The sequence below is a fragment of the Cnephaeus nilssonii genome, assembly GCF_951640355.1.
Source record: "Cnephaeus nilssonii genome assembly, chromosome: 20".
Taxonomy (NCBI): domain Eukaryota; kingdom Metazoa; phylum Chordata; class Mammalia; order Chiroptera; family Vespertilionidae; genus Cnephaeus; species Cnephaeus nilssonii.
In genome coordinates this window covers 25884401-26008881 of record NC_137091.1, presented here as the reverse complement: position 1 = coordinate 26008881, position 124481 = coordinate 25884401, and the positions used below count along the sequence as shown (strand labels likewise).

Genomic DNA, 124481 nt, shown 5'->3' with positions numbered 1-124481 from the left:
AACTAGACCGAAAGAGACGGGAGCAATCAGGGCACAAACGCTGAAAAACTGAGGTACAGGGGAGTGCGCGTGCGCGCGCGCGATATGAACTGGCGGCGGAGCCCAGCTGGAGGCGGGCGTTGCTTTCTTCAATCCGAAGAGAGACAAGCCCCCAATCTCTCTGAAATCCAGTTTCTGGGGAGAGACTGGGCTGTCTGCCAGCGGGTCGGAGAGTGAGGGTGGCGTGCTAGCAGAGCTGCTTGGAGGTAGAATTGTTGGCTGCGGAGACACGAGGACGCGGTTGCGGGGACACGGTTGGAGGCGGCTCACTGCTAGCCTTCGCTGTTTGCCACGCCCTAGCCTAGTGATGCCCTGAGATTCCACCCCGCACAATCTACAAACACACCCAAGCTCCTAGCAGCGGCTTTTGCATATGAATGGCCTTCTCTATTGCAGTTTAAACTAGTAAACTTGCAACCTGGTACAGACAGCTCCAAAGCCTCCAAGCTCCAAGCAGGGAGGAGAGGACGGAAGTTCTCACTGTAGCTCCTGCAGGGTAGCTCAGACAGCAGCTGAACTGCACCCCATTGGAGATCCAGAAGCCAGCATACCTAGAGGTCAGTGTGAGACACCAGATTTCAACTCCTCACATCCATCAGTGACACATTCGGGAGGTGGACTCAGTGAGCACCAAAGCCCCACTGAAACAAGCCCTGTACCACAAGCGTGTCTCCCGCGCAGCAGTGCTTCCATTATAGACACAGCGGGTCCTCACAACCAATTGGCCTGGAGGTCAATTCCTCCCAGGGTACCAACAGCAATCAAGGCTTAACTACACCAAAACTTTGCACTCAGCCCACAAAGGGGTGTACCAAGAGTGACCACCTAGGGTGATTGGGGAAGCTGAGATACCAGCCCCTATAGGTCACTGACCACACAAAGCCACTCCATCAACACAGGGAGGCAGCCAAAATGCGGAGACACCAAAGCATATCATGAATGGGAGAGATGGAGGAAAGTAAACTATTGGATGACACAGTGTTCAGAACCACATTTATAAGGTTACTCAAGAATCTTCTAAAAACCGCTGAGAAACTTGAAGAGAACTTCAAGGACCTTAATGAGAATACCAAAAAAATGGAAAAGGACCAGTCAGAAATTAAGCATACACTGTCTGAAATAAAGAATATACAGAAACTCAACTGTAGATCACCATACCCGAAGAGTCGAACCAAAGATCTGGAATATGAGGAAGCAAAAAACACCCAACCAGAGAGGCGGAAAGAAAGAAGAATCCAAAAGTGTGAGGATAGCATAAGGAACCTCTGGGACGGCTTTAAGCGTACCAACATCCGAATTTTTGGGGTGCCAGAAGAAGAGAGAGAGCAAGATACTGAAAACCTATTTGAAGAAATAATGACAGAAAACTTCCCCCACCTGGTGAAAGAAATAGACTTACAAGTTCAGGAAGCGCACAGAACCCCAAACAAGAGGAATCCAAAGAGGACCACACCAAGACACATCATAATTAAAATGCCAAGGGCAAAAGACAAAGAGAGAATCTTGAAAGCAGCAAGAGAAAAACAGTTAGTTACCTACAAGGGAGTACCCATACGACTGTCAGCTGATTTCTCAACAGAAACTATGCAGGCCAGACGGGAGTGGCAAGAAATATTCAAAGTGATGAACAGCAAGAACCTACAACCAAGATTACTCTACCCAGCAAAGCTATCATTCAGAATTGAAGGTCAGACGAAGAGCTTTACAGACAAGAAAAAGCTGAAGGAGTTCATCACCACCAAACCAGGATTACATGAAATGCTGAAGGGTATTCTTTAAGAAGAGGAAGAAGAAAAAAAAAGGTAAAGGTAAAAATTATGATCAACAAAAAGACATCAAATACATATCTACCAACAAGTGAATCTAAAAATCAAGTGAATAAAAAATCTGAAGAACAGAATGGACTGGTGAATATAATAGAATCAGGGACATAGAAAGGGAGGGGATGGACAATTCTCAGGGGGGAGGAGGTCTGAGGGGTGCAGGAAGAGATTGGACAAAAATCTTACACCTATGGATGAGGACAATGGCGGGGGGTAAGGGCATGGGGTGGAGTGGGGAATCAGGTGGAGGGGAGCTATTGGGGAAAAAAAAAGAGGAACACCTGTAATAATCTGAACAATAAAGATTTATTATTAAAAAAAAGAAAGGGAGAAAGAAGAAGAAAGCAGTTTGAGAGGAGAGAAAAGGACAGGAAGAGAGAATGAGAGGAAGAGGTGTTAGGGGTAGAAATAGAATATTGGGGACTAGCTATAGTTATAAGAAACATTAATCATGCTCTGTTAACCTTGATTGTTTTGTTCTAATTAAAGAAAGCACATTGTAACCTGGCTAGGAGTTGTAGCCCCACCCCACTCCAACCTGGGAGTCAACCTTGCTCCCAGGACCTTGGAGTCTTCTCTTTTGATTGTAATGTATAAAACAAAGTGAAAAACCACCATTCTCAGGAGCATCGCCTCAATGCTTTGAGATTTTGCTTCCTGGCAATTGTTGACAGTTTGGCTCAAACAAAAATTCTTTACAGGTTTGAATGTTTCTTATGTTAACACTTGATTACTTTAAAAAGCAATCTTCTTAACTGGGGGAACTAAAGTTTTACTAGCCTATGTTTGTTTAATATCTTTTTGTCACTTAGAATGAATAGTGTAATACTGTTTTATAATAATAGTAATGATATATGATCTTTTGGTAAAATAAGTTGGACAATCTTGCCAGCGTTTGAATTTTAAGAAACTTTTTCTTTTCTTTTAAGTATATTTTTTAATGATTTCAAAGAGGAAGAGAGAGATAGAAGCATCAATGATGTGTCGGAGGCTAAAGCAAAGAGCAATTAGCATAAAAGTGCAGAAGAGACATTGGAAGGCCAATGGACTTTGATATTCAGTAGGGCTGAATATCAGCACGACCAAATACATCCCTGGAAATGGGGACAGGCTGCCAGGAAATTCCAGCAACAGACAGGCTGGGCTGTCACAGATCAGTGGGGGAGGGACTCAGGTCTTTAAAAGGGTTGTGTTGACCACAACTCTGAGCAACTGATTGGGCACAGCTGACAAACAGCTGTGACTAGAAATTCGTGGGGGTGGGAGGGAGGTAGAGGAGGGAGGTCCCCTCAGCCCGCCTGCATCCTCTTACAGCCTGAGAGCCCCCAGGGGATGTCCAACATCCTTAGTGCTGCTGTGGAGGCTGGAGAGGCTCAGGGCTTCTGGCTGAGTGGGGCTCCCCCTGTGGGAGCACACTGACCACCAGGGGGCAGCTTCTGCGTTGAGCTTCTGACCCCTGGTGGTCAGTGCACATCATAGCAACCTGTCATTCGCCATTCAATTTGCATATTAGCCTTTTATTATATAGGATACCCTTGAAACCTATATGATCTTATTAACCAATGTCACTCCAATAAATTTAATTTAAAAACTGTAGTTATGTCAGCACGCACTTGGCCAATGCCCAACAACCATCTTCTCCTGGAATGATTCTGTTTGGACTTGACTGAATCCAACTCTGCCTGCCCTTGAACTTCCGTAAGGAAGTCAGGACCACATCCTTTAACAGGACTGGGAGTACCCTGCATTCCCTGGGACTCTTGGGCCCAAGGGCTAGGGCAGGCGTCCTCAAACTACGGCCCTCGGGCCACATGCGGCCCGCCGAGGACATTTATCCAGCCCGCCGGGTGTTTATGCCGTTTTGTTTTTTTACTTCAAAATAAGATATGTGCAGTGTGCATAGGAATTTGTTCATAGTTGTTTTTTTTAAACTATAGTCCGGCCCTCCAACCGTCTGAGGGACAGTGAACTGGCCCCTGTTTTAAAAGTTTGAGGACCCCTGGGCTAGGGAATGCCTACAACCCGCCCAATCCGCCCAGGCCCCAGGCGAGTTGTGGAAAAGGGATTTGCTGATCCATCACTTTAACTCGCCTGGAAGCATAGTCCAGAGGTGTAGCCCCACCCTTCCTGGTGTGTCCCCGCTCCACAGACCAGCAGCCCAACTAGTCCCCGCCCCTCGCACTAGTCCTCTTCCCTCCCCTGCTGCCCCTTCCGGGCTTGAGGACCTTCAGCAAGTTCACGCCCTTCGCGTCGCCCTACCCAAACCCCGCCCCCTGCACTCCCAGGCCCCGCCCCCGCGTGCGGGCCACCTTCGCTCCAGGGCTGCCCCTGCTCCCGCCTCCACCCGCCTGGGCGGCCTTGGAGCAGTGCCGCAACTCCTCCAGCGAACATGGCGCTCCGAGCCGCACGGATCGTGCGGGCCGCGGCCTGCAGCCTGCGCACCGCGTGGGCGCCCGCTACGCCCTGCCCGCCGCGGCCCTGGGGCCTGAGGGCGGGCGCCATCCGGACGCTGCGCACTGGTCCCAGTCTGCTGTTGGGTAAGCACGAGTGGGCACGTGGGTTAAGCTGGGCTGCCTCGGGGTGGGGGTGAGCTGGGACGCCTCCCTCCTCGCCCTGATCCTTACCTCAAGTCCCAGGTGCTGATCGCCCGGGTCAAGCCGTGCGACTTACACTTCTTTTATTGCTGGGATCTCTAATTGTGCAGCCCCTCCTCCCCTCCCTAAGTGGCGTGGCCGACACCGCAGCCTTTGTCCTGCAGGTTAGGGAGGGTGAGGGGGGGGGCGGGGTGCTGGAGCACGCTCGATCGCCCCGTCCCGGTCAGGAGTCTGCCGCTCGCTCCTGGAGAATCCGGCTAGTGGCCCTGAGCTTCTTCGTGACCTTAGGTTAGCTCTCATTTGTGGACCCTAAAAGTGGAGACAAATAATAGGCTTTTAGTTTGCTCCACGGATCATATCAATGAGAACTCCAAGTAAAAGCAAAGCAGGAGCACTTATTGAAGTGAAAGCACTGGATCTAGATTTTTACTAGTTATAGCAAGCAAAACTTTGTCCGTTTCCCTCATCAGGAAAATGGAAATGATAGTCTTACCTCACAGAGTTGTTAGGAGGGTGAAATAATAGTAATGTAACTGTTGTACGTAATGCCTGGCACATAGTAAGTACTTGATGTTATTAAATTTTAATTCATAGAATCAAATAGCAAGAAATGGACCGATATTAATATATTTTGTCTGCCTAGTGACTTTGAAAGAAGGGAAATACAAACCTTACATAGATTACTCAAAACGCCTAATTATCTGAGGCTCAAAGCTCAGTAAGAAAGTAATTATTTACATAATCTCCTGTCCACTTTTTTCCTGTTGTGCCAAGGGTTAAAGAATTGTACTAATCATTGAACCTAAATAGCCTGGCCTAGAAAAAAGGCTTAAATGGACTTAAAAGTCAAGTGGACCTTGGCACATTTAGCTCAGCAATGTGGCTGCCTCTTCCTCTAAACTTTTGCTTGTTCAGTTGCTAAACTGAATGTGAGAGCCATCTTATTCTTAAGATTATCTTTACAATTAGGTAAGATGGCAAGGCCAAAATCAGGACAATGGTCTCAGAGAAGTCATATTTATAGTTCTCCAGCCTTTTAAAAAGTATGTTAGTTTTAAACAACCCGTTCTAGAGTTGTAAGAGAATGATAGGGAGAATTCAGTGTTGTAGCCAAATAATTATATACTAGATATTTTGCTCAGAATCCCTTTTCCTTAAACTTTTAAAAATTACTTAACTCCAACTTTTAAGAGTTTACTAAATTGTTTAGAAATGGGAGTACAAATAAAATAAACTCTGCACTTGCTTGCTTTGTACTTATAATCTACCTTCCTGGGGAAAATTGGTAAGTGGGCTATATCAGTAGTATGTTAAGTTCTATGAGTGTGTTTGGGGATATGGTGGGAGGAGAATAGTGCAGAGTGCTATGGGAACGTGGTAGATGGGCCCAGGAACCCAGTCTTTAAGGGCTAGACTAGGCTTGTGGCAGGAAAGAGCTTCCAAACTGAACTATGAAATAGTCAAGAAAAAATGAAAGGTGGGGACAGTGTTGCAGTCAGAACATCAAGTATAAACCTCAAACTTTTTTTAAATCCGCACTGAAGGAATGAAGATATTTTTTCCATTGACTTTTACAGAGAGTGGAAGGGATGGCGGGGAGAGAGACACACACATCAATTGGCTGCCTCCCAAACTCGAGCCTCCACTGGGGCCAGGGATTGAACCTGCAACCGAGGTACGTAACTGGCATGGCAAGCGAACCCAGGACCCTTCAATCAGTGGGCCAATGCTCTAACTACCTAGCAACATCAGTGAGGCCAAATCTTAAGCTTTTTAATAGGATTAGATTGATCTAAAAGCATTCAGTTATTTGAAATGGAACAAAGCAAAGCAAATTCCTTTGTCACAGATTTTGCAACTTTTTCCACTGAATACAAAATTAAAGTTTTTTAATGCTAAGGGGGAAAGAAAGGAATAAGCTATACTCTTTTTACATTCTTTTGCGCATCAGAGCTGTGTAATCAAAGCAATTTAATGCTGTTTTAAGTACAACTATCTTTGGGTAAGGGGAAGAGTGAACCAGCATGGCTTACTTTAAAACAGTATTGGAATTAATGAACCATTTCCCATTCACTTCTGATGCATTATTTTTGGAAAAAAATACTTCATTTTGGAAAGTAATATATATGTAAGATAGTATATACTTTTTAAAAATTACTTATTTCTGCCGAAACCGGTTTGGCTCAGTGGATAGAGCGTCGGTCTGCGGACTCAAGGGCCCAGGTTCGATTCCGGTCAAGGAAGGACATGTACATTGGTTGCGGGCACATCCCCAGTAGGGGGTGTGCAGGAGGCAGCTGGTCGATGTTTCTCTCTCATTGATGTTTCTAGCTCTCTATCCCTCTCCCTTCCTCTCTGTAAAAAAATCAATAAAATATATTAAAAATAAATAAATAAAAATAATAAAAAATTACTTATTTCTTAAAGCAAGTACTTTTAACATTAAATCCTAAATAATTTTTTTCATATCTCTTAAATTTTGGTCAGTCTTTCTTCCAGGAATTGTTGAATATTTGACCATATCTTTTTTTTAATAAACTTTTTTATTGATTTCCAAGAGGAAGGGAGAGGGATAGAGAGATTGAAACATCAGTGATGAGAGAGAATCATTGATTGGCTGCCTTCTGCACCCCCCACACTGAGGATCGAGCCTGCAACCCCGGCATGTGCCCTTGACCAGAATCGAACACAGTAACCTTCAGTCCACAGGCCAACACTCTATCCACTAAGCCAAACTGGCTAGGGCCACCATATCTTTGAAGAGAAACTCATAAAGAAAGCCAAGCCCTAAATGGTTTGGCTCAGTGCATAGAGCGTCAACCTGTGGACTGACTGGTCCCGGGTTTGATTCCGGTCAAGGGCACATGCCTGGGTTGCGGGCTTGGTCCCCAGTGGGGGCGTGTAGGAGGCAGCCAATCAATGATTCTCTCTCATCATTGATGTTCCATCTCTCTCTCGCTCTCCCTTCCTCTTTGAAATCAATAAAAATATATTTTAAAAAAAAAAAGAAAGCCAAGGGCTAACCTGTCCAATGAAAGATCAATAGAACTTGACTTTCCACCTGTTCAAGGCTTAGCTCTGAGGTAACTGTTATCTTATAGTTTGCTTCTTTAAATGATGTTAGCCTATTTCTTCCACACAGGCCTGAATTCCATTAAAATGGAATTTTAAGAACTTATTTAAGTTGTAATTTACTAGGTCAATTTCATTCCTGTAAGATTCCACTTTGCCTGCAAGCAACCAAGTTGCAGGGAAGCTGTCTTAGGTCAACTCTAAAAAGGCACGTTATTTTTTAGCTTAAATAATTTATGAGCAGTCTGTCCTCATTCCAAAACTTCATCACTCCAAATCTGTCTTCAGAGGGACAGACTTTTCTGTAAGACAGACCAATTAGTAGATAATTATACATTTGAAATATCCTCAAATTTTTTGTGTGTGATTTAGACTAAGTAAGGTTAGAGCAGATAATCAAATCTCCAAAAGATGCGCAAGGTGTTCACATCAAGCTATCTTTGTCTAAGTGATAGCACTGTTAAGATGTACCATCTAGTAGCGATCATTTTTTCCAGGGCATGTACTATTGAAAGGCAATGTCAATGAGTCAGACCAAATACTGGAAAAGTTTTGTCTTTTGACAGCATTGATATAAAAAATGCATTATAAGAAGTGATGCTACTGCTTTTCTGAAATATTGGTCTTCTATTTTAGTGCGTAAATTCACAGAGAAACATGAATGGATAACAACAGAAAATGGTATTGGAACAGTGGGAATCAGCAATTTTGCACAGGTATTGGATTGTCTCGAAATAGTTAAAATAGTCTGCTGTCACCTAAATTGGGTTGGTTCTGTCTTTTAAAATTTGTTTATTCTGCCCTTAGTATTTTGGGCCCTTTACAGGCCCGTAGAGAAACATCAATCATAAGTGAAACAAGTGAAAAACAATCTGGTTAGGGGAGTATGTAGTGTTAGAGATACTGAAAGGTTAACATTTAAAAATTGAAGGTAGGAAACAAACCTATTCAAGAAAGAAATGTGTTTGTTTCATATTGGGGTAGTTAAGGAAAGAAGCAGCAAAAGGGTAGAGTGTTGATAGTGTTTTGTGGATACAGTGAAACACACATGACCAGGGGAGATGAAGAGGGAAAAAAACCTAGATTGGCACAGATTACCCAGAGGGAGACCTTTTATTTAGCCTATCTATTTCTCTATTAACTCCCCTATTCCCACTGATCCCATATTTGAAATATTGTATAAAAGAAAACGTTAAGTCAAATGGCAGTACCAGTTAATAATTTTAAACTGGATCTCTGGGAGGTGGGGCACTATGGGGAAAGGGGATGATAACTGATGGAAATATAAAATATTTTATAGAAATGTTGGAATATCGGGTATTGAAAGTCAAGGACAACTATATCTTCATTGGTATGTCTGTGTACCTACTGAAGCCCAGTACAGGGTGCTTGTGAAATATTGTATAGTGTCCATACCTCCTGGAATTTATCAGTGTAGTAACCTACATGGAAAACGACATACAAAACATTACAAGATGGATAACCTGAGTGGTACAGTGGGTAGTAATCTGATGGAGAGATAATTTCTTATTGGAGTCAAGATCTTCAAAGAGTATAAGGCATGTGACTAGGAGTTAAAGAATTAATGGGTAAGATTTAAGCAAATGCTGAAGAAGAAATGGCTGCAGAAGTGAAAAAACACGAAGTGTGATTGATTCTTCTCAGAGGAGTTAGTAATCTTTCGGAGGACATACGATTTGTTTTGAGGTGGGTCTCTTGTAGGAAGTCCAGCTAGTGGCCTGTTTCCTTGCAGGTCCTGAGCCAAGAATAGTTTTGTGTTTTAAAGGGTTGTAAGATATAGAAAATGCTAGTGTGTTTTTGCTCACTCCATATGTAACAGGTGCCCTTATGTTATGCTGTATCCTGTGCTTTTTCTGTGGGACCATTCCATTCAAGAACAAAGAGCACCATGATTCCAATCTGTGTGTATTTACTAACCCTTCCCTGAGGTTTGTGTATGTTGGATATTGTGGTGTTTTAGATCACTGAGTGTACAGAAGAGAGAATTCAAACAAAATATTGCTGTTCTTCAGTTTTGTTTGTGGAATTTGAAAATACTCAAATTTAAAATAAATTACTGGACTGTGGGGGAAAAAAAGGGTTGTAAGAAAAAACACAAAAAATGTGGCCTATCAAATGTAAAATTTGTACTACTATCTGAAATTCCAGGGGATTCGGTGTTTGGCTTGCTCCTACTTATTAGGAGGTTTAATTTTATTTCTTAGAGTTTTTTTGTTTGTTTGTTTGTTTTTAGGAAGCATTGGGAGATGTTGTTTACTGTAGTCTGCCTGAAATTGGGACAAAATTAAACAAGCAAGGTGAGTATTTTTCTTACCTTGGTTTGTCATCATTCATGCCATGAATTTTCTTTACCTAACCTTTACCTTGAATAATAACTTTTTTTTTTAATCCTCACCAGAGGATGTTTCCACTGATTTCAGAGAGATAGGAAGGAGGGGAGTAGGGGGTAAGAGGGTGGGAGGGAGGGAGGAAGAGGGAGGGGGAAGAGAGAGACAGAGAGAAAGAAAGAGAGAAAGCCCGAGATTAGAGTCACATCTTGACAGCTATTGTCCTGGTGTGCTAGAGTTCTCGGAGAGAATCTGCTGATCTTGATTCACTGACTCGGGCAGTAAGTGCCCCTGGTAGTGCCCAGATCAGAAACATGGCGGGGGGGAGGGGGGGGAGAAAGAGAGAAAGATTGATCAGTTGCCTCTCGTACGCACCACTGGCCAGGGCTTGAATAACTTTTATGCACCTAGGATCAATTAGAGTGCTTTTCATTCAAGTAACAGAAAACTTAAAAGAACCAGGAAGGGAGAGGGAGAGAAATATCAATTGGTTGCCTCCCACACACACCTCCACCGACTGGGATCAAGCATGCAACCTTGGCATGTGCCCTGACTGGGAGTTGAACTGGAAACCCTTTGGTGCACGGGACGATGCTCAACCAACAAAGCCACACTGACCAGGGCTATGTATTATACTAATACAAATAGTCTGGGCATAGATGAAGAGAGGATTGGTTGAGTGGCTCAGTGAAGGACATGACCTCTTTTAGTACTTTTTCTGCCTCAGTGTGTCACAGTGCACAACATGGCATCAAAATCTTAGACATTGTCACATTTTCAAATGACAATGTCCAAAAACAGGAAGAGACAGAAAGGCTTTCATTTTTATTCTCTTACATCTCATTAGCCAGATATGGGTTATATTTGCCACCCTTAGTTGTAAGGATGATGGCAAAGAGAATAATGAGCATTTTTAGACATTATAATGGAAGGTAGGAAGAAGTAGAGGGAAATGGGTGTTAGCCTCTTTGCTCTCCACTCCACATAATCATATTGAGGCCTATTAAGTTTAAAAAGTAAAATCTGCTTTTCTTTGATGTAGTAAAGCATATGAGCTAAAAGGGGTCAGAACCTGGTTTTCAAGTCTGGTCTCACAACATGTTAGCTGTGTGATTTTGAGGAACATACATAATCTAGGTCTCATCTATAAGTTAGGATAATAATAATAGTATCTACTTCATAGAGTTATAAGGATTAAATAAAATTTAGCATAATGTAAGTATCTTTGACAGTATTGGCCATCTCTTTTTCTGCTTAAACTTTCCCCATCATTTATCTTGTTCGATTTTTTTCTGCTTCCTGTCTCTCAACATCCTGGTTGGACCTCTTTTTGAAGGTCTTCCTAGAAACCATTTCTGATGTCATAATAAAACCCTCAGTGTGATTAATAATCTTTTTTTCTATACATCAATGCACAGTTCTCATTTTCTCAACTTCTTTTATTTACTGTGTACCCACTCTGCTACTCAAGCAGACCATAAATTTCTGAACATCTCTTTATAGTAAGTGAGTGTCATGAGCCTTTTTGTGCATTAAAAAATTCTATTAATATAAGTATGCTGGTAATATCCTTAAACTTAAAAATGCCTTTTTAAAACTTTCTACAAAATGTATTTTTAAATTGATACATATAATGAAAATACATAGATCTTAAGTATACAATCCAATGACATACTGCATGAATCTTCCCAATTGAAACCCTTCTCAATAGACAACCTCTTCTAATTTATGTCCCCATAGATAAGATTTGCCCATTCTTCAACTTTTTTAAAGGAATCACACAATATGTATTATGTCTGATTTCTTTTATCCAATGTCATGACTTTTGAAATTCATTCATGTTGATCAGTTTTTTTATTGATTTCAGAGAGGAAGGGAGAGAGAGAGATAGAAACGTCAATGATGAGAGAGAATCATTGATCGGCTGCCTCCTGTGCACCACCCACTGGGGATCAAACCCTCAACATGGCATGTGCCCTGACTGGGAATTGAATAGTAACCTTCTGGTTCAAAGGTTGACGCTCAACCACTGAGCTACTCCAGCTGGGCAGTAGTTCAATTTCTAGTTGCTAAAGAATGTCCCACTGTATGAATAGACACATTTTTATCCTTTCTCCTGTTGATGGATTTTTGTGTTATTTCTAGTTGGGAGTTACTATGAATAAAGCTACTATAAACTGTTTTGTATAAGTCTCTTTTTGTGAATGTATGTCCTCACTTCTCTTGGGTAAGTACATACAGTAGTATTTCTGGCTCATAGTGTAGGTATATGTTTAACTTAATAAGAAACTTCCAAGCAGTTTTCCAGAAGCTATAGATCTCATTATGGTTTAAGCTTGAATTTCCTTAGGAACATTATTGTTGAACAACTTTGTGCTTTTTGCTAACATCTTTATTTGTGAAGTCTCTAGTCAAGTCTTTTACCAATTTCTTTGTTTTTCGTGTGTGTTTTTTTACCATTGACTTTTAGGCATTCTTTTTGTTTGTTTGTTTATCCTCCCTCATAGGAGGATATTTTTCCTTTGATTTTAGAGAGAATGGAAGGGAGGGTGGGAAGGAGAGAGAGAGACAGAGACAGAAACACTGATGTGAGAGAAACATCAATTGATAGCCTACTGCATGTGCCCAATTGGGGCCAGGAATCAAACCTGAGACCTTTCTATGCACAGATCAGCACTCTAACCACTGAGCAACACTGGCTAGAGCTAGGCATTCTTTATACTAGATACAAATTCTTTATCAGATATATATTTTGTAAATATTTTGTCATAGCTTGTGGTTTTACCTTTTCATTTCTTTAAGCTTTTTTTTTTTTTTCATGAAAAAGCTTTTTAAAAAAAATTTTTTTTTATTGGTTTTAGAGAGGAAGGGAAAGAGATAGAAACATCAAGGATGAGAGAGAATCATTGATCAGCTGCCTCCTGCATGCCCCTTACTGGGGATTGAGCCTGCAGCCCAAGCATGTGACCTCCTAGTTCATAGGTCGATGCTCAACCACTGTGCCACGCTGGGAGTGTTCTGATTACTGCTTCTATTTCATCATTTGTTATTGGCCTTTTCACGTTTTCTGATTCTTCTTGATTCGGTTTTGGGAGACTATTTTTTTGGGAATTTGTCCATGTCATCCACATCGTCCAATTTGTTGGCATATAGTTGTTCATAGTATTTTCTTACAATCCTTTGTATTTCTTTGGTGCCAGTTGTTACTTCACTACTTTCATTTCTGATTTTACTTATTTGGGTCCTGTTTCTTGATGAGCCTGGCTAAAGGTACATCAATCTTGTATATCTTTTCAAAGAACCAGCTCTTGGTTTCATTGCTCTTTTGTATTGTTTTTCTAGTCTCTATGCCATTTATTTCTGCTCTAAACTTTATTATTTCCTTCCTTCTACTTACTCTGGGCTTTTCTGGTTGTTCTCTTTCTAATTCTTTAAGCTGTAGATAGTCTATTATTAATTTTTCTTGTTTTTTGAAGTAGACCTATAATGCTATGAACTTCCCTCTCAGGACTGCTTTTGCTATGTCCCAGAAATTTTGCATTGTTGTACGTTTGTTTTCATTTGTTTCCAGGAAGTTTTTAATTTCTTTCTTGCTCTCATTGGTATCCCATTCATTGTTTAATAAATGTTATTTAGCCTCCATGTATTTGAATGTTTTTGAGTGTTTTTACTGTAGTTGATTTCTAATTTCATTCCATTATGATCTGAGAAGATGCTTGATGTGATTTCAGTCTTCTTGAGTTTGTATAGACTTGTTTTGTGTCCTAACATGTGGTCTATCTTTGAGAATGTGCATGACCCATGTGCACTTGAGTAGAATGTATATTCTGCAGTTTTGGGGTGAAATATTCTATAAATGTCAATTAAATCCATCTGATCCAGTATATCCTTTAAAGTTACTATTTCCTTGTTAATTTTTTTGTCTGGAAGATCTATCCAGTAGTCAGAGGGATGTGAAAGTCCCCTACTATGACTGTATTGCTGTTGATCTCTCCCTTAAAGTCTCCCAGAAGTTTTTTTAAGTATTTAGATGCTCCTACATTGGGTGCATATGTATCAGGGTTATATCCTCTTGTTGGACCCATACCTTTAGTTTTAAGTAGTGACTTATATAGTCTCTTGTAATGGCCTGCTTGTTTCCATTTGCATGGAAAATTTCCATCCCTTCACTCTCATCCTGAGTCTTTTGTTTTGAGGTGGGTCTCTTGTAGACAGCATATAATTGGGTCATGTTTTCATATCCATTCTGCTATCCTATGTCTTTTGATTGGAGCATTTAATGCATTTACATTTAAGGTTATTACTAACTAGAGGTCTGGTGCATGGATTCGTGCACATTGAAAATAAATTAATTAGAAGGTGGCTGGTGGGGTGGGACTGGGTGAGACGGGCCGGACATGCCCTGGAGCCAACCTCCCCAGTCCCTCCCCTGCCGGTGACACCTGGAATGGTGCTGGGGCTCGAAGGGCATCTGAGGAGTGAGTGGGTTCCCTCGGCCTGGCCTGCAGGGATCGGGCTGAAACCAGCAGTCTGACATCCCCCGAGGGGTCCTGGAGTGCAAGAGGGCATTCTGCAAAGTTGCTGTCGCTCAGCAGCTCCTGCATTGAGTGACTGCCCCCACGTGGTCAGTGCGTGTCATAGCTACCAGTCGAAGCTTCTTCCCCCTGGTGGTCATTGCACATCATAGCTACCGGTCAGACAGTCGCTTCAGTTCTTATATATATATACTAGAGGCCTGGTGCATGAAATTCGTGCACAGGTAGGGTCCCTAGGCCTGGCTGGTGATCAGGGCCTATCAGGGCTTTCCGGCTGCCAGCCGGGGCCTTCCTTCATTCCGCACCACCCCCTGGTGGTCAGCACACGTCATAGCAAGCCATTGAACTCCTGGTCTCCCAGTCAAACTCCTAAGGGGACACTTTGCATATTAGCCTTTTATATATATAGATAGATGGGTACTTATTTGTTGCCATTTTAATTATTTATGCCTATGTTTCACTGTCTCTTTATTCTTCTCATTACAGCAGGCCCTTTAGCATTTCACGCAGTGATGGTTTGGTGGTAATAAACTCCTTTTGCCTGTTTTTGTCTGGGAAGCTCTTTATTTCACCATCTATTTTTGTAAATTATATTTTTATTGATTTCAGAGAGGAAGGAAGAGGGAGAGTGAGATAGAAACATCCATGATGAGAGAGAATCATGGATCGCCTGCCTCCTGCAAGTCCCCCACTGGGGGTCGAGCCCACAACCCGGGCATGTGCCCTTGACCGGAAATGTACCTGGGACCTTTCAGTTCGCAGGCCAACACTCTATCCACCGAGCCAAACCAGCTAGGGCATCACCATCCATTTTGAATGATAGCCTTGCTGGATATAGTAATCTTGGTTTCAAATCCTTGCTTTTCATTACTTTGAATACTTCATGCCATTGCCTTCTGGCCTGTAGAGTTTCTGATGAGAAAACATCTGACAGCCTTATGGTTGCTTTTCTCTTACTGCCTTTAAGATTCTCCCTTTGTCTTTAATTTTTGGCATTTTAATTATGATGTGTCTGGGCATGGGCCTGTTTGGGTTCCTCTTGTTTGGGACTCTCTGTGCCTCCTGAACTTATATGACTTTTTCCTTCACCAATTTAGGGAAGTTTTCTACCATTATTTCTTCAAACACGTTCTCTATCCCTTGCTCCCTTTCTTCCCTTCTGGCACATTTATTATGTGGATATTGTTACATATGATGTTGTTCCACAGCTCCCTGAAGCTGTCCTGTTCTTTACTTTTTGGTTCTCTGAGTGATTTTTTTTCTATACTGTCTTCTAATTTACTGATCCATTCCTTGGCTTCCCCTAATCTACTGTGTGTTCCTTCCCTGTTCTTTACTAGTGCTATGAAATTCTTCATATGTTTTCTCATGCTGTTAAGCATCTTTGCCATCATTATTCTCAACTCTATGTCTGCTAATTTCTTTTCTCCATTTCATTTAGCTCTTCTGGAGAATTCTCTTATTCTTTCATTTGGGGCTTTTTTTTTTTTTTGTCTCCCTATTTTGGCTGCCTGTTTGGGTTTGTGACTGTGTATTAGGTAGATCTGTTACGCCTCCCAATCTTCATTGCAGGACAGTGTATAACGCTGTTTCTGACTAATTCATTAGGCAAAGACTCAAAGCCTCCAGAGACCCACCTCTGCCTGCAGACTGATTGTATAGTTAAGATGTTCTTTTTAAACAAAAGCTAAAGCCGAAACCGGTTTGGCTCAGTGGATAGAGCGTCAGTCTGCGGACTGAAAGGTCCCAGGTTCGATTCCGGTCAAGGGCATGTACATTGATTGCGGGCACATCTGGGTAGGGGGTGTGCAGGAGGCAGCTGGTCGATGTTTCTAGCTCTCTATCCCTCTCTCTTCCTCTCTGTAAAAAATCAATAAAATATATTTAAAAAATAAATAAAAATAAAAAAATAAACAAAAGCTAAAGACACTAATCTCTTCCTAAGCACCATTTTAGCTATCCTATATAATAAAAGGCTAATATGCAAATTGTCCCCTTGGGAGTTTGACCAATCAGAAGTTCAACCGCTCGCTATGATGTACACTGACCACCAGGGGGCAGCGCAGAAGGAAGGCAGGCCCCAGCCGGCAGCTGGGGAAAGGAAGGCCCCGGCCAGCAGCCAGAAGGCCCCGATTGGCCCTGATCACCGGCCAGGCCTAGAACCCTAACCGTGCATGAATTTCATGCACCAGGCCTCTAGTATCCCAAATATTTTGGTATATTGTATTCTCATCATTCACTTCAGAGCACTGGATATTGTCTTATAGGTGACTAAGGCTCTATTAATTTTTCAGCCCTTTTTAAAGAATATATTTTTATTGATTTCAGAGAGGAAGATAGAGGGAGAGAGATTGAAACATCAATGATGAGAATCATTGATTGGCTGTCTCTTGCATGCCCCTACTGGAGATCAACCTTGCAACCTGGGCACGTGCCCTTCATAGGAATGGGACCCGGACCCTTCAGTCTGCAGGCCTGACGCTTTATCCACTGAGCCAAACTTGCTAGAGCCAGCTTTTTTTTTTTTTTAACTGTTCTTTAGATTGGTTAATTTCAGATTATCATTCTTCATGTTCACTGATCCTTTCTTTCTAGGAAACCCTCATTTTCCAACCACCTTGGCAGCCCCATACTTCATCCTTTGACCCTTCAAAGAAATAAGACTGGTTTTCTACTTGTGTTCTAATTACACTGTGGTCTTTGGATAGCGTGGTGTTATCAGTGTATGCAGTGTATAAAAGAAGATCTCAGTTTGAGTCCTTTTTTTTTTCCCCAATCATTGACTTTCCTTTTGGTTATCCTACAGATCCTTCACATAATTGTTTTTTTGGTGTATCTGTAGAAAGGTTGGTCTGAGGTACTTTACTGCTACTGGAATATTCTGAATTTTTATTTTTATTTTTTTCTGAGCCATAGTAAATTGAAAGAAGGTTTAGTTTTAGTGAACTCAAGCACTTCTGGTATTCAGATACATCACCATTTGTTTACTCTGTCTAAAAGAAATAGGTCTGCTTTATTGAGGATATTGATACCATTCTCATAGGTGATACAAACATGACAAAATTTACGATTTTATTTTTAAATAAAGATACTTGGAATTTTATCATGATTGTACTTGAAGTGACCAATTTTCTATATTGGCATTTTCAGGTCATTAACTTTTAACATTTAATATTTTCTTAATTTAGATGAGTTTGGTGCTTTGGAAAGTGTGAAAGCTGCTAGTGAACTCTATTCTCCTCTGTCAGGAGAAGTAACTGAAATTAATACAGCTCTTGTAGAAAATCCAGGACTTGTCAACAAATCTTGTTATGAAGACGGTAAGTTGTTAATCTGGAGTTAAAAGCAAAATTTAGCGGATTGTGACTTTATCTCTTAGCACTTTTTGGTACTAAATAGAGATGTTCTGCTTTTAATAAAGAAAGCACAGATAAGCTGAATATCTAAGGTTATGTTTATTAAGATCTTTGTTGATAAAATAAAGCACGGCCTTATTTTACAGGGTTCTTAGTATCAAACACTTGCAAAGTATTTACTTCTTCAAACATAAAGCATCTATATTGTGATGTAAGTGATAACAGAATAATACTTATTTCATTAATTTTCCGTTTTCTCACATATTCATCTTTACAGTTACCCAGTGAGGTAGGCTAGTAGCAATTTCTCCATTTTGTAGATTAAATGAGGCCCAGAAAGGATTTATCTGTTAAGGTCACACATCCATAAATGGTAAAATTAGGATTAGGTTGTAGTTCTCTGTTGCCTGTCACCAAGCCCTTCTAACTCTCTACTTTTTATGTCTTTCACATCAGTAGTTAACAATGTTGGTGTTCCTCTTGCTAATGAAAGTTATACCTGGTCTCTTGTATACTTGGATCCCTATGTAAAGTCTTCAGTGTCATTTATTGATGCTTATTACAATCTAACAGTTCTTAATCCATTATAGTGGAATCTATTCTAGTTTTAATCTTTTCGATAATGATATGCAAGGATATTAATTTAATTATAAATGCTAAAACTTAAAATTCCTTGAACAAATGGGTCATTGAGGTAAATAATACTACATTAATTTTGAGGCACTAAAGAATTTATTTTAAAACAAGTGTTGGTAAGGATGTGGAGAAATGGGAATCCTATTGCAGTGTTTGTGGGAATGCAGATTGGAGCAGCCACCATGGAAAACACTATGGAGGTTCCTCAAAAAATTAAAAATGGAACTACCTTATGACCCAACAATTGCACTTCTGGGTATATAGCCGAAGAAACCCAAAATACTAATTCAAAAGAATATATGCACCCCTATGTTCATTGTACATTATTTACACAAGTGCCCATCAATAGATGAGTAGATAAAAAAAAACACTGTGGTACACATATACATTACTCTGCCATAAAAAAAAGAATGAAATCTTATTATTTGTGACAGCATCGATGGACCTAGAGGGTATTATGTTAAGTGAAATAAGTCAGGCAAAGAAAGACAAATCCTATATGATTTTACTTACATGTAGAATCTAACGAATAAAATAAATGAACAAACAAATAGAAACCAACTCATATATACAGATAACAGACTGTTGAGGAGAGGCATTTGGAGAGTTGGGTGAGAAAGTCAAGAGAATAAGGAGTACTAATTAGTAGTTACAAAACAGTCAACATAGGAAATATAATCAATCAATAATATTGTAATAATTGTGTATATGTTAGGTGGGTACTCAAAACATCAGGGGGGAGATCCCTGTATAAAGCATATGATTGTCTAACCACTATGCTGTGCATCTGAAACAAATACAAAATAATATTAAATATAAGCTAATTTAAAATAAAACTTTTACATTTTTTAATGAATTTGACTTTAACTCTTTAAAAAGGTAATTTGGAATATAAGATACTTTTCTTTGGTTGCAGGTTGGCTGATCAAGATGACACTGAGTAACCCCTCAGAACTAGATGAACTAATGAGTGAAGAAGCATATGAGAAATACATAAAATCTATTGAGGAGTGAAAATGGAACCCACCTAAATAAAGTAGTCTGAAACAACTTACCTAGCATAGTTGTCTTAACTTAGTGATGGATAAAAGATTTAATAATTCCCATGAAAAAAGAAACTACAACAATGCTACTGGACGAAAATACCACTTAACCATCTAATGATGGCAGATAAACACAATGTGCATCTTTTCCACAACACCCTATGGTTTTTAGGCGAGGCTGCAGTTATAATATTCAGAATTCCTGAAATTATCTGTGGTAAAATTTAGTAATAAAAATTATATATTTCAAGGATAACATTGTTATCGTAAGCCTTATATAATACTGTAACTTGCTTACATCAGTCTTTGGATTTGGGTCAAAATACTTGATCTTTCCATTGGAAATAACAGGCAGTAGAGAAAAGTTTATATTGTCACAGTGTCAGATGATGAACAATACTGTCTTAATTTAGCAATATACTGAGTTTGCTGGTGCTATTTTTATACACTGAAGTAGCAGCCTCGCAGGAAAATAAGGAAGTTTAATAATAAAACATTCAACTTCATTAATGTTTTTTGTTTTGCTGTTAATATATCATTTAGTGACTATGCTAGTATTTGTGAAGATATGAATTTTAACTTACTAAAGTTTTTGTTTGTTTTAAGGTAATTGAAGCCATAACAATGAAAGGTTCCAAGAAAATGTTTCCTTTTAGTCATTCATAAATGTGATTTTTCTTAAGCAAAAATCTAATTGCCTGATAATATTAAGTACTTTTTGGTCACCTTTAATATCATGAAAAAGAAACCACTGATACTGTTTTTCTGTCTGCTAACTTAGAAAAGAGAAGAGGAAAAACAAAGAAAGGTGAAAGTTTGGTCAGTAAGGCACATGGATGACATCCTTAAGAAAGTTAAATCATTCAGGTTTTCACTTACATAATCGGAATAGAAGTGAAACTTTTTGAGCTCAGAGACTGACTTAGACAGTGAATGTGCTTTATAGTGTAAGCATATTTACCGTCCCAAATGATATTTTAATTCAGCCAACTGTAATATGTGGATATTTCTGGGAGAGATATTATATACACACTAGAGGCCCGGTGCATGAAAATTCATGCACTGGAGGGGGTCCCTCAGCCCGGCCTGCCCCCTCTCACAGTCTGGGAGCCCTAAGGGGTGGGAGGTGACCCGCCCCCATTACACCTCTGCTGCTGCCACTGCCAGCAGTGCAAGCCTCAGCCAGCCTTGGTTACCTGAGCCTCGGGTGACCCTGGGTGGCTGGGCAGCCGCCATCCGAGGCTTGCCTGTGCCTCAGGCTGGCCCTGGGTGGCTGCGGGGCTGAGGGGACTGGGAGACTCTGGAGGCAGGCGCGCGGAGCGGCTGGACCTGCCTGGGGGCAGGTGGCCACTCCATGTGTCTGCTGCCCCAGCAGTGCTGAGGGGACTGGGCGCCGCCATCTTGTGGCTGTGGGCGCCTCCATCTTTGAGGGTGTGGCAGTCAATTAGCATACTCCCTCCTTATTGGCTGTGGGTGTTGCCATCTTTGTGAAGGCGTGACAGCCAATTAGCATATTCCCTCTTTATTAGGTAGGATAGGTAAATATAAATACTAGGTGTACCAGTTTATAATGCGGACTTTTTTTTAATAGATGGAGTTACACATATGTTGATACATATGCAATTTGATATGTATGCTATTTTGTTGTTTTGACAACAAGCTTCAAAACTTCATATGTCAAATTTGCTGAAGGTGTTAACATCATAGATAATTTTATGCTTAAAAATGTCGAATTTCGTGCCAAAAGCATTTGCGGGAAGTTTTAATTCATTATTTTGAAGAAAAGTGCTGCTGAATACTTCGGGAAGCTTATGGTGAACATGATCCATCTCAAGATACTTGTGAACACTGGTTTAAACACTTTAAAAGTGATGATTTCGATGTGAAAGACAAAATAACGTCCAGGTCAACCGAAAAAGTTTGAAGACCAAAAATTACAAGCGTTATTGGATGAAGATGCATGTCAAACTCAAAAACGACTTGCATAAAGATTAAACATTGCTCAGCAAGCAATTTCTGATCGTTTACAAGCAATGGGAAAGATTTGAAAGGAAGGAAAATGGGTGCCACATCAACTGAACAAAAGACAAATGGAAAACCGGAAAGTCATCAGTAAAACGTTGCTTCAATGGCATGAAATAAAGTCTTTTTTTGCATCAAACTGTGACTGGCGATGAAAAGTGGATTTATTTTGAGAATCCTAAATGCACAAAATAATGGGTTGATCCAGGTCAACCATCAACACCAACTTGCAAGGCCAAATCGCTTCGGAAAGAAGACAATGCTCTGCGTTTGGTGGGATCAGGAAGGTGTGATGTATTATGAGCTTCTAAAACCAGGTGAAACTGTTAATACAGATCACCTACCAACAACAAATAATCAATTTGAACCACACTTTGATCGTGAAAGGACCAGAATGTGCTAGAAGACACGGCAAAGTAATTTTGCTTCATGATGATGCACCATCACACACTTCAAAACCAGTTAAAGACATATTAAAAGATCTTGCCTGGGAAGTATTAACCCACCCTCCGTATTCACCAGACCTTGCTCCTTCAGATTACCACTTGTTCCAATCGATGGCACACGCACTTTCTGAGCAGCACTTCAAAACGTACAAAGAAGTGGAAAATTGGGTCTCTGAATGGTTTGCCTTAAAACAAAGAAAAGTTCTATTGGGACGTTATCCACAGATTACCTGAAAGATGGGGAAATGTGTAGCTAGCGGTGGACATTACTTTGAATAAAGCACTTTTTATGTTTCTTTTGCAATTATCGTGTTTTCTTTGATTACAAAATCTGCATTATTAACCGGTACACCTGGTATATATATGTACTCACACAGCAAGAGCACACAAACTCCTCCATCATTTTCCTTGTTACTAGAGGAAAAGGAAAGTATTCTGACTAACACCTTCTGATGGTGAATAAACAGCAAATGAAACCCCAGAGGGAGAAGGGAGATAAATAACAAATCTTTCCTGCTCCTCAGCAAACAGAAAACATTCTTTCCAAGACTGTGCCAATGGCCATATCACTGTTGAGTTGTATCATTGCACCCTTAGCAAGAAGGTATCTGAGATACCCCGGATGATTGTCTTCCTATTTGTGTAATTATTATTCAGGGTAATTAATCTGACTATCTGCTTTGGAAATAAAAAGGGGTAATTATATACATTTTACTTTTTTGTTTTGAAGGTGCTCTCATATATTCTTTAATGCTCACAATAATAACCAGAGGTAGATAGCTACCACCATTTTACAGATAAGGTGATGGAGAGAATAAGAGATCGTTAAAAAGTTGGGCAGTCATGGTTAGGATTTTCACATTTTCTGGTTCCCTCTTTATCAGTTTTTTAGCAAATGTTACTATTAAAAAAATACTTAAATGGAACGGGGGGAGGGGAATGAATGTTTTAAAGGTGGGAAACAGAAATGGCCTTTCTAAAGTGAAAGTAGATCAGTGATGGTAGTCTGAAACAGATGGGCAGTTTTATATCATCTCCCAGTATTTTTTGTTTGTTTGTTAATCCTCACCCAAGGATATTTTTCCATTGATTTCTAGAGAGAATAGAGGGAGGGGGAAGAGACACAGATAGAGAAACATCAATGTGAGAGAGACACATTGATTGGTAGCCTTCTGCAGGTGCCCCAACCAGGGGTGGGGATCCAGCCTGCAACCCAGTACATGCCCTTGACCAAAATCAAACCCAGGACCCTTCAGTCCCTGGGCAGACATTCCATCCACTGAGCCAAAAGTCTAGGGCAGGGGTCCTCAAACTTTTTAAACGGGGCCAGTTCACTGTCCCTCAGACCGTTGGAGGGCTGGACTATAGTTTAAAAACACACACACTATGATCAAATTCCTATGCACACTGGCTGCTAAGCAAGATAGGCAGCAGCAGCAAAAACACCCGGCGGGCCTTAGTTTGAGGACCCCTGGTCTAGGGCTAGTTGACAGTATTTTTAATGAAAAACCACTAGGGGGCTCTGCATAGGCATGCTAATGTGAAAATGAGGCTGGTATTTCAGATCAACTCAGCAAATTAGAAATTTTGTGTTTTTCTAAATTTCCCCAATTTTGGGGGGCTGATAAAATGTACTGCTTACCTTCAGTTTAAAGAAAACCATGCTAACTATAACTGCCTTCATTACTGGTCTATAATCTATTATTTCAGAGTCAATCACACATTTCCCTTCCTCAGAAAAGGCCCTCACTTTACATCAAGATTAAAATATTTTTCCTGCCGGAACCGGTTTGGCTCAGTGGATAAAGCATCGGCCTGCGGACTGGGTCCCAGGTTCGATTCCGGTGGGGGCATGTACCTTGATTGCGGGCACATCCCGGTGGGGGGTGTGCAGGAGGCAGCTGATCGGTGTTTCTCATCTATGTTTCTAGCTCTCTATCCCTCCCCCTTCCTCTCTGTAAATAGTCAATAAAATATATTTTAAAAATATATTTTTCCTGCAACATGGCTTTAGTACTGACCACCTACCTTCATCAGTATTTTTTCCCCTCTAAATAGACTTAGTTTTTTAAGAGCAGATTTAGCCTCAAAATTGAGCACAAAGTATAGTCTCCATAAACCTCCTGACCCCATCTTTCTCTGTTTTGGAAGCATCCCTTTGCCAACTCTGAGATACTGTACTAGAACTGATGATATCTTAATTCAATCTATATTAGCTTTTTATAAACAACTAGCCAAACACACTCATCCCTTAATGTTTCTATTCAATCATGCTAGCAGGTTTTTACCTGCTAGATTTCATTAGTGATTACTAGTACATTTAAAACATGCAGGCCTGATTAGTGTGAAGGAAATCAGTTACCAGGACTTCCAACTTTCACATGTACTTATGAAAATGTACTTTCCGTCAAGAAGTTTAATTAATCATTTAGTGAATCTTAGTTGAGACTGGTATACTTCTCAGAAATTGAAAAAGTAGGTTTAATGAGTGGATAACATTCTGCTAAACAGATGTTTTCAAATTTTCTGTTTTCAATAGAACTAAAGGAGGACCCAACCAAACTATCAGCTGATAGATCATTAAGTTTTTTCTTGTTGATCACCATGTGATTTCTGGTGTGGAAAGGAGTTTATTAAAAAGTTAAGAGACTGATATAACAAAACCGCTTTCATGTGCATTTAAATATGAACAAGGTGTCTCAGCTTACATCTATGAAAAACCTGGATATTAGAATAAAATTCTGTGGAGGAAGCAGAATAAAAATAAAATTATGAACTTATGGAGAAAAAGCAAAAGAAAAATTTCCATCTTTAGTTTATTCATGTATTTTAAAGTAAGTTTTGATAGGTATCAAATTGTCATTAAATTTAGATTTCTTTCAACACTATTAAAAGAATAATGTAGCATTTAAGAACGTGTGCTTTTGTGATACTCTGCATGTTACATCCTTGGCTACTATTTATATTTAAGATTAAATTTTTATGTTTTAACAAAAAAAAAATTGCAATGGGGTATGAGTTTTGTCTACAATTCTTTTTAGAAGCATGCAGGCATACCATTCCTTCCAGGTTGTGAAAGCCAAATGATCCAAATATGTATATTTTAGGTAAAGAAATGATAACTTAAAAAGTCAGATTCTATAAAAGTACTTTGTTCTAACATCGTAGAATATTGTGATATTCGAAGACATTATATAAGATAGTCTTTGCATGGACTTTAAAAAAAAGCAGGAGTAGCTATCTTTTTTAAAATATGTTTTTATTGATTTCAGAGAGTAAGGGGAAGGGAGAGAGAGTTAGAAACATCAATGATGAGAGAGAATCATTAATCGGCTGCCTCCTGCACACCCCCTTACTGGGGACCAAGCCCGCAACTTGGCATGTGACCTCGACTGGAATCGAACCCGCGACCCTTCAGTCTGCAGGCCGATGCGCTATCCACTGAGCAAAACCAGCCAGGGCAGGAGTAGCTACCTTTCCAAATGCCTTTTAACCAGCGCTCTAAAGGACTTATATTCTAATATTTTTCGACAGAAATATTCACATTTCTAAAACCAGAATCAAACTTGAGTTGGGTCGACCACCTAATGCCTGGACATAAGTTCCCACCCCTGGCTGCACCTCTGGGTGCTCAAATGTACCCGCACCACAGGTGGGAGGGCATAAGGGAGAGAGCCTCGCACTGTGTTCAACAAGTTCCTCAGTTGATTTAAAGGCGTGAGGCTACTTTTCTTCATTTCTTTAAAAAAAAAAAAAATCTCCCAATGCCCAATTCACAAGAGCTGGACTTCTACACAAGTTCAGTAAGTGTTGGTTGTACTGCCATGCAGGCGCCGAAAAGTTAAAGACCAATGGATCGTACTCTTACGTTTTTTGGGCCTACATCACCCTAGCACCAGCGTTCTCATGGGGGAGGGGAGACTAGTGGTCAGCTGGCAAAGTTGGGGGCATTTTGGATGCTACTAACCATCCTGCAATGAACACGGCGGCCTCACCTCGGAAAAATTCGGCCCCAGAGCGAGACGGTCTGGTAAGAGGCCCGGGGCCTCTGAGGAGCATGAAGTCTGTCGAAAGGGCCCTCGGGGTCCCGCGGGCATCCAGCCCCTCGCTTACTTCCCTGACTGGCGTTCAAGGCTACGCAACGCCGCCTCAGGCTCTAGCAGCGCACCGGGCGTCGGTGCAGCCTCTCCCGCGGCGGAGGGTGTGCGGCCGCGCAGGGCCTGCTGGGAGCACGCGCTCACAGTGACAGCCAGCGTGGCCTCGCGCGCTCAGTTTGTTGCGCGAGACGGGCCCTGCGTCACTTCCGCTAGGAACCCCCGCGGGCCCGCCCACCATCCTCCCCCCCCCCCCCCCACCTCCAGTGCGTTGTAACCCAGGGCAACTGTCGCCCTCGCCCGCCGCCGGAAGACTAAGCTGCCGGAGGGGCTTTCCACCGCACTGGCCCCCACATGTGAGGGTGTGAGTGGCGGCGGCCGCTTCCCCGCCCCGAGAGCAAGGCCCCATCCCACTTCACGCGCAGCAGAGCGAGAGCTCCGGCGAGTAAGAGAAGCAGCTGCCCTCTAAGCCGGGGATGCAAAAGGGAGAGGTACCAGCACTGGGGATTAAGGGCGGGGCCTGGGGAGCAGCCGCACGGTGTGGGCGGGGAAGTGGGCGGGGCCGTTGAAAGGGCGGGTCCCTATGAGGGAGGAGCCACTTGGGGAAGGGGTGGGGCTCGGTGCGGCCAATGGGGAAGTTTTGCTGGAGTGGTTATCTCTTGAAAGAAGAGAAGGCATCTTGTGTGGCTGGGTAGGAACTGCTGTTGGCAGGGGTGGAGGTCGACGAGGAAGAAGGAAGGATCTTGGAAGAAGGAGGGTGCCTGAGGGAAGGGAGGGACTATTAAAGGGAAGGGAAGAGCCTTTCTTTGAGGAGAGACAGGTTGGGCCTGCGTTTGATGACTTGTATTTTCAGGTAGACGGTGAGCTGTGTGAGAGCTGGGCATTGCTTCTCGCTTTATCCCCGGTCCTAGGCATCTAGTAGGCACTGAGTGAGTGAATGGAAAAAAGTGGGAGAGTTGGAGACGGTGATTGGAATAAAAATGGTCTGATCCGAGCTCAGATGGTTGTAGGAACTGCACTCCTGTGAACAATCAAAGCTGCGGTGCTCTATAGGCACATAATAAACATGAGGCACAAATAATGAACATAGGGAGATAAGATTTATACTCTTAAAGGTGTAAACAATTGACCCAGATTGGGTGGCGCATATGCTTAACTTTGAGGCAAAATTTCAACTCGTTACAGAATTGTGTTTCAAAATTATAAATCAGATTGAAGTACCAATGACAGTTTCCTTTAGAACTGTGATGTTATAGTAATCAGCATGCCCAGACCAATCTTCAGGACCAGTTCATATAGCTCTGTAGTAAGAAACTTAACTAGCCCTGGCTGGTTTTCTCAGTGGTTAGACCGTCAGCTGTAGACTGAAGGGTCCCAGCTTTGATTCCAGTCAAGGGTATGTACCTTGATTGCAGGCTCAATCCCCAGATCCCTGGCCTTGGTTGGGGCTCGTGTGGGAGGCAACCAATTGATATTTCTCTCTTTGTTTCTCTCTCTCCTTTCCACTCCCTCTCTCTAAAAAAAAACAACACCAAAAAAAAAACCTCAATGGGAAAATATCCTCAGGTGAAGATTAAACAAAAAAACAAAAAAGAAAGAGAGAGAGAAGGAAAAGAAATAAAGAAAGAAAGAAAGAAAGAAAGAAAGAAAGAAAGAAAGAAAAGAAAGAAACAACTTCCACCATGACTGTTTCTATTTATTGATTTCTTCAACACATAATGATATGGTCCACAGGAACATCCATTTTGAATTCCAAGTGAAACTGCCAGAAACCCATCTTTCCCTGGCTGAAATTCTGACATGGACTCAAGATTCCTTTAAACCTGAAACTTCTAGGAAGATGGGGGTAGGTGTGGAGACATGGTGTAGAGCCAGGGAAGTGGTAAGGAGTTTTGAGGGATTACAGCCTGCTTTTGACTTAAAAACCATGGACTTTTCACTTCTGACCTATCAACTTTGCCCCCACTGTTAATTGATTAGGAATGTGACAACCAGGTGTAGGAATCTAGGGTGACACATTTGTAGTCTGACGATGTAGACAGGCAATGGCAAATATGGTAAATGTGCTACCACGGCCCCTATTTGTTCCCTGACAGACTTCATTAATCAATCACAGAACTCTTTCCCATAGTGGCCAAGTCTTATGATCCTTCTCAACACAACACCCTAGATAGCCACTACTTATTTGGAACTGATCATTTGGAACATATTCTTCATACCTAATGTAGATAATAAATGTAAAAAATTAATGGACATCAATGAAAATGTAAATTTCCTTAACTCTTGGTAAGATTCCTTTTTGTTTTCAGTGGGGTTACCTAAATAGATGGATCAGGAATCCTGTAGCATGTAGAAATGTAGGCCAGATAATTGTGTATGCGGTTGGATAATTAGTAAATGCCCAAACCAGGGGTATCCATAGGACATTTTCCTTTATCCTCTCCTCAACATTTATATCAGTGATTTAGATGAAGTTACAGAAGTCTATTAAATTAATGAAGTTTTAAAGTAGGAATTGGAAGAAATGATTCAGAGTGATCTAAGCAGGTTGGGGTGATGATCCAAAATCAAGAAAAAAAATTTTTTAGAAGAATCTGATAAATTTGGATGTCTACAGCTAGCCAATTAGAAAAAAAATAATAAAGAAAATCAACAGCATGGGCATGAAGTTAAGAAGACAGGGATTATTAACAATTCATGTAAGAAAATCTAGAAGTTGTAGTTGACCTTAAGCTCAGTGTTATTCAGGATTGAGATATAGGCCCTGGTCAGGTAGCTCAGTTGGTTAGAGCATTTTCCTGATATGCCAAGGTTGCGGGTTCCATCCCAGGGCACAGCACATACAAGAATCAACCAGTGGCCTGGCGCAGTGTGGCTCAGTGGTTAAGAGTCAACCTGTGAACAAAAGGTCACTGTTCGATTTCTTGTCAGGGCACATGCCTGGGTTGCAGGCTCCATACCCCATTGGAGGCAGCCAAACAATGATTCTCTTTCATCATAATATTTCTCTCTCTCTCTCTCCTTCTCCCTTCCTCTCTGAAATCAATTTAAAAAAAACAGAGAGTCAACCAAGCCAATGAATGCATAAATAATTGGAACAACAAATCTCTATCTCTCTTTCAAAAAAAAAAAAAAGATTGGGAGATAGCATTTAAAATATATAGCAATCTTTGTTGAATTAATAGGTATATCAAAGGGATTCAGGTTTCAAAACAGATACTTCTAGGCAAACCGAATTTTAAGTATGTCCTAATTTCCAGATACTACATTTTAAAGACATTGATAAGTGACTGTGCATTCTTAAGATGAGGGAATTTGAGGTTCTTGTCTGAAGAAATTAGAACTGTCTTCAGATATTTTCAGCATTGTCATGTGTTGCTTTTAGGAGGAATGCCAGGAACTGAGAAGCAAAATTTTCAGGCTTGCATATGTCTTGATTTGAGAACATTTCAATTTTTTTTTAAAATTATCTTTATTTTTTAAAGTATTACAGATATCCCCTTCATTTGTTTGTTTATTTTTTCCCATTGACCCCTGCCACCCTTCCCCTCCCCTCCCAGGCCTTCACCACTTCGTTGTCTGGGTCCATGGGCTATGCATATCTATAATAATAAAAGCGTAATATATTAATTAAACCAGACATCCTTCCGGAATTCCTTCCTTCTGGACAAAGCCACAGCAGGCGGGGGCCACAGCAGAGGTGGCAGAGGCCCCAGGCCGCGGTGGCGGGCAGGGGCCAGGGCCAAGGCCCTTGCACGAATTTCGTGCATCAGGCCTCTAGTATACATATAAGTTCCCCGGGTAATTACTCACAACCCCCCATTCCTCCACCCTTCCCTTCCCTTCCCGTGGAAATTCATCAGTCTGTTCCATACTTCTATGTCTCTGGATCTATTTTGTTCATCAGTTTATTTTGGAGAACATGCCACTGGAATGGAAAAAGTAGCTTGTAAAATAATGAGCTCTCAGTTATTAAAATTATTTAAGCATATCTAAGAACAGTGCCTAACCCCAGGTCAAGAAGATTGTGTTTGTTTTTTGTTTTTTGAAACTTTGCACTTTTTAATGTAGGAATATCATCCGTGTTAACAAACAAAATTGTGAGGGCCAACCATAAAAGCTGTATTTGTGGCACTGGGGCTGTGTGTTTGTTTGTTTTATAGTTACATAGTTTTATGATTTTTATTTAGGACTATGATTCATTTTTAGTTAATTTTTTTTTTTGATGGCCAGAGGTTGCCACATGCCACACTATATTTGGAAAGACTCCTGTATGCATTTCACAATTTTGGCATTTTGTCAAAAATCAATTGGCCTGTTTGTGTGGATATATTTCTGGACTCCCTATTCTGGCCCATTGATCTATGTGTCTTTCCATTCACCAATATCATACTGATTCCTATAGCTTTATGTTGATTTTTTTAATTGGGTAGTATGATTCTTCCACTTTATATTTTGTTTTATTAATTGGTATAGCTATTATAGTTCCTTTGCATTTCCTATTAAAATTTAAAGCCAGCTTGTCAATATCAATAATAAATCCTGTATTAGATTCATATCTTAATATTCAGCCACCTTTTTAAAGACTGTCAATTCTTAGGCCTATATATTTTTATATACGTTTTAAAATCCAAAAAATTGAAAAAAAGTTTTAAGAAAAGGATTATAATGCCATAGGCACATAGTCTTATCTTCCCAAGATCTAGGACTTCCCATTCCCAGGGTCCTGGACTCTTTTCAAGGACCATAAATGTACACATTTTAGGAGTTGACATTCTTAGTACATAAGGACCATCTGCTTTATATGTCACATCAGAAAATACCTACCAGTGTGATACCAAGACATTATTACTGGTCGCCAAAATCTGGCTTCCTTTTCCTTCTGGAGATTTAGGAGGAAGTATAATCCCCACTTTTCCTAGAAGTTAGGCAGTACCTTCTGACCTGTTCCCACTAATGACATGGGAACTGAAGTCATGTTACTTCCAGGCAGAAGCATCTAAGAGTCAGTGTGTGATTCCCCATGTTTGCTGTCATAGTTGGCTATGGTTTTCCATTATGGTGTCTCCATTAGTTCAATTCCAGAGTGAGGATAATGTGGAGCAGAGTCTACAGTATCAGACAATGGACATGTCACATGTGTTAGAAATAAAGTTTTATTGTTTTTTTTTTTATCACTGAGGGGGGAAATCAGGATTTGCTAGTTATTAACTGCATAACCTTGCCCATCTAGACCAGTGGTCGGCAAACTGCAGCTCGCGAGCCACATGCGGTTCTTTGACCCCTTGAGTGTGGCTCTTCCACAAAATACCACGTGCGGGCACGCAAGTACAGTGCGATTGAAACTTCGTGGCCCATGCGCAGAAGTCGGTTTTCGGCTCTCAAAAGAAATTTCAATCGTTGTACTGTTGATATTTGGATTTGTTGACTAATGAGTTTGCCGACCACTGATCTAGACTAATACTAGGTAGCTCTAGCTAACAGACAGTGACCATGCCAAACTAACCTGTACACTAGTAAGGCTGCCAGGGCAACCTTTTCCAAAAAGAACCTGGCAGGGCCCTAACCGATTTGGCTTAGTGGATAGAGCATTGGCATGTGGACTGAAAGGTCCCAGGTTTGATTCCAGACAAGGAAACATGCCTGGGTTGTGGTCTTGATTCCCAGTGTGGGGTGGTGTGAAGGAGGCAGCAAATCAATGATTCATTCTCATCATTGATGTTTCTATCTCTCTATCCCTCTCCCTTCCTCTCTGAAATCAATAAAAATATATTAAAAAAAAAAAAAAAGAACCTGGCAGGGTGAGCCTTATCTGAGACAAAGTAAAAACAAACAAAATCCCCAAATTCAGAGTTTTATGGATATTTTAAATATCAGTTTTTAACTTCACTTTTATTAAGATGAATTAAGCACATTATCACCTTCTCTATCAAAGAAATACAGAGAATACAAAGAAATACAAAGTCCCTTTCTATACTAATATGACATCCTTCTCTCTCTTCTTGTGTCTTCTGCTTTCCTTAGTTTCTCTTCAGCTATTAGCCTTTGGAAATTTCTTTATGTTCTTGGTCAGGTGGCCTCTACTTCACATAGTTTTTTCTTATTTGTAAATAGCAGATATGGTCATTGTTCTCAGTTTACATTGATTTCAATCCTTTGTACTCCATTTTAACATATATATAATTAATTTCAGAGAGGAAGACAGAGGGAGAGAGAGATAGAAACATCAATGATGAGAGAGGATCATGGATTGGATCGGCTGCCTCCTGCATGCCCCCCCCACTGGAAATGGAACTCACAACCCTGCCCTGACCTCCTGGTTCATAGGTTGACACTCAACCACTGAGTACACCAGCTGGGCTTAATTTTTTTTTTTATTATGGGAAAGTTCACACATATAAAAGTAGAAAGAAGTAGCTCTGGCTGGATAGCTCAGTTGGTTATAACATTGTCCTGATATGCCAAGGTTGTGGTTTCGATCCCCTGGTAAGGGCAACCAATGAATGCATAAATAAGTGGAATAACAAAATCAATCTTTTTTTCTCTCTCAAATAAATCAATAAAAAATTTTTTAAAGTTAAAAAAATTAGAGAGAATGCAGTTAACTTCTATGTCCTCATACCCATCTATAACAAATAGAGCTTACGACCAAATAAACATAATTTATTTTATCATATTCTCTCTAACCACAACCACCACATGCCCCACACCTCCCACACCCCTTGCACGATTATTGTGAAGCAAATCAAAATGGCTTATCTTTAATTGATAAAATAAAATACACTCTGTTACAGTGTTTTTGCTGATCATTTGCTTTCCACTCCTGACTTTAAATGCTATTAGAGCCCTGGCTGGATGGCTAAGTTGGTTGGAGCATCATCCTATACAACAGAAGGTTGCTGGTTTGATTCTCTGTCAGAGCACATATACCTAGGTTGGTGTTTCGATCCTCAGTCAGGTGCATACGGGAGTCCATCGATTGATGTTTCTCTCACATCTATATTTCTCTCTCCCCCTTTCTCTCTCAAATCAATAAAATCATAACCTTGGGTGAGGATTTTTTTAAAAAGCTACTAGAAAAGATATTTTCTAGATCATAGTGAATTTCCATCTCTGTTTCTTAGATTATCATTCATCTTTATTTCATTTCCTAATATCTTAAGTTCCTTGATCAGTTTTTCTTCATGTTTATCCAAGCATGTACTTTGGGAGCTTGGACCTCAGTCAACATTTTCTTCTTTGTACATTTTGGTTTGAGTCACTTCAATAGTGTATGTCATGGAATTTAATACCTTCTGGCCTACATCTGTGTGCCTTCCTGCCTTGTACTCCAAATCCAATTTTTAGTTGCATCTGCAAATGCATTTTCCCATCGTAGCATTTTAAACTATGATCTTTGTGCTTTCTTTCTTTCTTTTTTTTTTTGGAAAAGTACACTGGACCTCTATGTGCTATTTTTAAAAAATATTTTTTATTGATTTTTTTACAGAGAGGAAGAGAGAGGGATAGAGAGTTAGAAACATTGATGAGAGAGAAACATTGATCAGTTGCCTCCTGCACACCTCCTACTGGGGATGTGCCTGACTGGAATCGAACCTGGGACCTTTTAGTCCGCAGGCTGACGCTCTATCCACTGAGCCAAACCGGTTAGGGCATCTTTGTGCTTTTTTTTTTTTTTTTTTTTTAATATATTTTATTGATTTTTTACAGAGAGGAAGAGAGAGGGGTAGAAAGTTAGAAACATCGATGAGAAACATCGATCAGCTGCCTCTTGCACACCCCCTACTGGGGATGTGCCGCAACCAAGGTACATGCCCTTGACCGGAATCGAACCTGGGACCCTTGAGTCCGCAGGCCGATGCTCTATCCACTGAGCCAAACCGGTTTCGGCTCTTTGTGCTTTCTTAATGTGATTTTCTTGGGGGGAAAAAACACATTAATAACCAGACTTTGATGTTTGCTTTATACCAGTGATTCTCAAACAGAATCCGATTGTTAAGCCCACTGGAAGTCAACAAGTAGAATAGCATGAACTTTTTTGTTTGACTTCAAATCTGTAAAGTAGGCATAATTTTACTATAAAAAATTATGAGTATTATATTAGTGCATATTTCTGTATTCCAACATAAAAGTAAAACTGCATAGAATTGTAAGAAGTACATTTCTATTTGTCATCTCTTACAAGTGCTAGAAGACAAGAATGGGCAGTGAAACTTGAAGGCACACTTATAGACAGAAAACTTAAAATTAAGACTATGCTTTCCACTAACTGATTTTTTTTCTGATTAGGAAAAGACCACCAATATTGTTTTAGTTGTGAAGCATCTTGATCCAGCTTGCTTGAAGATACCAGGGTTCTGGAGGAGCAATCCGGTATGTAGGAATCTGACCATTTCACTAAGAATACTATGTTTACCAACAGAGATGATTCTTAGTTTTTAATCATAAGGAGTCAATATAGTTCTCATGATCCCCCATTAAATGAGTAAATTACTTATAAAAATGTACTCTTTATAACAAATATGTAAAGTGCTTATAGCAAAGATTTGCAAATAGTAATAGCTATATTATAGTAAGTTTTATTATTAAGTTATTATTGTTACCTGGCTTTCTTTTGACACTTTGTAGTATAATGTGACTGGAACCTTTTCTGGTGGCCTTTCTGGGTCCAATTCTACTGACTCCAATATACAGGCTTATCCAATATTGCATCCTTGGCCTCTGCTGTTCCTCTCTCTAGATATATAGAGATAGCGATATAGTCTTCCCCTCAGGTTTCACATATGCTCATGGCATGTGAGGAATAGTTGAAGGCACTGGAGATGGTTAACCTGAAAGAGAGAAGAATGCATGAGCTTTTTCATAGGACTGTTGGGAGGCTGGGGCAGTGGACAATCTCTGTATCAATTATTCTCCAATCTTTTGTAGTAGCAGACTGCTTTGTAACTCAGATGCAGGCCCTTCTCTGAAAAAACTCATTGAGCATCTTCAGAGGCATCATAGACTTTTGATTTTTAAAGATATGTTTTTATTTATTTTTTAGAGAGAGAGGAAGGGAGAGGGATAGAGAGATGGAAACATGGATGAGAGAGAAATATGGATCAGCTGCCTCCTGCACACCCCCTACTGGGGATCGAGCCTACATCCTGGGCATGTGCCCTGACTGGGAATTGAACCAGGGACCTCTTGATTCATGGGTGAATGCTCAACCACTGAGTAACACTAGCCAGGCTTTCTTTTTTTTTCTTTTTTCTTTTTTACATATTTTTTGTTGTTGTTGTTGATTTCAGAGAGGAAGGAAGAGGGAGAGAGAGATAGAAACATCAGTGAGAGAGAATCATTGATCAGCTGCCTCCTGCATGCTCCCTACTGGGGATCGAGCCCACAACTGGGGCATGTGCCCTTGACTAGAATTGAACCCAGGACCTTTCAGTATGAAGGCTGACGCTAACATAGACTTTCTTAACCCCATCCAAGAATGGGAAGGCTTCCTATCACAGAGCCTTGCTCTGGAGGGCAAAGCTAGGACCAGGGAGCGAAGCAGGAAAAGCAGTATTGGTTCAATATAAGAAAGAGCTTTTTAACAGAGCACTAGTTCTCCAATTTTGCTGGATTTTAGAATCATCTCAGGTGATTTAAGAAATCCTGCCTGGCCGGATGTGGCTCAGTGGTTGAGCGTTGATCTAGGAATCAGGAGGTCATGGTTCAGTTCCTGATCAGGGCACATGCCTGGGGTTACTGGCTCCATCCCTGGTAGAGGGTGTGCAGGGGGCATCTGATCAATGATTCTCTTTCATAATTGATGTTTCTATCTCTCTTTTCCTCCCTCTCCCTTTCTCTCTGAAATCAACAAAAATATATTTTAAAAATAATTCACATTAAAAAAAATCCTGATGGCCAAGTTGTGCCCAGTCCAATTATAATCAGAATCTCTGCGGGTGGGGTCTGGGCATTTTTATTTTATATAAAGCTCCCCAGATGATTCCAAGGTGCAGCCAAGTTTGAGAACCAGTAAATTACTTTGCCATTTGAGAAGATTCTCTAAGTAGTAAATGCGTTGTCAGTAGAGATATTTTAAGCAAAAATAACATTCTTCTTATTGATTCAAGCATTCTAGCACTACTTAATCTCTCCTAAACTATATCTGTTTCTTTGCTATAATAGCCTCAAGTTTAAGTTTATTTAATTATTTAATAAATGCCTTTCCTTTTGATTCTCTGTTTTTTTTCCTTTTGAACTGTACACTTGGTAAGTCTAAGGGGTTCTCTGGTACAAATGTATTTGTAATTTAGAAGAGAACAAGGTCAGAATGCATTTATAGGAGTTTCTTTGGCCTGGACAGGGATTGAAGTGGAATTTCACGATATGAGAGGATCCGGCTGGTTTGCACAACCTGTCAGGTTCTCAGTCATGCTGTTTGTAAATAAAATAGCACTTCTAGTTTTTAGTCACTTGTAATATAAGTTTTTTTTTCTTTCAGATCTCATTCATTTCCTCTGATGTCATACTGGAAAGATTAGGATGTCCAAAGATATTTGACCTTTCATCGGTAAATGGAATTTTATTGCCATCTAAATGCCACTCTAAGCCTAAATAAATAAGCTGAAATGGTAATTGAACAGATACTGTTACAAGAAGTTACTTGTCTCTACCTCAAAAGAAAAGGGAAAAAATGTGGGTTTTTGGCAGGGATCATGTTGGGGTGAGAGAAAGCAAGGTGTGTGGTGCCCAGTGGACTTTATTTCATTACAAGCAAGGACTTCCTCAAGAAGGCACTGGCTCTTCATAAGCACTCAGCTGGATCATTGGTGGCCACTGCTTAGGCATTAAGAGTTCATCAATGCAGCTTGTGCAGGCCCCAGGAGGAACATCTGTCTGTGGGAAAGTGTTGTAACCATGCCCTTTTCATATGAGCAAACCGACCCAGAAAAGTAACTTATCTAAGCCTTACACAGCTAGTAAATAAGATTGGAACCCTGACTGTTTGGCATTAAAGTCTGTGCTCATAATTAGGATATAAATTTTCTAACCCTTTGACTGGATTATAAATGCCAAGTCCCATTTTCAACTTGGGAAAAGCATCAGTTAAGGATAGATAGCATCATCATCATCATCACTTCCATCACCATCACACTATCACCATCATCTACTGTATTAGTTTCCTAGGGCTGCCACCCCAAAGGACCACAGACTGGGTGGCATAAACAACAGAGCCTGACCGTTCTAGAGGCTCGACGTCCAAAGTCAAGGTGTTGGCAGGGCTGATTCCTACTGAAGATTGTGAGGAAGGATCTGATCCAGGCCACTCTCCTTCACTAGTAGATGGCCATCTTCTTCTTGTGTCTCTTCATATTATCTTCCCTCTATGCACATCTGTGTCCAAATTTCCCCTTTTAATAAAGACACCAGTTGTATATGGTGGATGAGGGTAAACTGATTGACTAGCTTAGACCATATGCTCTACCAGTTTCCTCAGAAGCCTAAGGATCCCCAAGCTGATATCCAGAGTTGTTGGGAAGAGAAAGAGGAGAAGGCCTGTGTGCATAAGTCGCACACATCCACTACAGTTCTCTTGTTATTAGCACAATATCATCTGGGCATTTTGGAGTGGAGGGTAGTGAGGCTACATTGCTTACTGCAGTCTGTACTCCATCATGAGGGACAGAGCCTTGTTAAACATCTTCCTCTCCTCTTTTCTTCACTCTCAACTTTGGTCTTTAAATCCATTAGTCTCTAATTAAAATTATACTTATCTTTTATATTGTCAATAGTTGGCAATGGATGGTTTTGTAATATTTCTTCTGAGTCTATTCCTGAATGTGTTGAAAATGTTTCACCTGAGTTACTAGTATGCTTTAAAAAGAAAATTAAAACTGAGTTCAATCCGCATTTCAAACTACAGGAAGAAGATGTTAAAAACTTTAAGCAACCATCAGAGTAATCACAGTAATGGATCTCTGTCAGAAAAAGGAGACGGAGTTAGAAAATAGTGAAAATAATGAAATTCCAAGCACAGAAGAAACTGAATTAAAGTGTACTTATTCAGATGAAAGAAGGGAAAAGAATCATGTTTGCTGTCTTCTCAATATCAGTGACATCACGCTTGAACAAGATGAAAAAGCCAACAAGTTTGTTATCGAAACTGGATGGGAAGAAGCAGTAAGTATCTTCTTGAGTTAGGTCTCTTGCACACTAGTGTTTTGGTTGTTGTTTTATAAAGTGTTTTTTTATTTTTATTGATTAGAGAGAGAGAGAGAGAAGGAGAGAGAAACATCAATTTGTTGCTCCACTCATTTATGCATTCATTGGTTCATTCTTGTATGTGCCCTGACTAGGGACCAAACCCACAACCTTGGTATATCAGGATGACACACTAACCAACTGAGCTACTCTGCCAGGGCCTGAATATCAGTGTTCGGATGCAAGCCTTTTTACTTTTTTCAAAAATAGTTACTATTACCAAAAAATGTGTAAACAGTTAAATATAGAAATATTTGGAACAGAGGTAGAATATTAATGATGAGGATAGCAGTACCTTTTATTGAGTATTTATGTCACTCAGTATTGGCAACCACAGTATTAAATGCTTCATTCAACCTCACATTAGTCCTATGTGGCAGGTATTATGAACAGCCTTACTTTTTAGCCAAGGATACTAAGGCACCCAACGGGTGAAATAATGTGCTGAAGATCACCCAGCCAGTAGCCAAGTTCTGGACTCGAGAACCTGAGCTCCTTAACTACTGTATTAAATTCCCCCAAGAGACCTGAGATTTCTGTCCCAGTGATTCTACTCAGAACCCCGTGGGTTTAACCGCAAAGTATTCTTAGAATCAAGAATAGCATCCTAAATTTAGAACTAAGAAGAAATTTGATCTACTGTTTCTCAGGTGACACTTTGTAATGTCGCAACAAGGGGTGAGGGTAGGAGATGCTACTGGCCTCTGATGGGTGGAGGCCAGGAGTGCTGCTCCTACCAGGCCCGGGACAGCACCCTGGCAAGAAATAATCCAGCCCTGTATGGTTCAGGCTGCAATACCTGAACATCATAGACAGGGTGGCTTAAGCAACAGACAGTTATTTCTCCCAGTTCTAGAGGATGGACGTTTAAGATCAGGTGCCAGCATGGTTGGGTTCTTGGTGAGGGCCCTTCTCCTGGTTTGCCCTCACTGGCTGCCTTTGTTGTGTACAAGGAGAGAGAGAGAGAGAGAGAGAGAGAGAGGAGAGATCCCTTGATTCCTCCTTTTCTTATAAGGACACTGATCCCACCATGAGGGCCCCATCCTTTTGACCTCATCTAATCCTAATCACCTAAAATGCTGCACCTCCAAATACCATCACATTGGAGATTAGGGTTTACACATGGGACTTTAGGAGGGACAGAAACATACAGTTCGTAACAAGCTCCAAATATTAGTCGTGCCAAGGTTGAGAATCCCCAATCTATTTTATAAATGTGGAAACTGAGGGCAAGACAAGGCAGAGTGATTCACCCAAGTCCACTTGACAGTTGAAAGAATCATGTCTTCAAGAACCCTCCTCTAATACTCTCTCTACTGTACCGCCCCCACCGCATTTATGACCTTCCAAACACACGTTCCCGTGCCAGTAAGTCAGGGCTATAGGCTGTCCTATTTACGAATTTCAAACTTTCTAAGTTTAGATGGTTAAGTTTACTATTGAAGGTAACTGCTTTGAAATATACATCCAAGGGCTGTTGGCATGGACCTGCCTCTGCTCATCCTCTCTCTCTCCAGCCACCCCCCCCCACCCCCCCATGCAGCAGTCTCCTGGTGGGTAAGGTAAACAGAGCCTGGAAGGACAAGAAAGCCTGGCAGGGGGGACAAGGACAAATAGTTTTGAATTTATTTTTATTTAATGTAGATCTGAAAAAATATATAGTCAGCACATCAAGGTGGGCAATTACAGATACTATTGCTTAGTATTTTAAAAATCCTATTGTTAGTATTTCAGATTTTAAAATGCTATTTATATGAGGCTAAAATAGGTATTGAAAGTTAAAAAAAAAGACATTTGTTTAAAGAAAAATATTAGTTCAAATGGCCAAAATGGGAATGGGACCAAAATTGGGGCGGCCAATCAGCTGAGAGTAATACGCTGCTTTATTTTCAGGTTCGAGGTTGGGGAAAGACTTCTCCAACTGCTTGCATTTGGCCCAGAAAGAAACGTAAAAAGGCGAAGGTGGGAGAAAGTGTCAGAGGCTGCTTACTCTGTGTCAGTCTCTCCCAAGGGATCCCCGAGACCGGGCCTCAGACCGAGGCTGGAAGGTTGGAGTCAAGGGCTCTGGCTGAGGCAGGCTCAGAGGAGGATCGAGGTGGACCCTCCCAGACTCAGAGCCCCACTGGCTGCCCCACCACTGCCTCCAGGAATATTAGCAAGATGTGCTCTCCCTCCCACAGTCAGGGAGATAAAAAAGGTCTGCAAATAAAGGAGTTTCTTTGGTGCATGGAAGAGTGGGCCGTCCCCGAGACTGTTAGGGGCCAAGACTCCAACAGCGGTACTGACCAAGGTCCCTCCATCTCAAACTCATTGAATTCTAAGGCCCTGTTAGTTCTCCCTCCTCTGAATTCTTCAGCCCCAAATGGCTTGGATGTTCAGGGTAAGAAGAGTAAGAGCTTTCTCTTGCAGCCAGAAGAGAAGGTGCTGAGTGTGGAAAAGGATGAGTGTGTGGCTTGTGCATATGGATTGAAAATAGTTGAAGGGAAAGATGGAAAGAGACCCTTTGAGCTGGCCAAGCACCTTAAGGTCAACTGCATGCAGCCTTTTCCTCCACCAATGGTTGGGACATCCCTGCTGGCCAATCCAGAGCTGGGCTGCCTGCATTGGTCCCTCCTGCCTAAGAAAAACCTGATGTGCCCTCCCAATCCCAATAGTGTTCACTGTCTCAGCACTGTGCAGCTTTTGCAAAAACAGAGAGAGCAAAGCTACAAAGCCAAATTCAAAGCCAGGGAGCTGAGGCCTCCCATGAACACCCAAAAGTGCATTCTCAAGGAGGCCAAGCAGGAAAACAGGCCCCATCCATTGGAGACCAATGTGTTCCCAAGACCTTTCTTGCCATCCCTCAAAGTGAGCAGAGTTGTTATTCCCGTCTCCACTCACAGATTCCTCTGAATTGCCACAATATAATTTCCTGGGAATAAGCACCTTTGGAAACTCATTCATTCTCTCTCTCCCCTGCCCCCACCCCATTCTCTTCTTGTTTCTTCCTCTCCCTCCCCTCCCTTCCCCTTTTCTTTTCCATCCTTTTCTCTCCCTCCTTGCCTTCTTCTCTGTCCATTTTTTTTTTTTTTGGTAGTAGAACCAGAGGAAATAAACTCATTGTATGGATTTTGATTTATTCTCAAAACACCCATATTTATGTGTTACCTGCTTCAGTTGCTTAGTCATTTATAAAATGCAAACTAGTAATGCCAGTCTCAGCCTCTGCTTGCTTTATCTCTCTACCACTGGAAGCCAAGTGGATGGTGGGGAATCTGAAGAGGGTCTCTCTTGGTGATGCCCCAATATCACCCTTGAACCCACTGGAAAGGGCTCTTTCTGCTCTACCCCAGTGCCTGAAGCTAAGTGTACTGGCCTTTTATGGACCAAATTATTTCTTGTCTTTGTAATTTGAAGATTTTTTTTTAAGATTTTAAAATTGATTTTTGTAGGGAGAGAGAAAGATTGATGTGAGAGGGAAACATCGATCTGCCTCCCACATGCCCCCCCCCCCCCCCCCCCCCCCGGGATCGAGCCTGCAAACTGGGCATATGCCCTGACTGGGAATCAAACTGGAAACCCTTCGATGCATGGGACTATGCCCAACCAACTGAGCAACACTGGCCAGGGTTTCCTGATATTTTAAAACAGGAAGATATCTGTCTGTTGCCTCATTTTTTTCTTGCAACAAAGATTTGAAATATTGATTCAATAGAAAACTCCATCCTGTGTCTAAATGAATATACTTGTGTTCAGGTGACATATCCTTGTATTATATCCACGAGGATACCATATCCATTGCATCCTATATGTCCAAAGTGACATAAACCGTGAGTTTACCATATTTATTGTATCCCATGTGTCCAAAGTGATATATCTTTGTATTGTAGCCTCATGCTAGTCTCTGTGCCTGGGAAATTTTAGCCACAGTTCTACAAAATCTGCTTGGAAAGCAGGCTAAGAATTGTTATTTGAGGAAAAAAAAAAGTCACTGTGATTATTGCCACCCCACATGCTTCCTCCTGCCTTACTTTGCATCAATATTTGGGAACTCTACAACTTCCGACAGGCATTTACAGAATGGGGCTGTTACATTCTCCCTTCTGACCCTTATCCCCACTCATTTTACTCCAATGCATATTTCCTGAAGTTGTATATAAATTAAACATTGTTTGTAAATGAGTTCTATTTTAAATGCCAAGTGACAATGCTAAGTAGAGAAATGCTCTGGGGGGAAAAAACCACTTTGTAATATGAATAACCATTTAGCTGCTCTGTAATTACAGTTTGAATTTGCTTTGAGTAGGTTGTACTTGAACTCTGTACTTTCCATTCCCTAAATGTTGACTGCATTTGTAAACATCTGCTTTCCATAATTGCTCTTTAGTTTAGGGTTTTGTTTGTTTGTTTGTTTTGTTGGTTTGTTTTTTTGAAACACCAGAATGCAGGAATGGTTATAGTACAGCAGTCATTAAAAGGTATATTTTGCCTACTTAAGTTGGACACTTCTTTAAAGTCTAGAAGCAATTTCTAGGTTCCATCCATCCCTTCTTCCCTGAATGAAGGAAACATCTGGATTCCATCATCAAGAAAAGACCCAGATTTCCCCACTGTTTCTTGGCGTGGGGGTGCTGGAGCTGGTACTGTTTGAGGACAATCTATCAATGGCAGCCTGCCCACCTACGTCAGTGGTTTTCAAGCCCCCTTTACAAACAGCAGAATAATAAGCTCAATATGTAAAAGAGTCAAAAGTATTTGATTGGGAGGGAAGGGTATGGACCAGCATGAGTGAGCAATGGAGCCCAACCTACTTAGCCTAGATATATTTACTTTTGAGATATTTTTAAAAATACATGTTTTTATTGATTTTGGAGAGTTGGAGAGGGGGGACAGAGAAACATCGATGTGTGAGAGAGAAATCCATCAGTTGCCTCTTGCATGCAACCCAAATAGGGACTGAACCCGCAACTTGGGCATGTGCCCTGACTGGGAATTGAACTGGTGACCTTTCAGTGCATGAGACAATGCTCAAACAACTGAACCACACTGGCCCAACTACTTTTGAATTCTTGAGGCAGTTTAAAAACACTGATATAAGTTACAACTTAATATTTCTTTCTTATGAAAAATTCTTTTGATGAGATAGAATTATAAATTCTACAGATTTGGGGGTAAACATCCTATCCTATGTAATGAAAGGCCAATATGCAAATAGACCGAACGGCGGAACAACTGAACAACTGGTCGCTATGATGTGTGCTGACCACCAGGAGTGTCAGCAGATGCGAGTGGGGCCCGGCATCATCAGCACGTGAGAACGGCAGCGGCAGGTGCAGGGCTGCTGGCAGACAGGAAACGGGGGGTGGGAGGGTGCAGCAGGAAGGGCTGGGCAGGGGCACGGAGGATGGGCCAGGACCCACCCCTGTGCCCACTGCAGCCTCATGGCCCACAGTTCCTTTCAAGGTACACGAATTCGTACACTGGGCCCCTAGTCTAGGAATAATTTAGAGTTTACAGGAAGGCCAGTCTGAACAAAAAATGGGTCAATATATTGAAGATTCATAGTATCCTTCTTTTGGGGCAAATAATTAATTTGGTCAACAAAATATTGAGTAGAACATTCCTCTGTGAATATATAAAAATGTTCTTTTGGCATCCCTTTGTTAGGCAATTATTCATGTACCTGATGAAGTCCCTTTAGGGATACTATTTGCATTGGCCCAGGTTTAGTTTGTTTCTCTGTGGATAAAGTCATTGTAGACCTTGTCCCAATTTCCATTCAGAAAATCAGGACGCCTAAACTGGTCTTTGATGTCCAAGACTAGATAAAGGCTAAATGTTTACTAGAATGCAGTCCCCATCAGCATTCTAGGTCACTAAGAAAACTCACAGGGGAAATAAGGAGTCAAGCATGTTATAACACAGGTCCCAATGGCCTTCTTCCTATCTCAAGGAGATGATCTCAATTAGGTTTTGGTTCCTTTAGTCCTTTCCAAACCAAGCACGAAGAGCTCTGTGTTTCATCCTTCATTCTATTATTTTTGGATATCTGATGAGTTAAACTTTACAAACTTCCATTTTTCTTGTAAACTTAAAAGTCACGAAGCGGAATTGTGGTAGCGTCCGACACAGGGCCTGAGGTCACCTATTGGGTGAGGTTGGACTGAGGTCTGGGAATGCTGCTGAGGGTCTAGGTGAGGCAAAGGAAGGGCCAGAGGGGCAGGAGATGTTGGACAGACAGAATGTCAACCTAACAGAGATAAGGGGATGACATGCTTGAAGGGCAAGGGGGAGATTTTATTTTATTTATTTTATATATTTTGATTTTTCAGAGAGGAAGGGAGAGGGATAGAGAGTTAGAAACATCGATCAGCTGCCTCCTGCACCCCCCCACCCCCCACTGGGGATGTGCCCGCAACCAAGGTACATGCCCTTGACCGGAATCGAACCCGGGACCCTTCAGTCCGCAGGCCGACGCTCTATCCACTGAGCCAAACCGGTTTTGGCTAGGGGGAGATTTTAAATCTATTCTGATTCTAGACCTGGCTACATACATTTGGACAAGTACATAGGACTTTGGCTACTCAGGGAGACTTTCCCTAATTTTTAGCTTTACTCTTTTTATTCTGGATTTTGCCTCTATTGTGCAATTTACCTGTACTTCAAAGATCATGCTATAAAATGATTTGAATCCAAAATCAAATTTGCTTTCAATCTCCCCCTCTAAGTGTAGGAGCCTCAGGACCCAGAGAGACCACAGAAGCCCAGCCCATCTCCCTGTGGGCGCCCCTAGCTGGCCACGCAGGCCATGCTGCACAGCTGGAGGCCTCACAACTGGGGCTTTTTGGAGTGTCTGGACTTGGGTCCCCTTGGTGCTATAGTTTAGGGGTTCCTGAGAAGCAAGGTGGGGAAGGAAGAAACGGAGGGGCTCCTGTGGCTGTGACAGAGGACAGACCAACGCCGTTGCTGGTCCCACAGAGAACACTTTTCTGCTGTCTGCTAGGCTAACAGAGAGCCATGAGAGGCTCAAGGTTATGATCTTGCTGCCCAGGCTGATCTGCTAGCTCCGTGGTCGGCAAACTGCGGCTCGCGAGCCACATGCGGCTCTTTGGCCCCTTGAGTGTGGCTCTTCCACAAAATACCACGGCCTGGGCAAATCTATTTTGAAGAAGTGGCGTTAGAAGAAGTTTAAGTTTAAAAAATTTGGCTCTCAAAAGAAATTTCAATCGTTGTACTATTGATACTTGGCTCTGTTGACTAATGAGTTTGCCGACCACTGTACTAGCTAGTCACAAGATACAACCATTTCACTTGTTTTCAAGGCATTGTTGTTTCTAAAAATTCAAACCTCCTTTGGAGCATTATCTCTTTTTTATCCTGAGTGTATGCATGTGCATCAGGGGTCATTTTCTTCTGTAACCCAAGGAGAATCCAATCAGAGAGACTGCGTTTAGTCAGGCCAGGTACGTTCTGGAGGCTCCAATATGTCTCCCAGCTGGGGGACAGTTGGAGGGCTGGGTGGAAAATACCACATAAGGCAGGAAGGAGTTGCTGGAGAATGTCATTCCTTCCTGTAAGATGGGAACAATTTCACACACAGGATGTGGTGAGGATGATGGGAGGTATGTAAAACAACAACACAGATTTGTGGTTTTCCTGAATGTACTAATCAGATCAAATATAAATAGCTGGATCATTTATTTCCCTTAATGGATAACTGACTTCAAAGTTGTATAGAAATCCTGTGGGCATGATGAGTTGTTTTTTGGACCTTGAAGGGTCTTCAGTCTTTAAAAGTCCTCACGACTCAGTTTTGTAACTTGTTGAACTTAGGCTCTTTGCTTGGGACCCTGTTAATCAATCTATGGGCTATCTTCATTCCCTGGTTCTTTTCTTCATCCTGTTTTGCCTGAATTTTCCCTGCACCAGTCTAAACACCAGCACTCTGGTGCCTGGCTGTAGTGTCTTCAGTGGATTGAGCATTGTCCCATAGACCAAGAGGTCCCGGGTTCGATTCCCAGTCAGGGCACATACCCGGATTGCGGGCTCCATCCCCAGTAGGAGGCATGTAGGAGGCAGCTGATCAATGATTCTCTTTCATCACTGATGTTTCTCTCTCTCTCTCCCTTCCTCTCTGAAATCAATAAAAATATTTTTAAAAATTAATAAACACCACCACTCTGTAGAGTACATGCTTCCCATACTGATTTTGTATCATCTGCTGAGGTGTTACAGAAAAAATTTACTTGTCAAGTTCAATCTCCCAGATCAAAGCTTCTGTATATCTTCTTGTCTTGAGTTAATTCCAGGGTCCAGTGAAATAAGTAAAAATAGAACATCTTCCTTTTTTTCCTAGGAGCTAAGAATGAGGCATTAGGAGACTTGCTTTTTATTATTACTGATTTTTTTAGAGAAAGAGAAACATTGATTTGTTGTTTCACTTACTTATGCATTCATTGGTTGATTCTTATATGTGCTCTGACCGGGGATCAAACCTACAACCTTCATGTAAAGGGACAATGCTCTAAGCAACTCAGCTACCCAATGAGTTTCTTTTTCTTTTTCTTTTTTTTTCAATACTCCAGCTTTGCCACTGGTCATTGCTGCCTTTGCCCTATGAAACAAGGGAATTAATCCTAATCTGTCATTTTAGCCTAATTAACTTGCCTACAACCATTACAAGAGACTCAAAATGTCGAATAATTCCTTCTGTCACAGATTAGCCATCATGTTTGCTCTGGATCCTGATCTTTGCACTATGAAATTTAAAAGAAAAAAATCTAAGCGAGTTTCAATTTGTGTATTTCAAAAGTTACTGATAGTAAAAATCCTAGAGATTAAAAAAATTTTTTTACATAAGACTATGAGGACTCAACCTTCTCTAGTAACACATACTTCAAACAAACAAACAAAAACATGCTTCTTAAAGAACCAACAGCCCAGCTTGACATCGCATCTATTGCAATGCCTAAAGTTCCACCTCACCAACTGACCTACCCCTAGGGTGGGGCTTTTCAACCTTGGAACTGTTGGCATTTAGGGCTGGGTAATTCTTTGTGGTGGGGGCAGTTTTGTGCATGGTGGGATACTTAGCAATATGCTTGGTCTCTTCCCACTAGATAGATGCCAATAGTAACGCCAGTTATGACCATCAAGAATGTCTCCAGATGTTCCCAAGTGCCAGGAGAGCAAAATTGGCCCAGTTGAGAACAACTACTTTAGGGATTTAATAATTCTAGAAACCAAGCCTTTGTTTGCAGCTTCTCTGACAGCTTTACTTACAGAGCAAGCAGAAACCTTGGCACAGAGGTGAAAGAAATGTGGGAGATCTGCTTGTTTCATCCTGGAAAGCACAGGTACACTTGGTCCTTCAGGGTCTTCTGGGGCCACCTGCCCAGGTCCCCTCCAAAAGAAGACGACAACAAGCCTGCTTTTCTCTGTGACAATCTCTCATAGCAAGATAGGGCATATTTAGCCAGCACCAGGAAGAGCTGTTGGCATCCACTCATCCCTCTTTCAGGAGAATGTGCACCATTATTAATGTATTTCCATTTAATGCCATTATTAGGAAATCTCTACTGTTTAAACATCGATACTTCACAAATACAAATGAAAATGACTTTTTCTCCCAGTTAGTTCAAACTACAGACCTTTCTTTCCTGTTTATCTGCTTATTAAAACTTTGCCTGGCCAGTGTAGCTCAGTGGTTGAGTGTTGACCCATCAACCAGGAGATCACAGTTCCATTCCTGGTCAGGGCACATGCCCGGGTTGCAGGCTCAACCCCCAGCAGGGGGCGAGCAGGTGGCAGCCGATCAATGATTCTCTCTCAACATTGTTGTTTCTCTCTCTCTCTCTCTCTCTCTCTCTCTCTCTCTCTCTCTCTCTCTCTCTCTCTCTCTCCCCTCATCTCTGAAATCAATAATTAAAAAAAACCAAACAGAAAACTTGAAAATATTCTATAAACTAGTCTTATTTTCAGCACCACAGGAGGATTATGACTATTAACCAAGCCCTCAATGTGAAAGGGCTGTTAGCAATTTCATTTGTTCTAATCTGCATGTTGCTGTGAAGAAAATTCATCATCTCTGAATAAAACATTTAACTTGGGACAAATACCACTGGTCCTGATACTCTTCACTTGTGAAGGTGCAATTTCTGTGGCAATTCACCCAAATCCCCTTGACTGATTTCTCTAATGTAATTTCAGGAAAATGGAATGTTAGAGAGACATTGTCATTATGGTAGCTATTTAGAGAACTGTAAATCTGAAGACCTACTAGTCAGGTACATATCTTGTTAGAGAATAGTGGTTTAAGTGGTTTAAAAATATACCACATATTAACCAAAAAAGGAAAAAAGAGGAAAAATTGATACTAGCTTATAATTCATTAATAGTACCAGACTTCAGTATAGCTAAACAAAAATTATCATCATGAACTGAAATAGACAATATAAATAATTCCTAAAGTATAACCTGCCAAAGTTTGGATGGTTTCTCAAAAGGGTAATATAAAATCTTAACTTTTGAAGGCTCACTTTTTAAATAGGGAAAAGTTTTTGAGAAGCATTTTAAGGGTAAATATTCTTTTGTGTTAATTCAGGTGCACAGACTTCTGCCACATTTTTATTGTAGCATGAACTCTAGATTTTCTGAAGTCACTAAATTTCTCGTTACAGCACAGGAAAAAGGAGATAAAGTAGGAGAGGGATCAGTATCAAATTCAGCCCTAAGCAGCAACATGTTTGAGATGCAATCATAAAACCAAGTATTTCACCCAGGGCATGGAAAATGTAGTGGATCATCAGAAAGCAAAGAGTAAAAAGCTGCAAGCAGAAGCAGTAAGAAGATGCCAGGCCTGGAACAAGGTCATACTGACACATACCATGTTATTAAGCTCACTCCTTTAGGGAAAAAAAAGTCTGTTGTTCACATTGAGATAACATACATACTTTTGAGAATGACAAAGTTGCCATGGAGATACATTTTTTCAAAAATTTTTTCATTTTCTGAAATTTTACTGATAAGCTAAAAAAGAGAATCACTTGTTTCAATTTTGTTATTTATTTTTCCAGCCTTATGTTCTGTAATATTAACTTGCTTGAGAGTAAAGTATCAACAATTAATAGAAGAGCCTTGGCAATAGTTTTTCCTATGCTTGTTAACCTTCACTTTTTTGAAATTGTGGATTTAGAGTAAAATTACAAATGTACTTATTAGTAAGATAAAATTTGGAGTTCTTGAAAAGTTGGTTGAAAAAACAATGAATATTGGTACTCTTCCAGTTCAAGAATTATAGAAAATGCTTTTATTCATTCACATCATTTGGGCACTTTCAAACGTGTATATATATATATATATATATATATATATATATATATATATATTATAAACATGTGTATATATATATATATATATATATATATATATATATATATATATATATAGTTAATCCTCATCCAAGGATATTTTTCACATTGATTTTTAAAGAGAGTGGAAGAGAGAAAGAGAGAGAGGGGGAGGGAGAAACATAGATGTGAGACACATTGTTTGCCTCCTGCACACACTCGAACATGGGCTGGGGTTCCAACCTGCAACCCAGGTACCTGCCCTTGACTGGGAATTGAACCCGGGACCCTTGGGTATGCGGGCCAATGCTGTAATTACTAAGCAACACCAACCAGGTCAAACATGTATGTTTTTAAATGTAGTACCCACATTTATTAATGTTTTAGAACACTGACAACCTACGAATCCTCTCCATTTGCTCTTTAGTCTGCCTCTCTTGATAGGTAAATAATATATCAGTGTATCTGCTAATAAATACAGTTCACATGACTGAATCCTTTGGGTGTAAACATTGCAAAACAATAGTATTTAGCAGACTATCTTCTAGGCCATAAGAACATTATAATAATAGTACTAAGAGTACTAGCCATAGCGATCAGACAAGAAGAAGAAATAAAAGGCATCCAAATTGGAAAAGAAGAAGTAAAATTGTCCTTATTCGCAGATGACATGATACTATACATAGAAAACCCCAAAGACTCCATCAAAAAACTACTAGACCTAATAAATGAATTTGGCAATGTAACAGAATACAAAATTAACACCCAGAAATCTATGGCCTTCTTATATGCCAATAATGAACTCACAGAAAGAGAAATGAAAAAAAAAATCCCATTTACTATTGCACCAAAAAAATTTAAGATACCTAGGAATAAACTTAACTAAGGATGTAAAAGACCTGTACTCGGAAAACTACAGGACATTGAAAAAAGAGATAGAGGAAGACATAAACAAATGAAAGAACATACCATGTTCATGGATTGGTAGGACATACCATGTTCATTAAAATGTCCATACTACCTAAAGCAATCTATAGATTCAATGCAATACCTATTAAAATTCCAATGGCATATTTCAAAGATCCAGAACAAACTCTCCAAAAATTCATCTGGAATAAAAAAAGACCCTGAATAGCCACAGCTATCCTGAGAAAGAAGAACAAAGTTGGAGGGATCACAATATCAGACAGCAAGCTATATTACCAAGCCACGGTTCTCAAAACTGCCTGGTACTGGCACAAGAACAGACCTATAGACCAATGGAACAGAATAGAGAACCCAGAAATTGACCCAAGCCATTATACTCAATTAATATTTGACAAAGGAGGTAAGAGCATACAATGGAGTCAAAACAGTCTCTTTAATAAATGATGCTGGGAAATTTGGTCAGAAACATGCAAAAAAATGAAACTAGATCACCAACTTACACCATACACAAAAACAAACTCAAAATGGCTAAAGGACTTGAATGTAAGACAAGAAACCATAAGAATCCTACGTCCTTAGTTAAGTTTATTCTTAGGCAGCAAAATTGCAGACATATGTCATAGCAATATCTTTACAGACACAGATCCTAGGGCAAGAGAGACTAAGGAGAAAATAAACAAATGGGACTATATCAAAATAAAAAGCTTGTGCACAGCAAAAGAAATTATCAACAAAACAATAAGAAAGCCCACTGCATAGGAGAACATATTTGCCAATGTTATCTCCAATAAGGGTTTAATCTCCAACATTTACAGGGAACTCATACAACTTAACAAAAGGAAGATAAACAATCCAATAAAAAAAATGGTCAAAAAAAAAAAATGGGCAAAGGACCTAAATAGACACTTTTAGAAAGAGGACATTCAGAAAGCCAAGAGACATATAAAAACATGCTCAAAGTCATTAATCATCTGAGAGATGCAAATCAAAACAACAATGAGGTACCATCTCACATCTGTCAGAATGACTATCATCAACAAATCAATAAACGACAAGTGCTGGAGAGAATTCGGAGAAAAAGGAACCCTCCTTCACTGCTGGTGGGAATGCAGACTGGTGCATCCACTGTGGAAAACAGTATGGCGTTTCCTCAAAAATTTAAAAACGGAACTGCCATTTGACCCAGTAATACCACTTCTAGGAATATATCCCAAGAAAACAGAAACACCAATCAGAAAGGATACATGAACCCCTATGTTCATAGCAGCACAATTTACAATAGCTAAGATTTGGAAACATCCTAAATGCCCATCAGCAGATGAGTGGATTAGAAAACTATGGTACATCTTCACAATGGAATACTACGCTGCGGTAAAAAAAGAAATTCCTACCATTTGCAGCAGCATGGATGGAACTGGAGAGCATTATGCTAAGTGAAATAAGCCAGTCAGTGAAAAAAACAACAACCACATGATCTCACTCATTTATGGATGATAAAGAACACTATAACCTGATGAACAAAAAGATAGATAAAGAGGCAGAGAAGCATCGAACAGACTGTCAAATTATAGCGGGAAGGCTGGGGAGGTTTGGTGGGGGGAGGTAAGAGATCAGCCGAAGGACTTGTATGCATGCATATAAGCATAACCAATGGGCGCAAGACACTGGGGGTGGGGGGGGGAGGGCATGTGCCGGGGGATGGGGAGGCCGGGGGAAGGTCAATAGGGAAAAAACTGAGACATATGTACTACTATTTGTAATACTTTAAACAATAAAATAAAATTTTTAAAAAAGAACATTATAATAGCCAACATCTTGCTTAAGTAACTGGATTAAAATTCATGTCATTGAACAAAGTATTTTAGATGCTGGATTATGTATAAACCAAAGATAGACCTGTCTTCTTCCATGTCAAATCTAATCAGTGGTAGTTTAACACACTTCAGATGAGAAAACACACACATATACTGTGAAATATAAGGAAAATGAACTGCATAATACTTGGGACTTCAAAGGCTTCATCCCTAAATCCACTCCCTCCCCCAAAATTACTTGGAGCCTTCTGAGGACAAGTTTGAGAAGCACTAATCTAAAAATACTAGATAGGCCCTAACCGGTTTGGCTCAGTGGATAGACCATCGGCCTGCGGACTGAAGGGTCCCAGGTTCAATTCCGGTCAAAGACATGTACCTTGGTTGCAGGCACATCCCCAGTAGGGGGTGTGCAGGAGGCAGCTGATGGATGTTTCTCTCTCATTGATAGTTCTCTCTCTCCCTCTCCCTTCCTCTCTGTAAAAAATCAATAAAATATATATTAAAAATAAAATAAAAATACTAGATAGTAAGTTCTTTTCACAGTCAATATTAGATGACAGGCTCCGAGGATCAGTTTTCTATTGGAATTAAGATAGACATTCTAAAATTAAGGCCATAGGCCTTGGCCTGTGTGCTCAGTGGTTAGAGTGCCATTCCATGCACTGAAGCGTTGTGGGTTTGGTTCCTGTTCCAGTCAGGGCATATACCCATGTGTGCATAAGGTAGCCAATTTATGTTTCTCTCTCACATTGATGTTTCTCTCTCTCTCTCTGCCTACCTCCCTCTAGAATCAATGAAAAAAATATATCCTCCAGTGAGGGTTAAAAATTAATTAAATTAAGGCCATAAAGGATGACATGTAAATATCAACCTGTCATTTGCCACTATAAATAAAATAACACAACTTCACAACTAGTTTGGCACTAATACATTTTCTTCCCATCAAAAGTAGCTTCAAACCTTACATGGCATCTTTCAGGTAAATCTACAAAATTTTTCTACCTTATATTTCCTATATGTCAAGGAAATTAAAAGCAGTGATTTGATTTTCCTGTAAATTAGTGGCCAAGCAAAGAACTACTTACATTCTAACCCCCTTTTTTGCTCTTAAGCCAGAACCACATTATTTACAAAAAGTCGTCACAGTATAAAATGGACACATTTTGCAAATGTATTAATTCAAGTAATTTCCTTTGAATAAATTTTCCAAAAGCTTATATTGTAAGGTGTGTAATTTTTATCAAAATAAAAACTTTACATCAAAATAGAAATTTTGGAATGGAGTGTCTTTTCATTTTCTATTAGGAAAACTGTTAGCATGTTTTTATGATCAGAAGTAAAATAATGAAAATAACTAGGCACAATCATTTTATCATGTGACTTTCAGAAGACAACGAGTTTGAAAAATTAAGGCAACAACATAAGTCACATTATGAGTAGGTCGAAGAATTCACAGAAAAAAAGGGAGAATTCTTACTTCTGTTTAATCACCGAATTTGAGTTTTTACAAATAATTCTTAGAACAAGTCAGGTAACTAAGGTTTTGGGGAAATAGTGCTTACTTACACATGAACTATTACATGCTCCATTTTCTATAAATAACTCTATTGGCTGGATTAACAAACACTGTCACAGAAACAAAACAAAAAAATTTAAAGCCATAGATCATTGCATTTATATTTACAAAAGCCATAAACAAACATGCATTTCTCCTTTACTAGGACTTAAATAGGTGTTTGGACATTAAGGCAGCGATGATTCTAAAACAATGAAATGTTAATTAAGGCTTATGCTTGTTTTGAAATCCATATTCATAGGCAACTGTGACCAAAGCAAACTTTTATCTACCAGGTGGAGTTCAAGATATGTTCTTTATCCATGACGAACAAAAATTCTATGAAATAGGAATTAGCAACACAACTTATTAGTCCCCTCCTTAGGTTTTGAGGATTTAACTTTCAGCGGCACAAGCATGTGCCACAGAAGGAACAGAGCATTTGTTTGTTTTGGTGAAGTTAGAAAACCTACAGGCTGCACTAATTTTTATTTGCCTGGAAGTTGGCCAACAATCAAGAATTAAGGATCTCCTAAATATAGAAAATCCCCAAAGCATACTTGACCATTCTCCCATCTCAAAATAGATGATTATTGAAGCAATCTTCAACTCAGTTTTCTTTGAAGACTGGCTGGTATTACCTTTTCTACACAAATAAAGCAACAAAATGCAGAAGCTGGATCTATTATGTAATTGCTATCCTCAAGGCACAAACAATACCTGCTAGATCAATGTCTTTCCTTGTTCAAGGAAAAGATGAGAGGTGAAGAGTCACTTTAATATAATTGTTGATTGCACTCCTCTTTCAAGATGTTATGAAATTTAGGGGGTATGTCATATATATATATATATATATATATATATATATATATATATTCAATAAATGTTTAGAGTGACAAAACTCAGATCCAGCCTGTGCACTTTGACAAAGAGCCAAACAGTTCTGGAGCACACCCTGGCATACTTTAGAGAATGGGAGGGGATGTTTGTAGGGCACACTTGGTATGGGCTAATAGGCATGATTCCACAATTAGAAAGATCACTATTTACACCAAGTACTTGCCACTACTACTTTAAGCAGTAATTTTACAACACTTCTGTACACTTACATTGGTATCAATAATAGTTCACGTAGAGAAGGGATGGCAATGACTACATGAAAATTTGTCTGAAAAGCTAAAGGTAGATGTAGCTTTCTTTTGTGTCTGCAATTCAGAAAAGAGATAAGATGTCAAGCAGCCGAAGCTGCAGACAGGAGGAGTCTCAAACCACTTATGCGTAGGTGTTTAAACCTGATGGTACAGCATCAAATTTCTTTAGGTATTACTATCAGGAAAAGGAATTTCTAACACGCATTGTAAAAAATATTTTAGGTGTGATTTAAGCAAGTCACACTTGGACTAAAATATTTTGGATATTTGAAAAGTCTGTACCCTGGTACCGGGTAAGCTTGGCTTTAGCTAAATGACTTGATGGGTTTTAAAGGTGTGAAATCCCCTTCCCCCCTTCTTTTTTTAAGATGGAGAGACTAGCTGTGAAAGGGCAAATGTAGGCAACACAATACAATCCTTTTTAGGTCAACATCTTCACTTTATAATACACTCACATTTATACACAAATTTCATGTTTACAAGTACAAAAGGCAAAGAACCTCAAAGAACGGAAGAACTGCGTATTAACTACATTCAATAGAGTTAATACTGTTGTCTCCACTCCCCATTTTCTAAATCAAGGAAATTGTAAATGCCATTCCACACACGGACTTCACTTTTAGAAGTTGGAGACTGTGTGTGGTTCTGCACATGTCTGGGTTTCTACAGAGCTGAACTGAGATTCCATCGTGTTCCAGGCCAAATCGGCAAGAAGAAAGTCATCCATTGCTGTTTGTGTTTCATTGCTGGTGAAGAACAAGCTCCCCAGGGTTTCAAAGCCAGAACGCATGGTCTGTGTTTCTGTACTATTTAACTGAACCTTGCTTTCTAGAGCAGATATGTTTTTAGCAGCGGAGATCCCTTCAGTTTGGGTCTCGGTGTCAGATGAATCAGTACTCATGGAAAAGCTGGAGTGTTTCAGAATACTTCCCAGAGGCAGATGAGGGCTACTGTCTAAAAAGAAGTTTAAATCTGTCTGTGTCTGCGTGTCAAACATTTCAAGGCCTAAGAAATTAGAATTTCCCCTATAACTGTAGGGCTGGGCAGAGGTGTCTGCAAGTAGGAAGTCAGTTTGGGTCTCTATGTCCAGTGATTCTAAGACTGGCTCAGTGGTCATGCTGCTAAGCCCACTCTCTTCAGTTTGAGTCTGAATATTTGAGGCCGAAAAGAACTCTTCGATATCAAAATCAATTGCGGGATTCTGGGTTGAACCAGATGGGAGCTGGCTATCAGGTCCAGTGTTTGTGTCAGACAGAAGACTACGATTGTCCAGTGTCTGACCAGGCAGATTACTAGACAAGATGTTTTCTAAATCACTTAATAAATCTATAGTTTGGGTCTGATTATCTGTCATGTTCTGTGAAGGAAGCATACTGTTCTGTGCACTAAAGTTTATAACTGGTGCAGATTTCTCAGTATCTTGACTTAAAGTCTTAGGGTGGTTCTGAGGTAACAAACCATGAGTAACAGTCTCTCCTACTAAGTTGCTGCTTATAATACTGTCTGTAGCAATACCGTATGATGAATGGACACTCTCAAAAATGTCTCTGCACATTACAGCTTGGTCCATTTGTACTCGGTCATCTGTTGGACTTCCCATTCCACTGGTTTGAGTTTCTCTGGAGATTCCACTTGCCTGGAAAGAGGCATCTAAAAACGCATCAGTCTGAGCAGCTCTAGATGAAGTTACCTTAGAACTGGGCAAAAATGTCTGAGTATGAACACTAATGGGAAGGGAAACTTGAGAACCAAAAGTCAAATCAGTTTGAGAACAAGATGATACAGAGGAATCAGGGCTGACCCACTGTGCAGAAGGTATAAAGTGTTGTGTGGCGTAAGACAGATCTGTCTGTACATTGATTGAAGAAATGCTGTTCTTTTGACATGCGTTCCCTAGTTCTTGTGAAGGACTAGATGAATTTTTACTCAAGTTCACTTGAACACCTGTACTAATCGGCTCAACAGCAACAGGATTTATAACTTTTGAAAGAGGAAGGCTCTCCTTAAGAGAGCAGGCTTCTGAATCAAGGCCAAGAATCAGAGTTCCTACTGACAAGGGCAGTAAGTGCACAGCACCGGAGGCAGAGCCCTGATGATCAACACCTAACACTACAGGCTGGGCCGAGGAGTCAGCTGTAGGCACAAAGACAGGCATGGGAGAAAACTGCATAACAGGTAGTTTAACCAAAGCCACTTTGGGCTTTGGTAAAAGCAATTTCTGAGGATATTTTGGAGCTGTTGTAAGAGTCTGCTTTCTGGCATTAGAGCCACAAGAGTCTTCAAAAGAAGCTTCTAGCTTTATTTCTGAAGTTTCTAATTCTTGAGTGTCTGGTCTCGGGGTTGGTTGGTTGCTCAAGGATTCAATGGTCTTATTGGACAACTTCTGGTTGTGCAGGCAGTTTTCCATTTTTCTTTTCTTACCAGGTGGGTCCCTGAAAATGACAGAGTAAAAAGAGGTCAGAATCAACCCAGTGAAGATAAATCCCTTCTTTTACACCTCTTTGAGAACTGAGCCTGCTGTATGGCAGGCAGAAGTTCAGGAACATGCAAACAGGGAAGGAGAAAGCGTACCTTTTTTGTGGAGGGCAGGGGAGACACAGCTCTAAGTACTAGAACTTAAATTAAATTTGTAAGCATAAGGATGCTAACAGATTAAATAATGCAACTTTTATCATTTCTAAAGTAGGAAGCTTATATCCCAAATATAAATCTGGCCTTTAAAACGAAGTATAGCCATGGCTGGATGGCTCAGTTGGTTGGAGTGTCTTCCTGTATAACAAAGGTTGCAGGGTTTGATTCCCAGTCAGGGCACATAGTTAGGTTGTGGGTTCAATCCCCAGTTGGAGTGCATACAGGAGGCAACCAATTGATGTTTCTCTCTCTCCCTTCCTCTCTCTGGAATCAATGAATAAATCCTTGAGTGAGCATAAAAAAAATAAGTAAATAAATAAAATGAAGTATAGTTTCATGTTAAGGGACCCTCAAAAGGAGTTGGCAGAAAGAATAAGGAAGAACAACCGGGTTAAGTAGACATGGATCCTTTGTTAGTACTGCTACCATTTCTGAAAGTTCCCTTCTTCCATGTCTTACCTTTTCCCCATTATTCTTCCTTTCTTCCTACACTAACAGCTTTCCAGGAAGTTTCATTTGAAACTCTTCCCACAGCTATTGACTTTTGGGCCACCATTTCTTCCCCTTTACCTGTGCTCCGCAGGGATCTCATGGCCAGTTCGGTAGATGTGGGACTGTAATGCAGTTCTACTTGCATAGGGACAGCCACATGTGCACTGGAAGGTCTTGCCACAATCCTCTGCATGTCTTTTTAAGTCCCATTCAGTGCCATATGAATTGCTGCACTTACTACATTTATGCTTCTTTTCAGCGTGCATTTTCATAAAGTGCTAGGAAGAACACAAAGGAACCAGAATGAAAAACTGCAACTGCTCAAAACATTTCAAAAACCATCAACATACCCAAATTAACAATGATTTTACATGATAAAACACAGCAGTCCAAATCAAAGAATGTAGAAGCCGGCAAACTGCAGTTTATCATATGCCTCTTCTCCCTATCACTTCTACTTTGTGAAAAGTGTGGAGACAGTTTTGGAAACAATCCATATTACCCAGCATTTAGGTCCTGATCTTCAAATAAGTGCTGCAGGCAGAATAAAAAGTCTTTGCAATACTTTTTACAGGACCCCCTCCAGCAAACCCTCTGGGAAGTATTTCAGCTGCCAATTTCTTTCTTTTTTTTTTTTTTTAAATATATTTTATTGATTTTTTTAGAGAGAGGAAGGGAGAGAGATAGAGAGTTAGAAACGTCGATTAGCTGCCTCCTGCACACCCCCTACTGGAGATGTGCCCACAACCAACGTACATGCCCTTGACCGGAATCGAACCTGGGACCCTTCAGTCCACAGGCCGACTCTCTATCCACTGAGCCAAACCGGTTAGGGCATCAGCTGCCAATTTCTTCCAGGCCTGAATCACCTCCTTTCCCAGTTGCTGGGCCCCCTCCCTCCCCTTAAGATAGCCGTTTCTGAAATTCTGCCTTATCTTACTCCTTTGGGAGAACATTTCCTTTGTGCCTTTGCTTGTCTAACCTTGGAGGCACAGATTCACACAAGAGATAAGAAGTACACATGTTCTCATTCTTTGAATTAGCCATTTTCTCTTTCTCTCTGAATCCACTTCTGGACATCTTTCCCTCCAGAACAAGGCATGTCTCCTTCACTTGCATTATACCTTACTCACATTTTCCAATTGGAATACTTTTGGGTGGATATCCTCACACAACTTGCTGCTCAATTCTCTAGTTATGTTTGGTTAAGTAATTAGAATGCACACTAGGTTTATACCATTTGCATTTCATCCTCAGAGAAGTATACTTAAGTAAAATACCTGTTTTACGAGAGAAAATTGAGAAAATGGCCTGTCAGGGCCTCTAGGACATCCTTCAATTGGACAACAGTAGAATTTTGGTACAGTTTTCAAATCTTTTCTTATTGTTGGATTTACTATGCCATCCTGAAAAAGAAAAATTATTTTAAATAATTATTTTCAAAAAATCAATACAACAGACTGGGAGTAAAAACAAGGAATGACTAAAGATAGGGACAAGGGATCTTATTTGGGAGATTAAAATATTCTAAAACTGAATTGTGGTGATGGTTGCACAATGCTAAAGTAAGTGAATTATTCACTTAAATTAGGTAAACTTTATGATGTATGAACTACAGCTCAAACCATGTTGTTTCAAATTCTATCTATTCCTTTAAACTACCCATTCTAAATCTACAATCTCTTCCCTTTGTGGATGAAAAAGGGATTCTGTAACAAATCTAACAAAGTAATTTCCCAGGGTGATCTGACTATACATTCCTAACTGGGCAGGTCATGGATAGTCATGCCTCAGGTCTATAACTTCCCTAGTAAAAGTTTCTCTTTGTAAGCCCTGTGCATTGTTTTTGTGCATCTAGGTTAACATCCCTGTGAAATGCTGCTTTTCATCCCTCAGATCCAATCATAAATATTTTCCTGCCTTACATTCTCCCATTTTCATGTAATCTTCTTTACTTCCCTCCTTAATTCCAAATGTATAAAAGATACTGCAAACTGTCATTCTGAAAAACATTCTCCTCTGTTGAGATTTTGCTTCTAGGCATGTCTTCTGTTTGGGGCACATAAACTCTTAAAAACTCATAAAAATTTTCTAGAGGTTCTTCAAGTCAACAACTTGAAGCCATCTACTCTATTTGCAAAGTGGTATATTTACAGTTTATCAGGCTCAAGATTTCTATATCATCCTTAAGTCTTCCTTTCCCTTTTACCTCATGCCCAGTGTCTTAGTATGAACTCCTAAAAAAGCCTTAGTTGACTATGATGTTGGCCTTTCTGATAAAAAGCACTGTGACTTTCTCCGATTATCACTCTGCCCCTAAAGTAGCTAAAACTAGTTGACACAACTTTTATATAGCATGCTATGTTTGAAATTTAATGATTATTATAAAGGCCAGTACTAACAAAGCTTTTACTAGTGTTAGGAACTCTTCTAAGCACTTTATATATATTAACTTGTACATAATCTTAATAATCCCTTATTATTAAATGTGATTGAGTTTTTGGCTAAAAGTTTTCAAAGTCAAACCTCAGTTCTCGAATGTCTCCCATCTCGAACAATTCAGTTCTTGACCAAATTTTTCAGAAAAAAATGTCTCAATTGTTGAATAAAACTTCGGTTCTCAACAACCCTTTCATGCTGATACCTGTATCATCAGTCATGGGTCTCTCAGGCGAAAAAGGAGAGAACGTGCAAGTATGAGTCAGTTTACTGCTAAACCTCAAGTTGTTAACATCTCAGGAAATTTTGATGTGAATATTTTCTAATGGGAAAAAATAATGAGAGAGAGTCATTGATTGGCTGCCTCCTGCACACCCCTACTGGGGATCGAGCCCACAACCCGGGCATGAGTCCTGAACAGGAATCAAACCAGTGACCTTTTGGTTCCTGGGTCAACCACTGAGCCACACCAGCCAGGCCTCTAAGTCATGTTTTAAAAATATAAATGTTGCTGGATAAAAGGTTCTCTAAGGGTTCTCCTGTCCTTTTCACAGCTTTCAATCACAACGAATAAAAGAATTTCTAACAAACAAGAAATGTCCATTTACTCCTACTATTCCTTTCTCTGAATCACCAGCTTTCATTTCTACATGGATCCCCCTAGGCAAGGCTGAACTAGGATATTTCCATATTTTCTTATTGGATATGAAATACAGACATATATCTTAAGAACCCACATAAAACCAAAAGGCAGCATGTACCCTTTACCTTACAATCCCACTCTTGTCCATCATCTTTCAGAAGGGTTTGTTAATCATTTATGTTAAGGAATATTTGGTTAGGGGCAGGGTATCTTATGAAGAAAGATTAGAATAGAATTGGAACTATATAGCAACTAAAAGGGGAAGGAATAAAAATTACCATATTTTGAAAAAATAAAAATTAGGAGAGGAACTAGAAATATGCAAGTAGCTGTAATCAAGAGAATGAAAGGGAAAATTTCCACTGAATGTTATGCAAAGTGCAAACCAAATATACTCAAGATTAGCTTCAGAACAGAACTTGGCTGGTAGTGGAGTCTCTGGTCTAAACACAGACTGCTTTTAAAACCATGGGGAAATCCCAGTCAGCCCTTATCATGCCTTCTCCTTCCAATACTTTGAGAACATCAAGTGTCAAAAGTAATGTTTGAATTCAAGAGCCTCTATTACAGATCAAGACTAAGAATACAGACTTGCCTCTCTGAGGCATTACCATATGGATATGGTTATTTTGTCACATAGGTCACTTTCATTAAAGAAAGTGGACCTCCTCCCCAAGACATCAGGTGCTCAGAGGCTGCTGTGCACCATGGTTAGAAAGGCAGAATAAGTCAGGAAAGTGAGCCTGTTTGACAAGAAAAAAACCCATGATGGTTCTCAGCGAGATTTCTTTAATTCCTACTAAAACAGGTCTCCCTAGTGACTTTGGAAGGAAACTCAGAAAAGCCCATTTTCATTGTTCAACATTTTTAGTTTAGAGAGGGATCTTGAGTGCTGTCCTCAGAAAAACCTGAAAAATGAATCTGACTAGAACTGAAGAATGACATTACTCATGTTCTAAGCAAGGGAGGAGATGTAGACTCTGAAAGGCTGAAGTCCAAGTAAAGATCTGTCAAAGTTTGTATTTCCCTTAAACATATTCCTCCTCCTTAGGTCTATTATATCTTCTGTATTGGTATCTTCACAATTCTGAACTTTACATATTTTAAAAACATAATTAGAAATAAACCTATTATATACATACTATCAATATCCTGGAGAGTAAGTGCTATCTTCCTGCTAAACAGATGCTTCATAAAGTCTTGAGAGATGTAGAGCTCCAGACAGCAATTCCAAAGAAAAGAACAATATACAGTGTTAAGACGTGCTTCCTCGAGTGCTGTTCAGCCAACACGAGGACGGTCCTCGTTAGACTGGCAGCTTCATTTGTGCTCAGAGATGTAATGTCTGCCTTAGCTATGGGATGAAGGTGGGTGATGGCGACTGTATATGAGCTAAAGAGAACCAAGGGATTAGGCTGTAGAATTCCTACAAAGGTATATTCATCCACTCAAGTTAAAATACGGTTAAGGAAAATAAATACGGTTAAGAAAAGGAAGGATTTAGTTAAAAGTTAGCATGAAAGAGAAGCCCATTCCCAGAGTTACTTCACTTGTGTTCTGGAGGAAACCCCAAACGCCTCTGAGAACTGCAGCCCCACCTGCAGGGTCTTCCTCAGCACGCCTCCCTGTGCATTTCCTGTGTGGGGTTCCTAATCCTCCTGTGAGAAGGCAGGTGCATTTCTGTGCGGTTGGTGCCTATTAAAAGATTACTCTTCATGGGCAACACATCTGCCATAGCTATTAGACTGCCTGCTGTTAAATTCTTATCAGAAGCCTGATCCTAAGGACGTTTCCAAGGAGAAACATGCAATATACCAGGCAATTTAAGCTTTCTCCTTAACCAATTCAGACTGTCAAAAGCTCCATACTCACAAAACTGCTTTCAGTGACTTAGGGTTTCAAATTATGTCACTGTTGGCCAAGAAGGGCTCTAAGTGGTGGAAGGAAACCTCCAATTATCATGACTGGGAAATTATGACTTAGTAGGTCTGGGTGGGACTGAACATCTGGATTTTTAATAAGCCTTCCACAGATGTGCATTAAAGGTTGAACATCACCGCCCTATTTTATATGAGGTGGAAGGGATGCTCAGACGGGAGAAATCCCCCTTAGGGCTCAGCCGGGTCTGCAGCTAGCTCCCTCCAACCGCAGGGCCGGACCGAGGCCCGACGGAGGTCTCGTGGGCGTGGTGGAAAGCACTCGGGCTTCCGGACCAGAGACCAGGTTTAAATCCCTGCACTACTCAGGTTCCGTAACCTGCTTCTCATCAATGGGATGAGACCAGCAGGTCCGTACCTCACGAAGCTGCTGAGAGAACTACCGCGATCAACGCCCGCGCCGCGAAGTTAGAGGCCGGTAGTCCCGGCTGGTCCGACCGGCATGACACAGTGTTTTCCTATTATTACGCGTTCCCGCTTCCTCGCTCCCTCCTTCCCCGGCCGGGACGCCCCCCTCGGTTTGGCCCGTCCTATGTACTTGGAAGCCCCCTCGGATGCAGGCCGGCGGAGGCTGGACTCACACGGCGCATTCCAGACCCCGGGCCGCGCCGCCCCGGGAGCAGGACCCGCGCCCACGCCCCCGAGCGAGGCGCTCTGTCGGCGCCAGGCCTGAGGAGGCGCCGTCGGGCGGCGGGCTCACCTGCAGGCGGTGGCTCTTGACCAGGTGCATGTTGAGCGCGGGGCTGTTGGGCAGGATCTTGCCGCACCCGCGCACAGTGCACAGGATGTTGGTCCGCACGGCCCGGGACAGCTCGCTCACCGACGGCTGGATCAACTCCCCGGCCGGCGGCGCCGGACCCGCGGGCTGCTGCTTCGCCGCCGCGGGCCGAGGCCGGCTGCCCCTCAGCCGTCCGGATGGTCTCCACAAGCCCGAGGCGGCGGCGGCCCCCCTCGCGGCCGCCGGGACGGCTGGGGCGCCCGAGGCCAGAGCCGCGGGTCCCGCCGCCGCCGCCTCAGAGGCCGCCATGGCTCCCGCACAGCAGTCGGGCCCAGCTCGCAGGCCCCGCCTCTTAACACTGCACTTCCGGCAGGGGCGGGGCCTCCAGGCTTATTAGCATCCGGTCAGGTTGGGCTGGACGCGGCGCCCCCTGCAGGTCAGCAGGGAGCTGCTGCCAGGTGAGGCGGGAGGGTTGCAAAACTTCACTAGGATTCCTCTGAACAGGTAGAAGGTATTGGTTGTGCTTCCAAGAAACCTGACATCAGGCAATAATTGGAGAAGAAAAAGTGACGCGTTCAGAAGTTTTACTTCCCAAAGATTAGAAATAACTCAAGTGTTCAACAGCAGGACAGGCAACTATATGTTAATTACAGCTGTATTTCATTTACTGTTTACCATGTGCCAGACACTGGAGAAAGCACTTGTCACTTAGTGTCCTCAAAACAGCCATAGTGGGTATGCACTATAAGTTTTGCAGAGAAGTAACTAATTAGCCCTAGATCATATACAAACAAAAGGATTGTTATAATTGACAGAATTAATCATTTTAGGGAGGCTGGATTTACTTGCTTGTATTTTAAAGGATAAGATTCGATTACTATTTGGGAGACAGTAGAGCTCAGGGCAGGGTTCTAAAACCTAAGTACCTAGAGGGACTAGGTAGGTCATGTAGATGAGACTAGTATGTCAGGTATAGACAAAAGGGAGGGGTAAGGACTGCAGTGAAATGAAAAATAAATCCTTTGTTTAAAGGGGAGCAGCTGCATCTCTGATATCACTAGATTTGTTTTTCAATATATTTATGTGAAAACATTCAACATTTATATATTAGCATATGTATTAGTTTTCTATGCTGCAATAACAAATTTCCACAAACTAGTGGCTTAAAACACAGATTTGTTATTGTTGAAGAAACTCAAAGAGCCTGGAGGCGTTGGCTGGAAATAAATGAAAGGACTTATTCAAGGGTCTTGGAGTTTGCAAGCTGGGAACATAGCAAGGCAAAAATGTGTTCCAAAGCAGAAAGAAAAGTTAAGTTCTTATAATAAAAAGTACATTCTTGAGAATTATCAGTCCTGCATTCTTAGCCTTACAACTGACCCAGGATGATTATCAGTCATATGTCAGGGCAGTCAGGGTGATGGATGCCAGGAGGTTTGGTCACATCCTTTGGTCTGGATAATGGATGTCAGGTGGATATATATGTGAGTCCTTTAGAGGATAAACAGAGGGTTATCTAGAAGTCCATTTGTAAATCCAAGCATTGACACAGGGCTGGAAAGTTAAAAAAAAGTTTATGTTCCCAGGTTAGAACAAGAATGGAATCTTTCATGCCTCAAACTTCATGTTAATTTTTAGCAGCTTAGTTAAAATGACTCCATCTTATATATTCCCCATCTTCCCTCTTTCTTCATTATCTTACAGTTCTAGAGATTAGAAGTCTAGAATGATCCTAGCTACCAGACTAGGATCAAGGAGTTGGCAGGGCTGCATTTCTTCTGGAGGCTCTGTGGAAGTAGCTGTTTACTTGCCTCTTCCAGCTTCTCAAAGTCAGTAATGGTGAGCTGAGTCGTCATGTCACTTTGATTTCTTCAGTAGTCATATCGCCTTTTGCTCTCTTCTCTTCCATTTTTGAGTACCCTAATAATTACATTGGGTCCATTCAGGAACTCTCCTCATTTGCAAAGTCTCTTTGCTTGTAAGGTAACATACTGATTCCAGGACATCTTTGAACAGGAGGTATTATTCTGCCCACCAAAGGAATTATGATTTAAAAAGTATCGTGGGCCAAAAAAACGCATATCTATGTGTGGGACAGGATCCATGGACTATTGTTCTTTTCAGTGTGGAGTCTAAGAGTACAGGCTCTGAGGTCTGACTGCCTGTAGTTAACTAGTAATGTGGGCTCAGCCACTTACTAGCTAGGCTAAGCTTTGTTATTCAATTAAGTAGGATAAGACTAGTAATGCTGCCTGCCTTAAAGGATTGTTATGAAAATAAAACAATGCATATAAAATAGTTAGCAGTGTTTGCCATATATTTACGGGCTTAATCAATGTTAGCTAGTATTCATTTTTAGAGATTCTACTTAATGTAAAATTAAATAAATTCCTAATTAGAAAAAATTCAAAAATCCCACTGCATTATTCTGAAGCAATTTCTTTTCCCTAATTTTACATTAGGCAGTAAATACCTTGGCTATAGAGGTATTTACTGCTCCATCTGTTCTCAAGACTACATTTGAATACAGTATGTGTGTCTGGACCATCAAGCACATAATAGGTAAGAGTTCCTTGTATTCTCATTTCCTTAAGCAGGTACTTCTGTCTGGGAGGGCCTCAGTGTGCAGCCTCAAGTGATTCCACTATAGACTGGATAATATGATTAGCATCTTCTCATTCAGGTCCCAGTTGCACACCCTTGCCAAGCACCAAGGAGGGCTGTGAGCTGTGAGAAGCCAACCCAGGAACATGCGGCACCTCTGTGCAGACCTAACACAGCCTGGCTATTCAGGCACCGAGCAGAAGTGCCTGCCCTGTGTGCACAGATGCTTTAAATCACAACAGTAATCCATAAGGAAATTAGCATTAAGTCCTTGCAGACTCAGTGCCTCAGTCTGAGATAACCAAAGTGTCTTTGCTATTGCTAATTAAATCTAAAAACATATTTTTCACATAAAATACCTACAGTCTGTAGAAAATACCATTGTATTATAAAGCATACTTTAACTCCTTTTTTTAAAAAAAAATATATATTTTTATTGATTTCAGAGAGGAAGGGATAGGGAGAGAGGGATAGAAACATCAATGATGAGAGAATCATTGATTGGCTGCCTTCTGCACGCCTCCCACTGGGGATGGAGCCCACAACCAGGCATGTGCCCTTGACCGGAATCGAACCCGGGACCCTTCAGTCCGCAGGCCGATGCTCTATCCACTGAGCAAAACCAGCTAGGGCTAACTCCTTTTTTCTGATTGTATTTATGTATCTGTACAATAAGCCTCTTTTTTATTTTCATCAAAAGTAACTTATGTATCAGTTTTTAAATATCTTTATTCACAAATCAGTATAAAATTGGTCAGTTTGAATGTCATATGTACGATAAAATAGATTATGAAAAGTATATTTACAATGAAACCATTATTTTATATAACTAAATGATCTGATATACTACCTCCTGCAATAATAACTTAATGGACCCAAGTCTACCCTCTGAATGTACCAAGTTTATGATTCTCCTAGAAAGTTTTGAGTTGGGTATAGTTTCTTTGCATTTCTTTATGTGATCCAAATCTTAAGAGAAAATTCCTAAAAAACCAGCAATTGGAACCAGACCTCTCTAGGACAGAAGAGAGACAGGTGTGAGAAAAAGGACATCCTGACACTTAAAGACCCACAACTGCTATGCTTTGCAGGACACGAGGAAGAGGGAGCACACAGTGGAAGAGGAAATAATCATTCCCAACAATTATATTGAACATTTTAAAATTGTCAATATTAAGGGTTCATGTCTAAAACAGCTATCCATGAAGTGAAATGTGTATGCAATATAGTCAGGGAGATGTGATGCTTATAAACCATGTATGTTTTATTTATCTTTAATTTTAAAATAATTCATTCTCTTTTGGGGTATGCAAGTGAGCAATGGAGAAAGTGGTGCATCTGCAATACCTGAAATTAAAAAAAGAAAAAGAAGAGACAATAAAAATAATCACAGGGTAAAGATTTGAGTCGGTTTAAAAATGGGCAAGATCATGGACCCCCGTTATGTGCAGAAGCAGAATATGCAATAGAGGGTATGATGGGATACCAGACTGGTCGTGAGAAAGCTCAGAGGTCAGCAAAGAGAGCTTTCAATGTAGTATGCTGTTAATTGTTCTAGCTTGCAAAATAAACTGACTACTTACCTGCTGGTGCTAAGGATTTCAATGCTTCCAGAAGATTCGGGCTAGAGAACTTTACTAGGCACCGGAGAGGTTCTTTTCTTTCAGCCAAGATGCCCCTATTTAAGTCACTTTTGAATTTCGTTTCAAGCTGTCAACAAATATATTTATAAATGACTATTAAATATATCAGTTGGAATGGCAACATGTAACAAAATTGGATTACTCATTTCATTAATTATTATCATCAAGAAATACAGGGATTGCCCTGACCAGTTTGGCTCAGTGGATAGAGTGTCGGCCTGCAGACTCAAGGGTCCCAGGTTTGATTCCAGTTGGGGGCATGTACCTTGGTTGCGGGCACATCCCCAGTGGGGGGTGTGCAGGAGGCAGCTGATTGATGTTTCTCTCTCATCAATGTTTCTAACTCTCTCTCCCTCTCCTTTCCTCTCTGTAAAAACATAAATAAAATATATTTTAAAAAAAATACAGGGATTAATGGATGAGAGAAGCATTAATTTGCTAACTGAAAATGTAGAGGGCAACCAGCATATCAAACGATAGAACACACAAAATGCTAAGTGTGCACAGTGCCTGACACACAGGAGATTTTGGATGGCAGTTTCACCCACAGGTGTCCTATTTTGCATTCTTTTTAAAAAAATATATTTTTACTGATGTCAGAGAGGAAGAGAGAGGGAGAGAGAAACATCAATGATGACAGAGAATCATTGATTGGCTGCCTCTTACACGCCCCCTACTGGGGATCTAGTCGGCAACCTGGGCATGTGTCTACGACCCTTCAGTCTGTATGCCAACGCTCTATCCAATGAGCCACACCAGCCAGGGCCTATTTTGCATTCTTAATGGAAAATTAGCACTATCTTTGGTAACCTGTTATTTCAATATAAAAATGTCATGTCTTTTGAATCACTACCATGATTTCTTTTTTACTTCTCATTATGGAAGATTAAAAAAACCCCACAAAAGTAAAGTGAACAGTATAATGAGTCCCATGTGCATATCACTGAGCTGAAACAATGATCAACTAGTGGTCAGTATTTTTTCACTTATTACCTTTCTTCCCATTCCCTACAGTCCACCCACACTGGATTATTCTGAAGCAAATCCAGGACATTATAGTATTCCACCTGTAAATATTTCAATATGTATCTAAAAATACCTAAAAAGGACGCTTTTCACCCCCTAACATTACCACACATAAAAAAATTAATATTATAAAATATCCAAGTATTGCTAATTCAATAGGTACTTGGCTCTTAGATTCTAATTTCAATTTTTTTTTAAAACTTAAAGCGATCCTTCGCATTTAGAGGCAGTACGCTGGAATAGCTGAAGAGTGAGTAATGCCTGCAACTAACTCAAATGGTTCAGCATAAAGAAAGAAAGCAACTGTGGCAAAATGTTAACAATTGGTGAACTGAAGCAAAGGGATATTCACTGTAATATTCTTGCAAGCTTTCTGAAGGTTTGACATTTTTCAAAATAGGAAGTGGGGGAAAATTAGTGGCAGGTATGCATCAATGTGCACCTTGGCTTATAGAATAGAGCCATTCTAAGATATATGTAAAGGGAAATTTTGTAGATTAAATCTTCTGTATACTCCTTCAGTGGATCTCTAACTTTAGAGTGCAAAATTAGCTAGAGGGCTTGTAAAACCAGATGGCACCTCCAGAATTCTGATCCAGTAGAACTAAAGTGGGGCCGAGAATCCACATTTCTTATCTATTCCCAGGTACTGATGGTCCAGGGACCACACTTTGAGAACTAGTGTCCAGGGACCACATTTTGAGAACTAGTGTCCCACAATACAAGCTTTCTAAAGGAACTGGATTAAAATCTGCTATTCAGGGAACCAAACTTGAAAGGTGTTAATCAGCTGTTCGTACTGAAAACACATCAAACCAAATAAGCATTAGGCCTAAATAAGCAGATCTATGGTAGATTTGAAGTGTGTGCCCTGTGGCTGTAGGCGCACTAAGCAGAAAGAATTTTAATGAGGTGTTTAAGGGGAGGAGAGTGTTGTATGACCATGCGTATGACATTAGTGATCATAACAAAACCTTGAATTCTTGTAATGGTGGCAATGGGCTTGTCCCTGACACTGGTCTTCTTGGTGGGCAGTGGTACACTTCTGGGATGAGCTAGGTTTACAAAACTAACTAGGCTACTGTTTTTTTCTCCATGTAATACCAACTGGACTATATAATTACTTATTTATTCACTATTTTATTCAACAAGTCTTTATGAGCACCCATTGCATTGTAAGTATTGTTCTAGGTGTGGATGGATTAGAAAGATATAGCCTACAATTTTTCCCCTCAAAAATATAGATCACAGCCAGTTATATATAATTGAATTAATATGAAAGATGAAATGAAAAGGTAAATTCAAAATTTCCAAAGGTCTTCTTTATTAATAGAGGAACTTACTAAATATTATAGAGAAGTCTATTTTAACTCATAAATTGATTATACAAAATTAAAGTCACAAATGAATAAGAAAGTTTCTTAGATCCAGTTCACTTAGATGTTTTGTTCTCTTAAGAAAATATTGATAACTGTAGCTAGTTTACAGCAATGTCCTACCTTATATTGTGCAAATTCTAGTCTTGGTTGAGGATAGTCTCCGAAAATTTCTTGAGTCACTCTTTGTACTCTGTCTTTTTCTATTATGTTTTCATGAATGATCCTTGAATCCACTATAGATGGAAGATTTCAAATAAAAGAGCTGTTAGGAATATATTTCATCCTTAAATTATCCCCTTCTAATTCCTAACCTTTCAACTTGCTTGTATAATTTAAAGATAATATTTACTGGTTCTTCTCTTGATTGTAATATTTTCTTACTGTTGAAAAATTGGAAAGCACTGATAAAAAAAGAAAATAAAAGCCCCTCATAATTCTACCACACAGAAATAAGTACAGTTAACATTTTATATATTCCTGTGTAGCCCTTTTTCAGAGAAAAAAAGTATATTTTTAAAACTGGGATTATAAAACACACACAATTTTCTATCCTGCTTTCTTTACTTAACATGGAATCAATAGCAGTTCCTATGCCATTAGAAATCCATAAAAATGTTTCAGAATGGCTGTACCATTTCATTTTATTGCCAACTCATTGCTAAGAGATAGGAAAATTTTCATTTTTAAGAGTATACTTTCAAATTCAGTTTTTATTTTAAAACACACATACTGTTTATATCTAGCCCAAGGTTTCTTTCTTGTAGAGGTGTAGAGGCGTTGTGAGTTTCAAAAGTCTAGGGAAAAAAAGAAAAAGTGAATGTTTTCCTGATTTTAACACCTTGAAGTACAGCTATTACTTGTTTTAGTACGTAAAAGTATGTCAAGTTTTATCTATTTTTTTTGGTAAATCCTCACCCAAGGATTTTTTCCCCAGTGATTTTTAAAGAGAGTAGAAGGAACGGCAAGGGAGAGAGAGAGAGAAACACCAATGTGAGACACATCGATTGGTTGTCTCCTGTACACGCCCTGACTGGGGCCAGGAACAAACCTGCAACCCAGGTATGTGCCCCTGACTGGGAATTGAACCTGAGACCCTTCGTTGCTCGGGCCAATGCTCTACCAGTGAGCCACACCAGCAAGGGCTCAAATTTTATATTTATTTTTTCAAACAAGAAGAGATTTAAGGCCATATCCAGGCTGAGTGGAGCATTTCTCCTAGAGTAGGATATTGGCAGAGACATCTAGGGCCAGCAACATGGCTGTTTTGCCTGAGGAGCTCTGTCTATACTTTGTTATCATAAAAAGGGACCTGGAAGGAATAGGCGGTGAGTACAAAAGCTAGATAAATCAGGGCAGAATTTGCAATGTGAAGTTTTAGCTTTATGCTATGTCTTTATAACCCCAAAAAACTCACTGAGATTCCTTTTGTAAAAATAATTTTCCTACTAAAAGTCTGAATTTCTCAAATCCCTTCTCTGACCTTCCCCCACTGAAGCCACTGTTTTTATAATTAAGTATTTGACAACGTGTATTTTCCTAGGAATGCAACTGTCAGAGCAGAACAGTTGATAGCAATTTGATGGGAATGTGGCTGGTAAGAGGGGAGGGGGCTGCTATGGGAGAAAAATCATTATCTAGCTTCTTTATGTTAGATTTGTTTTCCTTAGAGGGCTTGCAGAGCCATCACTTCTTTCTATGTAGAACAGATATAAGTATAGGGTAGGGCAAAAGTAGGTTTACAATTGTATTAAAACACAAGAGTTTAGACTTGTATTATTTATTAATCATTGTATTATTTTCCATGTTAACAACTGTAAAACTACTTTTGTCCCACCCTGTGTCATATATCTAAGAGCTCAAAGATATACATAGGGCATTAATGACCCACCTACAGGAGTCTGAACATATGAGCACACAGATACCATGCACAGGAGCAAATAACCCTGAACCTGTGAGTACGGCCAGATCCATTCTTATAATTAAAAGGGAACGATGCATTTAAATAATTTTAACAAATAAATATATTGCAGGACTTAATAAACCAATGCTTTTTCCTTTACTTCTAACCCCTGTATCACCTACTGGAGTGATGGGACAAGAAATTAATTCTACTTCTCTCTTGCATAATAGAAGAGAGTAGTAGAATTACTTTTTTGTAATTAGCTTAAAAAGGCAGTAAGTTATTCTAAAGAGAAAATAAACTCTAATTAGAATAGCTGATCTGGAAACTGGGATCTAACAGACTCCAATAACTAATGAGCAGTATAAAACACAAAATATGATTATAAAAAGGTGATAGTGAGGCATTTCATTGTTTTGTTTCCTTTAATGTTACCTATCTGAAAGTTTTCTCTGCTTCAGTAGTACCTGAAGGGATCTCCTTTTGTTGTAGGTGAACTTTTCCACCTGCTCAGTGGCTTGTAAAGAGAAAATGGAGACTTAACTTTAAACAGTCACTGATGGGCTCACCTGATTATACTGTTTAAAAACAATAGCCTTAAGAGAGTCCAGATATCGGCTTCTGAAGTCCATTTTCACAATCCGATGGTGTTTGCTAGCAATTGTCAGTGCCTTAAAGTGAAAATTAGAAAGAATATTAGGATTACTGTGTCTATTCCTGTATTTACAATATTTGTCAAAGTAAAATTAAGAGTGGCAATAAGTGAATACTTTCTACTCTAGAGTGAAAAGAAACCCAGAAAAATATAATCTCATGTCCTGTTACTCAGCTTTTTTAAAAGACAAAAAAAAAAAAAAAAGGCTAATGGCATTAAAATTCTCATAAATGCAAAATCTTTTGTACCATTTTTAGAACTGTATTCCTATTTAAAGTTAGGATTTATAATAAATTAAGTTCAGACTTAGGAATAAACAATGAATACTCAAATGTTACCATTTTAGAATACCAGTCATCTAATATTACAATGATACTGCCACACTAAAATGCAAATATGTATGCTTTAGGACAAATACTGAAGAAAAAAGTATACATTGAGAGCAATTTATAAAAACTTCCCATTATCTGGGGAAACAAGTTAGAAGGCAGAAACAGAATTAATAAAATACTTACCTGGAACTAGAGGGTAGAGATAAGTTTGCCTTAAGATTCACAATGGAAATAAACATTAGCTTGTGGGGCAGTGTTTAAACTAGCTGTGGCAGGGTGGACTCACCTGGCTGTAAGTGGATGAACAACCGCTATACATTAAGGAGGAAAAGATCCCAAACATAAAGAAGCAGAGTTGTGTTAAAGGAAAGTAGAAGCATGCAGCAGCAGAAATCCTTCTGCCATTTCAGTAAACAGCCAAGGAATTTAAATAGACAAGCAAGCCTGCCCACTAGGATCCTATCGCTCTTAGTTCCATACTGTGGAATGCTCACTCTACTAGGGATGATGGAGCCTGGATGGTGGAGCTGCTCACCTACAACCAGCTTAAATGGTAGCTCTGGCACCAACTGAGGTGCCACTGTAGATGTGAATATTAATAGAGAGTGAAAACAGCAGCAGTTGTCAGGCCTATGTAGGGATGGCTTATTCAGGGGAAAGATGCTAGGAAGACAGAGCTATAACAAGAAGCAGGCTGTGAGTACAGGCTCCTTCTTGTGCACAGAATGTAAGAAAAATGATTACAAATGAAAAGAATGTTCATTAATAGGCAAATTATGCAGTCAGAAAAAAGTTGTGAGGTGTATCATATGGAAACACATGGAAATGTTAAAAAAGCAAATGACAGATGCTATGCTACTCTGGTTTTTGTAATAAAACATCTGAAAGGAAATAACAAAACTGTTAACAGTAATAATTTTGGGTAAACAGGATTGGGAAAAAGGATATGAAGTTTTAAAAGACTAAGGGTTGATCTTTAAAGACCTCTGTGTTGGTTGAATTTTTACATTAAATATGCATTACTTCTAGATTAAAAGACAATAATGAAGAGCTCCGAACCAATGCTTATACCACTTTTCCATATGCAGAAGAACACTTCCTCATTTTAGGAAATCAAGAATTACATGTGGCATTTTACATATAGTGCTTAATCCTACATAGACTTTTGAGATAGGATAATACAATTTTATAGCTGTAGTAACTGGTTCCATACCTGACCCAGAAGGGGAATGCTGCTCCTCAGCCTGGAAGAAGAAATGAAGGCATACGGAGTCTGGGAATAGTACACCACGTAAGTAGGTTTGTACTGGTTTGGCTTTTTATACTGTGTTCCCCAGGCAATTCGAATCCATACTGCATTCTCCTCAGCGTCCCTGAAGGTGACTGATACCTTATTAAAAAAGAAAATTTAAGTTTCCTAAGTAAAATCTTGTAGCACCAACACGTGCTTTCTAGGGGTGAAGGATGTCATTGTAATCTTCCACACAGTCTTTTCTCCTACTTTTCATTACAGTGTTTTGGGAATCTTTGAGAAAGTATTTTGTGGTTGTTTTGCAGACACATATATTGCTTTGCAAAGTCTTTTGGAAGAAAAAAATTAAAAACCTACAATCATGATATCAGAATTTTTCAATAATTTCTTGGGCTTGTCCTGAAAAACTGTTCCTCCACCTGTAAGAGTTTATGAAGGCAGCCTTACAAATGCTTTATTTGTTATAAAATGGAGCTTGTTTTTGCATGGAACATAGACCTAGGGTGCACTATTAAATTTAATAGCAACATTAGAATATATACTATACTAATATATATAGGCTTAAAATATATTAATCCTAATACTTTTATGCATTTAGCTGAGATGCTACAAATTACTCTAAAGGAAAGTTATGTGGTGAGAATAGGAAATTCTGTTTGTTTTCCATTTCATGAATAAAATGTAGACCTTTCTAAACTTAAATATGACTATCAGTTCGTCTGGAATTCAGTAACCTAATCTTAGGTTATTAGCTTCCCCTTGACTCAGCTTTCCCTCGGAGCTCAGACCCTCAAAGGCAATACTTGAGACAGGTGTACTTGGCTGGCCCATGTCTCTTTATTCCCACCCTCTTATACCTTACTCCAGTAATCTGGTTGTAACGTGACTGCTGGCATTAAGAAGGCAGTTGCTTTGATTCTGCCCGCTCTTTATTTGGCTGCATTACCAAATCCCCTTGGTGCATGAGACAAGGAACCTTCCCCAGTCCTGGGCGTGGAGGGTGCGTAGCTGTCTGACATTCCCTGAGTGAGCAGCACAGCAATTGGTCCCAACAAGGGGACCACTACTGCCTTGAGTGGAAGATAGGATCTTATTCTCAATAGCCTCTTTGTGTCACGTTACCAAAGTAAAAACACCTGTAAAATCAAGACTAAATAAAATATATGGAGGGCACACTTTAACTAGAGGGAGAAAACTGGTAGCACTCAACATATTCAAGTAGTCTCTCTAGCCCAGAATGAGAATCTTTCATTTATTTTTATTTTTTAAAAAATATATATTTTATTGATTTTTTACAGAGAGGAAGGGAGAAGGATAGAGAGTTAGAAACATCGATGAGAGAGAAACATCAATCAGCTGCCTTCTGCACATCCCCTACTGGGGATGTGCCCACAACCAAGGTCCATGCCCTTGACCGGAATCGAACCTGGGACCCTTGAGTCTGTAGGCCGACATGCTATCCACTGAGCCAAACTGGTTAGGGCTAGAATGAGAATCTTTTAAATGAGGGCTCCAAGAGGCCTGTGACCTCCCTGAATTGGATGCACAGTCAGGTATATATATCTAAGTGTATGTTTTCTGGAGAGACGTGCTGTATCATGTATCAAAATTTTCATAAGGGCCTATATACAATCCAAAAAAGGTATTTTTCTCTCTCTTTCTCCCTCTCTCTCTCTCTCTCTCGCTCTCGCTCTCGCTCTCGCTCTCTCTGGGTCTGGATTGAATCCCTGAACCACAGGCTCAGTCCATCACTCCCCAGTTAGCATTCCTGTACCTTCTCACACCAGCTTTTCTACCCAATTGATTCAAGGACAGGAATTCTTAACCTGAAGTCCATAGTTAGAATTCAGGGCATCTATGAACTTGGTGGGGGGCGGGGGGAGATTATATCTTTATTTGCACTAATTTCAACTGAAAATTATCATCTCCTTCAATTGTGAAGGCAGGCAACAAAACAGAATTTTAGAACCAGTTACTTTGTTCTTCACAGAAATTCCAATTTTTTTTTATCACATTACAATTATTGCAGATGCCTCAAAAAATATCATTTACACCCATTACTACTTTGAAACTAGTTGTTTGTAGACCCACCATGTGACTATTTGTGTTAATAAAGAAACGCATACAGTACTATATCACAATTTAGTATTTTAAAACCTTAATAACTGTATGTTAATATAATTGGCTTCCCTTGTAATTCTATGTATTTTATTTTATAGCATTTAAAAACACTCTTCTGAGAAGTGGTCTATAAGCTTTACTAATGGCCAAAAGGGGTCCTTGGCACAATAAGGGTTAAGATACCTGTCCTAGAGCAGCAAGTGAGTCACTCCTCAATCCTGAGTACCAGGAGATGCTCCTTGGCATGACATTCCCATCATCAGCCTTTGGGAAAGTGGGGTTATCCATTCGCTGGCTAAGTTATGAGGAGGAGAGTGAAGGCCAGCTGGAAGTTCTTGGTCAACTGAGAAAAGTGGTTAGGACGTGTCACCCAGCTCAGAGCAGGGGAACAATGGATAAGACGACACAGGAGCTTTACTGGTACATCCCTCTCTTCTAAAACATCATGTACACAGCACATCAGTCTCTAGCTGACCTTTCAAATAGTACAGATATGTCCCATAATAAGGCTCCTTTGTTCCCCTAGCTTCTCCTGCTAGTCTATCTGAGGTTCATTCAGGAGGTAAAAGCTTTTGGAATATGGCAGTGATAAAAAGAGAAGAAATCTAACAATTGAAATACGCGGGCTTTAAAATAGGAGGAGATATGAGTGTTTTCGACTCTTTTCTCCTGGAATGGTGGGGGCAGGAGGCATGGGGTTCAGAGAACAGAAGTTCCTGGTGCCTAAAATAGGCCTTGAATGAGGAGAGGGTACTGTAAGCAGAGAAATTTGAACTGGCGCCAAGAGAGAAGCCCCCTGGGCTGTTTCTTGTTTTGAGTGAAGTAGTGTGGGGACGCTGCCAAGAGTGGTTCTCAAAAACAAGTTAGCCAAAGCCGAAACCGGTTTGGCTCAGTGGAAAAACAAGTTAGCCAGTCATGTTCAGCTTCACAAAAAGGCTGGTTCCAGGAGGGTCCCAACCATAAATCCACAATATTTACGGAGAGCTGGCCAGGGACTCTGTGCCAATAAGGCTTTGTATAAAGAAAACAATGCTGTGTGGGCCACACCCAGATAGGACTCTCCTTTCACCTCTGAAAAGTTTATAATTTCATGGTAAGAATATTTTTCAAATAATATAGTAAAAAATAACTTATGGACAAGGTAGAAAATAGTACTTATTCATAAAAGAGGGGGAAAAAAGGAGAGACATACCTTCTTTTGGCTCACAGTTATCCTTGAATTTATAAATTAAATGGATGACCCCTCCCCGACTCAAAATGCTGAAGATTTTGTTTTGTAAATCTGATATTATGATTCTAAGGTTCATCTTGAAGAATGGTCAGGATGTTTTTGATAAAGAGTAATTGGGGATGGGGCAAGGTGGACTTGCCTTAATAGTTATTACAATATTTAAAAAACTATAGCAATAAAAGGAATGGGGAGTTTGCAAAGAACATGCCCAATTCATTTATTCCCCAGCATTTGTTAATCCTCACCCAAGACATTAAAAAAAAATTTATTTTTAAGCGAGAGTGGATAGGAAAGGGGGGAGAGAAACTTCAATGTGAAAGAAGCACATCAATTGGTTGCCTCCTGCATGCACCCCAACCAGGGCCAGGGATTGAACTTGCAACCCAGGTATGTGCCCTTGACTGGGAATTGAACCCTCGACCCTTTGGTGCGTGGGCTGATGCTCTATCCACTGAACAACACTGGCCAGGGCTCCCCCAGCGTTTGTTCAGCTCTTGTCTGTGTCAGTGGGGAGCAGGATGGTCAGAGTTCTGCTCTCAGGGAGCCTACAGGTTGGGAGGAAAACTAACAGTTAAGCCAGAAAATGGGAAGATTATGGTGACAGTAGCACAGGACAGGGGAGCAACCTGTCCAGGCAGGGAAGCACCATTTAAGTGGAGGTCAGAGGGACAGGGAGGAATGAGCTGTGCAAAAGCCAGGTGGTGGAGGTTGTTCCAAGGAGAGGGAACATCCTATGGTAAGTCCAAGAACTCATAGAAGATTAGTTCAGTGTGGCTGGAGTGTCGAGTACAGGTGATGACACCTGAGAGGCAGGCAGTGGATCCAGGAGAGCATGAGGAGAATCAGATCAAGGAGCAGAATACAGACTGTAAAAGTATGATGAATCTGAAGATTCCAATGATGACAAACCAGTGGAAAAAACTGAATTAGTCAACAAATGGTGTTGGGACAAGTCATTAGATTCTGAAAGGGAAATGATGAAGGACTCTATTCCTACCTCCCTCCTTTCTCCCACCGAAGAAAATTCCTGTAGTGTAACCTCATTGGTGGAGGGCTGAATGAAGAACCTCGTGGGGTGCTCTAGTGAAGGGCAGAAGGAAAGGAAAGGAGTCATGGAGATGGCACACAAGTTTAGGATGAGTGGAAGACAACCAGGAGAAGACAGATGTTCAAGAACAAGAGGGTTCAACTGGCTGAGAGTGTGACCTTGAGCACAAGAAATGGATGTTGTGCATCTTTTTAGCCCCAACATCTGGGCCTTGGCAAAGAGTAAGCTGAAAAAACCTGCCCAGTGTAGATATGAAAGGTTGGCTTGGAAGCCACCTGCCTAGGTTTAAACCCTGGCTCTGCAATTTTCAGCTGTGTAACCCACCCAGGTGGATGCAATGACTTAGTAATTGGGAAGGGCTTAGAATAGAGCCCAGCACACATAGGTATTTGCAATCAGCATGACTGTTCAAATAGGCTGCGGAATTTTGTTATAAATATCACTGGCACCCTTCAACAGGAGGTTCTCAAACTTCATCGGGCATCAGCATCACCTAGAGGACTTGGGCTCACCCCTACAGTGTCTAAGTCTGTAGGTCTGGGATGGAGCCCAGGTAGCTGCATGTCTAACACATTCCCAGGTGATGCTGATTCTGCTGGTCTGGGATCACACTGTGAGAACCACTGCCCTTCAAAATTCAGTCCCAGCGCTCTCCCTGCCAGGAGCACATCCCCACTTTTCTTCCCTCTTAGTCGTGCAGCTCTTAAACTCTTAAGGGACCCCATGAGACTTGCAACCAAGGGAGCAATGGGCAGCGGCAGCCCATCCTGGGCTAACCTCCTGAACCTGTCCCCAAGGCTTCTTTTTCTCTGACTTTTCAGAGAGCCAAAGGGGGTCCTTGTGGGAATCCACAAGGCTCTCCTGTTGCTTCTTCTATTCTAAGCCCTTCCTTGGTTCGCTGTCCCCAGCTTTAATAAATGCACTCTCAAAAACAACAACAAAAACAAAACAAAATAACTCAGTTTTAAACTGGCATCGAGGGCAGTAGCCAGAGAGCAAGGGGCTTAAGCATGAAGCCAGTGAGGATGGATTACCCGTTCACCTTTTTGGGGAGGTCTTTGAAGGGGAACAATATCCTTCTGGAACAATTAAGAAATAAGGCAAGAGAGTTGGCAGGTGGAGGCAGCATATAACTCATATTACCAAGAAACTCATATGACTGGCTCATATCTGCAGACAAGTGGCCCTCTGGACAATAAAACCCACGTGGCCGCTGGCAGAATCACTCCGGGTGGCCTCCCTTGCAGGGGCAGAGCCAGGCCCTGGAGCCACAGACCAGAACAGGTGCCCCTGCAGGCTGCTCTCTCACTCAGGTTAAGTCAGTGCTCCTGTTGGAGAAAAATGAAGGGATGGTGATGAAGGGACTCCTACATGAGGGACAAGAAGTATTTCCTTCCAAGAGTTTTATGCTTAAGGATGAGCATGGAGAATATGTTTTACTAGGACTTGGGCATGTTTATAAGCATTAGAGTAGGCATCAGTAGATGAAGGGGTTGAGAAAGTGAAAGAATAGAGAAAAACCAAGATGTAGGCCCTATGAGGATGTAGGAGATGGGTTCAAAGCACCCGAAGAAGGGTCATTTTAAGAAAGGAGAAAATATGTTCACTGACAAGTGGATACATAGAAAGAATGACAAGTTACAAAGGATGAAGTAAAGAGATGGAAAGATCAAAGAATTGTGTATGAAAAAAGAGGGAACATTACTCCTCTAAGGAGGACAGCCATAGTATGGCAAATGTCATTTTTTGGCATGATTTTATATGTAAAGAGGACTAAGAATAACGTGGAAAGAGAATGAAGGAGAGATTGCCCAAACCTACGATAATAAGGTGCTTGTGGAAATGGAATGGCAGAACAATTCTGTGGGTGCTTTTGAGCTGCACTGACCATTACAGGAGCCACTAGGCACCCGTGGCTATTTATGTAAAATTTGCTGCAGTTAAATAAGATCAACATTTTAGATCCTGTCACACCAGCCACATTTCAAGTACTCAGTAGCCACATGTGGCTATTGGCTTGTGTACTAGACAGTGCCGATATACAACATTCCCATCATTGCAGAGTTCTATTGGATGGGGCTGCTCCTGAGAAAGAAGCACTTGCCCTTGAATTGAGAGGTGAGGGGAGCCCAGCCCATGTGGCTCAGCAGTTGAGCGTGAACCAGGTGGTCACGGTTCAATTCCCGGTCAGAGCACATGTCCGGGTTGTGAGCTGATCCCCAGTGTGAGGCGTGCAGGAGGCAGCCGATCAATGATTCTCTCTCATCATTGATATTTCTATATCACTCTCCATCTTCAGTCCTCTCTCTAAAATCAATTTAAAAAAATTTTTTTAAAGAGAGAGGTGAGTGGAAAGGAAAGTTTGCATAATAAAAAGTTCTCTTTTGTTTTGAACTAGATTAGTATGGAATAAGTTCTTTTTTGTTATGGACTAGAATAGTGTGGAATATTATTAATTGAAATTCTTACAAATAGAAAAAGGTAGTAGCACAGATGCATGGAATTAAATTTCATTGAAGTTCAGAAAGATTTTAATCTTACGTTTTTTAAGGCTCTCTGAAGAATTTTCTTAAATGAACTTTTGAATTGTTTCATATCAAAAAGGTCAATATCTTCACCTGTCAAAGTGAAAAGAAAAATTAAGGGAGCTACAATGTCTTCAATAAATATATTTCAAAGACCCTGAGGCAAGCATTTTTATAACCTCAAAGAGCAATAATATTCAAATCACAGAGATGTTGCTGGTACTCTGACACAGCATTGCCAAATATATTTTTCATTTTCCCATAAATGAGTAATAATCAACTCATTTTGAAAAGAAAGTGATTTAAGAGGAACATACTGCTATTCATTTTTAAATAGCCAAAATATCAAATGTAAATGTTCACTTATTATTTTTTAGGTAAGTTATTTTTTAAAATCTTTATTGTTGAAAGTATTAAGTATGTCCCCCTTTTTCCCCATTTAACTCCTCTGGCCTGCTAAATGTTTTACTTTAAAAGGGAAAATGTTACCTGGTTCTTTAGTCATCTGAAAAACATCCCAAACTTTCTGGTGCTGATGAAATTGAGTATCTGAGAGAGGGAGGAAAAACTTATTGCTATAATATCATAGAACTTTTACGTACTGTGCTTATGAATATATATTTTTAATAACATGAAGGTTGAGAAAATAGTAATTTATAAATTTGGTTATACATTTTTATTCAAATATAAATTTTACATGGATGAAATTTACTCCAGACAAATAAAACACGTCATAAAGAATTACTCAATCTAGTAGAGCTTTAGCATTTACTCTTAAGTCAGATCACTTATTCTATTTCCACACAGAATGCAGCATTTATTGAGCATGCCAGGGATGGCGTGCTCCCCATAACTGGTGTGTGTACTAGCTGGCTGTTCCTTTGTCTGGACCATTCTTCTTCTAGCTCGTTGCACACTTCATTCCTGCACCTCATCTAGTCTCTAATAAAATGCCATCTATGCAGTGGCCTACCTTGATCACCGTACCCAAACTGACCCCCCCACCCACCCTGCTTTAGTTTACTTCATAGCACTTATCATTATCCTACATCACATCATATATTTAGATGGTCATTTGTATACTGCTTGTCTCCCCAACTAGAATCCTGTGGAATACAGGACTTTGTCTTGTGCACTGTTGTATTCAGTGTCTAGACACTGGCTGGCACTCCGTATTATATCTGATGAATGAATGAAAAGTTTGATATAGAAGACACCCTTCAGGAGTTATAAACCTAAGAGTGTCTTGGAGTAAAAATGGACCTAGGAAGTTATTAAGTTCAATCCAACCACATTATCATCCCGGCTTTACTCTGTCCCTGTACTGACCTCCATCTGCATCCCTGTGTCTTTGCACCTAGGATCAAGGTACTCTGCACCCTATAAAAAGGGGCTGTTGACCCCAACACACAAGGGCACCAACCTACTGTGCTTTTTGTACTTTCTGTCCTTCCTACAGTTTAGTGGGGGTTTTTTGTTTTATATTTGGTGCCTGGTGTCCCCAGATCTCTCTCTCACCCCATTTGTAGCAATGGCCTGACAATTCTTGATTCCCTAAGTCTTGTCTAAAACAGATGTAATCTGGCACAATGTGATGCCTGCCGAAGAGACAGCATCAGAAGCGTTTTTGTTCCTTTCTGGTATTTTCTTCTTGGTTCTGTATTTCAGAGTTAAGATAGCCTGCTAACTGATCTCTGAATAAGGTTGTTATAATAATAGAAATTAAAATTTTTGTTGTAATAATTCCATTAAACATCACGCAAAAGTTCATAAGTGGCAAGGACTTCAACACATGAAGACCTTTCCTCAAATAGAACACGTCCCAGGCTAACCCATGATCTTTGTGACATACTCGGTCCACCTCTAGTGTTCCCTACCTTACTTAGCAAGGGGCGCCACTGTCCTTCTAGTTGCACCTATAGACCCTGGAGCCATGTGTGCTCCTCCCACTCAGTCCCCCTAGACCAGCGGTCACCAAACAGTGGTCCACGGACCACCGAAGTCCGAAAGGTTGGTGACCGCTGCCCTAGACCACACCACGTGCAAAGTCCAGTCAGTTTTAATCCTTACATCCCTTACAAGATGCACTATAATAAGAACAAATTTTCAGAAATATATTTTCAATTCTATTAATATGTACTTATATATGCCAGTCATTGTGCTAAGAACCTTTCAAGCATGATCTCATTTAGCCCTCACAGTGATCCTGTGCTATATTATTATAATGTTATTATATTAATAGGTGCTATTATTACTTCTATTTACTAGTAGAAGTCGGGGGCCTAGAAAGGCAATGTGACTTGGCAAAGGACACAGGACTGGTAAGCGATAGAGCTGGGATTTTACACACCAGGTCAACTTGAGCCCTTATCTACAATATTGCCTCTCCAATGAAACTGTATTGGTTCACTATAAATACAAATCACCAGAACTTACAAATAATGTCTAAAAGGGCAGCATCATTGACACTCGCATGCTTCTCCTGAAAGAAAAGGTAAAATATTCAGTAAACATGGCTATTGGTTTGATTCTACCTTAGAATCACAGCACATTTTAGAATTGCTTAGGACAGACTATGTGCACCCTCTCAATACTTTACTAACAACCTGTCTCCGATCTACACTCTCTCGTTAAGTAACAAATACACCTTCTGATTCATGTTTAGTACAGGTACTCACACCTGTTCTCCCACAATCTACTCCTCATTCATCACTTTTAATTTTTGTTTTTCTCAACTTCCTCTACAACAGGGTTTCTTAACTAGGTACTACTGACGTTTTGTGTCAGATAATTCTATGTTGTGGAGAGCTGTTGTAAGACATTAAGAAGCATCCCTGGCCTCTATCCACTGGAATCCAAGAGCACCCCACTCCTATAGTTTTGACAACCAAAAATGTCTCAGACATTGTACCCTCCGGAAGACAAAATTCATCCCAGCTGAGAACCACTATTCTATACATTATACATTTATATGTATGCATAGCATATAGTTTCTTTCAATGTGCACACAAACATCTAATTTATTCTTTCTAATGGCTGAATAATATTTTATGTGGAGTATAATCATTTTCTATGTATTGTTTGTTTGCAATTTTTTGTTTTTATAAACAATGCTAGTTAATGTTTATTTATATATACATATTTACATATTTATAACTACACACATGTTTATCAATTATATTTATATATATTTCTTTATTTTTTATGATTTTACCCACATTAATTTCCAGAAGTGGGACTGCTTGGTCATAAAGTATATTTATTTAAAAGTGACTAAGAGAAGGGTATACTGAAATATGGAAATTCTTTGTACTAGCAAATTTTCTGAAAGTCTGGAATCTTTTTAAAGCAAAAAGCAAATAAATAAATACATGTGAAAGAGTGTCTCTTTCTACACAATTTGACCAGCACATCTGAGTATTATTATCTTTTCATCTTTGACAATCTGATAGGTATAAAAAGAATACTGCTCATTACTTATATTGATTGTCTGTTTTTTTCTCTCATGGTATTCACTTTTTTCTTAGTGATTTGTAAGCAGTTTTGGTAAGCTGAAAAGCCAATTAAAAATTAGTGTCTTCTCCACTATAGTGGTCTCCACTATAGGAGATAAGGGGGCAGAGGAGAACATAGCCTCATCACTTCACAGTTTAGCAGCTGCCTTAAATCTCTTTTGGACAAAGGGAACAAAGCAAAAAACAAAGCATAAAGTTCAAGGTTAATCATTTTGAACATTGTTACCTCACAAAGCATAACCAAGTCATGAACAAGAGATTCCTTTCTCTTCCGGAAGTTTATAGTCTGCAGTTGATTTTCAGACAAAAAATCCCAGGCTTTCAGGATTGTTATCATTTCAGCCATTGGGATTTTCAAGATGGTCCTTTTGATAAACTCGGCAACAATTTCATCCATTTCTTTGGCACTTTAATAAAACAAAAACAGCACAAGTTTAACTTAACAGTTTTTCAAAAAAAAATATATTTTATTGATTTTTTTACAGAGAGGAAGGGAGAGGGATAGAGAGCTAGAAACATCGACCAGCTGCCTCCTGCACACCCCCTACCGGGGATGTGCCCGCAACCAATGTACATGCCCTTGACCGGAATCGAACCTGGGACCTTTCAGTCTGCAGACTGACGCTCTATCCACTGAGCCAAACCGGTTTCGGCAACTTAACAGTTTTTTAAACATCATATTTTTAGCTGAGATTTTGATTTGTAGGTCAAACACCCAAATGTTTATTTTACTGTTTCTCAGGCAATCTGCAAAGTGTTTTCACAAGAGGATTTAATAACTTTCTCCTTAAGCTGTATATTTAAATGTGTTTTAGAGTTTTAAAAAATTAGTGCTCTCTTCTTCCTTGGCTAGAGTATTTTGAACTTTTGATGGCAATAATATGGAAATCATTCATTCGTTTACTAATTCATATAACAAATGAAAGAGCACTTATGCATGCTAGACACTTTTCTAGGCACTGAGGATAAATACATCTTAACCAAAAAGACACAAATCCCTGCCAGTATGGAGTGTTGTTTCTACTCTGGAGAGCCAGGCAACAGGAAAAATCACAAAATGTGTTAAAAGTAGTAAGTGCTGCCCAGCCAGGGTGGTTCATTGGTTGAGCTTCGTCCTTTGCACCAAAAGGTTGCCAGTTTGGTTCCCGGTCAAGGCATGTACCTAGGTTTTGGTTCATCCCTGGTTGGGGCAACTGATTGATGTTTCTTTCTCTCTCTCACTCTCTCTTTCTCTCTCCTTCTCTCTCTCCCCTTTCCTCTCTCTAAGCATGTCCTTGGGTGAGGATAAAAAAAAAAGTGGTAAGTGCTGCAGAGCAAATGGAGTAGTGTTAGGAAACCAGTACTAGTGAAAATGGAGCAGGCTGGGAGTGAGGTGGAGGTGGGGGTTGACAGAGGAGGCCCCACAAGAGGGTGACATTTGAGCCAATCCTTGGAGGAAAGTGAGCCATGTGGCCAGTTATTGGAAGAGCTTTTCAGGCAGAGGGAACAGGAAGTGTAAAAAAGCCTTGGGGCCTTCAAGGAAAAAGAAGGCCTCCAGGGAGGACAGAGAGAGGCGCACAGAGGAGGAGGTGAGGTCAGAGATCATGGCCTTTACTTTGTCAGAAATCAGCTGCTGGGAGGTTTTGAGAAGAGGCAGAATATGCTCTCTCTTAGTTTTTCTACCAGGATCAATCTGGCTACTGTACTGAGAATGTAATCTAGGAGGAACGGAGGAAGCAGGAGGCCAGCTGGGAGGCTACCTCAATAATGTAGGTTACAGATGATGGTGGACCAAAGAAGTGGTGAGACAAGGTCAGATTCTGGATACACTTTTAAGAGAGAGTCCTATGGATTAGATGTAAGGTGTAGGAGATACCAAGGTAACTGAAAGAATAGAAAAGCTATTACCTGAGATGGGGAAGACTCGTAGGGGCAGTAAGGGGGCAGAGGAGAAAGCAAAAGCTCAAGAATTCTGTCTAGAATATGTAAATTTTAAGGTTAATTATTAGACTCTAAGGGGAGAAACTGAATAAACAGATGGATTTTTGAGCTTACAGACAGTAAGAGCTGGAAGCGGAGAGGGCGGAGGTCTCTTTCTCCTTTAATGCACTGCCAATTAACTTAGAGCCATTACCTCAGTTTTCCTGCTTCTTGCCTGAAGGTGTGGTTCTCCAACTGCCCAAAAGGTCTTCAGCCCCAAATCTAGTGTAGCTCCCTCAGCAACAGACAGGGTAATGATCTTCCCGGGCATAACTCAGTGTCTCTCTTAAAGCCGTGGCATAAGGAAGGGGGATTCTGAGCCCTTTTTTCAGTGCAGAAGCTATAGGCCAGGGGTGACAGCTGACTTCAACTGTTACCTCAGTTGGGGATACTAATGGGCGTCTCTCTCTCTCTCTCTCAAAATACATAACATAAAAAGCAAGAAAACATGATTTCTAAACAAAGATTATGTAGGATATCCACTAGGGTAGGAACTATATGTTTGTCTTATTCATGGCTATCACCCTAAATGACAAATACTTGTGGAATTAAGTACTACTTTCCCTAAGCAGTGTACTGAAGAGATAAACAACCCGGGAAGGACTAGGGTCCAACAGTCAGTGAAACACCAAAAATAATGGAAGCGGGTGGGCTGGCTTGTTAAAATGCAGACTCCTGGGCCCTTTCGCTTTAAACTGGGCGGGGTGTGTGTGTCACCAATTAGGGCTTGAGATACTGCATTTTAGAGTGCCTCAGAAGATTCTACATTTTGGGTAGTTTGCAGAATGCCATTCTGAAGAATTTTGGTAGACCGAGCGCACTTAATCTCACTAACAAAGTTGGAAAACTCTTGAGTAAACTCTGATTCCCTGTGATGACCTAATTTCTTATTTCCTAGCATGCAGCTCAGTGCCTGGTTTATAGAAGGTGCTCAAGATATATTTGTTGAATGAACGCATGACAAAAAACAGCCCTTTTAAGTAATCTTTCTGTAGAACTGCACCGCTGAAGAGTTGCAACAAGGAGCATAAGAAGTAACGCGGGAGGCTGCATGGACCTAAGAGGGCGGAGGCCAAGGTTAACTGAAAAATCAAAACACCCAACACTGGGCAAAACAGCAATCTAAGGCTGGGATAGCGGAGTAGGCCATCACGTGACCATTCGGGGCGGCTCAGCTCTGACGCCCGCCTCCGTAAGTCCCGCCCCCACAGGGGCGGATGTGAGGTCACGACCAAGCGTCAAAGCCCTCTTCATCCTCAACCATAGCTCCAGCCCTTCTGCCTCCAGCCCAGACCAAGCCTCAGTCCCTCGCCTGGGAACGTGTGGCAGTCACAAAAAGTTGCCTCAGAGGCTTGGGATGTGGGTTCTCAGGCCTCCCCCATCCTCTGGGGCCCGATTCCATGCGGTTAGGGGCTCTCTTACCGTTCACCTCGCCAGCCGCCTCACTTCTTACAGCTATTCCCGCCCGCTGCGCCTTCAAAGCCACCAATGGCAGTTCCCGCCGCCCTGGAGCCCCGCCCACCGGGGGGATGCAAACTTTGGACTGGATCCCCAGCGGGGGGGGGCCGCTTGAGGGAAGCGGCAGAAGTGAAACTCGGCGAGCCCTCACGTCGTTTTTCTCCGCAGAGAATATTGTTTACATGCAGTTAATCTCAGGCACGACATCTGACTTGTTGGCTCAGCTTGCTCTTTAGGCTTCACCGTGCCTCTGTGGGCTGGCTCCTCCTTCCATTCCCCCAAAGTGGGCCCGTCCAGGCCGTGCGGCGCATGCGCCTCAGAGGTGGCGAGCGGCGGGGGCCGGCCCAGCGGGTCAGCTGTGGAGGGTGTAGGAGCGTTCTCCCTGCGGAGCTGACCGGCTCTAGCGCCCTGGCAGCCGGACTTGGCGTGAGGCGTGTCCGCTGGTGAATTCCGCCGCAGCTCTTCTGGTGTGGCCGCGAGGCGGGTGAGTCTTGGGAGTCGGAGGGTTCAGAGGAGCGCGCTCTTGCCGACCGCGGCGCCCGGGGAGGCCGCGGGACACTCACCTGTCCCCGCTCTCGAGCGCCCCTCTGTGTCGCGTCCTGTCGGGACTTTCTGTTGCCATTGGAGGTTGGGACCTGGAAGGCCGGGTCCTTGGGGCGGCCGTCGCCTTGCGCCCGGGATTTTGTCCGAGTGGCTGCAGGGGAGTCCTGAGCTGTCCGCCCGCGGGCTCTTTGCGGAGGACCTGCTAGTAGCTGAGGGCAGGCGTGGCCTCGAGCAAGGCGTCCTCAAACTACGGCCCGCGGGCCACATGCGGGTGTTTTTGCCGTTTTGTGTTTTTACTTCAAAATAAGATATGTGCAGTGTGCATAGGAATTTGTTCACAGGTTTTTTTTTAAACTATAGTCCGGCCCTCCAACGGTCTGAGGAACAGTGAACTGGCCCCCTGTTTAAAAAGTTTGAGGACCTGGAGCCTTCTGATCCTGGGCGGGCTTCTCCCTTCCCCGAGCCTCTGCGTCCACGCCTGAAAAATGGGTATAAACCCATTGCATCGGTTGTGAGAAGGGAAGTCCTTAGCACAGTGTTGGACACGGTGAGCGCTCAATGCATTGCATGGCCCTAGCTGGTTTGGCTCAATGAATAGAGCGTCAGCCTGTGGACTGACGGGTCCCAGGTTCGATTCCGGCCAAGGGCACGTGCCCGGGTTGCGGGCTCGATCCCCAGTAGGGGGCGTGCAGGAGGCAGCCAATCAATGATTCTCTCTCATCATTGATGTTTCTCTCTCTCTCTTTCCCTCTCCCTTCCTCTCTAAAATCAATAAAATATATTTTTAAAAAATACATTTCATGATTATTGCTATTGATTATGTAGTTTAGAATTTGCATGTAGAAGATAAAAGCCTGTCAAGGCGCATCTCAGCTGCAGTGAACGTTGGCACCAATCCGTCTTGCGATGGGACAGTCCCGTAAGACCCCCATCAGTACATTTTTCAAGGAATGTAGCCGTCCATATCCCTTTTATTGGGTTTAAAGATGACCGTGCCTGTGGTTTCACAATAGGTGCTGTAAGTAAACCCGAGTTCTGGAAACATTTACTTAAAATTTTCAGTGTATAAAAGAAGTTTGTGCTGGTAAAGGAATTTTGTTGTGACACCCCCCCCCCCCCCCCTTTATATCTCCTTTCCTATACATACAGGCTTTTGCACTTGTTTAGTTGACTTTAAATGAGCCTTATTTTCACCCTTAAAAAACACACACACCACTATGTTGAGGTCTGAACCAATTTTCAAATCTATGATCATCGTAAACTCAACATTCAGCAAACAGTTATTGAGCATTTACTATGTGCAGTTATAAGGATATTCCCTCATTGGCCTGTGTGTTCTTTGAGGTGTATGGACTCAATCCCCCCACTTCTCCCCGAAAATTCACCTGATGTGGCAGAGTGCTCAGCACCTAGTAAAAGTGCTGATAAGTGTTCAGGGAAGCTACAACTTGACCCATTCCTTAAGAAAGGATGTGAGGAAGTTAGAGTCCTGCAGTCCTCCCTGCAGCCCAGGGGTTGCTCTCAGTAGCAGTGGGGCACGGTCTGTACTTTGGGCATACCAGTCACTTAATAGCATTTGTTTAGATTTGGTCACTTTGCAGCTGTGATAAGTATAAGTAGGTAGGGTAGGTGGTCTACTGTTATCTGCTATGTCTGCTACCTCTGCTAAATATGGTGCATTATTTAAAACGATAGTTGGAGAAGTGCTAATTTAACTGATTCCAGTGCTTTCTGAAATGTGGGCTTTAAAAAATACGTTTTAGAAAGTTTTAAATACTGGTGTACAGGTTTTTCTGGAGAACAGATTTTTCAGAGACTTTTGTGGTCCTGCTTTCTGCTTGTTTTAAAATGACATTAGAAAATTGCACCTGTAGTGTAAATTTATTTTTGGTGCAGCCACACAATAGCAAAATCCAAAGAAAACAAAAGTGGCATTAAGATAATGGGTTTTCAAACTCCTTGTAATTATAGATCTGCTAAATGGTGTAATTAGGAGGCTTACTCCCTTTTCTTTATTAGTTATGTATCGCTTACTGTTGGTTTATTTCCTGAAATTGTGCCACCTAGTGGTTGAAATCTTCTATCATAGAATACTCATTAGGAATATTTTACCTCAAAAGTCTTGGTTAAATAAGGTAAAGGAGTACATATAATATGACTAATGTTTATATTGTCAGTGAGAGTACCCTACTGCTTCTACCCACCCAGGTTACCCCCAAATAAAAGTTAAAATTGCTTTTTATGGGCCTACTAGCCAGTTATCAAAATATCAAATTGTCACAGCTGAACAATTTAAAAAATTTCAGCTGACTATTTTGGTTTCAATGTTTGCAAAATTAAGGAAGTGGGTGGAGTTGGCATGGGGAGGGAAGTTTTATAATTGTGACAAGTTAACCTTTCTGATGTTTTCTAAATGCGAGTGGGACTGAAGTTTTGTTCTTTAGGTGAATAATAATGAACTTTATCCCCCTCTTTCTCACTGCCAACATCTATGCATGAAGGCTTATCACAAATGAATATTCCATTCCCTTTGTTTCAGTGGTGCAGCTGATGTTCATAAGTACCTTGACACTACCCTTTTGAAATTTTTTGTATTCTTAGTAATAACAGGTGTTTATCATTTGAGTGTGAATTTTGTTTTTGGAATTGGCTTAAAGTCATTTAATTGTGAGCTTAGATTTGAGAAGAAACTTAAGAATGTAATGCCAGAATATACTCTATGGCATCCTTAATTGATGTAGCCAGTCTCTTTTGGGCACGTTTGGACAATAACCAAGAGCTTCACATAGCATCCCGTTTCATTGTTGGACAGCTCCATGAAGATGACTGCCTCTGTAATTTCCACCTTTTGGTTTATAGTCCTGTTCCTGGAAACACCTCGGAGTACATTCAGTTCAACCTTTTCTATTATGTGACAGAGCATTTCAGATATACAAATAATACTTTACATATGTCACACACACTGTTCACTGTTTCAGAGAGTCTCGTATATGTCATTTTAAACCTCATGACAACCCGGATGTATAGGTTACGAGTTAATTCCCTTTTAAGAAAGAAGAGACTTAGGTCTCATATCAAGTAAACAAATTGATATAACTTGTGAATAACTGAGTCTACAATTTTTGCTTTCAAATCATTTTCTCCCATTAAATCCATTGCTTGTCCAACTTAACCAAGTTGTACCTTTTATCTGTCTCCTCTATTGGGGGCTCCAATTGGTAAATATTGCCAATTTCATTCATGGTTTCCTGTTTAAATCTAGTTTCAGAACCATCACCATCCTGAGCACTCTCCCCAGGAATATTCAGATTGTAAATATTCTGGACATAGCTGATGAGGATGAGTATAGTACTGCTCTTTTTCTTGTTGTAGACAGACCCTCTATTTCTAATAATACAGGATAATATTACCAGTACATTGACTTCTTTGGAAACTAGGCCTGTTGAACTTGTAGCCAAAAGGCTATTTGGGAAATAGTAGTTTTTCTAACTGAATTTATTTCATTCACAAACTACTGGGAAGGTATATCTTTTCTATTTTGAATGTGGGAAAAATATATTGTGATAAGAGATTAACTGCTGCTTTGTAACTGGGGCTTAGTTTTGCCAAGGAAATGTGGGTAATGTATATTTTGACCTACAAAAAGGCAATTTCTTATGATTCAACTGAATTTTAAAAAGTACTTCCTATAGTTATTGGGAGGATTATTAGACTTGGGCTTAGCACATAGTGTTTTTTTAAATATATTTTATTGATTTTTTACAGAGAAGAAGGGAGAGGGATAAAGAGTTAGAAACATCGATGAGAGAGAAACATCGATCAGCTGCCTCCTGCACACCCCCTACTGGGGATGTGCCAGAAACCAAGATACATACATGCCCTTGACCAGAATCGAACCTGGGACCCTTCAGTCCACAGGCCGACGCTCTATTCACTGAGCCAAACTGGTTAGGGCGGCACATAGCGTTTTAACAAATTATTTTGTACATTATTAATGTAGATATGCGCTTATGGCTTTGAAGAAACTTTAAAAATAAGCATTGGCATATATGTTTAGCTTTTCTTTAGTTTATAAAATTACTTTGAGTTATAATAGTGTTATTAGAATGGGCTTTAGAAAAATTTTTTGAGAGAGAGGGAAGGAGGGAGAGGGAGAGAGAGGAGAGTTGGGAGAGATGGGAGAATGAAACATTGATTGGCTACCTCCCGAAACCCCGGTATGTGCCCGGACGGAATCGAACCAGACCTTTCGGTGTATGGGATGGGACGACGCTCTAACCAACAGATCCACACCAGCCAGGGCTAGAATAGGCTTTTAAAGATAACTAGTGAAAAGTATCAACACTCATTTAAGTGTGTTCTCTTAGACAGCTCCATGTCTCTATAAAATAATGACATTTTTTATAGTTAAATATTTCCTGATATTCATTTGTGCTTATATACAACATGTATGCATGTTTTTTATTTCTATAGCCAAGTGTCTTCTCAAGTGTTTACTATTGTCAGTTAAAAAAGTCATTTTAGTAAATCATAAGTTTGTTTCTGAACTGTAAAAGCGCAAATTTGAGGGCTGACTGATAGATATATGCAAAAAATACTTTGTCAAATATATTTATAAAATAAAACATTGAAGACATTTGCTAGGTGACTAAACTATGTACAACTTCCTTCAGAAGAAATAAGTGAAGCAGAAATCAGATAATTGATACAGTACGTAACAGTAGTGTTTTCAATCTGGCTTTTTTTCATTTAACTTAGTGCTTTTGAGGTTCATCCACATTGGCACATGTGTCAGTTAATTTATTTTAATTGAGAAATAGTATTCCATTGTGTAAATATACTACATTTGTTTATCCAGTTACTTGGTTATTGGACATTTGGATTGTTTCCAGTGTTGGCTATTATAAATAATGTTGTGAACATGCACATACATATCTTTGTGTGGATATACAGCATGGGGCAAAAGTAGGTTTACAGTTATATACTAATAAATAATATAAGAATAAACTGTGTTTCATGTACTCACAACTGTAAACCTACTTTTGCCCACCCTGCACATTGTGTTTTCATTTCTTTTGAATAGATTCTTAGGAATGTAATTTCCAGGTCATATGGTAAGTTTGCGTTTAACTTCTTAAGACACTGCCAGTTATCTTCCAAATTGTCTGTACTGCTTTACATTCTCCAGAGCAATGCATGAGATCCATTTTTTCCATATTCTAACCAATGCTTGGTATTGTCTGACTTTTTGATGTAGATATGCTGATAGATATATAGTGATATCTCATTGTGGTTTTAATTTGCCTTTCCCTAATGACTAATGGTGTTCAGCATCTTTTCATGAGCTTAATTAACTAGTCCTGTACCACCTTCAGTGAAATACCTATTCAAATCTTTTGTCCATTTATTGGGCCCATTTAAAACATTGGATTGTTTGTAAGCATTCTTCATTTTATTCTAGGTATAAGTTCTTTATCATATATGATTTGCAAATATTTTTTCTTAGTCTGTGGCTTGTAGATTTTATTTTTAGAGCAGTTTTAGGTTGGCAGCCAAGTTGAGCAAAAGTAGAGAGGTCCCATATACTTTTTGCCTCCACACACTCACAACTTCCCTCACTATCAACATCCCCCATCAGAGTTTATATGTTTATTACAATTGATGAATCTAAATTGTGGCATGTTTTTAATTTTCTTAACTGTGTTTTCGAATTGAGAGACTTATTAATTTTGATGAGTTTTTACCAATCTTTTTCTTTTATGGATTGTGCTTTTTATGTATGTAAGAACTCTTTGCCCAATCTAAGGTCATAATTTTCTCTTATGTATGTAAGAACTCTTTGCCCAATCTAAGGTCATAATTTTCTCTTATGTTTTCTTTCTTAGAACTTTTAAAAGGTTAAATAAATTAATTGGTTCTTCCTTTCGGTAATCTTTTCTGAGTTAAAAAGAATTGGTTTAAAAAAGACAATAGGTGTATAGTGATACATAACTGTAGTATACCTCAATATAATGCTTTTCCTTTGTCTGTGGCTGCTAATTTTCTTTGTGAATGAACCAGTTAAACCAATTTCAGAGATTTCAGCTTCTTGTTTTCATGGTAATAATAGCATTTTATGAGTATATCTGCTAAATTTTAAAAATTTATCTCCCATCTGCTTGTTGTTTCTTTTCATTGGTTAGTTAGATTTTCCTAGCCAGATGTTAGGAAGAAAGCAGTCTGTATTAATTCACACTAATGTGAGATGACTGATTTTCCCTTTAACACTCTCAGAGGAATACACATTTTTAAAGGATTAATAAGCCAGTTCTCTTAATTGGTAGAATTTCATCTGAACAGAATGAGTTGTAATCAGTTTCAGGAATGTGGGGCTTATTAACATAGGCAAGCTGTTTCTGCTTAAGTATTTATTTCCAGAATCAAGTCTATTGAGGAGTCCTGCTTTTTTTCTGAACCTGCATGTTCTCTCAATACTCCTGATAAATTACTGAATCTGTTAAACCTTTGGATAAGGAACTTGAGGCTCAAGTTTAATAATTTGCCTAAGGTCAACATTCTTTTCTGATAAAGGTTCTTACTAAAAATGTGAAAATAGTTGTAGGTCACATAACAAATAAAGTCACAGACATTCAAGACACTCTTGTATCCACAGGTTGCTCTGCTGTCTTCCATCACCTTCTCCTAAAGATGCATCCTGACTTATCTCCACACTTGCACACTGAAGAATGCAACGTCTTGATTAACTTACTTAAGGAATGTCACAAAAATGTAAGAGTTCAGAAAAAAAACCCATAAAGTAAATATGAAGCTTAGGTACAACACACTGATGTAATTTAAATGTTATGTCCACTAATGGAAGGGAACAGTAATGTCTTAACTTAGTAAAGACTAACAACTGATGCTGTGATTTTTTATAAATCACTTCCTTTATGATTAGTAAAAATCAAGGATGAAAGTTTGTTAGGGATCTTTTGAAATGATATGTATTCATTAGAATCCATATTCTTATAATAAAATACTTTTCCTAATTACAGGGCACTAGAACAATATGTTCAGCTCTGATTCTTCTGATTATAATGGAATTAATCTAAGATTATTTTGTTCCTTGATGTATATCATTCTGTGTTTAAAGGAAATGGAAACATTTTTATAATTAGATATTAATTTAAATTATGATTGGCCTAATTTGACAGATTTACTTGTTAGTGGAATGGAAGTAAAATTCCATGGTTAAAACCAAAATAGAAAAAAGCCCATTTTTGGAATGCATTAAGTTGAGCTGATATTTTTACAGATGTTGAATATGTAGCTTTTTCCATATATCTGATGCATGAGATAGTTATAAGGGTCATTTGTGTTATTCTTTAACTTTGCATGATGCATTATTTTCCTCATGATATCCTTAAACTATAGACATACCAAATTATAATAGTAGTAAGTGTGATTTAAATGAGCAAAATTTTAAGACTGAAAGTAAGATAGTAAGTAAAACCCATGACCTATGAAGTCATGTATTTTTACTGGTTCAAAGAATGTTGTTGATGATAGTAGGCAAACTATTTTTGGCATACATTTAAATCAAGAATTGATATCGTAAGTCTTAACTTTAGCTGTTGTATGGGTATGTGGTAGTAGTATCTCATTTGGTTTTAAATTATATTTCCCTAATGGCTGATGATTTTGAGTATCTTTTCATGTGCTTATTAGCCATTTATATAAGTCTTTTACCAGTATTTAAAAAAATTGAGTTCTTTGTCTTATTATTGAGTTGCCAGAGTTACTTTTATCATTGGGCATACAAGTCTTTTGTCTGATAAGTGTATTGTGAATATTTTCTCCCAGTCTGTGGCATCCTTTTTCATTTTCTTAAGAGTGTGTTTCTGAGAGAAATTTGTAAATTTGATGAAGTCTAATTTATCAGTTTTTTATTTTGTTTGTGTTTTTTTATGTTCTATGGATCTTGTATATTTCCTGGTCGCAAAGATTTTCTGTTTTTTCTTTTGGAAGTTTTACATTTAGGTTTGTGATTCATATCATGTTTTAATTTTTGTGTATGGTGTGAAATATGAGTCAGTTTCTTTCCCTATCGATACCCAATTATTCCAACATAACTTATTTATTTATTCTTTCCCCACTAAATTACCTTGGTGCCTTTGTAAAAAATCAACCGACCATTTGTGAGTGGGTCTATTTCTGTGCTCTCTGGTCTGTTCCACTGAGATATACGTATATGTCTATGCTTAACACCAGTTAATTCCAAAATTATCTTACTGAGGCCGAATGGTCCCTGGACTCTTTTGTACTCTTCTCTGTCTTAATTCATTTTCCACACTGCATATAGAGTGATCTCTCAAATATAAGTTTAATCATTATTCCACTTTAAAGGCTCCCTTTGTCTGTAGAATAAAATCTTCCTTTCTTACTTTGTGTTGCAAGATTTTCATGAAACTGGCCCCTACTTATCTTGTGGGCTTCACCACTGTCCTATACCTCTGTTCTCCCCCTCATTCCTATGTGTTCTTTCTGCAGTTGTACTGGAGCATGTTTCTGTCTTGTAAGCCTTTGCACTTGCTTTTTCCTTTGCTTGACTAAGAACCTTGCTTATAATCTTCACTTCCCATTTGCTATACCACTTGTCATCTAGGTTTTATTCAGATTAATTTATCATTTCCTCTTCCTTTTCTTCTTTCCTGGCCTAGATTCTCTTGGGATAATCACTCTGCACTCCAATAACAACATACATAATACATTTCCTACTTTATGGCAGTTGTTCTCACACTTTTTGGTCTCAGGACTCCTTTACACTTTTGTTATCAAGGACCACAAAAAACTTTGTTTATATGGATTATATCAAATTAATTTAGAAATTAAAAAATAATTTATTTAAAAATGATAAACTCATGTGAACATAATTAATTTTCATAAAAAGCTCTTAGTTTCTAAAAAAAAGGAGTGACATTGCTTTTGCATTTTTACAATTCTTTTTAATGTCTGATTTAATATAATACAGCTGGATTCTCATACCTGCTTCTACATTCAATCAGTGATGATGTTATACTTCATGTAGTCCCTGGAAAATTGCACTGTAACCTTGTTAGAGAATGAAAGTGAACAAAACAAATAAGATCTTTGATTATTAGGAAAATAGTTTTTACCTTATGCATCTCCTAGAAAGATCTTGGGAACTCCTGGATATTCCTGGACTATACTTTGTAAACCATTGCTTTATAGCAATCACTTCATTATTTGTCTCCTCCCTTTGACTATGTGCAATGAGAGTAGGGCCCAGGTTCACCTTGCTTACTGACGTATCCTTCTAGTGCCTGGGACATTGTCTTCCAGACATTGATTGATTGATTGATTGATTGATTGATTGATTCACTTATTCAATCAATTGCTTAGCCAGTTTAGTTTTCTAGAAATAGACATCAGACACTAGTGGCATATGCTATGTGTATAAAAGAGAATTGTACATGGACATGTCTTTTACCAATTCCACTGGGCATTTTGGGTTTTTCACATAATGTCACTAGAGTATAATTTTTATTTGGGCTCAATATTGAGGTAAAAACAAAAATATAAATTAGTTTTATTCTTGGATTTTTAAAATAAGATGTATGTATATGGGGTGGGATAAATGTAAGCTGACTATGAAATATTGCCTTGCATTCTAAAAGTCTAATCCTTTCTGTTATTTCTATTTGACCAGAGGGGTGTGAAGCTGCATTGTCCCTGCTTATTTGTATTTAAGTATTTAGGAAAAATACACAGGAAATATTTATTCTGAAGAGGTCATTAGGTAGCCAGAAGGAGCTCTTAGCCTATCTTAAATGCTTGCCAGAAAAACTATTTTCCAATGTGGACCAGAAAAGCACATTTAAAGTGGTAATGAATTAGGAAAAAAAGTAATAGCATGAGGCATAGCTTACTAATTATGAGTTGCCTGGTTTTCATGAAAGTCTTAATTAGAAAGAAAAGGAAAAGATGTCCTTATTATTATAACTACAAGTTCAGCATTTATGGCATTATTTCCACACCCCCTGGCCAGCCCAGGCCTCCACTCAAGGCTACAAAGTTTCAATTATAGAAGACAAAAATCACCATGCTCTCCAATCTACCCTTAAAAATTATGACATGCAAACACACTAGATATGGCCCTACTAAAAATCAGCTTCTTGACTTCAGTCTTCATCTTAATCTGCTTTGGAACATACTTTTTGCCATGATAATAGTTATAGGACTTGAATCCACTAGGAGATACTTATTTTTGCTTTTCAAACCAAGCAGACTGAACTTCAGACATAGATTTCCTTATATGTATTGTGAATTAGTGGCTTATTTATGTGGCCCATATAGGCCATCTAATAACTGTTGTGTGTTTTGGATTTGATAACATTTTGAATGGAGTCAAATGAGGAAATGACTTTGGCACCAAGCATTTATTTAGTAGCTTTTCTACAGGACAGCGCGTTTGCTAGTGAAGGAAATTCATTGTGTTAATATGACCACACTGCTCTTTGACATTGCTCCCTGTAATGGAGAATTGATTATGCTGTGATTTTAACATGCCTTTAAAGAAGGAGGTATTAGGAAATTAAATTGTTTACACACTCTCACTATGAGATTTTGGCAAGTAAATAGACTTCCCATTTATCAAGGAAAAGTTTTTTTATTTTTTATTTCCAACTATAGACCATTTATCCCTCTTTTTTAGAAAGGCCAGGATAAACCTGTTTATTTGTATATTTTATACTTGGGATTTAATTATTTATTAACAAGGTGACAGATTAAACCCATGCTCTAAGAATCAGCATTTAAATTCTATGTGCCAGAGAACATAGCATATTATGGGATGAAATATTTTACCCCTTTTCTTCCTTTTAGCACAGCTTTCTGAAATTTTTTGGTCATTGCAATGATCTTGATCGGGAGATGAGAAAATGCTTGAAGAATGAGGTAAGAAAAGTGTTAAAAGGATGGAAATCATTCAACAATAGAACAAAACATTTTAAAACAGTATTATGTATTACTGCTGTTATTAACTCCCCCCCCAATCCTATCTTATAAAAGAGTAATATGCAAATTAACCACCACCCCAATCACCCACAAACCACGCCCACCAGCCAATCAGGAGCGAGTATGCAAATCAACCCAACCAAAATGGCTGTGGCCATGGAGTGAGCAGGAGGCTTGGGTTTCCCTGGCAATGGAAGAAGCCAAGCTTTCCGCACACCCTGGCCAGCCCAGGCCTCCACTCAAGGCTACAAAGTTTCAATTATAGAAGACAAATAAATCCCAACAAAAATGGCGGCAGCCACGGAGTTGGAGAGAGCAGGAGGCTTGAGTTGCCCCCGGTGATGGAGGAAGCCAAGCTTTGGCAGCCCTGGCCTGGGCTACAAAGTTTCAATTATAGAAGATAAATAAATCCCAACAAAAATGCCTGCAGCCACAGAGCAAGCAGGAGGCTTGGCTCCGCTCAAGGCTACAAAGTTTCAATTATAGAAGATAAATAAGTCCCAGATCCCCAGGCCTCTGATTGGGTCACCGGGGGATGCGTGGCCAGCCTGCAAGCCACCACAGGCCCCTCACTTAGGCAGCCCCACACCCCAAGGGAACCCCCACCCTGATCCGGGACGCCCTTCAGGGCAAACCAGCCGGCACCCACCCGTGTACCAGGCCTCTAGCCTCTCTAATAAAAGAGTAATATGCAAATTGACCATCACTCCAACACACAAGATGGCTGCTCCCATGTGGTCAAAGATGGCTGCCCCCATGTGGACACAAGATGGCTGCCACAAGATGGCCAGCAGGGGAGGGCAGTTGGGAGGGATCAGGCCTGCAAGGGAGGGCAGTTGGGGGCAATCAGGCCAGCAGGGGAGGGAAATTGGGAGGGACCAGGCCTGCAAGGGTGGGCAGTTGGGGGTGATCAAACCTGCAGGGGAGGGCAGTTAGGGGTGACCAGGCAAGCAGAGGAGGGAAGTTGAGGGCGACCAGGCCTGCAGTGAAGGGCACTTGGGAGGGACCCAGGCCTGCAGGGGAGAGCAGTTGCGGGGGACCAGGCCTGCAGGGGAGGGCAGTTAGGGGTGATCAGGCCTGCAGGGGAGGGCAGTTAGGGGCAAACAGGCTGGCAGGGAGTGGTTAGGGGGTGATCAGGCTGGCAGGCAGAAGTGGTTAGGGGCAATCAGGAAGGCAGGCAGGCAAGCAGTTGGGAGCCAGCAGTTCTGGATTGTGAGGGATGTCTCAGATTGGAGAGGGTGCAGGCTGGGCTGAGGGACACACACCCCTGAGCACAAATTTTGTGCACCGGGCCTCTAGTTTTAGTATAACAGAGTAAAATAGACTTTATATGTATATCTATAACCTAGGACAGAAATGGAAGCCTCTTCTGGGGACAATTTTAGAAGACCGCTGTTGTTTGGCATGCATATAAATGAAACAGCTTTCTTTTTATAATCCTTGCAATTCCTCTGGATGAATTTTAAAGTTTGGGAAGTTGACTTTGTACGCTATATGATTGTCTAACCACTATGCTATATACCTGAAAATAATTAAAAAAAATAATATTGAATATAAACTGTAATTGAAAAAATAGATGCAGTGGTAAAAGAGGATTCTCTTCATTGGAATTTGATCTATAATTGTCTTTGTTTAATTTTTTAAAAGTTTGGGAAATTGAATCTCTTTTTAACAAAAAAGACATGTCAGTCAGCTATTGGCTACAGCAGGTAACTAAAACTCTCTGGACCTCAGTTTCCTTTATAACATGGTGAGGCTGGACTTAGCCTCTTGACAGCTTTAAAATTTTGAATTTCTTTATAATTATGGCATATATAAACTATAGGGATCTAGTTTGACTTATTTGGAAAGACTAATTTTCTGAACCCAATTTTAGGCTAAGATTTGAACTTGAGCACATAGTCAAAATACCTAATTCATTGTATTTTTACAGGCACTACTAACCAAGCAAAGTGCATTTTAAATCTTTGAAAATAAATTTAATGTTATTTTTGTTTTGTACATCAGATATTTTATGTCTAGAACTTTTAAAAATCTATAACTACTAAAAATCTGCCTTCCAATTTTCTGTATCTTTGAACTTTTCCCCCCATTAGCCTTATAATAAAAGGCTAATCTGCAAATTGTCCCCTCGGGAGTTTGACCACTTGCTATGACATGTGCTGACCACCAGGGGGTGGCGTGGAATGAAGGAAGGCCCCAGCCAGCAGGTGGGGGAAGACCCTGTAGCATCTTCTTTTGTCCCTCTTACCTGTGTTTTGTTTGGTTTTTGGTTAATTGACCTTTCATTCTATCTGTGTTATTCAGTAGAGTTTTGTGAATAACATTATATTCATCCTTTTCTCTCTTCTTTTATTCAGGGGCCATTTTGACTCCCTTTGGAAATAATCTTAACATATATTTTAATATAGACTATATTTTAATTTGCTCTATGCTTATTTTATTGGTTTGCTTCAAAGTATTATCTTCAGAAGACTCATTCTTAAGACCCTCCTCACATGTGATTAAAAATATCAAGCATTTTTCTCAGAGCATATATCCATGTTCTGGAGGCTTTTTCCCCCCCTAAATTTATTTATATATCTATATATCTATATATCTATATCTATATCTATATCTATATCTATATCTATATCTATATCTATATCATCTATATTTTGATCTCAGGAAGGGAGAGGGAGAGAGAGACAGAAACACCAGTGAGGAGAGAGAATCACCTATTGCTTATCCCCCTGCCCCCTACCCACATACTCCACACTGGGGATCGAGCCCAAAGGCCAGGCATACTCCCGGACTGGGAGTTAAACTGTGACCTCCTGGTTCATAGGTCAACACCCAACCACTGAGCCATGCCAGCCAGGACCCTTAAATTTTTTAAAGCAATGAAACACACTTTTCCCTTAACAATCTTAAGAGGAAAATTAATGTATGGCAGGTAAAAGGAATGGTTTTCGTTAAAGGGACCTGGTGCTTCACCTATAATTTGAAGAGGCCCTTTGAAGAAAAAAAAAAGTTTGAAAACTATCACTCCAGGAGATATGTTCGAACCCTTCAATCAAAACATTAGACTTAGAAAACTTCTTAAAGGTTATCTAACCCACCTCCTTATGTTTGAGGTTACTGGACCAGAAGATAAAGTAACTCAACATCAGGAATCGCCACACCAGGAGTCAGGGGAGGGGATCCAATCAAGTCTTGGTTAACTCTGTCACTAATCATTTGTTTCTGTGACCTCTTTCCACATCTCTGTTTCCTAAAAGATTTTGATGTCCAACAGTTCACATATACTCAGTTTTCTCCCCTCTGCCTAGGTATTCTTCATTCACCTTTAAAATATGTCTGTATTAGTATATCCTATCTAATAAAGAGGGAATATGCTAATTGACCACCACACCCTCACAAAGATGGTGTTGCCCACAGCCAATAAGAAGGGATTATGCTAATTCACTCCCACGCCCTCAAAGATGGCGGCACCCACAGCCACAAGGTGGCGGTGCCCATTTCCCTCAGCCCTGCCAGGGTGGCAGACGTGTGGCACGGCTGGGCCCCCCACCCGGCGGGTCTGGCCGCTCTGTGTGCCTGCCTCCAGAGTACCCCAGTCCCTTCAGCCCTCCAGCCGCCCAGGGCTGGCCCGAGGCCCAGGCAAGCCTCAGATGGCGGCTGCCCTAGGGCCGCCCGAGGCTCAGGTAACCAGGGCCAGCCGAGGCTTGCACTGCTGGCAGTGGCAGCAGCAGAGGTGTGAAGGGGGCATCGCCTTCCCCTGATCACCAGTTTGCCTCCCGCCCCTGAGGGCTCCTGGACTGTGAAAGGGGGCAGGCTAGGCTGAGGGACCCCCCTCCAGTGCATGAATTTTCATGCACCGGGCCTCTAGTATATTATAAGCCTTTACATATATACATATAAGCACTTAAATTCAAGTTTCTCTGCTTTAAATAAATGCCTTTTAAAGTGCCATGCTCTGTATTTCCTGTTATTTATAACCTACTAGCCAGATCAGAATACTAGGTTGAAAACATTTAAGGTTAAAAGTATATTTAGATCCACCTGATTACAGAAACAGAATTTGGGGAGATTTGATTCAATGACTATTCATGATGAAAAAATCCTGGGAAGTTCAGCTGACTATAAGTTTCTATATGAATCAATAGGATAATATGGTTGCTAAGAACCAGTTACTCTTTAAAAAATTATATATATGTATACACACACACACATATATTGTTTATTGATTTCAGAGAGGAAGGGAGAGGGAGAGAGAAAGATAGAAACATCAATGATGAGGGGGAATCATTGATCAGCTGCTTCCTCATGTCCCCCACTGGGGATTGAGTCCACAACCTGGGCATATGCCCTGACCGGGAATCGAACTGTGACCTCCTGGTTCATAGGTTGACGCTCAACCACTGAGCCACGCCAGCCGGGTGAGTCGGTTACTCTTGATAATATTTATAGAAATGTAATGTGTTCAGGTCATAAGAACTAATAGGCCCATTGTAGTCCACATCTGTCAGACTACTTCTAGAGCACTGTATTTAATTCTGGTTGTGATACTTTTTTTAAGGAGTATTGATATTAAAGTACTTCATAAAAGGTGCTTTATAGAGAAGATAGAAGACAGAAGCCATGTTCTGTGAACAGTTGTAGAAACCAGGGATATTCAGCCTGCAAAAGAGATTGTGAATGGGTTATCTGTAATCAGATATTTAAAAGACTATAACAGGCAAGAAGAAATAGAGGACAGTGGGATAATTTACTGGGAAACATTTACTGGTTCAACATAAAAAGCTTTGGAACAGTTATTCGAACAATAATTAAGTAGATAGTGCGCTCCTTATAAGTGTTCAGTCAGAGATTGGATAATAGATTGTGAGCTCCTGGAGAATAGGGACAAAACCCATTCGTCTTAAATATTTACTGAATTCATATTTTGGGAGGAAATTAATTCAGTAAAGACTTAAGTATCTGTTAGGATGTGGATACTGTACTGTATTAAATGAACTTGTACTAGATAGCCTCTAAAGTCACTGTTTTCAATCTCAGATTCAGGGAAATAAAAGACAAGAGTTTTGTCAGCAAAAACATTATTTTTATTCTGCAAATATTTTATTTAATTGATATAAATGGTAATGTAATCTACTCTTTTCTCCCCCTTCCTTTTATTTTCCAGTACATGGAAAGGAGGACCAAGAGCAGGGAGCTTGGCAATGCGATGCGAAAGAGACTTTCAAATCCTCCAGAGAAATCTGAAACATAAATTATATTATCACTGGATATCTTGGCTGAGAGAAGATCTGAAGACTCTTGGTTGATAAAACCAAAAGAATCCTATCTCATTTGGTCTCCAGAATCTTTTGAATAGCAAGTTACCCATGAGAAATCGAGGCATGGAGAAATACAGAAACCCTGGATTCAGAATATTTGTTGGGCAGAGCCTTTAGTACTCCGATTCCTTTACCAACACACCTGACTTTTAATATGTTTCTTTACTTTGCCTACAGCCATTTAACATTTGAGTAATTTATCAGCCTCAATAAAATAATTGACTTCAGTCATATTTTCTCTGTTCTCTTAGACTCTCCTGGAATTAGGGAGAAATGGTCCCATTAGTCTTTCCCTTTTGACAACATGGCAATTCTAGAGCTTAAACATTGAAGATACAAGCTATGGCTCAGTGGTTAAGCGTCGACCTGTGTATCAGAAGTCACAGTTTGATTCCAGGTCAGGGCATATGCCTGGGTTTCGGGCTCGATCCCCAGTAGGGGGCATGTAGGAGGCAGCCAATAGATGTTTCCCTCTCATTAATGTTTCTATTTCTCCCTCCCTCTTCCTTCCTCTTTCTGAAATAAATGAAAACATCAAATAAAAAAGATACAAGCTAAGGCAAAAAGAGTTTGAGGAAATTCCCAGCTGTGTTAACTATATGAAAATGTTGTGACTTTATTGTTCTTAAAAGAGCTGTTTTCTAAAAGGTTAAGTGTTTAACATTGATAAAATTAGTTCTAGTTAGGATTGAAGTCTTGGTGGACTTTGGTTCTTGTTTGGTTGGATGTGCCCACCCTGGATGCCAGTTAACTCCTGGGCATTAACCTTAGGCCAGCATGCCTACTCTTGCTGGGTACAGGGCTCTTCTTCCCATACTCACTTTTTAGCAGCAATCTTTCTGCCTGGTGTTTCTGAGACCTGTGAGAATCTGAAAGTCAGCAACGTCCAGCCACATGACAGCATGGCTTGATCTTCTTGTCAGATAAATTGTCAACAGACTGTGAACTGTGAGCTCCTTCTATTGAAATCTGTGTGTGTGTTCAGCATGAGGCCTTGTTGGTGTCAGTGTTGAGTAAGTGATTTCCGTATCACAAGAGGTGTTCCAAGAGGCTAGACATTCACTTAGGTGATTATGTGGAAGGTAGTTACACAGACATGAGCAGAGCAAGGATGATGGGCCAGGTACAGAAGATCACCAGGATGGAAAGCCCCAAGTGCCTGGAAACGGACACTTGTAGGGTGGGACCTCACCCCCAGGGGTACTTTCCTTCCCCTAGCATATCTCTGATCATGAGGTTTGGACCCCCTGATCTTTCCTCCCTAGAGATAATATCTAGGCCTCAGCAATATTCCAGGTCCAGAAAAGCAGCAAAATCAGACCAGTGACCCCATGGCTGACCTCAGGACCACGGCATTGAATAATGACCCCCTGTCCTAGTGCCAGCCATTCAATCAATGGAGACCACAACCCTGAAAGGACACACCTGGAAAATTGCTGAATATTCCATTGAGATCTTTCCCTGGAACCTCCCCTAAAATTTCCACCCTTAAAACCCTTAGGATGTAGGACCCCGTTCGCTCACGCCTTCCCTCCAAGGGCCCTTCTTTTACCTCTATAATTTGTTTCCTAAGTCCATTTCTTTTAAGAATTGCTTCTTCTACCTCTAACTTACCAATAAATGTTCTTTTACCATTTGGGTCTTGGCTGTGAATTCTTTCCTAGCCAGAACCCAAGTACCGGGGTTGCTGAACCCAGGATAGGTCTGACCCCTTCCGGTCAGACACCTGGTGCTGTTCTGCCACCTACAACGGTTACACAGAATAACAGATATTTGATGAAGGGTTGGAGGAAGAAGCAGAATTAATTCTGAGGTCGCTTTCAAGATGGAAGTTTACAAATATTCAGTCGTGTTTTCCCTTCGCCCTCCCTCCATGTCAGGCAGTACCGGTACAGAAATGAGACGTTTTGTCCTTAGAAGCTTGTAGTACTGACAAGTTGACTATTACAGTAGTGTAGCAAGTGACATGATTAGGTAGGTGTCAGAGAAAACATGCCCAGCCCTCAGGAAGAAAGAGCCAAGCCAAGAAAGCTACTTAGCACAGGTGACCTTTGACAAATGAAGTGAAAATGGAATACATTCGGGGGAACATCAAGTCGTTAGGCATGACTGGAATATGAGAACTGTTGGTGGAGGAAAATCAGAAATGGCTTTTAATTTTGGAATTTTTTCTTCAATGCTGTGGTGACCAGTTCCAGATTTTAATATGGTGATTTGGATTTGTAGAGGGGGCTTAGGAGAGGGATATGTTTCAATTTGTATTTTTAGTAAGATTTTCTGGTTGTAGTTTTGTAACCGGACATTCAATGGGTCTGTGCTGCCTGTCACTACTTGAGCCAATTCAGCAGAGACAGGGTTGAATTATATATGAGCATTTATTCCAATAATGCCGGCAGTATGGGAGAGCAGCAGGTCATCCACAGAAACCTGCTCTGCAGCCCCCCCATAAGCCACTGCTTTTATAGGGTAGGACAAAGATCACATGGGGAATAGGCAATGTGGGCTGGGGTGGGATTCCATTGTTTGGGCAACAAAGTTGTTAATCTTTCTATGATAATAAGCACTTCTTGTATGAGAATGAACCACATTCCAAGGTTGACTCCCAGGTTCAAGGTTGACTCCCAGGGCCCCGGGGACGTACAACTGCCAGCGAAGTTAGAATGTCCTTTCTTTAACCAATGCAAGGCAATCATGGTTAATAGAGCATGATTAATATTTCCCGTAACCATAGCTAGTCCCAATATTCTATTTTTGCTCCTAACAGTTTGGAGATTACACGAACGGAGACCAATTAGATTTTACCCTAATTTAGGTGAAAAATGAGGGCATGAATTAAAAGAAGTGTCTTGGGGATCAAGAGCAGTGACTAGTTGAGGTGAATCAATCTATCTATCTATCTATCTATCTATCTATCTATCTATCTATCTATCTATCTATCGCCAGCAACTGTATGCTGTAATGCCCAGAACGACCGGTCGCTATGATGCCCACTATGGCCAGTGAACCGGCCCAATCAGGGTGGGGCTGGCTGGCCAAACTCCCACGGCACCTCCCCCCAGCCACCCCACCCCTGATGGGCCTCTCCCACCCCAATCAAGGGGTGAGGCCAGCTGGCCAACCTCCCACAGCAGGCCCCGCCCCTGACTCCCCCCTACCCCAATAGGGGGTGGGGCCGGCCAGGAGGGAGGGGCTGCAGGAGGTTGGCCAACCAACCCCACCCCTGATGGACCTCCACCACCCCATAGGCCTGCGGCCCCTCCCCCCAGCCAGCTCTGCCCATGATCAGCCCCCACACTCCCATCAGGGGCAGGGCCAGCCAGCCAACCACCCATGGCCCCTCCCCAAGGCTGCTGGCCCCCAATCAGCCCCCCCCACCCCATTCGGGGGTGGGGCCATCCAGCCCACCACTCACAGCCCCTCCCCACAGCCGGCCTCACCCCTGATTAGCCCCCACCACACTGATCGGCCTTTGGCCCCTCTCCCCAGCTAGCTCTTACCCTGATTGGCCCCCCTACACCATTAGGGATGGGGCTGGCCAGCCAACCTGCCATGGCCCCTTTCCCGGCTGCTGACCCCCAATATACTCCCCCACCCCATTCCGGGGGGAGACCACTCACAGTCCCTCCCCACGGCCAGCCCTGCCCCCATTTGGTCCCCCCACCCCAATTGGGGGTGGGGCCCACCAGCCAATCACCCACGGCCCCTCCCCCAGCCGGCCCTGCCCTGATTGGGCTCCAATTGGGTCGGGCTGGCTGGCCAATCTCCCACCATCTCCTCCTCTCAACAGGCCCGGCCCTGATCCGCCCCAATTGGGGCTGGGCTGGCCGAATGCCACCCGTGCACGAATTCATGGACTGGGCCTCTAGTCTATATACATATAAAGGGCTAATAGGCTAAGTGTGCTTCCCTCTGTTTGGGTAATGATGTCACGTAGCAAAGCCTGGCTTTCTCTCCTTAGCGACGACTAGCCTCCTTGCAGTTTCTTCAGCCCAGGAACATGCTTTATAGCCAGGTGGAAACAGTGTAACCAAATGTCTATGAAGCATTTCCCTGTGCCTCATCTCATTTGATCCTCACAGAAATCCTGGAGTAGGTAGATAGGAGACTCGGTGGAATCCTATTTTCTTTTCACTAGCTGGAAACAGAGATTTAGAAAGCTTAGAAACTTGACCTGACTGAAAAGAAGAAATGGTGGCCCTTGAAAATGACTTCAGGTTTTCTCACTGCGCAGAATATAGTCAAACACTGCTGTAGTTAAATATCTTACCCTTTGTTCTCCCTGTGTGATCTACAATAATAATCTGCTTCGTGTTGATATTTACTGCTCTGTTGCTGACAGTTACCTGAAAGAGAGGTTGGGTTGCTTCACTGGGCTGGAAAAAGTTTAGCTAAATCAGAAAGCAGGTCTAATTAAGCAAGTCTATTCTATATATATATATAAAAGGCTAATTTGACTCGTGCATGCGTGATACATATAAAGCTCTTGGCTGGCGCCAATTGCACATGTGTGTTTCAATCTGTCATTGTCAATTGTGAATTTGGTTGACACTTCTATTAAAGAGAAAGGGCGAATAGTGATCTTAAAATATTTCTTCTGCTGAAACTGGTTTGGCTCAGTGGATAGAGCGTCGGCCTTCGGACTGAAAGTTCCCAGGTTTGATTCAGGTCAAGGGCATGTACCTTGGTTGCGGGCACATCCCCAGTAGGGGGTGTGCAGGAGGCAGCTGATGGATGTTTCTCTCTCATCGATGTTTCTAACTCTCCTATTCCTCTCCCTTCCTCTCTGTAAAAAATCAATAAAATATATTTTAAAAAAGTATTTCTTCTAATTAATTTCCTTTCAATGTGCACAAATCTGTGCACCGGGCCACTAGTTGGAATATAAAATCAGCATGATTGACAAGGTATGGAGTGTAAGAAAAGTCTAGGAGGTTTCAGGCATTTGATTTGTGCTTTTCTGCTGCTGATGTCCTGCCCTGCCCTGATGGGAGCGGGTACAGGAGTGGTGTGGTGTGAAGTGCTGAATTTGAGGTGTGTGGATGACCTGGGTGGAGATGGCTTTTATTCTTTTGAATACTCAGAGGTGGAGCTTATTAGAGCCCCCTGAATTGGAACAGACTTAGGAGACAGCAGCATGCAGATCAGAGTTAACAGCCCTTGGCCAGTGTCATTAGTGGTTCGTGAGAGTTTTGTAGAGGAGAATGAAGCTTTTGGTCACTTGATTTTTAAAATTATATAAGTACTACATTTTTATGGAACAGTCAAACAATTTATAAGATTTATAGAGCAAAAGGTATCCTTTATATCCCAGTATCACGGTTTCCCAGAAGTATCTATAATTGACAGTTGGGTGGGGCTTCTAGGCATTTACATTAGTATATTAGGATAGGCGAGGGGGTCCCATGTACAGAGAAGGAGCAGACATAGAGGTAGAATGCAAACCATAGTGAATGGTGCCACAGATTACCAAGGGGGTTACAGAGGAAGGAGTGTCACTGCATCAGAGCTGAAGTGGCAGTTGATTGGCCTCTATCTTCTGTGACCTTAGAGCCCTTTGGTGTTGTAAGGAGTGGGTGGGAGCTGGAGGATATAAGCACATTTGAAAAGACTTGGCTCTGAAGGGAAGGATAGTGTAGGATTGAGAGAAGGTCTTAGAAAATCAAAAGAAAATGGCGAGTGCCACTTGGAAATGGCCATATTATGAAAGAATATCAGGAAAGAGTGAGGGATTAATTTTTGGAGTGAAATCTTTGAGGATGCAGAAATGGATGAGATTCAGGGCCCATTGAGACAGCTTTTTCTAGAAAACGGAAACTGAAAACTTGAAGCACTGTAGGACATGCAGAATATTCTTTTCAGAGAGCAGTAAATGCCTATTTGTGCAGGATGTAATGCTGTTTATTCTACAAAGAATTAAAAGCAAGGCTCTCTTTCTGCTCTCTGAGGACCAAAATCTCAGATACACTGTGTTCACCAGTGATATGCCAGTCAATGTTTAATGAATGGCTCTCAAAAACAAAGGCACTAATTTGTAGCACTTGCCATTTTTTAAAAATTGATTTTTAGAGAGGAAGGGAGAGAGAAAGACATCTATGTGAGAGTAGAACATCAATCAGCTGCCTCCTGCATGTTCCCCACTGGGGATCAAGCCTGCAACCCTGGCAAGTGCCATGACCTGAAATCAACCAGCAACCCTTTGATTCACAGGACGACGCCCAACCAACTGAACCACGCAGGCCAGGGTGCATTTGCCATTTTCTGTTTTGTAAATATTCCTTCCGTGGCAGACTTCAAGCTACCAAGCTTCTGTCACTGAAGGTGTGATTGGGAAGAGGTGCCTTAGTAGGCAGCCGACTCCAGCCTCCCATGGCACACCACTGCTGCGCAGAAGGAACTGCAAAGAATCATCAAGTCAATTGCCCACTGATGATCACCTTTCCCACCTCTAATGTTTTGTCAGTTGAAAGCACCTGTAATATAAGATGTACACTAAAGCAATACTGTTGTGACTCGTGTGACAGAGCAGCTGTAGTTGAGGACTCCTGGAGTTCAAAGAGCCTCCAGGGGTATGTCATTTTGTGGAGGAGTGAATAACCATATGCCAGGTGGATTAGGAAAGAAATGACACCTGCCTGTGCCATTATGGATGGTTGGAATTGTGCCCTGGCAGCAGGGATCAAGAGCTCAGACACCCCCAACCCTCTTCTTTATAATCACATTACCTCGATAGCCATCTCAAGAACTGTTGGGACCTGCAAAAATGGGTCTGGGTTGTCTGTAAGTTGTTACCTAGCTGTATGACTTCTGACAGGGTGCTCAGTCTGGATTTCAACTCTTATTTTTAAAATGAGATTGTTGGACTACTTGACTGTTTTGTTTACCACTGAATCCTTATTATCTCAGTCCTAAGCTCTAAATAATCAGTAGGAGGTGACTTTGTGTGCAATAAAAGATGCTGTGACTGGAAAGGCAATTTGGCCTGGGTTTTTGTCGTTGTTTTGTGTCATTTTCTTTTAAAATTTCCACCCCATCTTGATCTCAGCTTCCTATCCTCACCTCTCACTGCTGTAGGGTGCCACCTCTACTAACAGCGGTATATCATATCCATCAAGAGTACTGAGGCTAAATTGAAGCTCACGAAGTCCCTCTCAAAACTTCTCTCCCTGCTCCTTTCTGGCCTTCCTCCAGACAAATCTCAATGCTGCCAGGGAAACACCAGCGCACACTATTGTTCAGGTCTTACTCCCTGAATATTCCAGGTGTTCTTAATCCCTGTAGAATAATATGTACACTCAAGACCTTGGCAATATGAGACTTGTCTACCTTTTTAGGTCCTTCTAGGAAGGGAGTTTGGGAAAGAGAAAAATGCTGTGGAGCTGGAGCATTGGGAGCAAGGGGTAGAGTGGAATGAGGTGAGAGGAGAAAGGTGGGCAGGGGCCTTGGGAGCCACAGCAAGGAACCTAGATTTTATAAAGCTCTCTCTGGCTGCTGGGTGAAGAATAGTTATGGTTAAACTAATTCAACCCAAGTTTAGTTACTTAAAATTTTTTAAGCTCAGGTTCCAAATCTGTTAATGACAGATAATATCAGTACTTATCACATAGGTTTGCTGTGAGGATTAGTTGAGATAATATATGTAAAGCTTTTAGAAAATTAACTGGCACAAAGTAAAGGCCCACTCAATATTGTTCTTTATGAGTGCATCCAAATCAGAGTATTGGAAACACTGCCTACAACTTAGTAGAATGTACCAAATCATTTGGGGTGGTCTATATGGGCAGGGTCCCAGCACAGGGAATGGGGGATTAAAGGGTAAGGAGCTTGGAATGAAGAAAAGGGAAAGGCCTGGCTGCTAGGCCCTAGAAACTCATCGTTCCCTAGCTCCCTGTACATCCTGCCTTTTCATAGAATAAGCAAGTCCCATTGCCCGGCTATCTGCATTTCTTTTTTTTTTTGTTAATCCTCACATGCGGGTATTTTTTCCATTGATTTTTAGAGAATGTGAAAGGGAGGGAGTTTGGGTAGGAGAGAGAGAAACATCAATGTGAAAGACACAGGATTGGTTGCCTTCTGCAAGCATCCCAACTTGGCAGGGGATCAAACCTGCAACCCAGATACATACCCTTGACCAGAAATCGAACCCAAGACCCTTCGGTGTGTGGGCCAACACTCTAACCATTGAACAACAGGCCAGGACTGTCTGCATTTCTTTCCATTGTCATATCATGATCTGGTTTAGGTAATGTTTCCAGTCTCACCCACTTTTCCCATTCCCTCTGTGATCAGAGTTTTCTCTCTAGAGCAAGCACACTTTCCTCCTGGTGATTTCTCTCTCTCTCTCTCTCTCTCTCTCTCTCTGTGTGTGTGTGTGTGTGTGTGTGTGTGTGTGTGTGTGTGTGTGTGTGTTCTTTTATTTGTTGTTGCCACTTGTAATAGGAACCCGAGAGCACTTCCCTGAGATGGCTTTTGTACTGAAGTTTTTGAGAATGATTCCTATTGGTGATATGTTATTTCGAGGTAGTGTTGATAGGACATCCTATATAATAAAGAGCTAATATGCTAATGGTCATGTTGCCCTCATGCCGTAACAACCGTTCAGCAGGAGGCTGCGTGCTTGGCGGGGCAGAGCCACCATGTTGCTCTGGAGACAGGGTGGAAGTGGGGAGGCGCCCGGAGGAGGTGGGGACCATCCCGTGGCGGGAAGGGCGGGGGTGAGAGCCCGTAGTGCCCCCCTCACCAGTCCTTTGTCACCCACTGCTCGCACTCAGCACACCTTCTGCCCACATGCCAGAGGAAGGAGTGCAGCGTGCCTGTCGCCAGGAAGTGGCGCTTGGAACTCCACAGCAGGCTGGAGGCTTCCACACTCTCCTCCAGCACCATGACTGGGCAGAGCTGCTGTGTTGCTCCAGAGAAGGGGCAGAAGTGGGGAGGCGCCTAGAGGAGGTGGGACCAGCCTGAGACAACTTGTGGGACTGAGGGCGGGGCTTGAAGCGGCCAGAGAAGGCCAAAGGGGTTGGGGGCAGGGCCAGTCGTGCTCAAGCTCTGGGTGGAGAGGTTAGGGTGTCAAGGCGGGGCGGTGGGTGAGTGGGTGGGGCTGCACGATTTCGTGCGCCAGGTCACTCACTAGTATTGTAATATTGAATATGACAGCAATATCTTAACTCTAGAGCAAAACCATTATGAAATTCTCAGGACATTTGCCTTCTACACAACTCTGCAGGGTAGAGAACTCAGAAAGTGAGGCATTCTGCATAGAGCTTTAGACCTATTTCCCAATATTCCAACAGTGCATAAGGGTTCCCTTTTCTCCACATCCTTGCCAACACTTATTATCTCTTGGCTTTTTGATGACAGCCATTTTAACAGGTGTGAGATGATATTTCATTGTGATTTTGATTTGTATTTCTCTGATGGTTCGTGATGTTGGCCATTTGTATGTCTTCTTTGGAGAAATATTTATTCAGTTCTTCTGCCCACTTTTAAAAACCGGGTTTTATTATTCTTGAGTTGTAGGAATTCCTACAACTATATATTTTGGATACTAACCTCTTATCAGACATATGGTCTGCAAATATTTTTTCCAGTTCTGTACATTGCCTTTCACTTTGTTGATTATTTCTTTTGCTTTGCAGAATCTGTTTAGTTCGGTGTAGTCCCACTTGTTTTTGCTTCTGTTGCTTGTACTTTTGGTGTCATGTGCAAAAAATTGTTGCCAGGACCAATGTCTAGGAGCCTTTTCCTTACATTTTTTTCCCCTAGGAGTTTTACAGTTTTGGGTCTTTAAGTTTTAATTCGTTTTGTGTTCATTTTTGTGAGTGGTGCTAGAATAAGAGACTTAAAATACATAAGAACCAAATGCAATGTATGAATCTTGTTGGATTCTGTTGGAAATAAACCAACTGAAAAAGGACATTTGGGACAGTTGGAGAAATTTGAGTATGATTGGGTTTCAGATGATGTTAAGAGATTACTGTAATTTTGTTAAGTGTGATATGGCATTGCCATTACGTTTAAAAAGGTGACCTTATCTGTTAAAGATGCATTGTTGAAGTATTCACAGGGGAAGTGATAGATATGTGAGGTTTACTTTAAAATACCAGCAAACAAAGTGAGTGTAGGGGGATTAGATGAAACAAGATTGACCGTGAGCCGATACCTGTTGAAAATGGTTCCTAAGGATGTATTATACTTTTCTCTCTTCTTTAATCAATATTTGAGAGTTTCCATAATAAAATTTTTTTAAAAGAGTCCTAGATTATTTTTTTTTATAATAAACACCTTTATTACATAAGCTAAGGTAGGAGGGAAGGGGATTTCTGAGCCTTGATTTTCCTCAGATAGAACTCCAGCTCCTTGCCCTCGAGCACATAGCCATCTGCTCGGCCACACTGGCCTGGTCTTGAAGCAAGCATGCAAGAAACTTGCCCTGTTGGAACTGCTCCTTGAGAAGACTGCTGATTTTGGCATTCTTTTTCCTTTCATCGTATTTCTTCAGAATTTTCTTCGATCTTTTTTTTGCTTAAAATCTCTTCCTCCTCAGGAGTCAGCTTGGCCCCCTTCTTGCAGCCCAGGGGCAGTGCACAGCGGGACTGCACCACTGTCAGTACGGTGTGCTGTCAATGAGCACAATGCAGTTCTTTACAGGGGTCTTGCTGCGGACCAGTTCATTGTTGGATGCATTGTAGATAACATCAATAATCCTTGTTTTGCATGTACAGCACTCTGAGCCCCAAGAGAAGTTGCCCACGTCTAGCTTCAAGGCTCGGTACTTCTTGTTGCCTCCCCGCACTCAGACTGTGGGTATGCGGTGGGGTCCAATCTTAGTGTTGCAGCAGGGCGTCCCAGCTCATATATTCACTTCTTGTGGTAGGGCTTTCTCTTGCCCTAGGTCTTGCTGCGCTTGTGCCGGTTGTCCCGAGAGATACTCATGGCTTGGCGCTGACTGGAAAGTGAGTCCTAGATTCTTAAGCGTCAAGAAGCAATTTCATCTAGAAATATAGCTTGTCAAGAATATGTACTCTTCTAAGAAGAGGACTCAGAACTATTGGTTGTTTTATTCCTAAATGCTTAATGTTTATTTTGATCTTTGTGACTCTAAAGGGCTCTGGGTTCTTCTGCTAAAGACAAAGGGCAGCCTTTCTTAAAAAATGAATGTTGATAATAGAAATGCTGGGAGCAGAAAATGAATATGTTCAAAATATGATACATATGCCCACATTGAAGCTTACTCACAACTGTTTTGAAGGCTTTTTTTTCCGCCCTAGGTCCTTATTTTCCATAAAAAATTCACAATGGCTATTTTAGATTTTGTTGAGAGTCAAATACTAGCATGGTCAGGAGTTTGGAATCAGACAGACTTACATTCAAATATCCCAACACTGTCACCTGTGAACTGTGGTGATGGAGGATTTACTTAAATTTACTTAAACTCTCAGAACCTAAATTTCTTCAACTGTGAGGGGCTAATTATAGTACTAATTTCATAGAGTTATGGTTAGAATTAAATGGTTACATTCACTTGTGGTGAGATTTAAATTATGTTCTTGGGATACTGTGAATATCCATAGAATCCTGTGTACGTGTATTAGAAAACCACTAAAAACTTAAGAATATGGCCATATGAAGACAAATGCCTCTTGTCTGCCTTTAAAACCCCTTCTCAATCATGATATATAACCACCTGTGTCAGAATAAGGACTTCAATCCTCTGAAGTGAATTTGTACAAAATTCCTATATTTCTGGAGTTGGGCATTCAGAAGTGCAATTCCAAATATTTGTTTTGTTTCCTTTGAACTTGATTTGTCTTCTCAGCCTCCCCACTAGAGAAGAGAGTGAGATGTGAGAACCAGGCTTTTAAGGACCATTTGATTGAGTGAGGATAGTACTGCTAGATATCACCTGGGCTACACAGATGAGCAAGACTCAGCCGGTGTCCTTAAGAAGGCCTGAGACATATGTGTATATCTTCAGAGAAGAAGGAAGAAGAGGTGGTGTTAAGAAAGGCAACTTTTAAAGTCCGAATTATTCATTGGAATCTTGGTTTCCCTGCATATCTTTGGCAAACCTTACTTGTTTGAATCTCACTTTTCTCAGTTGTAAAATGGGGAATCTTTGTTTTACCACTTGTTATGTGGATCAAAGGAGACCCCATGACATTACTTTTGAACTATAAAGAGCCATACTGATATTAGTTAATATTTTATAGAGAGGGACTTTCAGACTTCTCTTGGAATCCCAAGAGGCATCAGAACAAGCTGAATGTCCTATAGACTCTTGGAGGCTGGGTCTGGGGAGGGCCTGAAAGAGGGTGTTAGTCCCCTTTCTCTTGTTCTTCTCCCCCGCTCCCCCGCCCCGTGCTCCTCTTGGGCCCAGACAAGGAAGCTTCCCAGCCCTGGGTCCAGTACTGTCCAGTAGAACTTTCTATTATGGAAATGTTCATGTATCTGTGCTGTGTGATTCAGTAGCCACTAGACACGTGTTGGGCTCTTGAAATTGGCTGTGTGATGGAGGGACTGAATTTTAAATTTTGTTTTATTAAAAATATTTTTTTAAGATTATATTTTTAGCCGAAACTGGTTTGGCTCAGTGGATAGAGCGTCGGCCTGCGGACTCAAGGGTCCCAGGTTCGATTCCGGTCAAGGGCATGTACCTTGGTTGCGGGCACATCCCCAGTGGGGGGTGTGCAGGAGGCAGCTGATTGATGTTTCTCTCTCATCAATGTTTCTAACTCTCTATCCCTCTCTCTTCCTCTCTGTAAAAAATCAATAAAATATATTTTAAAAAAAGATTATATTTTTATTGCTTTCAGAGAGGTGGGGAAAAGGAGAGGGATAGAAACATCAATGATGAGAGAAAATCATTGATTGGGTGCTTTCTGCACTCCCCTCACTTGGGATCAAGCCCACAAGCTGGGCATGTGCCCTGACAGGAATCAAACCGTGACCTCCTGGTTTATAGGTAGATGCTCAACCATTGAACCACCCCGGTGGGATTGAATTTTAAATTAAGTCAAATTACATTATTTAAAATCCTCATCCAAGGATATGCTTTTATTGATTTTAGAGAGAGAGGGAAGGAGAGAGAGAGAGAAAAACATTGATGTGAGAAAGAAACATCAATTGATAGCATCCTCTACATGCCCCGACTGGGGATCAAACCTGCAACCGAGGTATGTGCTCTGACCAGGAATCGAACCTGCAGCCTTTTGGTGTACAGGATGACACTACAACCAACTGAGCCACCTGGCCAGGGCTAAATTTAATTTAATTTAAATTAATTAAAAATAGCCACATGTGGCTAGTAACTACTATATTAGACAGCACTGGAAGCATTCTGAGAAAGTTAGAAAGGGTACCTAAGCAGGCCAGAGACATGACTTCCCTTCTTAAGAAAGAGCTGTGAGGCTCAGAAGACCTGGTCCTGGCTCTGCCTCCCACAGAGGACTGTGCATGTGGATTTATGGCATCTGGCCTCCACTCTGTTTAGCTTTGCGATCTGTAAAGGGAACAGAAGGAAGATTGTATTAAATTCTTTCTAGTGCTAAATTCTCGACTCTATTGTGATTTGCCTTTTATTTGTGTAAATATTACTTCACCTAGTAATATTTAATGGTGGGTTTGCTTCAAATAGCATACTGTGGCTGTGTAATTGGATGTGTGAAATTTGTTGTCTGCCCACATGCTCTCCTAGGGAAAATTTTCTCAGCTTTCTGAATGGGGACTTGAGTTTTATAAAAAATAATTCTTTGCTCCTGCTCTGATTTATTTATGCCAGACTATCTTTACTAAATAAGTGATTAACTCACGAATGTGCCCCAGTTTATACACTACCAATATTGAAATACTCCCCATTTCACCCCCAGTCTCCAAAACGTGTATAAGAAAGCTTTGCCTGGGATTTGAGTCAGGAAAACCCAAACTGTATTGCATGTGATTGAGAGGAGAGAACATTTGTTGGATCAGCTGGGTAAGTGATGTTTCTCAAGTAGCATACTCATAAATTTGAAAATATAAAGGATTGGCCTGCCACAGCCTAAGAACAGCTTGTAACTCTGATTTGGAATGTCATATTTTACTGTTACTTAATTAAATCTGAGAGCAGTGATTGGGGAAGTGGGTTTTGTAAATATTGCTCTGAAGCTTTCACATTTCAACAGAAAACAGATGCCAAGTATTTTCATGATTATCGATGTTCAGTTATTGGAATAAAACACAAATCTAATCCTTGGTACAGCAAAATGCCAGCAGTGGCCTGGGTTGATGAGAGTGGGGGAATAAAAATGAATTTGTCAAGTTTGAGTGAGGAATAAGTTGGCTAGGAAGACCTTTTTTTCCCCCCTTCAAAAGAGGCCTAAAAATGAAATATTTATCAGCAGAAGAATATAAAACACAATTATAATTTAATGTGAGTCATAACACTGTGTTGTTCAACCAGGGAACAAAATAACTTAGAGGCAGAATAAAATTACTTTATTTGTGTCTCTGAAGAACATGATGTTCTGTTTGTCTGCTTGTGTCCTTGGGTTAAATGTCTGAGTGTCTATTCTTGTTCCCCAAGTGGTCAGTAGCTTTATTACTGGCCATTTGTCTGGAGTTGCTTTTCAAATAATTAATAATGATAAGTGTTTATTAAGTACCAGGTTCTATGCTTTGTGCTTTAGTTGCATCATCTCATTTAATCTTTACATTACCCTATAGGGTGAGTATCATCATCCTCATTTTATAGATGAAGAAACTGAGGCATGGAGAAGTTTGGCAACTTCCCCAAAGTCTAGGTATCTAGTCTACTAGGTGTCACAGCTGAGGTTTGAACCCATGACCTCTAATCTAGAGCTCAGCTCTTAGTCACTTGCCCGCTCCTCTCCTAGTAAGATGGGCTTGAGAGCTCCCTTCACTTCCTCTCGAAAGCCCATGTAACTGCTCTGGCAAATTTTGCCCTGCCATGTTCATTCATGGTCACTGTCATTAGGGAGGATTAAAGTGCATAAAATTTTGGCTGCTTTGTGATATCTGAGCATTTCTGTGTTTTGTTTTGTTTTTTACTCTGACTATATTCTTCAGCCCCACTTAGATCCCTAAGTGGGAGATGATGCAGGATTCAATAGCTTCTCAGGGATAGAGAAGAAAATCTTTTCCCCACACCTAAAGAAAATTTCACGTCTAGCCAGGGAGGATATTTTTTCTTCAGATTTTGAGTCTGTTTCTGACTGATGCGTTAACACCCTGGTTTTCAAAGTATGCTTGTAGCAGGCACTTGAGTTCTGTGAGCTGGTGCCACAGAATACTGCGTTCACACATGCATTATTTCACTCTCCACGTATTTAGAGAGCTCCCACTCTGTACCAGGCCCTGTGCTAGGTGTTGGGGTCATACTTGTGAACGTCACAGGCCTCACTCTCTGCCTCCCAGAATCCACAGTGTTTTCAATGAAGGCACTATTGACATTTTAAGCCAGACAGTTCCTCACTGTGTGGGTCTGTCCTGCTCATTGCAGGCTGTTCAACATCCCTGGCCTGGAACCAATAAGTTCCCAAGCAGGATGCCTATAATGCCAGCACACTTTTCCATATGCCTCCAGAGGGCGCTGCTTTCCCTGGTTGAGAACCACTGTGGGGAAGACAGATTTGGAACAAGCAGAAGTTTGAATGCATTCCCCATGGTGTGGGTGTGGTACTAAGAAATTTGGCTCCTACTAAGGACAGTAGAAGGAGGCATTTGCAAAAGCAGAGGGAAAACCAAATCCATTTCTCAGTGTCCTGCACTGAGAAGTTGGTGTGTTTATATGTTCCCCACTGAGGTGGGACCAGGAAGGCTGCATTCCTTCTCTTTTTCATCCCCTTCTCCTTGCTTAACCACCTACTTCACTACCATTCCCTACCCCCAATCTCTACCAAAGGGTAAACCAGATAGACCTGAATGACTCAGCCTGAGCCAGAGGCTGAGGAAGATCCTGGACAAGAGGCATAGTGAGGGGTTAAGTGATAAGTGACCAGGAGTACTGTGGGGAAAGGAGAGAAGAGAGCAGCACTCCTTGATAAGACCAATAGGCAGCTTGAGGACAAAGGTAGACACCTTTCCCATCCTCTAGACCAGGCGTCCTCAAACTACGGCCCGCGGGCCACATGCAGGTGTTTTTGCTGTTTTGTTTTTTTTACTTCAAAGTAAGATATGTGCAGTGTGCATAGGAATTTGTTCATAGTTTTTTTTAAACTACAGTCCGGCCCTCCAACGGTCTGAGGACAGTGAACTGGCCCCCTGTTTAAAAAGTTTGAGGACCCCTGCTCTAGACCCTGTGTGTGTGCTAAGTCAGCTAATAGCAAGATTTTCCCTATACACTCCCTCCTTCTTACTGTTAACAACATAAATGTGATGGAATCTAATTTACCAGTTTTCTTCTTTTATTGTTTATGCTTTTTTGTGTTCTAAGGATCTTTGTGTATTTCCTGTTCACAAAGGTTTTCTCCTATTTTTTTCTTGTGGAAATTATATATATATAGTTTTAGCTTTTACATTTAGGTCTGTGATTCATTTCAAGTTAATTTTTGTGTATGGTGTGAGGTGTGAGTCAAGATTTCTTTCTTTCCCTATGGATACCCAGATTTTCCAACATCATTTGTTGAAGAGACTATTCTTTCCCCACCAAATTACCTTACCTTTTGTCCTTTGTCAAAAATCAGTCGACCATTTGTGAGTGAGTCTATTGCCAGGCTCTCTGGTCTGTTTCAGTGATTTAGATGCCTAATCTTTTTTTTAAATCCTCACGCAAGGATATTTTTCCATTGATTTTTTTTAGAGAATGGAAGAGAGGGGGAGAGAGAGGGGTGAGGGAGAGCAAAAAAATATTGAGAGAAACATCGATGTGAAAAATGTGAGAGAGACACATCGATTGGTTGCCTCCTGTATGCACCCCAACCAGGGCTGGGGATCAAGCCTGCAACCGAGTTATGTACCCTTGACCGGAATCGAACCCGGGACCCTTTTAGTCTTTGGGCCAATGCTCTATCCACTGAGCCAAACCAGACAGGGCATAGATGCCTCTTCTTAAGATCAGTTAGTTCTAAGGTTATCTTACTGGGGCCACCTGGTCCCCTGACCTTTTTTTACTGTTAACATCATAGTGAAGGATTTTTGCAGAGAAGAAAAGTGAGGCTGGGACCTTGCCCTCCCTGGTGAATCCTGTCAAGTGCTAAGCATTGTGTGGGGCTGGGAATGAATAAAGCAAACGCAGTCTTTGGAGACTAGCAAGAGCAACATATCATTTAAGGGAGAAAAAAGCCTAACAGCCCAAGTGCCCATCAGTGGAGGAGTGGATAAAAAAGCTGTGGTATAATCATGCAGTGGAATACTATGCAGCAGTAAAAAATAAGGATCTCTTACCCTTTGCAACAGCATGGATAGACGTGGAGATTATTATGCTAAGTGAAATAAGACAGAGAAAGACAAATAATACATGATCTCACTTATATGTGGAATCTAATGAACAAAATAAACTGACAAACAAAATAGGTCTAGACTAGAGGTATGGATACATGGAACAGACTGACAGATCTCAGAGGGGAGAGGGGTTGGGGGATGGAAAGATATTAATCAAAGAACTTACATGCACGTACATAGACAACAGTGTGGTGAAGTCCTGGGGTGGGGCAGGGGCTGGGTGGAGGGTGGGGTAAGGGGAGAAAATGGGGGACATCTATAATACTGTCAACAATAAAGTCTTGAAAAGCCTAACAAATTTTAAAATTGGGCTCAGATTATGTTGGCAAGGGTGTGGAGATGTAACTTGGTATAGCTTCTATTGAGAAAAACAAAAGTTAAAGATGTACACACCTTATAACTTAATAATGCCACTTCTATTTATATACTCAAAAGAAATTCTCCTAGGAATACACAGAGTTATGTACTGAGAATGGTCACAGCAGCTTTTTTGTAGTATTTACAGAAAAAAGATTAGCCTAAATGTTCACAAACAGGAGGAGGAATGAATACATTCGTACATTGGGAGGCATCTGTGAAAAGGTGTGAACTGGAACCTCACATACTGCTGTGGATGTGTCTCACAAAGCTGATGAACAATAAAAGCAAGTTGCAGAATAGTGTATGTACAATAGGATCCCATTGTATTAAGTTCAAAAACATACAAAAGAACGCAATATACTGTGTAGGCATACAAACATAGTAAAAATAGAATCAAATGCATGGGCATGATAAGCCCCGAATTTAAATTAGCAGGAACTCATAGGAGGAGGAAGGGAATGTGATTGTGCAGGGGAATGCAGGTATCTTCAGCCATGGCTGTATTTTTATTTTAAGGTAAAAGGGATGGTGGGCACATTGGTATTGTAGCATTGTCATTTACATACAATACCTACCCACCATCTGTTCCCCTCCTTGTCCTTCCTGACAGAACCTCTGTTTTGTTGGCTTATCTACCCCCCATTCTATGCATCCGGTGATGCTAAAGGAAGCTGACCCACCCTCATTAGTTTGAGGGTGACCCATCATGCTTACCAGCAATTGGTTCAGATAGGGCATGTGTTTCAGTTTGGGCTAATGAACGTGGAGAGGTTTTTGCTGAAGTCTTTTGGGAAGCACCTTCTCTAAGATAAGAGCGGCAGGGAGCCTCTGTCTCTGTCTCTGTCTCTGTCTCTGTCTCTGTCTCTGTCTCTGTCTTTTATTCTCTGACTCTTCCTGGACCTAAAAGAGGAAGCATGGAGCCCTGCTTGCCTATGGCAGCCTTCCTCCAACAATGAGGGGAGCAGCCTTAAGAAGTTACCAACACTGGGGAGATGATGCAACCTGTTGACCGTATTGCCCCTGTTCTGAAGCCCAGCCCACCTTTGCTCTTCCAGAATGTGAGCCAGTAAATGTTCTGGAGGCTTAAATTCCTTTGGATTGGATTTTCCCTCATCTTGCAGCATTCTAACTGTACTACATAGGTTGCTATGGAAGCACACAGCCATCATTTGCTAATCAGCTGGAAACTTAACTGTTTCTTAATTTACTCAATTTTAAGTTTTCCTCCAATTTTTACTTAAACAATTGTAGCCCGGCCCTGATGGTTGGCTACCAGTA

General features: G+C 40.8%; 5 protein-coding genes and 1 pseudogene across 7 annotated transcripts; 3 read left to right on the top strand and 3 right to left on the bottom strand.

Moving 5' to 3' along the window:
* The first annotated feature begins 4105 nt into the window (after positions 1 to 4105).
* GCSH (glycine cleavage system protein H) lies at positions 4106 to 22616 on the top strand. Its single transcript, XM_079760070.1, has 5 exons — positions 4106 to 4399; positions 8165 to 8244; positions 9783 to 9846; positions 17600 to 17731; positions 19320 to 22616. Exons 1-5 carry the CDS (start codon positions 4252 to 4254, stop codon positions 19415 to 19417), a joined length of 522 nt encoding a protein of 173 aa, XP_079616196.1. The 5' UTR covers positions 4106 to 4251; the 3' UTR covers positions 19418 to 22616.
* A 2488-nt stretch (positions 22617 to 25104) lies between these two features.
* Positions 25105 to 41533, top strand: LOC307092701 (uncharacterized protein C16orf46). Its single transcript, XM_079760068.1, has 5 exons — positions 25105 to 26499; positions 34298 to 34381; positions 36489 to 36557; positions 37911 to 38167; positions 40142 to 41533. Exons 4-5 carry the CDS (start codon positions 37958 to 37960, stop codon positions 41138 to 41140), a joined length of 1209 nt encoding a protein of 402 aa, XP_079616194.1. The 5' UTR covers positions 25105 to 26499; positions 34298 to 34381; positions 36489 to 36557; positions 37911 to 37957; the 3' UTR covers positions 41141 to 41533.
* A 12251-nt stretch (positions 41534 to 53784) lies between these two features.
* On the bottom strand, positions 53785 to 64455 carry ATMIN (ATM interactor). Its single transcript, XM_079800550.1, has 4 exons — positions 63865 to 64455; positions 59426 to 59551; positions 58224 to 58423; positions 53785 to 57454 (listed from the first exon to the last, which is right to left on the bottom strand). Exons 1-4 carry the CDS (start codon positions 64189 to 64191, stop codon positions 55642 to 55644), a joined length of 2466 nt encoding a protein of 821 aa, XP_079656676.1. The 5' UTR covers positions 64192 to 64455; the 3' UTR covers positions 53785 to 55641.
* Positions 64456 to 66963: 2508 nt separating this feature from the next.
* On the bottom strand, positions 66964 to 88564 carry CENPN (centromere protein N). 2 transcript variants are annotated; one of them, XM_079800160.1, is made up of 11 exons: positions 88495 to 88564; positions 85340 to 85520; positions 84035 to 84080; positions 82088 to 82147; positions 81615 to 81691; positions 74635 to 74811; positions 73004 to 73105; positions 71265 to 71328; positions 70655 to 70767; positions 68070 to 68196; positions 66964 to 67833 (listed from the first exon to the last, which is right to left on the bottom strand). In XM_079800160.1, the coding sequence occupies exons 2-11, from the start codon at positions 85508 to 85510 to the stop codon at positions 67751 to 67753; spliced, it is 1020 nt and encodes a 339-aa protein (XP_079656286.1). In that variant the 5' UTR covers positions 85511 to 85520; positions 88495 to 88564; the 3' UTR covers positions 66964 to 67750. The 2 variants fall into 2 exon arrangements, with proteins under 2 accessions (XP_079656286.1, XP_079656285.1); XM_079800159.1 differs by lacking the exon at positions 88495 to 88564 and adding an exon at positions 87227 to 87471.
* A 305-nt stretch (positions 88565 to 88869) lies between these two features.
* Positions 88870 to 105641, top strand: CMC2 (C-X9-C motif containing 2). The gene is made up of 4 exons (XM_079799729.1): positions 88870 to 89014; positions 95726 to 95841; positions 99958 to 100029; positions 105257 to 105641. The coding sequence occupies exons 2-4, from the start codon at positions 95761 to 95763 to the stop codon at positions 105341 to 105343; spliced, it is 240 nt and encodes a 79-aa protein (XP_079655855.1). The 5' UTR covers positions 88870 to 89014; positions 95726 to 95760; the 3' UTR covers positions 105344 to 105641.
* Positions 105642 to 114466: 8825 nt separating this feature from the next.
* On the bottom strand, positions 114467 to 116339 carry LOC307092293 (small ribosomal subunit protein eS8-like; annotated as a pseudogene). Its single transcript has one exon. The product of its transcript is annotated as a small ribosomal subunit protein eS8-like (transcript).
* Positions 116340 to 124481: the final 8142 nt, after the last annotated feature.

Excerpts from the sequence above, each read along its gene's own strand:
- GCSH (XM_079760070.1), top strand. The coding sequence starts at position 4,252 with ATGGCGCTCCGAGCCGCACGGATCGTGCGGGCCGCGGCCTGCAGCCTG. Across the intron at positions 4,400-8,164 it reads TGGTCCCAGTCTGCTGTTGG|TGCGTAAATTCACAGAGAAA; the intron begins GTAAGCACGAGT and ends CTTCTATTTTAG. Across the intron at positions 17,732-19,319 it reads CAAATCTTGTTATGAAGACG|GTTGGCTGATCAAGATGACA; the intron begins GTAAGTTGTTAA and ends CTTTGGTTGCAG.
- LOC307092701 (XM_079760068.1), top strand. The coding sequence starts at position 37,958 with ATGGATCTCTGTCAGAAAAAGGAGACGGAGTTAGAAAATAGTGAAAAT. Across the intron at positions 38,168-40,141 it reads AAACTGGATGGGAAGAAGCA|GTTCGAGGTTGGGGAAAGAC; the intron begins GTAAGTATCTTC and ends CTTTATTTTCAG.
- ATMIN (XM_079800550.1), bottom strand. The coding sequence starts at position 64,191 with ATGGCGGCCTCTGAGGCGGCGGCGGCGGGACCCGCGGCTCTGGCCTCG. Across the intron at positions 59,552-63,864 it reads TCAAGAGCCACCGCCTGCAG|GATGGCATAGTAAATCCAAC; the intron begins GTGAGCCCGCCG and ends TTTCTTTTTCAG. Across the intron at positions 57,455-58,223 it reads GAGATCCCTGCGGAGCACAG|GGACCCACCTGGTAAGAAAA; the intron begins GTAAAGGGGAAG and ends TGTCATTTTCAG.
- CENPN (XM_079800160.1), bottom strand. The coding sequence starts at position 85,510 with ATGGATGAAATTGTTGCCGAGTTTATCAAAAGGACCATCTTGAAAATC. Across the intron at positions 71,329-73,003 it reads TTTTTAAACAGTATAATCAG|ACTTTTGAAACTCACAACGC; the intron begins GTGAGCCCATCA and ends TTTTTTCCCTAG. Across the intron at positions 68,197-70,654 it reads TAGAATTTGCACAATATAAG|CTTGAAACGAAATTCAAAAG; the intron begins GTAGGACATTGC and ends ATTTGTTGACAG.
- CMC2 (XM_079799729.1), top strand. The coding sequence starts at position 95,761 with ATGCATCCTGACTTATCTCCACACTTGCACACTGAAGAATGCAACGTC. Across the intron at positions 95,842-99,957 it reads TTAAGGAATGTCACAAAAAT|CACAGCTTTCTGAAATTTTT; the intron begins GTAAGAGTTCAG and ends TCTTCCTTTTAG. Across the intron at positions 100,030-105,256 it reads GAAAATGCTTGAAGAATGAG|TACATGGAAAGGAGGACCAA; the intron begins GTAAGAAAAGTG and ends TTTATTTTCCAG.